The 105,120-nt window shown below is 40.9% G+C and overlaps 2 protein-coding genes across 2 annotated transcripts; one reads left to right on the forward strand and one right to left on the reverse strand.

Annotated features, from left to right (window-relative positions):
• Positions 1–40,302: 40,302 nt before the first annotated feature.
• LOC131246458 (protein PHR1-LIKE 3-like) lies at positions 40,303–80,375 on the forward strand. Its single transcript, XM_058246616.1, has 7 exons — positions 40,303–40,469; positions 40,895–41,094; positions 65,048–65,124; positions 65,363–65,417; positions 66,286–66,361; positions 67,050–67,119; positions 79,434–80,375. Exons 2-7 carry the CDS (start codon positions 40,899–40,901, stop codon positions 79,857–79,859), a joined length of 900 nt encoding a protein of 299 aa, XP_058102599.1. The 5' UTR covers positions 40,303–40,469; positions 40,895–40,898; the 3' UTR covers positions 79,860–80,375.
• A 2,624-nt stretch (positions 80,376–82,999) lies between these two features.
• LOC131246459 (uncharacterized) lies at positions 83,000–103,399 on the reverse strand. The gene is made up of 5 exons (XM_058246617.1): positions 103,244–103,399; positions 91,264–91,375; positions 84,185–84,256; positions 83,548–83,765; positions 83,000–83,438 (listed from the first exon to the last, which is right to left on the reverse strand). Exons 1-5 carry the CDS (start codon positions 103,351–103,353, stop codon positions 83,351–83,353), a joined length of 600 nt encoding a protein of 199 aa, XP_058102600.1. The 5' UTR covers positions 103,354–103,399; the 3' UTR covers positions 83,000–83,350.
• Between the last annotated feature and the right edge of the window lie 1,721 nt (positions 103,400–105,120).

The raw sequence follows: 105,120 nt of genomic DNA on the forward strand, positions 1-105,120 counted from the left end.
CAAAATTAAAGTGATAAAAATCGATCTTCCTGAATCATTCCAAGTCGGGGCTATAATCGCCAAATTGCCACCGATGTGGAAAGACTATAGAAAGAAGTTGCTGCATAAAATCGAGAACTACACACTGGAATAAATCCAAAAACACCTCAGGATTGAGGAAGAATCTCGTAACCGCGATAGAAAGAATGATAACGGGAATACCTCGTCCAAGGTACATGCTGTAGAAAATACTAATAATAAACATCCCGAGAAGGACGATTCCCTGAAACCTAATAAAGGAAAATTCAAGAAGAACACCTAAAAGAAGAACAGAAAGTTCAAGTGTCCATGTCATGTCTGTGGAAAAACTGGGCACTATGCTCGAGTATGCCGCTATCACAAATCTAAAAAGGAAGTAAGTGCAGTAGAAGAAGGCGATATCGTGGCTATGATCATTGAGGTGAATACCATCCAAGGCAAAGTTCGAAGTTGGTGGTATGATACTACCGATATAGTACATGTGTGCTACGACAAATCAGCCTTCAAAACCTATGAGGAATTGACCGATGGTCAAGAAGTCCAAATGGGTAATGAAGTCCGATCGATGGTCGTCGGTAAAGGAACTGTCGAACTAATATTCACCTCTGGAAAGAAATTAATTCTAACTAATGTACTACACATCCCAGACATGAGGTGAAACTTAGTTTCTGGGGATCTTTTGGGAAAATCAGGCATACGAGTGGTGTATGAGTCAGGTAAACTGATTCTGTCCAAAAATGAGAATTTTGTCGGAAAGAGATATGCTTGTAACAGAATGGTTAAGTTTTCTCTAAATAAAAGTAGCACTTCTGCGTATATGGTTGAATCCGCTGGACTGTGGCATGATAGACTAGCCCATATAAGGTATAGTACCTTGAAGTTCATGGCTAAGAATGGTTTAATCTCATACACAGATAATGAAACGGAAAAATGTGAAGTGTGCATAAGATCCAAAATGACAAAGAAACATTTTCCAAGTGTTGAAAGATCGTCTCAAGTATTGGATCTTATGCACAGTGATATCTGTGAGTTAAACGACATTCTTACTCGTGGAGGTAAACGGTACTTCATAACCTTTATAGATGATTGCTCTAAATATGTGTATATATACCTATTAAAGAGCAAAGATGAAGCATTAAACATGTTTAAAATGTATAAAGCAGAAGTAGAGAATCAACCGAATACGAAGATAAAAATTCTTCGTAGCGATAGAGGAGGAGAATACTTCTCCAATGAATTCGATAACTTCTGTGAAGAAAATGAACTGATACATCAATGTACAACGCCATACACACCTCAACAAAACAGAATAGCTGAAAGAAAGAATAGAACTTTAGTAGAGATGGTCAACTCAATGCTGATAAGAGCAAAGTTGTCACTTAGTCTATGGGGTGAGACATTGCTTGCAGCGTACCATATAATAAACAGAGTTCCGTCTAAAAAATATAAAATATTTCCATATGAAACATGGAGAGGTAAAAAACCTAACCTAGGATATCTAAAAGTATGGGTGTCTTGCATATTGCAGAACCCCTGATCCAAAAAGAACTAAGTTAGGACCAAGAGCTATTAAGTACACCTTCGTAGGGTATGCACAAAATAGTAAAGCTTATAGACTTCTAGACATAAAGTCTGATACAATAATAGAATCAAGAGATGTTAAGTTCTTTGAAAACTCACTATCCTTAGAGTCAAAAGATAATGAAATCTAAACTCCTAATAGAGAACCAGATTGCACAGTTCCACAGATAGTGGAAGCTCCTATTGAACCTTGTAGGAGTCAAATGACAAGAATAGAGAAGAGTCTAGGAGATAACTATATAGACTCACAACGTGTCATTTTTCATCTTGCAAAAGGAGATAGAGAAAATGTTATAAGGAAAATACTTATAGTAATGACTATAGAAGATGATCCTAAAACATATAAAGAGGTCGTATCCTCTAGAGGCTCAGCTTTCTGGAAAGAAGCTATAAACGATAAAATAGAATCTATACTATCAAATCAAACATGGGAACTAGTTAACTTACCTTCAGGTTCTAGACCCATAGGTTGTAAGTGAGTATTTAGGAAGAAATATTACACTGATGGGACTATCCAAACCTTTAAAGCTCGACTAGTAGCTAAGGATTTTAGACAAAAAGAATGGATAGATTACTTTGACACATACTCTCCTATAGCTAGGATAACATCCATTAGGATATTATTTGCGTTAGCTTTCATACATCATCTTCACATCCACCAAATGGATGTAAAGACCGCATTCTTGAATGGTGACCTCAACGAGGAGGTATACATGGAACAACCTGAATGATTCGTTCTACTAGGAAATGAAAATAAAATTATAAATTAGTCAAATATTTGCATAGATTAAAACAAGCACCAAAACAGTGGTATGAGAAGTTTGATTTCAAAATACTATCTCATAGTTTCATGCATATTGTAGCTGACAAATGCATATATTCTAAAGTAGATGGTAATTACATCGTTCTTATTTGTTTGTATGTTGATGACATGTTAATAATAAGTAATAAAATGGAAGGTGTGACTGAAACAAAGAGGTTTCTATCTTTCGTATTTAAAATGAGGGATCTTGGACAAGTTAATACAATTCTTGGTATCAAAGTTAAAAAAAATTGTGGGGGTTATGCTTTGTGTCAATTTCATTATATTGAGAAGATACTAAATAAGTTTAACCATCTAAATATAAAGGAAGCAAAAACCCCATTTGATCCAAGTATTAAGCTAAAAGAAAATACTGGAAGAATAGTTGCACAATTAGAATATGTGAGTGCTATAGGGAGTCTTATGTATGCTATGCAATGCACTAGACTTGATATCGCATATGCTATGAGTAAACTTAGTAGGTTTACTAGTAACCCTAGTACTGAACACTGGAATGCAATAAGTAGAGTCCTTAGTTACTTAAAAGCAACCAAAGACTTATGACTATTTTATTCAGAGTTTCCTGCCGTATTGGAAGGATATACCGATGCGAGCTGGATATCGAGTGTAGGGGACAACAAGTCTACTACAGGGTGGGTATTCACCCTAGGAGGTGCAGCTGTAGCTTGGGGATCCAAGAAACAGACTTGCATAAAGCATTCGACTATGGAGTTTGAATTTATAGGCTGCAACAAGCAAAGAGGCTGAGTGGCTAAGGGATCTTTTATTAGAAATTCATTTCTGTGTAAAGCCTATATCGGTTGTGTCACTACATTGTGATAGTGAAGCCACATTAGCTAGAGCCTATAACGGCACTTATAATAGTAAGTCTAGACATATTAGTCTTCGACATGATTATGTTAAACAATTAATTCGAGATGGAATCATTGCTATTTCTTATGTGAAATCAAGCAATAACCTGACAATCCTTTCACTAAACCTCTACCTAGTAAGGTAGTAAAGGCTACATCTAGAGGGATAAGGTTGAAACTCTTTAACCAAAGTTCTACCAGTGATGGTAACCCAACCTAAAGTCAGAAAATCTCTAATTTTGGATTTAATGGGTAAGAACAAGTCACTGATATGTGGAAAGTTTTCAGCACTAAATTATAAAACTTCATCAATAATAGATAAGTGCTGAGCGTTACGATAGAGGATTGAGTCTTAGAACTCTTAATGAAATCCAGTCTATAAGGACAAGTATCTTATAGTAACGAAGACACTGGAAGGATTTCACTTATATGAACGTAGAGATGGTGCCGTCTCTCATGAGAGTTAGGAGTTTTCTGTCGGGATCGTTCACGAATTAGGATAAGCACATGGCCATTAATTATGCTGAGCAAGATTGTAGGAACTCTAACAAACATATAACGAATATGTGTGTGGTATTTCCAATTCTGTTATCTAGGAATAATTGGTTCAAAGCTGTGGCTACCAGTCATTTCGACAGAGTTTTGAAATACTTACACTAAGGAAAGATTAAAATCGAAAAATATTTTTCTTTATGCATATAAGCTGATTATTCTGGTAGTATCGTTTAACCGAGAAATTTTTTTTATAAAATCAAGTGGGAGATTGTTGCAAAAAAATATTGATTTTAATAAAATGTATTTTAATAATAAAATAATATATAATATATAAAAAAGTTGTTTTAAAAAACACTTTTCTGTGGGTTTTTTGGGAATAGTCCCACATGGAAAAGAGAATAGAAAAATATGTGGTTTATATGAAGGATGTGGAGTATTATAATATTTACCTACCTAGTCCGTGGACTATGGACCTTGCGTGTTCCAGTGCGTACGCGTGCTCTCGCGCTCGGGCCCCGGCACGGGCACGGGCTCGGCCTCAGCCTCGGTCTCAGACTCGTTCACGGGCTCGGTGCGAGGGCGTGGGCATGTGAGGCAGTGTGGCTATAGAGGCGCTAGTGGCGCACTTTGCGCTTCGCACGTCCACATCGCGTCACAGAGGGTCACTCCTTCGCGACCATAAACCTAATCTTTTCATTTTCTTCAAAGATGTTATATTCACATGACCTAATCTACTATGCCATAGATAACAAGGTTCAACGGTATAAACAGAACTGAATGTCTTCTTATTATTATCATTGGATACATTTATAATGAATAAACCATCGCTACAATACCTCTTACTAACAAAGGTTCCATTCTTAGTCATTACAATATCCGAATCAAATACTAACTTAACACCAGCCTTATTGAGGAGTGAACCAGAGACCAAGTTTCTTCTAATGTCGGGCACATGTAGGACATCATTCAACATCGGAGTCTTTCCAGAAGTGAGTTTCAGAAGTACTTTTCCTTTCCCTATAACTGGAGACATTCTAGCATTACCCATGAACACCTGTTCATCATCTCCTGATACTTGATAGGAGGTAAACATGCTACGATCCTTGCACACGTGCCTAGTTGCACCAGTGTCTAGTACCCACTCCAAGTTGTTTACAAGGAAGACTTCGACACCACAGCTACTATCATGTCAGACTCATTGCCTGTTTCTGTAAGATTAGCTTGCGGCTTATCTTTGTTTTTCTTAAGCCTGCAGGTTTTGACATGATGCCTAGGCTTTCCAGTTATAGCAATTTTCCTTTTCTTGAATTGATTGTTTGCATTCTTCTTTTGAGCCGCATTCATTTGCATAATGTCCAGGTTTGCCACAGGTTATGACAATTGCCCTTTTTCTTATTATTTGCTCGACTTGATTCCATAAGATTCGCCTGAATCTATCTCATTTTTATTTTCTTTTGGTCCCCGATTCTATTGGCCTCCTCTATTCGTATGTGTACGATAGTGGTTTCAAAAGAAACACCTTTCTTTTTATGTTTCATTCTATTCTTATATTCTTTCCAGGGAGGCGGTAACTTTTCTATTAGTGCTCCTGATAGGAAATACTTCATCCAACTTAATTCCTTCCGGATAGTTCGTGAACTAGACTTTGAAAATCGTGAATCTGATTTGTGACAGGTATATCGTCTGTCATTTCATAATGAAGGAAATTATCAATTGCATGTTTCTTAGCGCCTGCATCTTCTAATATATATTTCTTTTTCAAAGTAGTCCATATGTCTTTAGCAGACACGTAAGAAGCATACACGTCATATAGTTCGTTGGATAAAGAGTTTAGAATATAATTTTTACAATTATTTTCATTTGTTACTTCAGTTTGATTTGCTGGATCTATAGTAAATGATTCAGATAAAATGTATGAAACTTTCAGGGTGGTCAGAGCAAACATCAGTTTCTATTTCTACCGTTTAAATGATTGTCCAGCGAACGGTTCGATTTTGGTTAACTCAGCAGAAGCATTTACTATTACTGTAGCCATAGTCTATGTAATTCAACAATTCGATTTCAAGATTGTTGGAATATTTAGTTGAATTAAATAGATTATTAAAAATCGAGAACCAAAAAAGGAAAATAAATTTTGAGAAAGAAGAACTTATTGAATTGAGTCGAGGCATGATTGAGTCACTCGGCTTGAAATCGAATTTGCTCCCCTTGGACAGCGTCCCAAGTGCAACAGGTTTCCAGAGCAATCGACCTCTAAGATACAACGACTATGACCCGGTCCCGGTGCACTCACTGTACACAGGCTCAAACCACTTGCAGTTTAATCCGAAAGTGCTGAGTTAACTCAACGATGAACTCAGTAGAAAATGCTTAAATCTGAATATAAGAGAGCGTTTTATAAGAGAAGAATTTTCGTATATTTGAAACTGGAATCGGTAGTCTTTATATAGACTCCGAAGTGGTGCATAAGCACCCTTTACAAAAGGTTAGGTCCGTTGGGTTTTAACCCAACAGAGGCGACTAACCGGAAGGGATGCATCTCTCTGGTTTAAAACGAAAAAGCGCAAGTGCGAGTACACTCTCGCACATATAGTCCTGTGAGTACCCATACAAACACCCACGCAAGTACACTCACATCGCACCCGCACCCGCGCCCACGCCCAGCCCGTCCCGTCCCGTCGCACACGCGCACACGGACACGGACTCGGCTTGGCGCGCACGCGCATGTGGTCAATGGCATATATTAGAGCTATTGGCATAGCCCCCCCCCCCCCCCCCCACAGGACCAAATTCACATGCCCCCTTAAAGGGGCTCAAGCCCTAGGCAAAAAGACTATCTTATATACAAGATAGTTTACCTTTTCAAATCCGATGTGACAAAACCCACAACACAAAAATACTACAACTTTTCAAAATTAGAGGGAAATTACCTAAAATTTGAAAATTCAAATTTTAATGCTATTTTAAAACAAAATACAACATTTGAAGCCCGTGTGAGGTGAGTGACTTGTATGAAATAGTACCAATATGCTGTGGGGCCCACGAAGAGGGTTCAGCCGAGAGCCTAATTCATGCAATATAAAACTTCGGTTACGAGATAAAATGATTAATTCGCCATGATTTATCAATTTAGACTTAGTAAATGATTACTTACCTCATTTCAAAGAAGTTTTTGGATCAAGTTGATATTTAGTTTTTGGATCAAGTTGATATTTATATTTTCATTTCATCTCCATCGTGTAACTTTATGACTACATATATAATTACTACAGTGGGTCTAAAGAAGGTTTTAAGTATAGGTGTCATTAGCCCCACTCCTTCTCGTGGTGGGGTTTACATGAGCTTTGATTCTACTTTTTTTTCAACCTCATACTCGAAAATGAGCTGAGAGAATGGATGGACGGCACCGATGCATATAAAAAAATACCTAGAAGTGCCCCACCGCACCGGCCAGTAGGATATCCTGTCGCTAGGGAATCCGCTTCCCAATTACGTGGCGTCAATTTAGCCACGTCATCACCAAAGTATTCACTGGGTGCGCTTGAGCCAATGACATGCTTAGTATACACGCGTCTCCAGATTGCAAAAATGGGACCCATGTTCTATCATCCAGATCATTGATTTGATGTGACCCAAATTAGATGGACGATGCCACGAAATTTTCCTGATTGAAAGATCCTAGCCACCCATCTCAGGCCTTTGTTCAATTGAATGTCTGACTGCTGTTGTATTTCTTTTATTAATCGTTTATTTTCAGGCCAAAATTCAATAAGGATAAGATTGTACTAACAAGGATATTTTCAGTGAGGCTCCATCCACCATGAGGTCCAACGGATGGATGGTCTAGATCACTTAATCATGGGCCCTAACTTGTACGGACATGCTCTGTCCCACCATCATATAATTCCTCAATGGTGATAAATCAGTCATGCATTGGATGGTGCGGTATGGTGGATTGTTATATGATTGGAGCGGATTAGGTGCAGCCCAAGCTGGACCCAACAAGGTGCGGCCCTGACCGTGGGGCCCACTTTGATGGATGTATTGTATATCCACTCCATTCATCCATTTTTCCAACTTATTGGGACATAATCCCAAAAAGTAAGTAGATCAAAATCTCATGTGGACCATGCCATAAGAAACAGTGGTGTATGAAAGCCCACCATTAAAAACTTCCTATGGCCCGCTGTAATGCCCACCTTAATATTTATTTTCCATCCAACCTGTTGATAAGGTAACAAAAACCTGTATGAAGAAGAAAAAAAAACAAATATCAGTTTGATTCAGCACTTGTGTGGATGACAAGAATTTTTTAATGGTTAATCGCTACTCTTTCTTTTTGTGTGGTCCACCTGAGAATTTTATATGCTTCAATTTTTGTCCCATTCCCTAAAATGAGATGAAAAAACGTATGGACGGCCTCGATATACAATACATACATCAAGGTGGGCCCCACGTTCAGGGCCGAACCATGTTGGGTGAGGCCGAGGGCGCACCTAATCCGCTGGGAATAGTCGGTTCAACTAAATTTTGACACGTGGACGCCTCCATAGTAACCTGCAGCTGCCGAAAGACGACGTGATGGCTAGATTAGTCAAGGCCCACCTCTCAATTCATGATCAGGACCACACATGAAAAGGACTCCCACTATAATTCTAGCCTACCTTACTTTTCTGTGGTGGATTTGGGGTCATTTATCACGCTACATGGTTACATCAATGACAGAAGTTTTGTAAGCGAAGCAATAGGGTACGTGGCCGGACATGCTTCGTACAAATGTGCGAGATCCAGGCCGTTCATTATGCCTACATACCGTGGACAAGAACTGACGCAAAGATCAGGCTCTGATCAGTGGTCAAATGTTCATGTGAAAAATGAACGGTTGACAGAAAAGAACAACGTGGCTTTGTAGGAACATCCCTCACTGAAAATTTTATATTTAATTCAGCTTTGGATCATCTAAAAAAATGGTGAAAATTCAGTTAAAGAAATGAAAATGAAAGAAAATCAGAGAATGAAAAGTTTGGGTTTCTTACAATCTAAACTAAAAAACGGTGTAAGAATGATTATATGTGTATACTATAATGTACTTTTTAGGTATTTTTACAGTTGAATTTAATTTTGTGAAAAATCATCTTAAATAAAGCTATGGATATTTTACAGTTAAAATATGTAGTTATAATTATAGGGTGTTAAGTCTTCCAATAGCTCAAGCTTTTAGATAAGTGGTGATTTCGCATGGAATCAAAGCGTGAAGTCTTTTATTTAAAATTCTTAAGTAGCAAATATACCATCGAAACATATCTTCTCATGTGAGTTGCTTATGATGTGAGCTGTGTATCCCTTCACCTTTGTCGAATATGTTATCATGCAGATTTTCATCTCAACTTGTAAGAAATATAGCCTTTTCAAACTCCTAGTAGCTCGCGAGAAGACCTTGCAACAAAGGTTTTGTAGAAACCATTATAATACTTGTGTGAAATCGATGCTATGTTCGTTGTTGTGTCGATTCATTTTAAAATATAGACTCGGAAATTAGAAAGATCCAAAGCTTATATGTACTATGACATAATAAAAGGTGAAGATGGGTTACACACCATTAAAACCATTAGTATCTTTTTGCTTTCTCTTTATATTCACACATCTGTATGAAAATTTTTTCTATTATTTTACTCCCTTTTCTCATTCTCCTTGTTCCAATTCTCTTTATGTGTATATTTCACATACCATTTCTCCTAATACATATATAAAAAGAAAATGTATACAAGCAATAATTGAGAGTGGATAAACACTCATTGAAAACTTCATGATCGTATATAGGAGCCATTAATTGAGATGTAATTCACACATCTAGCCCATTCATTATCTGTGTACCACTTAGATGAGGGGTCATGCAAAGTTCCAATCATATTCTAAACTCAAATAGGCCCACCAAGTGCTTTTAATATTTTAGTTACGATTTAACACAATTTCAGATAGTATAGCCCACTTGATTTCCAAATACAGATTATACTTATTTTTAAGATATCCTAAGAACTTAAACTTTAAGGACTCACAAATAAGATTGTTTACTGAGTGTATACTCTGTATGGCCCACCGTGTGTCTTAGTCTGTCCTTTTTATTAGCTTATTTTAGCAAAGTAGATCAAAATTGAAGCATATCCAAAGCTCAAGTAGACTAGACCACATGATCTAATGCAAATTGAACGCCTACGGTTGAAATCTTAACAGGGTGACAGAGGTTTTCTATCAAGTTGATATTTGTTTTTTTGCATCCATTCATTTTTGTGTGATCTTATAAATAAGTTGGATGACAAATAAATATCATTATGGACTCTAGGAAGGTTTCAATGATAGATATCATTATCCCGCCGTTTCCTGTGAGCTTTAGATATGTTTCAATGCATAGATAAGCCACGTGCATTCCATTCCCGGTGTACCTAATAGAGTTTTTTTTTTTTTTTTCTAATACACACCCCACACACGCACGCCGTGGGATTTCACCACTGGTGGGTACTCGAATACTTGAACCCTTGACCCGGTGTTGAAACTTGTGGAGTCTACCACCTGGGTAAGAGTAAGGTCCCAACCTAATAGAGTTTACTCGGTAGGATAAAGCGTAATAAGTTACTCAGTAGGAAATCCACTTCCCTAATGCATGGCCTCATCTACAATGACCCCATCATATCAACGGTTTGGATCATCATGATACCGTGCGCTCATGAGTCAAATCCAACCCTTGAGAAAACTATAAACTATCAAGATGACTCTAGTGTTTTCTTAGTGTAATCCCAGCCATTCAATTTGCAGCCTAGAACTTTCGAGAGAGAAAAATATTGTTGACACGTGTAAGTGTGTACGTGTGCATGTAGTGTGCTACATGGCCTTATTTTTTCTCCACTTTAACAACGCTCTTCTCATAGCAACTGAAAAAGACCCTGTCGTGATGGAGAACCGTTGAATTGATGGCCCACTTGAACGGCTTAGAATCCTAAGTGGATATGAATATATGCATATAGCTAGTGCGAAGATTTTCAATAGGGTGATACAAACTATTGAATGTTTGAACCATTTTCCACCGTTGATCCAGCATACAACAGCAGTAAAGCGTCTTTCAACCGTAGATCTTCAATCAAGCTTCCTTTGTCAATGATCCAACGTACAATGGCAATCAAGACTCTTTCAACTGTAGATCTTCAATCAAGCATCCTTCCATTGATGATATGAAAGAGAGAGGTTTGAGTTGGACATTAATGGGGAAAGTGATAGGCAGGATTGTCTGATCATTAGGTTTTCTGAGTAGGTGGATGGTTCCCATCCACATAACCTCCTTTCACGTTGCCCTATATGTCATAAAAGACATATCTCTATCATGCATTTCCCTGTAGAGATGGCCCACCGAACAAAAAGAAGGAAAGTACTAGACATAATGATATCCCCACAGAGAATCTTTGATACTCTCGCAGATCCAGATGCTTCATGCACGGCCCTGCACTGTATGCTTGGGGTGTACATACCTCATTGTCACCACTGCTCCCTGTGGTGTGATCCACTAGACCTTTCGATCTATCTCGTTCTTGGGCTCATGCTCTAAAATGGTCTTTCAAATTGGATGGATGGTTTGGATAAAACACATATATTACGGTCTTTCAAAATCATTAAGTACATTTTAATGGGCTCCACTCTAATAAAGAGGAAATAAAGAAAATGGATTTTGATCTTTTATTGTATATATGAGGGGACATGCATTTATAATCACAGCAACGTGCATGTCCCATCCTGCTACACCAGCTTACGACAACTTAACATCTGTATGTTGTGATGCCTAATAAAGATCTAAAGGAAATCTGCACCGTAGATCATAGGGACCACTTGACTGGGTTAGTACAATTTACCCACCTTTGACTGGGTGAGTAAAAATTACTCACATGAGTTAGATGACCCTACAACACTCCTTGTTGAATTTCGTTCCTTGATTGAGAGAAAATTCCTCCTCATTTAGGCATGAATTTCCGTGATCTTAATGTCTATCGTGTAGCATTTGTAGAGATCTAAGTTCTCATCAAACAAAGGCATTAATTTGGAATGGTGGGCCTCACAAAGGGACGGTGTTGTGTTGATCAGATTTTGAACCATTAGTAGGATGTTCGGCCCAGATTTATATGATGACTGAGAATCTTTGGATTGATATTCTTTGAGATGATCGTGTAGAGCACCAATAGAGCTTTCCAACTGCACCAAGATCTTATGAATCAGATCAATTTAGGTGTATTGATGAAAGGTCTGGCATGAGGTAGCTGTTGTCAGAAAGTCTTCACCGCCTACGACCGGTCGTAGGGATTGCTCGACCGGCCATAGGGGTCGTCTCGACTAGTCGTAGCCCGCTCGACTTGAAGTCCAGAGAGCTCTTTTCTTTGATGTCCGAGATTCACGACCAGTCGTAGGGATCGCTCGACCGGTCGTAGGGGTCCTACGACCAATCGTAGCCTCGGCTCGACTAGTCGTAGTTACACAGATTCGTTTCCGAATCTGATGCGGATTGCAGAAATTTGAGTCGATCTTTCGCAAGGTGCGAAAGGAAGTTGCTTAAACTATAAATAGGGGTCCCTAGGGTTTTTTCTTGAGGGGATGAGAAATTATTCTAAAGCTTTCTAAATGGGTTCTAGGATCATCAAAGGGTGTAGCAAGGGTAAGATTCAAGGTTGTTTGAATCGGGTAAGTCCTCTCTCTTGTAACTTTCTTTTCATAGCGGATTTCTGTCGCTTTGTGCCGTGATTTTTTCCTGCAAAGGTTTTCCATGTTAAAACTTTGTGTTCTTCTGTGATTGCTTGTTACTATTGAATTGCTATCCTAGATCTAGATCCGTGTGATTCCGCAGAGTAAATCCCCAACAAATAGTATCAGAGCAATCGTTGGGACATAGATCTGAATCTGCAGGATTAGTAATAATAGGAAACGGCAAGTTTGATATTGAGAAGTACTCGGGCAAAAATAATTTTGAGTTATGGAAGGTTAAGATGATTAGCATGTTAACCAAGCAAGGTGAGATTAAGGCCCTTGAGGAGCAGAAATCTACCATGAAAGATGATGAATGGGAAAACCTTGATAATAATGCTTTAGCCTCTATCCGTTTATGTCTCACGGATGAGGTTCTCTATAATGTTTTGAGGGAGAAAATTGCGGCTGGTTTGTGGGCGAAGTTAGAGAACATCTATGTAAAGAAGTCCTCTGAAAATCGCCTACACTTGAAGCTACAGTGTTATTCCTTCAAGATGACAGAATGTGGAGATCTAGAAGCCCATATCAGCAACTTTAATAATTTGATGTGCAAATTGCTGGATATAGAGAAAGTGGTCAAAGACGAGGAACGGGCATATATATTGTTGAATTCTCTTCCTGCATCATATGAGTCTTTCAAGGACACGATGTGCACAACAAATAAAACCCTAAGTGTTGACATCGTTATCTCAGCCCTTCAAGAGAAGGTTATGAGAAAGTTAAACGGTGACATGATGGCATCTTCTGATGCACTGATTACGAGGGGCATGGATTCAAAGCGAGGTACAGGGTCCTCAAGACTTAAATCTAAATCCAAGGGCAAGGGCAAAGGAAAATTAAAGTGTTGGAATTGTGGGTTGTCTGGACACATGAAGAAGGATTGTAGAAATCCTAAAACGAAGAAAGAAAATTCAGCGGCTTCTTCCAAGGAGGCTAATGTGGTCACATCTGATGAAGAATCAAGTGGTGGTGATGTTCTGTCTGTTTCCATGATTGGTCACTTACACAACAATCATAAAGACAAGTGGATACTTGACACATGAGCATTTTATCAATTGACTCATCATCGAAGTTGGTTCGCCAGTTACAAGGAATGCGATGGTGGGAAGGTTTTTATGGGCAATGACAATGCCTGTAATGTTGTGGCTATTGACACAGTGAGTATCAAGATGTTTGATGGGATAGAGCTTACATTAACTAACGTCGGGCACGTTCCTGATATGAAGAAAAGTCTGATTTCTCTCGGTGCAATTGAGGCTATAGGGTGCAAGTTCACTGGTATTGATGGTGTCCTTAAAGTTTTAAAAGGGGCACTCGTTGTTATGAGAGCGCAGAGGCATGGAAACCTTTACAGGTTGATTGGGAGCACTTCGGTAGGTGGAGCGGCAACAGCTATTGCAGACTCCACGTCTCTACGTACGTGGCATGCTTGTCTAAGCCACATGAGCGAGCGAGGCATGAAGGTACTTTCTAATTGATGTTTGATTCTAGCTTTTAAAAATTCTGATTTAGATATATGCGATCATTGTATATATGGTAAACAATCTAGATTATCTTTTAAATCTGGAAAACATGTTTGTAAGGGAGTGCTTGATTATGTGCACTCTGACGTACGGGGGCCATCGCCAGAAGTTTCCATTAGGGGGTCGTCATAGTTTGTTTCATTCATTGACGACTACTCCATGAAAGTTTGGGTTTACTTCATGAAACGTAAATTCGAAGTTTTCACTATATTCAAGCAATAGAAGGCAATGGTGAAAAAACAGTCAGGGTAAAAAATAAAGGTTTTAAGGACTGACAATGGTGGAGAATTTACTTCCACTGAGTTTAATGATTATTGCAAGGATGAAGGGATCATCAGGCACAACATAGTGCGCCACACGCCCGAGCAAAACGGTGTGGCTGAGCGAATGAATCGAACTCTCCTGGAGAGGGCTAGATGCATGTTAAGTAAGGCTGCGTTGGGCAAGGACCTATGGACTGAGGCTGTTAACACCGCTTGCTATTTGGTGAACCGGTTTCCTTTAACGACAATTGAATGTAAAATCCCAGAGGAAGTATGGAGTGGTCAGAAAATCGACTACTCAGGTCTACACATATTTGGTTGTGAGGCTTACTCTCATGTACCGTCAGTTGAGAGAGATAAGCTAAACCATAGAGCCAAAAAGTATATCTTTGTTAGCTATGACATTGGTGTGAAAGGTTATAGGTTATTCGACAAGGTTACACGCAAGGTCATCACTAGCCGTGACGTCAGATTCGATGAAAGCTCCCTATTTCGCAAGAATGATCAAAAGGAGCAAGAGGAACCGGAAAAGGGTGATCGTAGACATCTAGATTGATACAGATGATACACAGGCAGAGATAGATGCGAAGACATAGGTACATGGGTACATGGAGTAGTCACTTGTGAAAAGGAACCCATCGCGTGATCACAAGTTACCGGCAAGATACATGGACGACTCTAATATTGCATATGCCCTCATTATAGATGAGGGGGACCCGTCTACTATTCAGGAGGCTCTTGATGAGCCTGATGCAGAAAAGTGGAAGGCGGCGATGGATGATGAGATGGACTCGTTGCACAAAAATCACACATGGGAGCTGGTGGAGCTTCCTGTGGGCCAAAAAGCGATCGGATGCAAGTGGTTATTCAAAAGAAAACAAGATAAATACAAAAGCAAGGTTGGTAGCGAAGGGTTATGCTCAGAGAGAAGGAATCGACTTCACAGAGATATTCGCGCTGGTAGTTAAGAATGTGTCTATCAGATTCGTGTTGGCATTGGTTGTCCAATACGATCTCGAGCTAGAACAGATGGATGTGAAGACTGCATTCCTGCATGGAGAATTAGAAGAGCAAATCTACATGAAGCAACCAGAGGGCTATGAAGTTAAAGGGGCAGAGAAAAAGGTTTGCAGGTTAATGAGATCATTGTACTGCCTGAAACAGTCGCCTAGGCAGTGGTATAAAAAATTTGATTCTTTCATAGTGAGTCAGAAATTTACTCGGAGTGAATACGATCACTGTGTCTATTACAAGACACTGAGCGATGAAAAATTTATCATCTTAGTACTGTATATTAATGATATGTTGATCGCCTGTCATGATATGTCTGAAATCAACGTACTGAAGACTCAGTTATCAGGGACATTCGAGATGAAAGATATGGAGGCTGCAAAGAGGGTTCTCGGCATAGATATTCATAGAGACAGGAAGAGGAGTAGGCTTTGGTTATCACAGACAATACCTTGAAAATGTGTTGATCAAGTATGGGATGGACCAAGCAAAGCCAGTGAGCGTTCCCCATGTGACTCACTTCAAGCTTTCCTCAGAATAATGTCTTAAACCAAATGAGGAAAAATAGGTTATGTCTCATGTGCCTTATTCGAATGCAGTTAGTAGTTTAATGTATGCCATGGTCTGTATGAGACCAGATATTTCTCATGCAGTCGGTGTTGTGAGCAGATACATATCAAACTCCGGCAAACAACATTGGAAAACAGTGAAATGGATACTTCGATACATTCGAGGTATGAAAGACTACGTCTTAACTTTTGAGAATACAGAGAAAAAGTTGGTAGAGTATGTGGATTCAGACTACGCAGGCAGTGTGGATTCCAAAAAATCAACTGCAGGATACTTGTTTATATTAGCAGGTAGAACAATTAGTTGGATGTCGAAACTTCAATCAGTGGTGACTCTTTCCACAACAGAAGCAGAATATATGGTAGTGACGGAAGCGTTTAAGGAAGGCATTTGGTTAAGAGACATGATAAATCAGTTGGGGCTTCAACAGGAGGCCATGCCGGTTAATTATGATAGCAAGAGCGCTATCATTTTGGCTAAAAACTCAGTCTATTACTCACGTACTAAATACATTGATGTTCGTCACCATTTTATCTTACAGGTGCTTGAGGAAGGAGGCGTCACATTGAAAAATATACACACCAGCGTGAATCCAGCAGGCATGCTCACCAAGGTCGTTCCTACAAAGAAGTTCAAGTTCTGTGCAACTTCTCTGAGCTTAGCGATGGCGAAAAAGAAGGACGGAGTGTGCACGAGAAGCGTTGATTGAAGCTATGATGCGATGAAGAGATAAGAGGAGAGGTCAAGATGCTACACAGTTGAAGGTTGAAGACTTGGTGGAGATTGTTGTCAGAAAGTCTTCACCGCCTACGACCGGTCATAGGGATTGCTCGACCGGTCGTAGGGGTCGTCTCGACCGGTCGTAGCCCGCTCGACTCAAAGTCCAGGGAGCTCTCTTCTTTGGTGTCCGAGATTCATGACCGGTCGTAGGGATTGCTCGACCGGTCGTAGGGGTCCTACGACCAATCGTAGCCTCGACTCGACTAGTCATAGTTACGCAGATTTGTTTCCGAATCTGATGCGGACTGCGAAAATTTGAGTCGGTCTTTCGCAAGGTGCGAAAGGAAGTTGCCTAAACTATAAATAGGGTCCCTAGGGTTTTTTCTAGAGGGGATGGGAAATATTCTAAAGCTTTCTAAAGGGGTTCTAAGGTTATCAAAGGGTGTAGCAAGGGTAACATTTAAGGTTGTTTGAATCGGGTAAGTCCTCTCTCTTGTAACTTTCTTTTCATAGTGGATTTCTGTCGCTTTGTGCCATGGTTTTTTCCTGCAAGGGTTTTCCATGTTAAAACTTTGTGTTCTTCTGTGATTGCTTGTTACTATTGAATTGCTATCCTAGATCTAGATCTGTGTGATTCCGCAGAGCAAATTCCCAACAATAGCAATCCTTATTTTTACAATTTTACAATTTTCAAAAAAATAATCTTTTAAATAGATTTCCCTCCAAACCGTAAAACACATTGCATTATCTAAACATGACTCATGCCCCTTAAATGAGATTTTAAAATGAAAATTTGCATAAGTGCTTTGAGAAAGATTAAATCTCAAAACTACTGTGAATTTGAAAATTGCTAAGAAGCTTCATGAGATTCCTATATGGAAAACCTTATCATTAATTTTAGGTAATTACATTCTTGTCTTTATATTTTATGCTTTTGTAATATTTTTAATAGCTGCTCATTTATTCCTAATTTGTGTGGGAATTTTGTTGGGGGATTGTGCGGAAGTAAACTCGAAGTCAATAAAATAAAGTGAAATTAAATGCAAACAAAAGCATACAAATGACACAAGAATTTTATGTGAAAAAATCCCAGGGAAAAAAAAATCAAAGCACCAAGCGACAAGCAATCCCCTATAAAATGATATTACGAGAGATGGATGGACTCACTTATCTGAACAACCCTAAAATTCCTTCTCAAAATCTTATCTTTGCTCTGGAACACCTTAGGAATGCCTTAACATTCACTTAGAATACCCATAATCCCGATCACACGCAATATATATACTATCACAATCAAAATTAGAAACAAATTGTGCACTTACGTAGTTCCACACGTACCGTCAATGAGACCTTCAATGGCATCGACAACCATCGAAGACCAGTCAATGACATCGAAGCCACCTTTGATGGCATCAAGTAGCAACTTCAAAAATGTCCAGCGAGCAATTGATATTTTTCTTAATTTTCTTGATGGCATCGAGAGGTCTGTCGACAGACCCTTGATCTCAGTCAGATTGAAAACATCCGACAACAATCTCCGCCATAGATTCAATCATCATGCTCCATTATTCCACCATATCATCACCGTCTCCAATCACCTTCCATCTTAACTTCATTGTCGCTTCTTGTACATACTTCATCTTCATTAAGCCTTCACCAAGTCCATAGAAGTGGAAAGGAACTTGAACTTCTCTGTAGGAACCACATTTGTAAGTATATCGTCCGAGTTCACGCTTGTATGGATCTTCTCTAGAATCACAGTCTTCTTCAATCACATGTCAGATGACATGATGACGAACATCAATATGTTTAGTACGTGAGTAATAAATAGAGTTTTTTTGCTAAATTAATCGTGCTTTCACTGCCACAATTAATTGGCACGGCCTCCTACTAAAGCCCAAGCTAATTTATCATTCCTCTCAACCAAACGCATTCTTTGAACGCCTCATTAACCGTTATATACTCAACTTCAGTTGTGGAAAAGAGCAAGGCTAGAGATTTGACATCCGACTTATCGTCATACCTTACCTGCTAACATAAACTAATTGTTGGAAGTCGAGCTTTTATTGACCGTATTTCCTACATGATCGGTATCCACATAGCCAATCAATTTGTCCTCTAACTTTTTCAACATCAAGATGTAGTCCATTGTACCTCATATACACTGAAGTGAGCATTTCATTACTCATAGTGTTGCTTCACAACACCCACTACATGTGAAATATCTAGTCTCATATAAAAATGGCATACATCAAACTACTAAAAACGCTCAAATAAGGCACGCAGGAATCACCTGCTTTTTTTCATCTGTAGTAGGACATTGTTCAGAAGAAAGCCCAAAGCAAGCAGCATGGGATATGCTAACCGGTTTTGCCTTATTCATACTGAACTTAACCAATACCTTCTTAAGGTATTATACATGTGATAACTATAGCCTGCTCCTTTGTTTGTCTATGTGAATATCTATGTCGAGAATCTTCTTTGTAGTCTCCAGATCTTTCATTTCGAATGTCCTTATTAACTAAGTCTTTAACATATCGATCTCAAACATGCTATGGCTAGCAATAAGAATGTTATTTACGTACGATACCAATACGATGAACTGTACATCATTTAGTGTCTTATAATAAATATAATGATCGTATTCACTTCTGGTAAATCGCTAACCTAATATGAAAGTATTAAACCTTTTGCAACATGCCTAAGCGATTGTTACAAGCCGTAAAAACAATCTCATCAACCTACAAACCTTATTCTCAGCTTCTTGTACTTCGAACCATTATTATTGCTTCATGTAAATCTACTCCAACTCTCCATGAAGGAAAGTTATCTTCACATACATCTGTTCTAATTTTAGGTTGTATTGAGCAACCAACACCAACACAAATCTGATAGACATCTGCTTGACCGCAACACGTAAAAATCTCGTTGAAGTCGACACCCTCCTATGCATACCCCTTCGCGATCAATCCCGCCTTGTATATATCATGTTTCTTCTTGTAAATCCACTTACAAGTGATCGTTTTATTTCCGAGTTTGGGGCGTGACAGTTCCCATGTCTCATTCTTATAGAGAGAGTCCATCTCGCCATGCATGACCGCCATCCACTTCTCAACATCTTACTCACCCTGGTGCTTCGCAGAAGGTAGATGGATCCCCTCATCCATAATGAGGGTGAATGCAACATTCGAATCATTTTTACATCTGGCCAGTAATCTACGATCTCTTGGCGGATTTCTTCTGAGAGATAGCTACTCCACCTGCTCTTATACTTCTGTCTGCGGCTTAGGCTCTGCATATGTATCATTTTTTTTCTATATTGACATCAATGGCCATTGATTTCTTCGGTTCCTTGTGTTCATCCTTATGAAACAAGGAATCTTCATCAAATTTGACATCTCAGCTAATTATGATTTTCTGAATGATCTGATTACACAACCTGTATCCCTTTACTCCATCATCATAATCTACAAATGCACACTTCTTCGCTCTTTGGTCTAGCTTATATCTCTCAATTGACGGTACATTAGAGTAAGCATTACCATAAAAAACCCCACAATTATGAGTAGTCGACGTCATAACTATTCCACACTTCTTTTGAAATCTTACAGTTTATAGGTGTAGATGGGGATCGATTCACCAGGTAACCAGTTCTATTCACGGCCTCAGTCCATAGCTCCTCGCCCAATTTAGCATTACTCAACATGCTTTAGCTCTCTTTAAGAGAGTTCGATTCATTCATTCTGCTACACCATTTTGGTCAGTGTGTCTCACTGTATTGTGCCTTATAATCCCCTTGTCTTTACAAAAATGGTTGAATTACTTTGAAGTGAATTCACCTCCATTGTTTGTCCTTAGAACATTTAGTTTCTGCCATCTCTACCTTTCAACTATTACCTTCCACACTTTAAATGTGGCGAATACATCTGATTTATTTTTTAGGAAATAAACCCACACTTTTCTAGAGCAGTCATCTATAAAAAATGATAACCCCCCATCAAAAACAACGGGTAACGGACCCCATACATCTGAATGCACATATTCTAGTATACCCTCATAAACATGTTTTCCAGTCTTAAAAGTTAGTCGCGATTATTTACCATATATACAATTCTTACATATATGAAAATAAACACTTTTAAATACATGAATCAAATAACGACGAAAAAGTACCTTCATACCGCGCTCGCTCATATGACCTAGACATGTATGCCACAAATGTGCTGATGTAGACTACACTACAGACATTACAACTCTACCTGATACGATATTTTAGATCATCTTGTAGAGGTTACAGCTTTGCTGTGCTTTCATTACTATGAGTCTCCCTTTATAAACTTTAAGGACTTGATCAAAACTTGTGAATTTGCACCCAAGTGCCTCTAATGTCCCAAGAGAGTTCGGGTTCTTCTTAAGTTTTAAAACATGTCTCACCTTTGTCAGGATATGCTCCACCTTATCGAACATCCTAATGTGTATCGAACCAACACCAACAACCTTACAAGCAATGTCATTGATCATAAAAACATGTCCATCATCACACTAAGTGTAACTCATGAACCAATCTCACTGAAAAGCCATGTGGTATGAGGCCCTCATATCCAAAACTCACTCGTTGTTGAGATACCCATATTTAGATGCAGTGATCAAATATTACATCCATCAACTTCCTTGTTGGATTTTATTGTGTTGGCTTTCTTCGACGTATTATCAAACTTCTCTTCCTTTCGTGCCTTAAGATTTCAACAATCCTTTTTCATGTGCCTGTTATTCTACAATTCCAACACTTCATTTTGCCATTCCCTTTCTATTTGGATTTAGACCGAGAATTTTTCTTCTCCCATTTAGAATTCCTTCCCTTGGCAACCAATGCATCTATAGAGTTACCCTCACTATTGTCTTTCTTTCTCAATCGCTTCTCATGAAGGGCTTAGATGACAATCTTAAGATTGATGGTATCCCTACCGTGGATCAGAGTGTCTACGAGATTCTCTTAAAATGATGGAATTAAATTCAACTGAATTAAGGCTTGATCTTTTTCTCTGATTTTAACCTCCAAGCAATTTGATGAATGTGCTTACGCGTTCATTGATATCAGACCCCTCTATCATCTTAAGATTATAGAACTTTTTGTTAGGGTATAGACGATTGTTTATGAATTTCTTCATGTACAAACTATCAAGTTTTGTCCATACCCCAGTGGTGGTCTTTTGATCTAGGACGTTGTAGAGAACATTATCCGTTACACGCAATTGAATCGAGGTTATAGCCCTATCATCAAGTTCATCCCACTCTTCATTACTCATAGATGCAAGATGCTTTGCCTTGCCAAAGAGAGCACGTTGCAATCCTTGTTGAACTATAAGGCCTCTCATCTTCATCTTCCATAGTCAAAAATTATTTTTACCCCTGAATTTCTCCGTTTTGTACTTCACGTTAGACGCTTTCATCGACATGTTTAATATTAGAACTAAAAACCCCAACATTTGCTTTAAAACCACTTGATGGGGGATCGCACGAAAACAAACCTGAATTCAATCAAACAAGGAGAAATTAAACGCAAACAAAAGCACAAGAAGAACACACGAATTTTACGTGGAAAAACCTTCACATGAAAAAAAAACACGACACAATGCAATAAGCAATCCACTATGAAACAATATTACAAGAGATGGATGGACTTACCGATCCGAACAACTCCAAAATTCATTCTCAAAACCCTAGCTTTGCTCTGGAACACCTTAGAAACATTATAACATTTACTTAGAATACTTTAATCCCCATTACACCCACTAAATACTATCACAACTGGAATTAGAAACAAATCGCGCCCTTACACAGTTCTGCGTGCGTCGTCGATGGGGCCTTCAATGGCATCGATAGCCATAAAAGACCAGTCGATGATATCGAAGGTACCATTGATGGCATCAAGTAGCAACTCCAAAAGTATCTAACTAGCAACTGAGATTTTTTTAGGTTTTCTCTATGGCATTAAGTGGTTTGTCGATGCATCAACTGTAACACCCTGGAAATCGGGGGTCGTGCATACACTCGACTCCCGAGTTCCCGAGTATCACTTATAACCGATTTTTCTTATTAAAATATGATTAATCAGGTTTAAATATGTAGTATGGAATTTCCTGGAACATGAAGCACAACCACACGTCTACTGAAATGAAAGAGATCAAGTATATATATATATAGGTCCAAAAATATACATAGGTCGCACCAGGCGTGCTCAAAAAAATCACAAAAGAATAGTATGTCCAAAAGAATAAAGCTGAGTCTACTATTCAGCGATCCAACATCCCATCTACTAAGCCGATGAAGACTGCTCATCAACTGGAAGTAGGAGAACTCGTCCTCCTTCTCGAGGCTTGTGTCGTCGGGCTCCTCATACTCTGCATCACCTGCATCTACGAGCGAGTCTGGTTGGTGTTTTAAAGCACCATCCCAGAGTGGGAGTGAGTGATCAACTCAGTGGGTGCTATTAATCTTAAGTTGTAACATGCATCAATTACATTATAAACTTAATGAAAAATAATCATTCATAAATACCTAACTAATCTTATTAATGCATATGCATGATAGATGATATGATGCATGCCCTCGCCACAACACTCCCTCGAGCGACTCTATCTAACGATCGCGTATGACCAACACTCCCTCAAAGCGACCTCGACTGCTGAGTCGCCAACCTAGCTAGTGCGATGCAATGATAATGTTAGCCAATTTCTTAGTTAATTCTATTCATCCAACAAGTTGGAGAAACTGATACACCCGACGTATCAATGCCCTCAATAGTTGCGATGTCAAGGCCCCTCAACGCGTGAGGCCAGGGCATCGCGATCCTTGATCCTGTCAGGTTCCCCATCCCTGACTTCAAGCACATGGGGAGTGCTGAGAACTGGGATTGCTCGCGGTCACTACGGGGAGGCTCATCAGCCCAGCGTAGGCCGACAGCTCAGACACAGTGTCCTATTCCACCATGGTGTCCTATTCCACCATGCCTGACTCACGAGTCAATGGATTGGCTTCAATTTGGTTATCGATGGGCTATAACGGTTGTAGGATGTTCCAGGTTCCATACATAAGTGAGCAGACAGGGTTAACAAACAAGGTGGGTCAGTAAGTGGGCTAGATTGCACGGGTTCAGGCACGCACGTGAAGAACGACATCGGGTATGAGTGACCTATGTAGTCTAACTACTGTCGCCCACACGCACCCGCCCAAATCTATAGGTTTAGCCTCAGATAGCCCTACTAATGGGGCCACCTTCACTCTTCTCATTTTCCTGACCAACCCAAGGGTTGAGGGTAATTTCATAACATGCCACAATTGGGATTATCATCCGATACAAGTAGAAGCATACGCTCATATCCTCCAACATAGAATCTCGAATTTCTCTACCAAATAAAGCTAATCATGATGTGAATTAAGGGTGCAAGTGTGTGGTGTGGGTTAGTGAGGAAGCTAAGCACTTCTCACACTTCATGGAATCAATTAGCACAAGAATTAAGGAATTATACATGTTATAAAGCAATACCTTATGAGAAAAATAACAAGACATGAACATGTAATTAACTATTGTAGCAATTCATGTGAGAGGTAAGAACAACATCATGTGAATACTAAAGAAAACATATCATTTCATGCAATTCTAAGCAAAACATACAACTCCTAGGTTTTCTCTAGAATTTCCAAATACATCATTCAAGCAATCAAAATCATTAGGCTTATGGTATAGTTGGTGATAGGTCACTTAAGGATAATAGTCTGCACCTATGGATCGTCGGAGACTTAGAAAACGACCTAGAAGCGCCGAACTCGGAGTTGATCGGCTGGAATCCTAAGACAATGTACTTGCATGTTAGAATCTCATGCAATTTCACCCTTAACATGAAGGATTACAAAAAGATGGGCGCTTACCTTCCCAATTGGTTGAGAATTGAGCTTGAAGTGTGGATGTGGGAGAAAGGAAAGAAATTGTCAAAGTTCCAAGTTTCCTTGGGCTCCTCCACCAATAACACCCTCCTTCACTCTCTTCTTTCTCACTTCTTTCTCCTCTTTCTCTTCTCCCTTTTCCTCCTAGGGTAAATTCGTATAGGGAGATGGGTGCCCAAAAGAAGCCCATTTTTCAATGCCAGATTTGGTGCAAATGGCCCCAAGTATTGGCTTTTTACTATACTAGTCCTATGGGAGAGTTTTTCTAGCCTCTAGGGCCCATTATGGGGTATACATATCGATATACACCGTAAGATAGTTAGCCCTAATGATGATCTACGTATGGACATGATCGGCCCGCCATTTCGATGCGCCCATCGACAGATATGATTAAAAGTCTGTTCAACGGTTAGCGATGGTCAATCGGGGCCGCGGCTATACGGATATGAGCAGAGAAATATCCTTACTCTATGTGTGAAGTTTGGCCGTAAACCGACGGTCCGAAACTCTCAACTTCGCATAAGAGTGGATGACCCAATTCACTTAAGTTTCAGATTCTTCCTTTAGGGTATTTGCACTTCTCATGCACTCGTCTTTTAACTTAAGTTGAGCGGTTCTGGACAACATCCAGGTCCGACTCCCACGATGGATGTTAAGCCCAGTAAGACGGACATTATTCTATAGTTTTCGGACTAGTGGCCCACCAATGAGCAGTATAGAGCTTGTTCGAAAAATCGGGGCATTTCTTGAATGAATTAGGTATTGAAATTTCTCGTGGGCGATGATTAGAGTTTGGATTAACTATGTTCATAGTGAGACCTATTTATAGCTAGTGAAAGTGAAGATTTGGTCATGTTTACTCTAAATCGTCTGTTTTAGGCTAAAAGGGTAACGAGGTTGATTTGGTCTATTAGTTAAGATCCGGGGTTTATCTTACTCGGATTTGGTTAGATCTTTAATTTAATTATGCTTGTCTTGATTAATTAGCGATGGATCGGTTAGATTTGTGTCCTATGTGAGTAAATCATGGGGCTATACCTGATGTTCAAGTGATCGGACGGATTCGTTGGCTTCCTACGACTGATTAATCGGACTTATGCGGTTCTTTACTGGTACCACCCCTTCCTACGACTGATTAATCGGACTTATGCGGTTCTTTACTGGTACCACCCCAGTATAAACTAAGATTGAGTGCTAATGGTCATTAAGTGATATTATAAGTTAATTACATTTAAAAAAAAAAAAAAACTCAAGGACTTTTGGAAATCCAAAACAGTGAAAATCCAGGATGTTACATCAACAGACCCTTAATCTTAATCAGATTGAAAACATATGGCAACAAATTTTACTAATTTAGAGCTCTATAAATAGTTGAGAATTTTACAACAGAAAGGCCTTTTGATCTCATTTTCTCATATGGTGAGACTACCTAAGGAAAGAAAGAAGATAGATAAAGAGAGAATTTTTAAGAAAAAAATAAGAGATGGAGAAGAAGATAGGAATACAAGAGTAAGAAAAATGAGTAAGGCTTTATCGAAGCAGTTCGGGCAAAGATTTTGCTTTGATTAGGAGTTAAAGATGTTAAGCATCAAGATAAGGCCAAGCTATAAGCATTCTGGGAGAGTTTTTATATTGATTTACTTTCAATCTTTATAATCATTGATCTAACTACTAACATTGTGTAGGAATTCTCTTTTTGATACTTATGCTGACGGGTTACTTAGTTCGGAGACTCGGACTCTATGCCTCGGGTCGCCAAAGGATGTGTCAGATCCGAGGCATGGTTTACTGAGCCGAGACAGAAGTTGAGTCGGCTCGGACTACACATCAGCAATCCGGGCATGCATCGGGCCGATCTTCTTATCGGATCGGCCAGCGCAAGATAAAGCCTCATCCCGAATATCTTGGGACAAGATCCCCGACCCCGAAGCTCACGGGATCGGACGAAGACTGGAGATGGGCACGATCCTGTCTCCGTGATACCCGGAGAGGATCCCGCACACGATATCAGGAGAAGAATCCTCGTACAAATAAATGCTCCAGCAACTATAAAAGGGGCACCGCCCTCGTCTGATAAAAAAAGGTAAAAATTTCTATCTCAAAACCCCTCAATACGCTTAGACCCAGAATCCAGGCCTGACTTTGGCATCGGAGGGTCCCCTGCTTAAGCCAGGGTCTCCTTTGTCCTCTTTTTGTGCAGGTACACGAAGGTCTAAGAGGGCGAACCAGATATTCGCATCAACAGTTTGGCGCCGTCTGTGGGAACCGTACAAAAAAGCCATCTCATATTTCTATATTGAATTTCATGGTGATGACGAGAAGGACGGTCCCAGAAGAAGATTTGAACGAGATTGCGATTACAGGGCCAGCGGGTCCAGTCGCGGTCCCCGCAGCCCAGAACCCGCCTAACAACCGCCAACGAGGGGCGACCAGGACAAGCAACAATCAGCGGGGTCGCAACGACGGGCGGCTGGACCAGGAGGTTCAAGAAATCCGGTCCGATATGAACATGATGAAGCAGATGCTGGAACGAATGTATCAGCAGCAAATGCAGCCACTCCCGCATCCTCAAGGGGAGACAACGCACATACCGACTGCGGCGGTTGATCCTCAACCTTCCGCGCCGCGGTTTGCGGCCGAGCCAACCCCACGGCGAGTCAGAACCATCTCCAGCGGGCCAACGCTTCCCTGCCCCGACCGATCTTCGACACGAGATAGAACGAAGAAGGCGCAATTGCCCTTCCATGGAAGGCACGACAGCAGTGAACCTTGGAAAGCCGATATTCAAAATTTTAAAAGAGAAGTGCGGGAAGAAATGGCGAAAGAGATGGCAGACATAAAGCATGGCCGGAATATGTACTCGGCCAGATCCGAAGCAAAGGCGTCCCCCTTTGTGGACTCGGTAATGAAGGCTCGGTTGCCCGAGAGGTTTCGCTTACCTCAAATCACTCCTTTCACCGGCAAGACCGACCCGACGGAGCACATCGAATGCTTCAGAACCTATATGGAGCTCCACGATGCCTCGGATGCAGTGATGTGTCGGGCCTTTTCTCTTACATTGACCGATGTAGCTCGACTGTGGTTCAAACAGTTGAAACCAAAGTCCATCAGCTCATTCGTTGAGCTGAGCGACGCCTTCCTCACAAACTTCATCGGCGGAAAAAAGAAATTGAAGCCCCCTGCACATTTGAACAACATAGTTCAAAAGCAGGGAGAGCTATTGAAAGATTATATCAAGCGTTTCAATTTCGAATCCCTTCAGGTTCGAAAACATTCAGAAGAAACGGCTCTCAATGCGCTCATGCAAGGAGTTAGAGATAAGCCATTCCTGGCATCTCTAGACAAAACTCCGCCTGATACTTTGAGAATTTATGACACGGTCGGATAAGTATGCAAACGCCGAAGAAACGCGAACTGCGTGAAACCAAAACTTTGGTCAAAGAGTCGGCCAAAAGGAAGCCGACTACGGAGGAAGGAAACGCAAGGATGATCAAGCGCATGATGAGCGAAGGTCGTAAACGGCCGGATCGAAGATTTTCAACATATACCCCCCAAGACTCAGGAACAGGTATTGATGGAAATCAAAAGCGAAGGCTTTGTCAACTGGCCCAGTAAGCTCAGGAGTAATCCTAATCGGCGGGACAAGGATAAATACTGCCATTATCACCGTGATCACGGGCATAACACAAGTGATTGCCGACACCTAAAGGAAGAGATCGAACGACTCATAAGGGACGGCCGACTCAAAGAGCAAGTGGTTAAACCTGGGGTAGCTGAGGGACGTCCGTCCGAGAGTCAGCCTATGGAAGAAATACGGACAATTGTTGGCGGCCCGCGAGGTGGAGGCGACTCAAACAATGCTCGAAGGAATCACGCGAGGAAGCTCAGTCAGCCTAAATCTGAGCTTATGATTATAGATCGGCCACCAAAGGAGAAGAAAAGGGAAAGATATTGCATCTCGTTTACAGAGGAAGATGCCCGAGGTATCTATCACCCCCACGATGACGCATTGATTGTCACCCTGACTATCGCTAACCGAAAAGTGTTCCGGATACTCGTCGATACGGGGTCATCTGCAGACGTGTTATTTACACAGGCGTTCGACAAAATGGGGATCGAACGATCCATGCTACGCCCAGTTCGGACCCCGTTGATCGGTTTTTCCGGAGGACAGGTACTGCCCGAAGGGATTGTCTCGTTACCACTCACTGCTGGTAGTGCCCCACATCAGACGACGATGATGGTTGAATTCTTGGTCGTCGATCAACCCTCAGTATACAACGCAATACTCGGCCGACCTTCATTGAGTCTCCTCCAGGCCGTGGTATCCACATACCATCTTTCACTGAAATTCCCGACTGAGTCGGGAGTAGGAATTGTCAAAGGAGACCAGCAAGATGCGAGGCGTTGTTACATGATAGCTGTAAAGGGAACCGCCGACAAAAGTCCGATCAACATATCAACGATCGAATCATTGGACCCCCGGGGCGAGAATCATGAACGAGGGCAACCGGCCGAAGATCTTATCTCGGTCCCATTGGTCGAAACAAATGGATCCAAGACGGTACGAATTGGCTCGTCCTTACAGTCCCCTTTGAAAGAAAAACTGATAGCCCTGCTCCGTAGGTACGCCGACGTATTTGCCTGGTGTCATGAAGATATGCCCGGGATCGACCCCTCTGTGATGACTCAGCGACTCAACATCGATCCCACCTACTGGCCGATTCGACAGAAGCGACGTCCGCTCGAACGATACGCTATCATTGAAGAAGAAGTCAATAAACTCCTCCAGGCTAATTTCATAGAAGAAATACACTATCCAGAATGGGTCGCGAATGTCGTGCTTGTAAAGAAATCCAACGGGAAGTGGCGAGTCTGTATTGACTATACTGACTTAAATAAAGCCTGCCCGAAGGATAGCTTTCCGCTTCCAAGGATAGACCAGCTGGTAGATAGTACCGCCGGACATGAGCTCCTTAGCTTCATGGATGCTTATTCAGGGTATAATCAAATTGCAATGCATAAAACAGATAAATCAAAAACTACCTTTGTCACCGACAAAGGCCTTTATTGTTACCGAGTGATGCCATTTGGTCTGAAGAATGCCGGCGCAACTTATCAAAGATTAGTTAACAAAATCTTCGCTCGGCTTATCGGCCGAACCATGGAAGTATACATTGACGACATGCTCGTCAAAAGTATACACGCGCCAGATCATGTGAATGATTTGGAAGAAATGTTTCTCATCCTACGGAAGTTTCGGATGAAGCTGAATCCGAGTAAATGTGCTTTTGGGGTGGGCTCTGGAAAGTTCCTCGGTTTCTTGGTCAGTCAGCGAGGAATAGAGGCAAACCCTGAGAAGATAAAGGCTTTGATTGATATGGAATCCCCTAAGACCATTAAGGACATCCAAAGGTTGACTGGACGAGTCGCAGCACTTAATCGGTTCCTGTCCAGAGCCACGGATAAATGTCTCCCTTTCTTCAAACAGTTGAAAGGGAGACAAACAATGAGTTGGACGGAAGAATGTGAAGCGGCATTCCAACAATTAAAATCATATCTCGGTTCTCCACCTCTCTTATCAAAACCCGAATCAGGGGAGTCCCTGCTCCTTTACCTAGCAGTATCCGAGGCAGCGGTTAGCTCGGCTTTGATACGAGAATCCGAAGGAAAGCAACTGCCGGTTTATTACGTCAGCAAAGCGTTATTGCCAGCAGAAACGAGATACCCAAGCTTAAAAAAAGTGGCCTTGGCTTTAATAACTTCCTCTCGCCGACTCAGGCCGTATTTCCATGCCCATACCATCATCGTGATGACCGATCTTTCGCTTCACCAGGTATTGCAGAAACCAGAAGCTTCCGGCCGACTCACGAAGTGGGCTATCGAACTAAGTGAGTTTGACATTTAATACAGACCGAAGGTAGTAATCAAAGGGCAAGCGGTAGCTGATTTTATTGCCGAGGGAACACCACCAACCGAACTCCCGGTCAACGATATGCCAAAGGATGTTGCAGTTCCAACAACAACCGCTCCCCCGACCCTACCCTGCCCTATTCCCTGGAAACTGTTTGTCGACGGTTCTTCCAACTCGAAGGCCAGTGGGGCTGGGGTTGTGCTGGAAACCCCCAATCATACCTATATACAGTATGCCTTACGACTTGGATTCCAAGCGTCGAACAATACAGCAGAATATGAAACATTGTTACTCGGCCTCCGACTCGTCGCTAGCATGGTAGTCACGCACATTATTGTTTTGAGCGTTTCTCAGTTGGTTGTTAATAATGTTACCGGTGTATACCAGACACGGAAAGACCAATTAAAAGCATACATGAAGAAAGCGAAAGAACTTATCAATAGATTTCAACTCTGTCGTGTCACTCGGATCCCTCGAACAGAAAACGGCAAAGCCGATTTATTAGCAAAACTCGCCTCCGCCGATGTAGATGATATACCCAGGTCCGTCCCTGTCGAATACGTCGATAAGCCGAGTATAAATGAACCAATTAGCGAGGCCATCAATACAATCGACTCGGAACCATCCTGGACCGATCCAATCCGCCAATACCTTGACGAGGAAAAGTCCGAAGATCGTGCCGAGGCTCGACGAGTTAAGATCCGGAGCCTCCCATTATACCATACTCAACGGAACCCTTTATAAGAAAGGGTACTACGCCCTGTTGCGGTGCCTCAAACCCGGTGAGGCGAACTATGTATTACGTGAAATCCATGAAGGAATCTCGGAAACCACTCGGAGGGCGATCTCTCGCCCACAAGGTCCTACGACAAGGATATTCTGGCCCACTATCCAATACGACGCTCGCAAGCTCGTCCAAAATGCGACAAATGTCAACGGTTCGCGTCAATTCCAAGGCAAGCACCCGAGGCACTGACACCGATGACTGGTCCCTGGCCTTTCGCATAATGGGGCGTCGACATTATAGGACCGCTCCCTATGGGAAAAGGTCAGACCAAGTTTGCTGTTGGTAGCAGTGGATTATTTCACGAAGTGGGCCGAGGCAGAGCCATTAGCTAAAATAACCGAGGAGAAGATCACCAAGTTTGTATGGAAAAACATTATCTGCCGATTCGGAGTATCCCGTACCATTATTACAAACAATGGAAGGCAATTTGATAATAGAAGCTTTCGCGAGATGTGCGACAACCTCGGAATCAGTAAAAACGTCTATTCTTCGCCTCATCATCCTCAAACTAACGGACAAGTAGAAGCGGTTAACAAGATTATCAAGCAACATTTACGGACCAAGCTTGGCCGGGCCAAAGGAGCATGGGCCGAAGAGCTCCCGAAAATTCTTTGGGCTTACCGAACTACAGCGCGAACCGCCACAGGAGAAACCCCCTTTTCGCTCGCGTACGGCTCGGAAGCCGTCACTCCCGTTGAAATCGAATTACCTTCGACTCGAATCACTTCGTTCAATGCGGAAGAAAATGAAGAACTCCTTGCACTCGGGCTCGACCTTCTGGACGAACAAAGGGAAGTGGCGCGGCTGCGCACGGAGGCACGACAACGACAAGTGGCTCGGTTCTACAATACCCGAGTTAAGATCAGGAGGTTTCGAATGGGAGATATGGTTCTCCGAAAAGTATTTTCTAATACCAAGGAATTTGGATCGGGTACGTTGGGACCCAATTGGGAAGGACCCTATATCGTCTCGGGCACCATCCGACCAGGAACGTATCGGCTAGAAGATCTAAACGGACAATCATTGCCTCATCCGTGGAACGCTGAGCACCTCAAGATTTACTATCCGTAGATCGGTACTCAATGTTTAAAAACTCTGAACTAAGAAAGATTGAAGCCAAGTCAAATGAATAAAACTAAGTGTTTTCTTTCATTCATCAACCACATGCAAGTACAACATGTGAATACATCGATTTAAAAAAAAAAAACAACACAAGGGGCCCTGGTTACTGTCCTCCGGAAGGAACGGTACCCGAAGCATTCTCGCATGTACCGGCCTCATCCCCAGCAGTGACTTCAGCGGCGGCGTCCGGATTCTCGGATTCTGAGGCTCCTCCTCCCTCGATTTCTGAGAGATCAAGGTCAGGAAAAGATTTCTTTATGTCTTTGACATATTCGAGATATCCGCTTTGAAACAAGCGATCCCTCTCATCCTCGAACTCCGCTGACTCAAGGAAAGCTTGGACGGCTTGGTCCCTAGCCTTCTCAGCCTCCCGAGTCTTCTCGTTGGCCTGCTGAATATGTTCCGCCGCCTCAAGCTTGACTCGAGCCAAGTCATCTGCACAAGAAGCATAGACTGCAAGAACTCGTCGGTTCTCCTCTTCAACTCTGGATAGGAGAGCCAATCCCGAGTAACCTCGGCTTGCGCTTCATCGAGTGCTCTCCTGGAGGAAGCCGCCTCTGCCTTGGCGTCTTCGGCAGCTTTCCGGGCAAGGGCCGCCTCGCTTGTCAGAATGCCGACCCGAGTTTCGGCCTCCTCGCGTCGCCCTTCGGCTTCCGACAGAAGAGTCTGCAGCCGATGAGTCGAAGATAACTCTTTGCTTGCCTTAATCAAGCAGGGAGCGAGTTCAAAAAGCACCATTGCTGCATGGCCGACGGTTTGCGACGAAGGAGCGTTGTAGAGGCTAATGAACTCTTTTTCGCCCCCATGGGCTAAGGCCCAGGGAACCATCCCCGACACCACTTTCTGCAGGACGGACGGCCCTTCTTGGTTCGTTTCCTCCCCTCTGGAGGATGCAGTCCTCGTCTCTTCTTCCCCTCTGGAAGACGCAGCCCTAGCCTCTTCCTCCTGTCTCGGAACATCCGTCGCAACGTATCCCGAGTCGGGTACCGCCTGAGGTTCCGAGGCTGCGGCCACCGTCGCTTCCACCCTTTCTTCCGGGTCAGAAATTACGACGACAGAAGGGGCGGAAGAACTCGCAGGCTCCTTCTCCTTCCGCACCACTCTTTGCCTCTTCGGCGGCCGAGGCTCCGACAGAAGAACTGATCGCGGAGGAGCCTTTAACTTCGTAACCGCCCTAAGAGGAGGACGAGCTCCAGTCATTTCCGAGGGAGCTGGTTCGGGAGCAATCCTAAGATTGGGTCGAGCTTCAGGCAAATCTAAAAATAAAAAAAAATAAAATAAAAAAACGAAGTAAGTCAGGGAAAATTCAGAAGATGCATGAAGATACATTTTCAATTACCTGTGACGGCCGAGTCTAGACCTGCGAGATGAAGACGCTCCGGCTGTAAAAGCACCTTCCAGGACCTATCTGCTGGATCCAACGCCCTCAACTCTTTGATCCGAGCTGAAGCACTGGAGCCGAGCTTTGGCCGCTTCTTCGGAATATCTGCCAGACACAAGCCCGTCAGACTCAGAGTATTACAAAAATAAAGAAGGGCGAGGGAGAAGACCCAAGTCACCTGCTCTCTGAAACGCCCGAGGAACACGAGCCTCGCAGGACCCGGACTCAGCCGTCTCCCAGCGACCACAGGCCCAAAACCAACGTTCTCTCCAATGTTTGTTGGAAGTGGGAGGGTCAGTTATTAGGGAGCCGCCTCCGCCCCGCCAAGCAGCAAAGACATAAAAGCCAGGGTAGTTCGGGTTCACGCGAACTTGGTACAAGTAAAGAAACTCGTCGACTGTTAGCAGTGGCTGTTCCATCTCAGCCCACAACACCGCACATCCGAATAAGTTCCTCCACCCATTCGGAACTATTTGCCCCGGGGCAATCTGAATACGAGATAAAACTCCCCGGACAATGGCCTGAAGGGGCAGACGCAAGCCGCATTGCATTGAGACTTGGTAGATCGCGACCGCCCCAGAAGGAAGATGATCCGGCAAGTCATTCGGACAGGGGAGATAAGTGATAACCGATTCGGGGATGTGATACCCGATTCGGATTCTGTCTAAATCCGCCTCAGTCAAAACTGAAGGAACCGGGCCGCTTAGATCATCCCCCGATCCTTCTCCTTCGGACTCGGCGTGTGCCGACTCATCAACAGGAACCGCCCAGAGGTTCCCTCGGCAATCAACACTTCCTCTTCTTCCTCCTCTTCTTCCTCCATGCCCCTTGGAAAATTAGGCCTTCCCGGCGGGTTAATAAAGACGACCCACCACGAGAAGGATCAACGGAGCGGGCGCTCCGCCGAGCTTCGAACCCTCTCGAAAGAAAAGCGCGTCGCATCAACGCTATCTCTGTGCAAGAAGGAGGCGATTCCGCAACATTCCAAAAATGTTGCGCTTCGCCCTCATCTCCGGAAACTCCCTCCTGGGGACTTCGAGGACCTCTAGCCGCCATTATCACTAAATAAAGAAGGAAAGACTCACCGGAGAAAGAAAGAAAACGGGAATGGCGAAAGAAGGCGCTGGCAGTTAAGAGAGAGGAAAGGAAGAAGACGCAAGACCGAAAAGGCTCCAAAGGAAACGTGAAGCGGGAATGGCAATAGAAGTTCGAAATGCGGGACCCCCACCATTTTATAGAATTGCCATATGGCGGAAGCAATTAATGGGGAAATGATTCGACGCCTGCATCGACTCCCCCACTCGACACGTGGCGCATGTCGACTGACGACAATAATGCCCTTGCTACGTGTCCAACCCTCGTTGGCGGGGTGAGCGATTTGACGGCTGTCGGCGCATGCGATGTCAGAAACTGAACCGTCTCCCGTTAAAGGTGGCTGTATGAATACAGCCGTTCTTTTTCTGCCGAAGTCTGTATAATATTAGTGGGACACAATATAGGGCTGATTTTAATATTAGTCATGCTTGTTGGGGACAAAAGATACGGAGTTCGGAGACTCGGACTCTATGCCTCGGGTCGCCAAAGGGTGTGTCAGATCCGAGGCATGGTTTACTGAACCGAGACAGAAGTTGAGCCGGCTCGGACTACACATCAGCAATCCGGGCATGAGAGAATTTTTAAGAAAAAAAATAAGAGACGGAGAAGAAGATAGGAATACAAGAGTAAGAAAAATGAGTAAGGCTTTATCGAAGCAGTTCGGGCAAAGATTTTGCTTTGATTAGGAGTTAAAGATGTTAAGCATCAAGATTAGGCCAAGCTATAAGCATTTTGGGAGAGTTTTTATATTGATTTACTTTCAATCTTTATAATCATTGATCTAACTACTAACATTGTGTAGGAATTCTCTTTTTGATACTTATGCTGACGGGTTACTTTTTGAACACTAAAATCAAGGAATGTGTGAATTTTGTGTGGAGCCCACTATGATGTATGTGGCTTATCCATGCCGTCCGTTCATTTTGTGGGCTGATTTTATGGCATGAGCCCAAAATTGAGGCATATCGAAAGGTCAAGTGGACTGCTCCACACGAAATAGTTGGCTAAACAGCTACCATTAAAAATCTTTTACGACCACAATTTCCTAAGGTGTGGGCCACTCGACCTTTGTATCTGCCTCAGTTTTAGGCCTGTGTCCTAAAATGTTATGGTAAAATAGATGCACAAAGTCGATATGTTACAGACATCATAGTGGGACACATGAATGGACGTCGATCCTTTTCAAATGGTTTCTATAAGGAGGAAAGTAACATGTATTTACAACCTCCATCAAACAACTAAAATTTGCAATAATTATTCATTTATGTCCTTTTACATGTATTCACGGACATTTACATTAAAACAAACACCCCTTTAATCTTTACATTCTAGTATGGAGATTGAGTAATTAGGTAAGGGAAGGTGGGTAACCCTTCTTCCCTTGTAATTGAATACCTTACCAAAGGCAATTTTTACTATACTCGTGAATTCGGTGTCTTTTTTAATCATTTTGTGTAGTTCCAGCTCTCTATGCACTTTGCATGAGTTTCCACATCAACAAGATGAAAAGATCCATTTGTGTGAGAGAGGCTGAATTGAGGTCGGCTTATCTAGATGGCAACATGCACTAACCTCAACGGATACATGCTTTAAAATAACAAGTGTTTGAGTGGCATTAAAATACCAGCCTAATGTGAAAAACCGTAATACCCAGGCGATCCAATGCCCAACGGAAAACAAGTCTCTTTCAACTCACTGATCTTCACCTACTCCTCCATCTGGATTATCTTCTACTTTCGGTGACCCTTGGAAGATGCTTCAAGAGCCTCTTTCACCTTTATTTTGGATTGGGATCACCATGGAAAGTAGAAATATTAATTATTATGAATGCATCTATTATATTACTATTCTCCAAGTTTGATATATATATATATATATATATATATATATCTTGCCTAGTTGGTCCGTTGGATTAAATGGTGCTGAATTGTATTAGATGGGATTGACACCATTGTTACACACCGATGGCATGTTTGGAAATAACATGATATTTTTTGGCCATCCCGTATCTATGTTTGGGATAAAAGTTTTGCCATAAGAAAAACATTGAATTAAGCAACACCATGTTTGGTAGACCATGGAATTGTAATCAATGAACTAAATTCACAACAGAAGCCAATCACTTGTACATATAAATAACTAGAATGTCATATGTAAAGGGCGTATGTGATGGACGGCATAGATAATAGCACATGCATCAATGTGAGGCCATATGTAGTGGATTTACTTATGGAATGAAATGCAATTCCATCCTTCCCAATCCCAACATCTCCAAATGACTGGGTGGAATTTGCTCGGGATCAAATGCAATTCCATCCCACCTAATCCCATTTATTGCTGGTGAATGTATGTTATCCTATATAATCACAATAGATGTAGAAAGCCTAGCTTATGAGTAGAGTTGTACACGAGTTGAATCGAGTCAAGCTTGGCACAACTTGACTCGGCTCGGCTCGGCTCGGTTCGGTCAATAGCTCGGCCCACTTCAAGCTGAGTTCAAGCCCATGCGACATTTTCTCAAACGCATGAAGTGCACCTTCAATTTCTCACGGTATGCAAAACGGCAATAATAGATTACAGGTATTCCATCAAACACTCAATAAGCAACATTAAAATCAAGATACAATGATAGTTTTATTATGTAATATATATTTTTTAGTGATTTGTTTCATATCCATACCTTCCTCGCCACCCGGCACTAGCTGATCCTGCAGAGAGTGTACGCACCCAAAACAACACTTCGTTTAATCATTGCATAAAGCACTTGGTGAGGAACATCAATATCAAAATAATTGAGTCAGCGAAATGGTTCAATTTGAGTTCGATTCAAGTTGAGGTTTCATCCGTGTTGATTCAAGCTCGGACAAGCTCAAACTCAATTTAAAATTTTTTTGAGCTCCAAAAATCAGCTCAACTCGGCTCGAACTTAGGTTCGAACCGAGTGGAATTGAGCTTTTTTGAGTTGGGCCGAATGAGTTAATCCGGCTAGCACGATTAGTGTAGAACTCTACCTATGTGACAAGATCATCGTTACTGACCAAACCGCAAATGTCTGTTTTACATCCACTTGGTCCATGAATCCAACGCGATCAAAGTCATAGATAAATATCAACGGTTGGGATTTAAAGCTAAACTTCATCCCAAGAATGCTTCAAAAGTAATTGTCCCATCGTATAGTTTTTCCAGATTTGTGGCCCACAGACATTTTTTATTTTCCTAATAATTCTGCTTGTTACCTAACACTAGCTGGCTCTAGGGATGGGCGGAGCAGATCTTTCCAAGACAAGATGGTGGGACCCACTTCTCTGGTTATGTTTCCCACATAACCCCTATAAAATGATTAACCTTTCAATTTCTTGGATTCGTGCAATCCAAACGTGCGCTTTTGATATCGAGTGGACAAATTCAGTTTTCTTTTTTTTTTTATATGTATACTTGCACACGTGTGACATGTTAGCATGCTTTCTCAGGCTGATGTTGTACAATTGTCACATATATCCCTACTCGAACAGATGGATCACAAAAGACCAGGGGATGGGAACATCTTAGCCGTCCAATACTTGGCCCTTTTCCCAGGACGGCTGCTGGATTTTTCCTCATGGAGAATCTGCTCATAAAAAGGTTAGAAAATCCCATGGGGACCACTGATCAACGGCAACGCCCCCGTCAATGACGCCGGACCGGATTTGGTGTTACCCGGTAACACCTTAGCGGGCATTACCCTTGCAGTGGGCCCCACCTTGATGATGTGTTGTATATCCACGCTGTCCATCTTTTTTCCAGATCATTTTGGGACATGGTCTTAAATATTAACCAGATTCAAATCCAAGTGGACCACACCACATGAAACAGTTGTGATTGAACACTCACCGTTAAAAACTTCTCAGGGCCCATTGTAAGAAGATAGATAATTATTATTTTCCATCCAACCCGTTGATAAGGTCAAACAGACCTGGATGAAGGGACATTACAAAGATCAGCTTGATCCAAAGCTTCTTTGGCCTACAAGAAGTTTTTAAATGGTTATTCACTACTTTTTTCAGTGGTGGGATCCACCAGAGATTTGGATCTTCTTAAGTTTTAGGATAACGTATTAAAATTAGCTGTAAAAACAGATTGGCGGTATAGATATACAACACATTCATCAAGATGGGCCCCCACACGGTAAGGGTAACACTAACGTGTTATTACCCGGGCTACACCTAATCCGCTCCCAAAAATAGCTTCCCGCTGCATTAGTTGGTAAGGGGGTGGGGCCCACTACAGAACCGTTAATAGGCAAGCAGCGACCGACCGATTGGGATTATATGTCACGTACGGAAATGGATTGGCTACTCGCCGTGGTTGGTGTTACGTGGGCCCACCATGATGTATGCGTTTCATCCATGCCGTCTATCTATTTTTATAGATTATTTTATGTCATGAGACCAAAAATGAGGTACATCCCAATCCCAAATAGACCACATTACAGAAATCAGTGTTCAATGAATGTAGACCATTAAAAATTTTTTGGGTTATAAAAGTTTTGGATCAAGCTGATCTTTGTTTTTTTCCTTCATCTGGGTCTGTATGACCTAATAAACAGATTGGATGTCAAATAAACAGTACAGTGGGCCTTAGGAGGATTTCAATGGTGGATATCCAATCACTATTGTTTTCCTGTGATGTGGTCCACCTGAGATATATATTCCTCTATGTTTTGGGCTCAAGCCCTAAAATTATCTTTAAAAATGGATGAACGGAATGGATGAAACACATACATCATGGTGGGGCCCACATAGCACTGACCACTAGACACCGGGTTGGTGGTAGGGGTGGTAGCCAATCCAATGCATCCATGCCGTCCATCTATTTTTATACATCATTTTATAATATGAGACCAAAAATGAGACATAAAAATTTCAATTGAACCACATTACATGAAACATTGAATGACCAAAAATGAGACATAAAAATTTCAATTGGACCACATTACATGAAACATTGAATGAACGTTGATCATTAGAAACTTTTTGGGGCCATAAAAGTTTTGGATCAAGCTGATATTTGTTTTTTCCTTCTCTATGACCTAATAAAAATATTGTATGTCAAAAAAACAGTACAGTGGGCCGGAATATTTCAATGGTGGATATCCAATCACTATTGTTTTCCTGTGGTGTGGTCCACCTGAGGCTTATATCCATCACATTTTTGGTATAAAGCCCTAAAATGATATTTAGAAATGGATGAACGGAAGGGATGAAACACATACATCATGATTAGGCCCACATAGCGCCGACCAGCAGCCACCGGGCTGGTGGGAGGGGGAGTAGCCAATCCGTTCTCGTTTCCGTCGGGTACACCCAAGGTGGGCCCCACAGTCCCTGTCTCTCTGTCTCAATCTGGGAAGAGGAGGGTCCCATCACATCTCTCATGGACTGGCACTGTCTCCTTTCCTTATCCAACCAAAACCAAACGCCAGCCTGATTCTCTCCCTCTCTCTCTATTTATATATACAGACACAAATATATGAAAATGCCAGAGCATTGGCTGATGATTTCTTCTGTGTTTTGAAATCAGAAGGGAAGTAGGGCTTTTCTCAGCTCTACTTGCTGTAAGCTCTCTCTCTCTCTCTCTCTCTCTCTGTGTCCGTACAAGTGGGCCCACGGAGTGCAGATACAGGCCATTGATCTGATTGGCAACGCTGGAGATGGGTCATGCCCCGTAAATGGCCCAGATTGGGTCATCTTAGCCATCCGATCTTTCGCAGCATTTTCCGTTTACGGTGGATGGTACCTGTGTTTCTTTGTTCACCGTGTACTCACAGGCCTCTGATCCAAGGGCTAGGATATTTCAATTCGGGAGAATTTCTGGGTGTATTCTATCCATGGTCGTCTCCATCGGATCAATGGTCTCGATTGCTTAATCATGGACCCCACTTGTGCCGGCTTTGCATGTCTCAGGATGGTCTTGAGGTTCAGGGGCAGATTCTCTCTCTCTCTCTCTCTCTCTCTCTGAAATGAGAATTTGGGGTTTCAGGAAAATGTACTCGGCAATTCATCATTCGCTGGAGAGCAGTGTCATGGGCCATGAAGATTTACAGGGATCTCTTGAAGGGAACAATCTCTCGGCTGACTCTTGCTTGGTCCTCTCGACGGATCCCAAGCCCCGCCTCCGATGGACGGCTGAGCTCCATGAGCGGTTCGTCGACGCGGTCACTCAGCTCGGTGGCCCCGACAGTGAGCTTACTGTCCTTCATTATCATTATTATTTTTTATGTTATCGCGATACTTTTTTTTTTTTTTTTTTTTTATTTCTCCTGAAAATTGCACAAAACCCATTTTCTCTCATTTAAGTTTAGGCTTTTTTGTATATGAAGATTTGCTACTGTTCATGCACAATGTGGCTTGCTTGGTTATTTTTATTTTAGTTTCAAGATGATGTATTTTCTCTCTTTCTTCCAAGTGGGCCATGATGATGGATGACCTCTTTGAGTTTGGAAGCTTGTTCACTTATGGTAGACTCTGAGAGTTTCAACACTGAAATCATGGGTTTGAGTGCCCATTGTGGTGTGTGGGTGTGTGTTTAAAAAAAGAAAAGAAAAGAAGAAGGATAGGGCCCCGATTGATTGGTGAAAAAGGATTCGTAATGCCAATTCCCAATAGTCGGGACAAGGCTATGACGATTATGGTTTCTGCTTAGTAGTTTTTAGTGGGGCTTCATTTGGTCAAGGATCATTTTATGTAAGGAAAGGAGATGTGTTGAATGTCATCTCTTGAGGCATGGATGCATATTGGGAATCTTGGCAACTAGCCAACGTATTCAATGAACCTAGATACTTGTTGGGGGATGCACATATTCTCATTTACACTCCTAGGTAAGTCAATCATATGGCTTATTATCTAGCCAAGAATGGAGCTAATTGAGAGGATTTGTATGTGGGAAAATCTCTGAGGCAATCTTTGCCCTCTTTGTATTTTTTTTCTTCCCACCCCCTTTTTATTATATTGTAGATAACCCTTTGACGTTTATGGATTTTTTAATGTCCCCATGCATTTTACCTTATATGTGCATATTAACTGCAAGCTTACTTCTTCTTCTTCTTCCTCTTTTTTTTTTTTTTTTGAAATGGAAAAAGTGATGCAGTTAACTATATTTTAGAAAAAAATTGATTTTATCCTCTCTTGAGAAATGTGCTGCCGAAGAGAAGTTATTAGAGTTGGCAAGTGTTACACACGCAGTCAGAAGCTATGCATGAGGTGACAAGGCCATTGCTCAATAGTGCATTTGCATGAATGCATTTTTGCTACTCACTAGTCACACATGGTGATGTAGCATCCATGTGAGTGATCCAATCTGCTAATCAACAAGGACTACCACAAATGACTTCACCCAAAAGGAGGTTGGCGTAATCTTTAGGTGGGCCAAAATGTACAAAAGAGATGAACAATTAAAATAAATTGACCATCAGTCCAGGTTCAGAGACACATGAGTCCCTCTAGAATCATGAGTAGTTAATTTTTGCCCATTTCATGGCGAGGCTAGGCTGATGAGCAGCTTGGATCTCATGCAAGTGTCCAAGTTGATCTTTCTGATCGAAGAATGGTGAAAAGGGTCACCCAACAAGGACACCTCACATCTCCCTTCCACTGCTGATATTAATGATGGGCTCACCGATTCCGGCAAAAGGGATGCGGTTTGTAGCCTGGCCGACCTACTGCGCCTTTGTTGATGATCTATACCAATCATCCATAGGGGCCTAGATGCTAAAGTGCACCTATTTAGGATACAATGGGGACGAGTGGTTGTAACTACACTTGGTCCCATTGATTTGTGAATGAGTGTTCCTCGTGCACTATGGCCAAGTGGCAATGGGGTACACAGCGAATGCTTGGATCTCCTACATGATTTATAGATTCTCATGTTATTAGTGGTAGGGAGGGGAAATGTTGCATCATGTAATGCAAATTAGACCATCCAAAATTGTTTTCTTTTTAACCATTTAGTTGATGGCCACCAATTGGATGGTTATACTCTTCAATCAGTATGATTTTAGGGACATGCTCCATCCATGAGAAGCCCAAAATCGATGATCTAGATTGAGGCACATTTGTGTTATGCGCATGTGGATGAATCAAAGGCATCAAAGAAAGAGAGCCACTATCTACCAAGGTATGCAAAATTGGTTACATAACAGCTGTTACATAACAGTAACAGTGGCCACAGTTACGTGTTACAGGGTTGTAACGGCTATAATGGCCGTTATGGAAAAAATAACCCATACAGGGTTGTAACGGCCATGACGGCTATTACGGGGCTTATACAAGTTTTTATTTATTTATTTATTTTGTAATTGGGTGTAATAGCCGTTACGGCTGGTATTGCAATGGTAATGGTGGTGGCCATTATGGCCACCTTTACCGTTACGGAATACCTTGCTATCTACACTTGCCCTTTAACTAATAGAAGTGCCCTTTGTTTCTACTCTAGGCAATGCAACAATACTGATTTACACTATTGTGTAATCAAACCAATGAAATTGGCATTTCTACCAACAAGAAGAGTGTGGATGTCATTCTCTTTAAGAAGTAATGCAATACTTTCAGAACAATTTGTCTAATGCGTGCCATATGTTGTTTGTGGTCTCTGATGGGACTCTTGTGACAACTGGCACTTATCTAGGAATTCTCTACAACACTTGTTTTACATGTACAACAATAAAGCCCCATTGGCACGTCATGTTGTCCATGGGACATCCACTCCGTCCATCAGGTATGAACCGAATGGTAGGCCGTAGGGCCAAAAATCATATGGATCCACAACTCAAGTAGGGCCACGCCTTAGGAGACGATGGGTATGAGATCCAACTAGAGGTTTTTATGTGGGGCCACTATGGTGTGTATCTTTCATCAATGCCATTTTAGATGTGACTTACTAAGATGTAGGGAAAACACAAAAAACATATTGATCCATAACTCAGGCGGGCCTCACTACATAAACTTAAATGTTTTGGGCACAATATTGGTGTGGCTTATATGAGTTTGTATCAAGCTGATCTTTTACATGCATGGCGAACATAAGGGTTATCACTTGAGTGGATGCCACATATACAATAGTGGTTCCCACAAAGCTTGGTTGTTGCATGTGCTGCATAAAACAAGTGCCAGTAGATTGGCACGACAAACGAGCATCTGACATTTGGTTCAGCTGGGTGGATGCAAACCACAAGACTACGAAATGTCGTGAGCCGGACAATATTCATGGCTTTAGTTGTTGGAGGGCAGGGAGTCTGATGCCAACCAACTCCAATAACTTCTCTCTGAAGTTGCACTTTTCTTAAATAGGGGCATAATTGTCTTCTTTTTTTAAAAAGGACAATGGCATTGCTTTTTTATCATTCGTAAAAGTAACCTAAGGGCCTGTTTGTTTTGCACATTTCCTTGGTAATGTAAAGTAATTTGTCATCATTACTGTCTTACCACTACCAAACCAAACACAAGAATTGTTGTTGATGACTTGATGTCTTAAATCTATCGGCAACAAGGTTTGTTGATGCCATCGACAGACCACTCGATGCCATCGACAGACCACTCGATGCCATCGACAGATGCTCGATCCCATTGAGAAAATCTAGAATTTTTCATGTTGGTTGCTAGAATGTTTTAGGTATTGCTACTTGATGGCATCAAAAGAGTTCGATTCCATCGACAGATCCTCAATGGGTTGTCAATGCCATCGAAGGTCCCATCGAAGATGCGCACATAATTGCGCAAGTGCGTAATTTGTTTCCTATTCCAGTTATGATACTTTATATATCGGGTATAATCAGGATTTGAGAGGAGAAAGTGTTTTAGGGCTTTCTCATTCTTTTCTGAGGGTTCAAGGGCATGGCCAGGGCTTGTGAAGTAGATTCGATGCTTGTTTGAATCGGTAAGACTCCATCTCTTGTAAGTTCTACTTTCATAGTGCATTACTTGTCGCTTTGTGCCGTGGTTTTTTCCCGGAAGGGTTTTTCCACGTAAAATTCGGATTGTTCTTGTTTGGACTTGGTTGTGCGATTGTGAGTACTTTGCTTGTCTTTAGGTGTTTCTGCGGTTCCCCAACAAGTGGTATCAGAGCTAACGTTGGGAAGCAAATTGAATTTGAAAGCAAGGTATCAATGACATCTAACCCAAAGTTCAATGTAGAAAAATACTCCGGTAAAAACAATTTTGAACTATGGAAAGTTAAGATGAACGATATCCTTGTTCAACAAGGATTAGACAGAGCTCTCCTTAAAAAGTGACTGGAACCTATGACAGAAGAAGTATGGAACAAGATGGATAAGAAAGCTAGAACCTCTATCCAATTGTGCTTAACGGATGATGTCCTCTATAATGTCATGAGAGAGAAAACCGCAACAAGTACATGTGCGAAATTAGAGAATATTTATGTGATTAAATCTCTTGAGAAACGTTTGTACTTGAAGCTACAGTTGTTCAATCTGAAGATGGCAGAGGGGGTTGACATTGAGGCCCATATTAGTAACTTTAATTGGTTGATTTGCAAATTGTTGGATGTGAAAGAGATGATGAAAGATGATGATTAGGCATGTATACTGCTAATTCTCTCTCCAGCTTTGTATGAATCATTCAAGGACTCTTTGTGCACTGGTAGAACAACCATTAGCGTCGAGATTGTTATCTTAGCCATTCAGTTGAAGGCGATGAGAAAGAAAAACGGTGACGTGGGTGCTTCTACAGATGCATTGGTTACTGGGGGGTTATGAGTAGGACAGTGGATCTTCGTGATCGACCAGTTGTTGAAAATGAAAAGTTGATGTTTGTGTTTCCAAGGTTGCTGTGAGTGGTGCCTACAAGGTGTTTGTTAGTTAATGAATGTTATGAGTTTCTAGGGTTAGATTAGCATGGAACACGATTTTCCCTTGAAACCTAAGGTTTAAGAGTCTGAAGTGAGCTCCATTTCTCTAGACTATTATGTGGGTGAAGCAGGCTAATTGGCAATGATGCCAAAATATTGTGGAAAATCTCAATAGGGGTTCGTTTGGCATCCTAAAAAAGTGCACATTTGGATATGGAATCCTTAGGTATGGTAAATTCCTACTTAGAGCCCTGGAATAGCTTGTAAACGATTTCTAGTTGGAATCAATTCCAAAGGAAGATCAATTTGAATTCCTAACTGGAGGTTGGCTTGTGAATTCTAGGAGAATTTATTCCCTCCTAATTGTCACATTTGTATTTGTGGCTAGGCAAAGCCAAAGTTTCTTATAACAACATTTGTTGTTTAGTTGTTTGGCTTGTATTTTTCTTATGGAATACTGATGAGAATGCTCTTGTATATTGGGGTGTATCCCTTGATTTGTATGTATTAAGACTAGTGTTTTCATATGCGATCGCATAAGTGATTATGCCATCCAATCCCCTTCATTCTCAATCCTGGAAAATTTTGGACTATATGCTTTAGAGGCTTGGTTGTGGCCCAAGATGGAGCGGTTGGATCAAGGCCTATATCCAATATCCTTCGTTCTCAATCCTTATCAATGAATTGTCGTTTGGTTACTTAAAGGTCTCCCACAGTATTAGGCAAAGTGGTCCCTTATCCTCATATCTCGTTATGGTTATTGGGGAAACTTTCAGCGTGATGCTTCATAAAGCTGAAGATGATGATCTAATTCGCGGATTTAAAGTGGCGGAGGCAGGGGCTCAAGTTACTCATCTCCAATATGCGGATGATACGATCCTTTTTTGTGATGCGGATGCAATGTCTGTTGCCAATCTTTAAAAAAATGTTTTTTTGTTTCGAAGCGGTTTTAGGTCTAAATGTGACTGCTTCTAAAAGCGAAATTCTAGTTATACATATATTGCAAGAGGTCCTCTCACAACTAGCAAACAACTTTGGCTATAAACAAGGTTTCTTTCCCTCTTATCTCAAGTTACCTCTTTGTATACTGGCAAAGTACTTGTGGAACAATGTCAACTTGGAAACGGCAATACCTCTCTATTGGAGCTAGGTTGATCTTTCTCAAACATGCCTATTTATTTTATGTCTCTATTTAGATGCTCGAAATCTATATTGGATCTTCTAGATAAAATGAGAGAAGAATTTTTTATTTTTATTTTTTGGTGGAAAGGGGTAGAAGAGAAGAAAAAAAATTCAACTTGCTTAAGTGGAGGATGTGTGTAAGCCTCTCAAAGGAGGAGTTGGTTCAAAAGACTTGGGCCTCATGAATGTCACTTTTCTTGGGAAATGGCATTAGAGATTTGGTTCTAAAGCCGGAAAATTGTGGAGAGATCTCCTTGCTGCTAAATATGACACTCAACTAGGAGATTTGAGCACAAAACCTTCCTCTCTTTATCATGCTTCAAACGTTTGGAAAGCAATGGTGGGAACATAGTCTTTTTTTCACGAAGGAACTTCTTTCTCTATTGGTAGGGGGAACCGAGTTCGCTTCTGGATCGACACTTGGTGTGGTGACAAGCCGTTGTAGGAGATTTTCTCGAGATTGGCTAATTTGGCTCCAGATAGGCTTATTATGGTGGACGGGTGCTACTCCATCTCTAGTGGCTCTTTAGTTTGGTCTCTTCCATGCAGGTGGAACCTTTTGGATGAGGAGCTTGATGAATTTATTAGCTTGCTTGATTATGTCAAGCTTTCCATGCCTTCCCCTCTTTAGGAAGATTTGATAATCTGGAAAATTCATAGTTCCAGTATCTTTTTAGTGAGATCATTTTATAGCCTCATTTTCAAGCCACAGTCGCCCTCCTCATTTCCTTTTCATCATTGGTCGTATGGAAACCCCCCAAAATAAATAAATAAAAAAAAAAAAAAAAATCATTGCTTTTGTGTGGCTTGTGGGCAGGAAGAGAGTTCTAACAATCAAATCGATAACCTCCAAAGAAGATCCTTGGTTTTGCCCAATATTTGCTTGATGTGCATGAGGGATGCGGAATCGATCGATCATCTGTTTATCCATTACCCCTTTGCTCGCTCGATTTGGGACCACTTCCTCAAATTATTCACTATGTCTTGGGTGATGCTGAAGTCGATTGATCAGTTTCTTTGGGCTTGTCACGAAAGTGCAACGGGTAAATTCCGAAAGCCAATCTAGAGACTTGCTGCGATGGGAATCCTTTGGTTTATTGGAAGATTCAGAATGGTCGATGCTTTCGTAACATGAAAACTTCAGTCAGGGAGGCCATTTGTCTTCTCAAAATAACCATCTATGAATGGGCTCCTTTTGTAAAATCAGCGTTTGATGCTGATTTATCCTCTTGGTTTTTATTTTAGCTTCGTTGTATTCTTTCTGCCTTGTGCGGCTTTTTTCAATAAACTTTAGTTATCTCTCTCTCTTAAAAAAAGTGATTATGCCATCACATATGCTATTTTGGACCAATGGACCACATGTCATGGCGGCATATGTAGTTATGGCGACATATGTCATGGCGGCATATGTAGTTATTGTGTCGTTCGGACTTATGCGATCGCACAGAGAGAGATGCTATCGCATAAGCCATCGTTATGCGGTCATGCCATCATGTACACAATATGCAATGGTATAACCTCCCAAGGTTAGACTTTTGACCATTGGGGCTTGTATTCCTTTTTTGGTTTCATTTTCTCCCACTTTTTACCTATAAATAAGCACTCCCACCCCCCTTATTTTCACAAGTCTCTCTCTCTAACACTCTTGCTTGTCAGTCTCTTAACTCGCACTCTTTTACTCTCTCCCACACTCTATTACTCTCATTCTAAGTAAATTTTCAAATGAAAAAACATTTTGATGACGAGACAGATTGAATGATGGCATTAGTGGAGTTCTTGGATCATCTTAAAAATAGCAAAAAGGCTCGAAAGAGTCTGATCTGAGATTGGACGACTAGATTGGATGATCTAAGTGGGGGACCCACAAACATACCCATGATTGGATCATTATTCAAAAAAGATATTTTAGTATAAAGTTTCTAGATTCGTTGTATCTAGATTGTGTCTAGATTCGTTGTCTCTAGATTGTGTTTAGTTTCATTGTGTTTAGATTGTGTCTAAATTTGTTGTATTTATAATCAAGTTTCTAGATTCATTGTATCTATATTGTGTCTAGGTTCGTTGTATCTAGAATAAAGTGTCTAGATTCATACTTTTTTATTTATAAGTATGTAACTCTTGCAAATGAGGAAAGGGATCAGGGGTAATTCTTGCATATTAGTAAAAAAAAGTTCTCAGCTTGGTTTTCTTGGTGTAAACCTTGTTGGTAGAGCCTGTTGGGACATGAAATCAATATTGGCAAGGTGGTATTTTACGTATCTTGCTTGTGTTAACTTTTCTTTGTTGTTATATTTTGCATTTGGGAGTACTGACTGTGTTAGTTTGGTATCAAAGCTTCCCGATCTTGATCCAACAAGGTTTAGATTGATTCTTTCATCACTATGCCTCCTCGCAAAGCAAGAGGTAGGGGTAGATGTGATGAAGCAGAAGCCAAGTTTGGGCGAATGGTCTTCACCGTAGGTTTGCTCCCTACAGGTGAGGGTTTGATTCCCCTCCTTGGCTTTACCCAATACACGTGGTTGTGGGTGATTGCGTGTATCCGCATGGATTAGTCTCACTTCAAAAAGAGGTGGGGACACCCTGTGTCTTCAAAAAAAAAAAAAAAAAAAGCAGAAGCCAATCCCAATCTGCCCAACCCCTGTGATGTGGAAATACAAGAGTTAAGGAGAGGTGAAGATCTTGACCCAACGCCTTGAATGCATGGAATCGTTAGTTCATCATGATGATTTTAATGATGAATTGGGGGAGAAGACTTTTATAATGAGTTTTATGATAGTCGGCTAGTTAGAAGACCTCAAATCGTAGAGAGGAGGTACATCTGAGAGGAGCGAGGAAGAGAATTAGATGTTAAATCAGACATCTCGAAGTACATCTGAGAGGAGCGAGGAAGAGAATTAGATGTTAAATCAGACATCTCGAAGTACAACGGTAGGGGGGGGGGGGGGGAGGGTTTTTGGATTGGTTGAATGTAGTGGGGAAGATTTTTTAATACAAAGAGTTGGCCGACCATAAACGTGTGAAGTTGGTCACCATTAAGCTGAAAGGCTGTGCATCCTCATGGTAGGAACGACTTCAAAAATCAAGACTCCGGATGGACAAAGATTCGATCACTTCATGGGACAAGATGGAGAGTCATATGAAGGGGTATTTTTTTCTGCCAAATTATGTGCAAGCCTTATATCATTGATTTCAATCTCTATGTCAAGGAGATCGGAGTGTTGATGATTACACGGAAAAATTTCACTACTTAGTTGCAAGGAATGATGTGAGAGAAGATGAGGAGCAACTGGTTGCTTGTTTTCTTCATGGGTTAAAGCCGACGATTTAGGAGGCTTTGGCTTTCCATCCATTGCGAACCGTTACAGAGGCTTACCAACGCACATTGGCCATGGAAAAGTTCCAAAAGGGCTTTTGGAACAGCTGGGTCGTCGAATTACCGGATGGATAATGGGTTAGCTGGCAAGGGCAATGGTACCAGAAGTGTGGAGCAACGCACTAAGGTCGAACGAGCTCAACATGAGATCAATCGCACAACTCCAGGAGGATGACGTGGCACCGAGATCGACGATAAAGGGAAACGCAAGGTTGTTATCCATTGCTTTAAATGCGAAGGCGTGGGACATTTCATCCGAATGTAGAAAAAGGGGGCTGCATATTGTAAGAACTTCCCACTTGGACGACGCTAGTGACATGGTGGCTGATGGTGATGCCTTGTATGATCCTCTTTAGGATGAGGAAGTGGGAGCGGAAGATGCAAACGACATTATTTATGTCGATTCAGGCCAGTCATTTGTAGTCCGGAAGAGTCTGTTCGCACTTAAGGCTCCAAAGGATGAGGATTGGCTACGCACAAGTATCTTTTATACTTGGTGCATAGTTAATGGACATTGTCGCTGGATGATCATTGATGGAGGAAGTCGTGAGAATGTTGTGGCCGAAGAGGTGATCGAAAAGTTTAAAATTCCTACAAAGAAGCTTAAAATTACCTTGGTTTAAGAAAGGTAATGAGGTAACAGTTTTAGCCCGTGTACGTATTTCATTTTCTATTGGAGGAAAGTACCGTGACAACGTGTGGTGCGACGTCGTCCTGATTGACGCATGCCACATTTTGTTGGGTAGACCATGGCAATTTGATCAGAGTGCTGTACACCATGGCTGGAGTTTCACTTTTTGGAAGGATAAGCTAAAAGTTGTACTGGGTCCCACTAGAGAGGAGGAATCTGCAAAACCCAACTTTTTGGGGGATGTGAATTTCCTCTCCATGACACAGTTTATAGTAGAGAGCCAGAGACAGAAGAGAGTGGGATAGTTTTTGCCGTGGTTGGGAAAGATACTATGAGTGGTATAGAAGTGCCAGATATAATGAAGGAATTTGCATATGTTTTTACTGATGACTTGCCAATTAGATTGCCATCTATGCGGTACATACAACACCATATTGATCTTGTCCCAGGGGCTAGTTTGCCAAATAGACCAGCCTACCGAATGTGCCCAAAAGAGCATGAGGAGCTCAATCAACAAGTTAGGGAGTAATTAGATCACGTTTATATAAGGGAGAGCATGAGCCCCTATGCCGTTCCGACCCTCTTAACACCTAAGAAGGACGGATCATGGAGAATGTGCATGGATAGTAGGGCCGTCAAGAAGATCACAATAGAATACAGATTCCCGATTCCACGGTTAGATGACATGCTTGATATTATGATTGGCGCAAAGGTGTTCTCTAAGATAGATATGAAAAGTGGTTACCACCAAATTAGAATCCGCTCGGGTGATGAATGAAAAACAACGTTTAAGACGTGCAAAGGGCTTTATGAATGGCTTCTCATGCCATTTGGTTTGTCAAACGTACCAAGCACTTTCATGTGGGTGATGAAACATATGCGTGGACCATACATTGGCAAGTTTGTTGTGGTTTATTTTGATGATATATTAGTGTACAACCCAGAGGGGTGAGCAAATGTACGCCAATACCAAGAAGTGTAGTTTTGTGAGCGATAGGGTGATATTCTTGGGTTATGTGGTGTCAGCAGTTGGAATTACAGTTACTAATGAGAAGCTGATGGCTGTCCAAGAATGGCCTACCCCTTTTAACATGCAGGAAGTGTGGAGTTTCCATGGGTTGGCATCTTTCTATTGTTCATTCATAAGAAATTTCAGCACCATCATGGCACCAATAACGAGTTGTATTAAGTAGAGTCTGTTCGTTTGGACAAAGGAAGCGACTCATAGCTTCGATGTAAATGGTTGGAAGCTCCAGTTTTGGCACTATCGGATTTCGAAAAATTATTTCAAGTACATGCAAATGTATCACATGTTGGCACAGGTGCGGTGTTAAGCCAAGATGGAAGGTGATGAGGATATCACGCGCACACGCACGACCCCCCCCCCCCGCATGTATGCAAGGAGGGCCCCACCATCGATTTGGATCAATGACGACGTCCAGGGAGGGCCTCCTAGTTAGAGAGTTGTGTTTTGGTTCATTGGAGTGGACTCGATAGTCATGTGAATCCCACTATGGGTTCTCATGATTGTGGCCCACTATTCTAATTAATCTAGTACTTTAGTTTTGCTTATTATTGTTATTAGGAGTATCATGGACGGTTTAGATTGCTTTGTTAGTTGTTATTTTTGATTACTTCGTAGCCAAGTAATAGGTTGCACACATGGCGCGAGTTTTGGGGTATAGGGTTTGATTATAAATAGGCACCTCTTGTAGTCTTTTGAATTCAATAAAGATTAATAAAATTGCTGTGTTTTTCTGCTTCTTTAAATTTCTGAGTTGTGGAGATTCAATTCGGTACGAAACCCTCCATTCCTCGAAGGGCTGACTACCGTGGTGCGAAGCCACTCTTATCCTGATTCGTCCCCACCTTCTTTCCATATTTCTCCTCCTACAATCATCTACATTTCAAATATATCCTCTATTGCAGCCGTTTTTCTCTTTACGACAGATTTCCAGAATCTGGCCCTGCATGAGGGCTGAAATTTCGGCGGAGCACCACGCACAAACCGTGTATCGGATCGAGCTAGGATTTGGGGGTTTTGGAGTCCATCCCTCGCCGACCAGGGCCAAGGTGGCCTTTTTCTGAATAGTGGGCCCCACATATGTGGCCGGGATCACACGCACGTGCGTCTGGGCCATTACTGCTGTCCACACGTGTAGTACTTCTCTGGTTCGTCTCTTTCCTCTTTTTCACCCAAAATCCCTAAACTTAACTCTAAATTACTCAAATCCCCAATTTTATGCCCTTTCTTCAACCTTAGGGTTCCCCGAATTGAAATTTCTGAATCCCTTGGATTGGGGGAATTATTTCTGTGCATGTGTGGATGAATTTACCCTCATTTGATACTTGTTTGGTCTATAATTTTGATTGATCCAACCCTAGCATGTGTAGGCCTGGACCCGCATATGATTCTCCTTAATTGAGTATTTGAATTTTTGTGTGGGATGCGGAATTTTGTGTAATTGTTTCTGAACTAGTGTGATCTAAAGCCTGAAATCTTGCACATCATACTTGATTTTCAAGCCCTGCTTCAAATTTGGTATCAAAGCTTAGGGTTCTTGTAGGGGAATGCATTGCATGTTTAGGGTTTAATTTATTTGTGTCCATTATGCATTAAGTAACATCATATAGAGTTGTTTATAGGTTCATAATTTATGATATAGGCTGCTGAATTTTCTTCTATAAGAAAATCTGCATATCTCTTTGTCGGATTTTCTGTTGACAGACTTTTTGGATAGATAGGTTGCTGGAAATTGAGTAGTATTGTGTTGTTTTCTCCATATAGAGTCCTATAGGAGCATTTAGTCCTATCTAGGCACATATAGTCGTAGTAAAAGGTCCTTAGATTGAGTTAGTAGTTGTATGCCCACACGTACGGGTCGTGGTTTTGGCTTGCACCCTACACTAAACATGGAGCAATTGCAAGAGTCAATGAACAAGCTGACTCAACAGTTTGAGTCTTTGGGTAAGTGCTTGGAACAACGTATGGACCAACTCTTTGAGCAGTTTAATGTGCGCATTACCCAACTAGAGATCTCCGTTGGGGCAAACCCCACCATTGGGGAAGATGCCCAATCTCAGGCAGGTGGTCAAGAGATTAGACCAAGGAATGAAGGTGGCCAAGGAATTGGTCATGGACACGAACCCATGCACCCATCCCACGAGGGACATCATGATCAATACGACTCAGATGCGCAACTCCTCAAGGGAGTTAGAGTAGAAGCCCTTACGTTTGATGGCCACTTGGACCCTAAAGTCTTTTTAGATTGGCTGGCGGATATGGACCACTATTTTGAGTGGTATGATATGTCGGATGCTCGTCGAGTCCGAATCGCCAAGATGAAGCTTGTGGGCCAAGCAAAGAGGTTTTGGGCTACTGTAGAGCGAAAGAAAGAAAGAGCGAGAGAGCTCCCAATAGTCCATTTGGGAGAAATGAAGTAAACACTTAAGGAGAAGTACCTCCCTTTCTCTTATCACTTAAGTCTCTTCGACAAGGTTCCATGAGTGTGGCTGAATACATTGAGAAGTTCGAAGAGTACTTGACCAGGTGTGAAGTTGATGAGGATCCCGTACTCACTATTGCTCGATTTAAAACGGGCCTCTATACTGACATTAGGAGAGAATTGCTTGCCAAAGATATAGACACTATTGAACAATTGTATCAAGTAGTGTTAGAGGTCGAGCAATACCTCAAAACACCTGTGGAAAGGTGGTTTGATTTTCACGATTCTAGTACGAAGGTCAACCCTTCTGGGGTAAGCCTAGCACTAGATACCAAGACAAACCTCCTAATAGTTTTCAGTCTAGGCCCAAGGATGATAAGGGTAAAGAGGTTTTCGGGTCTAGCTCGCGCAAGAGTGGAGCAACTAAGTGTTTTAGGTGTCAAGGGTTTGGTCACTTTGCCCACCAGTGTGGCACAAGAGAGGGTACCAAGGTGTTCCTTATTGATGGGCAAGTAGTAGTGCACCCAGAAAGTGACGGTGAGGAGGAAGAATATGAATCAGTAGAAGCACCTAGTGATGAGGAAGTGGGAGCGCAAGAGTCTGCGACCCTTGCAGTTGTGCGTCACGCCTTTACACAAGCAAATAATAATGATAATTGGCGCCGTTGTTTTGTTCCTATTCAGTTTGGGTCAAATAAAGCCACATTTTGGTGTAATGTTGTTCCTAGGAAGTCTATCGATCTTGTCCCCATGTCACTACCCCAGAGGCCATCAGAGTCCGCAGAGTCCCTTTTGCATCACATTCATTCATGGCATCAAGAAATCAGGCAGAAGATCATGATTAGTAATGAACATTACACACTTTCTGCAGATCAATATAAATGTTTCAAGGAATTCTATGTAAGGGACTCTGTGATGGTCCGCATCAGGCCAGAGCGGTTCCCTCGGGAAGCCATTTGTAAATTACATGCGCGTAGTGCTGGACCATTTAATATTATAAAACGAAACGGTCTCAATGCGCATGTGGTAGATATTCCACACTCCATGGGAATTTGTTCCACATTCAATTTGGAGGATCTAATTGCATTTCAGGGGGCCACTAATGCATTGTCCAGCCTTTCGCCTAACCATCCTAATTCCCCAGACTATTTCCTTTAATCCACGGCCCTTTCCCGACCCATCTTCCCAGCCTTTACCTCCCATACATACCCTTTCCGACCCATCGTCTCAGCCTCTACCTCTCATACTTACCTTTCCCGACCCATTTTCTCAGTCTCTACTTCCCATACCTACCCCTTCCACACCCAGAGAGGAGATAGATGATATTTTGGACCATCAGATAGTATCAACGCCAGACGGCGGGTTTCAGAAATACCTGGTTAAGTGGAAGTCACGCCTAGCTTCAGACAGTACGTGGCTCACTGAGGAGGAGCTTCGGAGACTTGATCCTGACATCTTGGAGCGGTTCATGAGTTTTATTTCGCCAGTGATGAAATCTTCGCAGCCGAGGAGAGTTGATGGGGACATCACGCCCACATGCACGCCCCCCTACGCACGTACTCAAGGAGGAGGGCCCCACCATTGATCTGGATCGATGACAACGTCTGGGGAGGGCCTCCTAGTTAGAGGGCTGCGTTTTAGTTCGTTGGAGTGGACCCGATAGTCATGTGAATCCCACCATGGGTTCTCATGATCGTGACCTACTATTCCAATTAATCTAGTACTTTGGATTTTACTTATTGTTATTAGGAGTATCATGGACGGTTTAGATTGCTTTGATTAGTTGTTATTTTTTCTTACTTTGTCGCTAAGTAATAAGTTGCGCGCATGGCGTGAGTTTTGGGGTTTAGGGTTTTATTATAAATAGGCACGCCTTGTAGTCTTTTGAATTCAATGAAGATTAATAAAATTACTGCGTTTTTCTGCTCCTTTAAAATTTTGAGTTATGGAGATTCAATTGGGTGCGAAACCCTCCATTCCTCGAAGGGCTGACTACCGTGGTGTGAAGCCACACCTATCCCGATTTGCCCTCTCCTTCTTCCATCTATATTTCTCCTCCTACAATCATTTGCGCTTCAAATTCATCCTCTATTGTAGCCGTTTTTCTCTTTACTACACATTTTCAGAATCTAGCCCTGCATGAGGGCTGAAACTTCGGCGGAGCACCACGCACAAATCCTGCATCGGATTGAGCTGAGATTTGGGGGTTTTGGAGTCCATCCCTGGCCGACCAGGGCCAAGGTGACTTTTTTCAGAATAGTAGGCCCCACACAGGTGCGGTCGAGATCACATGCACGGGCATCTGGGCCATTGCTGCTGTCCACATGTGCGGTACTTCTCTGGTTAGTCTCTTTCCTCTCTTTCACTCATCTTTCACCTAAAATCCCTAAACCTAACCCTAAATTACTCAAATCCCCAATTTTATGCCATTTCTTCAACCTTAGGGTTCCCCGAATTGAAATTTCTAAATCCCTTGGGATTGGGGGAATTATTTTTGTGCATGTATGGATGAATTTACCCTCCTTTGATTCTTGTTTGGTCTATAATTTTGATTGATCCGGCCCTAGCATGTGCAGGCTTGGACTCGCATAAGATTCCCCTTGATTGAGTGTTTGAACTTTTGTGTGGGATGTGAAATTTTGTATAATTGTTTCTGAACTAGTGTGATCTAAAGCCTGAAATCTTGCACATCATACTTGAATTTCATGTCCTGCATCAAAAGGCCTATTGCATATTTCAGTGAGAAGCTCAATGGAACTAGGACTCGGTATTCCACCTATGGTATCGAGTTTTATGCCATCGTCCAGGCCCTACGGCATTGGTGACATTATTTTATTCAACAGGAGCTCGTCTTGTACTCCTATCATGAAGCATTGAAATATATCTTGTATCCCACCTGTGTGATACGAAACACACAGGTAGTGCCAATATATCCCACCAATTTGATTCGGTGAGTATTTTCGATTTTTGATCCATTGTTTTGTTGTAAATCACGTTAAATCAGTGTCAAATGATTACAAATCTATGATTCTTCATGTTTTCCATGAAAAAAATCGTGGATTTGGAGCTTCAATTTTGAGATTTAGGAGAGATGAGACAAGTTGTGGAAAATCAAAATTTCTCAATTTCTCACAAATTAGTTGTAATCTTTGTATCCCAACATAGAATCAAACATGTATGTAACCTGATATAGTGATTCTTCTTTTGTTGTTGAATGTATTGCTTGGGTTTCCATACATGTCTTCTTACGTTTATAAATTATATGAATAGACTTTGAATATACTTGCATCAGTTCAGTTAGACAACACATATATTAGGACCCTATACAATGGAAACCCTTATTCTGTACACTTTTCTTTTGTAATGTTTTGATGTCTAAGTGTGTATTGATATCTTTTTCAACAATCTTTGAAGTTTCATTGAAAAATTCGACCTATTTCCCAATATTCTCATATTTACCAACTGACGCAGGACAATTAACCACTTGCTCTAAAAGCTCGAACTGTTAGAGTATGGCGAATTAATCCCTTTATCTCATAGCCCACGTCCCACATCTCATGGGTTAGGACCTCAGCCGAACCCCCTTCGTGGGCCTTAAACCACATGGGCCGCCCACCCCGAGTGTGTTCCCGTATCCCGCGGGCTACCCTACTTGAGCCTGGTGTGAAATGAGCATTAATCACCCTTGGTAAGGAGTCTCGAACACGAGACCTCCCCCGTGGGCCCCAACTCGCATGGTCACCCACCCCGAGTGGGCCCCTGCATCCCACAGGTGACCCCACTCGAGCCCAGTGTGAAAATGCCTTTGTATTAATCACCCCCGGTGAGGAGTCTCGAACACGAGACCTCCCCCTCTGATACCAATTTGATGCAGGACAACTAATCACTTGCTCTAAAAGCTCGAATTGTTAGAGTATGGCGAATTAATCCCTTTATCTCATAGGCCAGGCCCCACATCTCATGGGTTAGGACCTCAGCCGAACCTCCTTTGTGGGCCCCAAATCACATGGGCCGCCTACCCGGAGTGTGTCCCCACATCCCACGAGCTACCTTACTCGAGCCTGGTGTGAAATGCACATTAATCACCCCTGGTAAGGAGTCTTGAACACAAGACCTCCCTCGTGGGCCCCAAATCGCACCTGCATCCCACAGGCGATCCCACTCGAGCCCAGTGTGAAAATGCCCCTGCATTACCAACAGTCTCGATGCATTACATGATACAACCGATATATCCCATGCAATAACCGATATGTATCCGTATCCCAAGGTTGCGATATATACGTGATAACGATATTTAAAGCATTCTGCCCACGGACCTTTCAAGCCTTAATTTCTTCCCCAAATGACAAATTTGATTCACAATGCTTGAAGAGGAATGGTCAAAATACCCCCACCCCAGAAGATCAAAAAAAAAAAAAAAAAACAAAACAAAACAAAAAAAACTAAAAAAACAAACAAACAAAAAAAAAATGTCAGCAATCCTTTTTTCTTTTTTTTTTTTTTTTGCTTTTCTCTTTTCCTGTATTGAGTGGTATTGCAATTATATTGTTAATAATAATTTATAAAGGGGATGGTTTATAAAGAGATTGGAGCGACACTGTAGCGATACGATATGTTATTTGTTATGTTGGTGATATATAACTGATACCCAGAAAAGATGCAATTTACAGTTGGTTTTGGTATCATCTGGCTGACGTACCGATAATATTGGTGACAATATTGATATTATACTGATATCTGGAACACTGATTGGAAATGCTGCTGGATCGTCATCCAGTCATTGGAACTGCTGCCAAAACATTCTACAGCTACTAGAAGTGTTGTCAAAACATTCTACAACCATCAGAAGTGTTGTCAAAACATTCTACAACCATCAGAAGTGTTGTTAGAATGTCCTCTAGCCATGGTAGTGTTACTGCATGATAGAGCAGCCATTAGTAGAGTAGTAAGTCCTTTGGTAGCCACCAAAAATGTTCATGACTCACATCCCGGCCATCGGAAGTGCCTATGATTCAAATCCCAGCCACCACAGTCATTGGAAGTATTGTTAGCTTCTCCCATGGTCGCTGGTATCATCAGAAAGCTTGGCATGTATTATGTATAATATATGTGCTTGAGGGAGGGTGTTAGAGTACACAGTCTCCAGTGGATGTGCATTGTAGTGTATATGAGTGTTAGAGTAGAATACACATGTATTCAGTTGTCCTTTGGTGCACCATATTTTTTTAGAGATAATGATGTATCTTTTGGATTTGATTTGCATTAAGGATAAGGGCCAAAAATCCCCTCCCTCGTGCTTCTTGGATTAACCCACCTTCTTGTGTTTTTGTTCCAACTTAGTCCCCACTTTAAAAGTAACTCATTAAATGCTCCCTGGATTGTTGCAAATGGTGGAGGGACATTAGAATTGTACAATGTTTCCAATTATACCCCTATTCAATGTTCGAAATATCGGTATCACGTTACGTATCACATCCTTGGGATACAGATATGTATCGGTTATCGCATAGGATATATCGTTTGTATCGGGTAATTTATTGCACTTTTTGGGAAACATGGGGAAACATTAGGAAAATAGTTGATTTTTTCAATGAAACTTCAGGGATTGTTAAAAAAGACCTTAATACACACTTTTAAATCATAAAATCTCAAAAAATAAGTGCACATAATAGGTTTCCTTTGTGTAGGGTCCTAAGCTATGTGTTGTCTAACTAAACTAATGCAACTATATTCAAATTGAATGCATAACATTTGGAGTGTATGTGATGATTATTACATCAAACACTCCTGAATACTTCAAAATTAGTCTCAATTGACAGATGGTTGAAGGGAAATTTAAAAAATAAATAAATTATATTTAATATTTTTATTAATTTTTAATTAAAAATGATTTTTATTTTCTGAAAATTGACAAGGACTTAACAAATAAGTATATCAGCCCTCATACGTGCTTGATTTCATGTTTGCAAGCAATTTAGGAGAAATTGAGGAAATTTCCAAAATTTCCCAAATCAGACTACTTGTATTTCGAAATCAGTGTGTATGTGATGATCATTTCATCAAATACTCCAAAATACTTCGAAATTAGTCTCAATTGACAGCTAGTAGAAGTAAAATTTTGAAAAAAAATAAAATGGAGAACATGAAGAACCAATGGATATCGATATCAAAGCACCAACTCCATGATTTTTTATACAAAACATGAAGAACCAATGGATTCATAACCATTTGACACTAATTTAAAATAATTTCAACAAAAAAAGGAATCAAAATTTGAAACTTCTCACTGGATCTAACATGTGGGATATATCGGCACTACCCGTGCATTTCATATCGCATAAGTGGGTTACAAGATATATCATGGGATATATCCAGCCGATATCGTCAATATTTGAAACATTGCCCCTATTCATGGTTTGGACTTTTATGATAGTTCACCACAAATTTTAAATTGGAGCGAGTCTTTGACCATGCATAAGGCATACTCTTACCACATTTCAGACAGGTCCGAATCACTGACCAAAATTTGGATGGAGCATGACCCAAAATTACACTAAGAATATGATGATAACTATATGATTCTGCCCTTGTAGTATGGACCGGGCACCATTTTACTTTAACCATCCATCGGTAGCCATGTGGTTAAGGTTTGTTGATTAGTGTGATTTTAGAGATATGCTTCATTCATAGTATGCCCCACGATTTGGATGCTTTTCAATAGCCATACAAGACTGATACATGCAAGTAAGATGACTCAAGGCCATTCTTAAAATAGTGGTAAACTATAATAGAAATCTTCCTAGGCAACTGACTCTACAGGATCATTGTGATAGATGATAGATCCTCACGCATTATGATTTTTTGCATGTAGCCATAGGATCAGGGATCATATGTTAATGATCCAAACTGTTTATACATGGCTTGATCATTGATATGGAATACCCATAAGGAAAAATCAAACCTTGTCCTGTAAACTGAATGTGGTCTGTTAGCCAATTTCTTGTAACTGTTCGTTTCTTTTTTACACGTCTTAGCCACTAGATTAGAAGATCAGCCGACCTTGGGCCCATCCAATCGATGTGGCATGGTCCACCTGATGATTGGCTTGGATCTTGCATGTTGGTACATGCAATTATGACTGTGCTAGCAAGTGCACTCACGCCAGTGGAGTGGTTAGAATTTCTCCTGTGCACTTGCCTGCAAACCCAACTAATGAGTGGATGGACCCAATAGGTAATTTCGTGATGGATACCAATTGAGGGATGATTGCACATGTGCATGCCATGTGTAGAGTTTGTGTGAGACATATGTTGGGAATGAAGACAAGATAGAAAGAAGGAAGGTACATTGGGAAAAAAATAACAAAATTAATGCATGTAATGTTTGCTTGTTAATGGTAGGGGATGCTAAGTACTAGTTTCCTGCACAAAGGAGGTTTGCGGGAATCAAAATATTAGCAAGGAGTGGTTGGACCTTGAAGCATGAGGGAGGGGGCTCTTGGTCCTTTGTGGTCTATAAATTAGAGCTAGTAGAGGGAGAGAGAAAAGAAGAAAATATTCTCCACTTTCTCTGTTTTTCTTCCCCTCCATTATCTTCCAAGATGTAGTCTCTTGAGTTTAACAGCCACCAACAGTTGGGATGGATAAAATTTAAAATCTAAGCACTACTAATCTGGATTTCCTTTAGTTTCCAGAGAAAACCAACAATTTTCATTTACTGAAGAAAGTTACTCCTTGAAAATTCGAACAGCATCCATCACATTGATGGATAAAAATGACCATTGGTCAAATATGAAAACATTAAAGTTTGTTAAACGAATTGATAGCGTTAAATTATTTGTCGTAGTATGGTGTTGATGTGGGAACCCAATTTTATTTCCAATGAAGTCTTTTAAGCACGCACCTTGTTAGGGAGTGAAAAGAGTCCAATTTCTAAGGTTTGGGTACTCCGGCCCTCATATAACTTTGCCATTTTGTTGGTTGGTGGGGGCAGATAAAATCCTTATGTGACCACCTAAAGAACCAAAACCATCATTTAGCTAGCTTTTGCTATATTTGCTGCAATCATGAAGAAACAGTTGACCACTTCTTCATCCATAGCAAATTCGTGTCTAGTGTTTGGAGTTCTTCAACCTTTCTGGCGTTTGGTGGTTGCTTCCACTGAGCTGGTGGAAATTTTTAATGCTTAGTCAATAGGCCATTTTGGTTTTAGTGCCAATGACATCATTCCATACACGATTCTTTGGAGTTTGGTTGAATGGAAATTCGAGGATCTTCAAAGGCAAAGAGGTTTCTCTTCTTTAGCTCATTGGGAAAATTAAGGTAACATCAATCCATTGGGCACGAGATTTTTGGGGCTTTTTAATGACTTTACTCATGATTGGAAGACAAATGGAAGGGAGAGAGAAGAAGTGGCGGAATGGCGGCCTCTGCTGGGGTGCTCAAGTTAAAATTTGATGCGAGCCTCTGGTAATGTGGGATCGGCATTTAGTGGTGACTCCACAGCAATAAACATGTCATTTTCGAGCCATCGGTATGAAAGATTGAAATGAGGTGAAAGCTATAATTCTCCTCGAGGGGCTTCAATTGCTTAAGGGTTTGTATAGTGGGAGAAAGTGGTTAAACTTAAAATGTGACTTAGCTTTGTCATTCCTAGGGCCAACAGTTCCAATAGTGTTTAGTCTTTATAATTGACAAAGTCTGCAACCTTTTAGCTATCTAGGCACCATCTTCAGCCTCATTCCAAGGGAGGCTAGCTATGTATCTGATAACATAGCTAAATCAGGAGCTGTTAGAAGCTAGCTTATTTTGTTTTGTTTTGTTTTCTCGTTCTTAATAATCTCTTTCCTCTCTGTAACCCTTTTTTTCTCAATAACAAAATTGTCATTTATTAAAATTATTTGTAATAGTTACTATAATGTCACTAATAACTATTAGAAGGTGATTGCGTAAAAGTTTAAAATCATTGTCACCATTGCCATTGTTTTCATCATCCTCACCATAGCCTTATCCCTGCTATTTAGGGCTGGCTAACATTGCCAAGGGTTCAATGATTACTTGACATCAAGCCTCCTATCTTCCAGGGCCAGGGACTGGTCAACACATCACACCAGCCGAAGCTAAAGTGTTAAGATAAATATTTTGAATAATAAACAGAATAATCCAGAGATGTGGAACGCATGGTTGAATCTTGGAAGAGCCAAAGTTTGTGAGACATCATTGTCATGAAATATTCTTTGACATTTCAATTGTTAACTTCATGCTTAGTGTGCATGCTCTGACTTTAATTCGTAGGCACACCAATTAAGCATACATCGAATGTGAACCCCCTTTGCTTGCATTGTGCCTTTGGCGACACCAAGTTAATGCCATTGATAGGATTAGAAATGAATGCAGTTGAGGGAAATTAGGAGTAGCACCAATAGGCAATAAGATGAGGGAAATAGCCTTAGACGGTTTAGTCATGTGCAAAGGAGATCAAGAACTGTGTAAATTAGGAGTTAGTTGGTGCAAGTTGAAGGCTCTAAAAGGGCAAGGGGGAGGACCAAATGGACATGAGTGGAGGTAGTAAGAAAAGACGTGATGACCTATGGTCCAACTGAAGTTATGGCCCTTGATAGAGTGGAATGGTGGAACGGGATTCATGTAGCTGACCCCAATTAGTTGGAAAAAGGCTTACAAGCTGATGATGACATTAATGCCAATGATGTCATCAAGCGTTCTACTGCTGCAGAAGATTTTCCTACCATAATCGTCAATATTGAAATTAAGATCTGAAGTTCTTTATATGTGAATTAACAAGGGTCGCAAATCATTCTCCCCCCCCCCCCCCCCTCAAAAGGCAAGGGTTACAAATCTATTATACCCACACCCTTCAAAAATTGGAGTGCTCAAGTTATGCAAGTATACTCGGATGAGAGTAAGGATGATGGGTCCCCTTCCCTGTGATTTGAACTCCAGTCTATTAGGATTTTGAACACCAGCCCATAACCTGTGTAGAATCATACCAGTTGGTCTAGAAACCCAAATTGTGTTTAAATTAGGGAACATTTTTACACGATTATATCTTTTAAGTTGTGACCAATCCATGTATCCATACCCTGAGAATTTTGATTTGGAGGATTTGCTGATCCTTGCTGTCCTTGGGTAACAGTGTGTATCATTTCAAAAGTAAAAAAAAAATAAAAAATGATGGGGTTAACATTTGTTAGTTAAATCCTAGAATACTAGTTCATATACAAGCTGGTTCCTTGTGAGAGAACTATATGATTCTGATATATAAGCTGTCTTATACATGTACATGTGTTCATGTATTTCTTTGCCTGGTGGTATCATGTAATTGGTCAAAGGGACTGATCAAAACCAAACGCGGTTCTTTTAAGTATTGACAGCCAAACTAGCTGTCACATGATCATTGAAAGAGAACATCTGGATCCACATGCCTATGGTTCAAATGTTCTATAGGCATTACTATGATGCTCCAGTGCATTTGAGCTAATGCAATCTTCCAATCTATGGTTCAAATTTAGAATGTACTTTATCATTTTATGTTACGTTGGGGTCCACCTTTAGTACTGACTTCCTAATCCTATCAGAGATTTTGTTATGGTATACTTACTTTCTTTCTGTTTTATAGTTAAATCTTCTGGGTTCATTAGTGACTTTGTTCCTTCCGGGGCTTATTTTCTAGTATGAACTGCAGAAGCGACACCAAAGAGCATCATGAGGACCATGGGAGTTAAAGGCCTTACACTTTATCACTTGAAGAGTCATCTTCAGGTCTGTTTTCTCATCATTGTTCATATGCAACTTTATTGGAACATGATAATTCCATTATTGTAAGTTGATATTGGTTGCATCAGTTTTGATGCTGTTCTCTTCATGTATTTCTTTTCCTTTGTTATCCTTTTTTGGATCTACACATGCAAAATCTAACTCTAGGTAAAGTGCAGCATATCAATTGTCATATTTACGAACCAAACCATGTTTCATGACATCTTGATTCCTCCTTTTGCAGAAATACAGGTTGGGGAAGCAATCGTGCAAGGAGTTAACGGAGAATTCCAAAGATGGTAAGCTTGCAAAATATGCATAATACCTATCTTATGTATTACATGCCAAACTTTTTTTTTTTTTTTGGGCGTGTGTGCGCACGCACATGTTTTAACATGTATATTCACAAATATGTGCAGTTTCAATAAAACACCAGAATCTTGTCTTTTGTGTGTGGGTGTGTGCTTAACATCTATTCAATTCTTTGTCAGACTATTCTTTGATAAGAATCCTGTCTGTCGTCTTGGCCCGTTGAAAGAACCAAATAGGCCCTAATTGAAGACATATCAAGCATGATTTTGTAGATTAGGCCCATTCCATAAAAATACAATAAAAAGACGGAAAAACGAAGAAAAAGTGATGGTTTACTCCTGATATTTCCCAAAATTCTCCATTCTGCTTCAATTCATTAAATCCTTTCAAATTTTGTATTTTAATCCTTGAAATAGGCCCCGATCTAGTCCAAAATTAGTTTCTATGCTTTTTCCTTGGTTGAAATGAAGAATGTAGAGGTAAAACGAGAGAAAAGTTAAAAATAAAAATTACAAAATAGACCTTTATGGTTGTGTATACTAGTTGCATTGAGGTTGTATTTGGTAATACAGCAATCCCCCCCCCCCCAAACTGCAACCAATTCACCCCCATATCGTGTAACAAGGGTGGCTGATATGGCTCTATTGTAACCAATATTTGCAACCGTGGTCATGAGACTAGGTAATGACTAATGAATTTTAATTTCTATTGGCTAAATCAGGGCTTCTTAGAGATGCTTTGTTTGCTTGCCATTCTTTGCCCATTTTGCAAATTTTATTTATTTCTTTAATAAACTCATTACTAATGAAAAGGTAGAAGAATATCATAATGCATATTTGCATTGTGGGATTGCAGCTTCTGTTGCTGAAAATCAGGCAATTGGTTCGTCATTGTCACCATCATCGCAAATTATGTCTCAGGACATGAACGAGTAAGTTATTAACTCTCTCTCTCTCTCTCTCTCTCTCTCTCTCTCTCTCTCTGCATCTAATTGGTCGAGCTCTCTAAATGGAACTCCCGTAAGTGAAACTAGTAAGGGGCCTCTCCCTGCACATGAAGGCATGCACTTGCAAGATCTAGACCCTTCATCAGGTGGGAATTGGGACTGACTGTGAGCGTGCCCTGCATGAAAAGTAAGCCATCTAGACTCAAAAAGTGGGATGTACTTGTATGCCAACAAAATGACCAACAATCATTATTGAAAGCACACGTGTGACCAAGATGACAAATGGACCAGCCTATTTTTTGGGTCAGGCCTGATTCACTGTGGACCCACCTGGTGAACCTTAGTTGCACAAACATTCTAACTAGGTGCTGCTCCTGATTTGAATTGCGTTTTGGGCTCGTGCTACTGCTTCCACTTCCACTTCCTATCTATTTATACTTAAAACATTTTGAAACAAATGCTAGTGTGCTCCCACTGTCAAAACTGCTGCCACTCTCCTTCAAGGTTCATGCAACTATATGATAAACAGCTTCGATCTCGCATGTGCCATGTTATCACATGTGGCAGGGGAACCCTTCCTAATCTCACTAGATTGAGTCTGATTTATTTTCTTCATTCCTTACATCCCTGGCTTTCCTATCTCACTTATCATGGAGTTTTGTTAATTGTGCAGTAATCACCGGGTTACCGAGGCATTGCGGGTTCAAATGGAAGTTCAGAGAAAGCTGCATGAACAACTGGAGGTACAGTTTTGTGACTTTTGTCACCCGCAGCTCATAGATGGTTCTCTAATTATTGGCTTACCCTTAAAGGAAATTACTAATGTTCAAAAACTTGCTCAAGAGTTTGGGTATTTACCAAACCCTAATCGACTTGACAAATATCTATCGGAACCTAATTTTTGTCAATAAGGTTTCTTCATGGGATTTTTTACCCTTTAGCCATCACTTCGGTCATGTTTACTCATTGTGGCATTTAAATTTTTACCTGCAACAACTTATTTCAACTGCATCGGCTAAAATTAGTGGAGGAGATTTTTTCAGGAATATTTATAACCAGAAATGTTACTTGTGATCAAAGGATAAAATGGTAAAAAGAAAATCTTAAATAACAAAAAGTAGGTTTTGTTAAAGAGATAGTAATTAGTATACAATATTCTGGTTGAAAGTTTGTACAATGGTTTGGGCTTTCAATTTTACAAGTAGGGCCCATGATGCTTCTAGTTTGAGAATTTGTTCCTTTGTTAGTATGTACCCCTGCTAGATGAAAACCTGGGATCAAGTCTTGGTGATGCGACAATGAAACATAATGACGTAAAAAAGTAGTGCTAATTATTTGGTGATCCAAACTGTTGAAATTATTGGCCCACTGTAAATGGCTGATGCACCAAAAATCCCCTAGATGGAGAAGTTGTAGTATGAGTGAGAAAGAAAATGAGAAGAGGAAAATAACAAATTTTTGCACAAACCACATAATTCAAATATGTTGATTTTTTAAGGTGTTCTCCCTTTGTAAGCGATTGTTTTTTTCCATAACCCACCTTTCTTTTTTGTTCCAATCTCATTTTTTCAGCCCTTCCATAGATATGACATTTTTTTTTTTTTTGGAAGGTAATGAAAATTTATTAAGAATAAGAAACCCAAAAAGCAACAATACAAAGCAGCCCAAACCTGAACAAGTGTCCACCTACAAGAAGAGCCTAGCTAGCCTCGGAAACTCGTCATGAAGCAGACTCTTGTCCAGACACACGGTATCCCAAAAAGCACCCTCTTCCCATCCCCAACGGAGAAACTAGTCCCCTCGAACTTACTCATCATGCTAACAATCACCTTCCAAAGACCGAACACCTTGTACAGAGATGATTCCCTAACTCGCCACCCCCTTTTTTCAATGCCATACTTGCTAGCAATCACCACTCTCCATAAGTACCATTTTTTTTTAAATTTCAAATCTCCACAGTCATTTGTAGAGCTGTACCCAAAAGGGGAATTCAGGACAGGCTGAGGACTGTTTGACTTAGCTCGTTAAAAAACAAGTCTAGGTTGAGCAATAGGTAGCTCAACTCGGCTTGAAGCTCGACTTAGATTCGACTCGACTCGATCTCAACTTGGCTCATTCTATATTTTGTTGATATTGGTAGTGTTGAATGGATTACACTTTTAAATTATTGGTTTAATATTTTGTTAAACATATGTTTCTAAAATATCGATGGTGTTGAATGAATAACACTTTTGGATTTACTGTTCTTTAAATTACATATATCGTTCATATCTTGTTTTTAGGCTTTTAGTTACTAAAGATAGCTTGGCTTGACTCTCGTCTCAACTCGACTAGCTCGCTTGCCTTGAACCATTGGGCCGAGGCGAGCTAGTGTGTTGAGCTCGAAGGTCGAGCCGAGCTCGAGCTGGGGTTAGAGTGGGGCCGAGTTGAGCTGAGCTTGGCTCGATGTGCAACTCTAGTGGGATGGTTTGTGGGATGCAAGGGCAGCTCGTGTGAAGCGGGCCCCACCAATGTGAGCCGGGCGGCTCATGTGAGGTGGAACCCATGTGTTGTGGGGCCCACGAGGGGGTTTCAACCGAGGTCCAAACCCATGGGATGTGGGGCCTGGGCTATGAGATAAAGGGATTGATTCACCATGCTCTATTAGTTCGAGCTTTTAGAGCAAATGGTTAGTCGTCCCACATAAAATTTGGTATTAGGGCCCAGTGTTCGACTTATCGGTATCGTTGGCCAGAGATAAAGATATAATATCGTTATTGTCGATAACCGGAAATGCTAGTAAACATGAGGAAAATTGTCGAATTTTTTAATGAGACTTCAGAATATGCCTAAATATTCATATTTGCATATTTATGAATTAAAAAAATTGTAAAAAGAATGCATATATAATAAAATTTCTTTTAATTAGGGCCTAACAACATGTGCTATCGTAAGAAATTAGTCCAATAGTAATACAACAATCCCTAAAATCTCATCAAACCAATTAACATGCAAATAAACAAGCATAGTACATTCATACAATTTTACATCCATGCATAATTAAGCATATAATTTATAAACACAATACATACGTATGTTGGTCTAACCAATGTTTTAAATATCGTTATTGCGTAATGTTTCGCACCCCTGGGATACAGATACATATCAATTATCGCATGGGATATATCGATTGTATCGCGTAATGTATTGCTATTGTTGGGAAACATGGGAACAATGCGAAATTGGTCGATTTTTTCAATGAAACTTCATGGATTGTTGAAAAAGACATCAAGACACACTTAGAAATCAAAACATTACAAAAAAGTGCACATAGTAGGGGTTTCCTTTGCATGGGGTCCTAATATATGCACTTTTCAATTGAACTGATGCAAGTATATTCAAAGTCTATTCATATAATTTATAAACGTAAGAAGACATATATGGAAACACAAGCAATACATTTAAAAGCAAAAGAAAAATCACTAGATCAGGCTACATGTTTAATTTTGTGTTTGGATACAAAGATTGCTACTGAATTGCGAGAAACTGAGAAATTTTGATTTTTCTTAATTTCCTGCAACTTGACCCATCTCCTCCAAATCTCAAAATCAAAGTTCCAAATTCATGATTTTTCATGGAAAATATAAAGAATCATATATTTGTAATCATTTGACACTAGTTTAACGTGATTTACAACAAAAACACGGATCGAAAATTGAAAATGCTCACTGGATTGAATAAGTGGGATATATTGGCACTACCCGTGCGTTTCGTATTGCACAAGTGGGATACAAGATATATCGTGGGATATATCGACTGATTTCGTTGATATTTAAAACACTGGGTCTAACCATCCAATCATCCATCCATCACATCCATCGATCCATCTAACCATCCAACCACCCTTCCATCTATTCATCCCATTCAACCTACCAACCAGTGTTTAAATAGCGTGTAGTGTATAGCGTGGCGTTTGACCCTCTATAGCGTGTAGTGTAAGCTACACAATCCTTAATATTTTTAATTAAAATAATAGAACATATGATAAAATTTACAAAATGCATAATTTCTACGAGTTCTTGACTACGAATCTAGATCATCAACCACTTATTTCCATGCAAAATCCCTCTCTCTTTGCCTTTAGACATCTCTAAGTATAACTTCTTTTTTATTTATTGAAACATCACAAATTCATGATATAGACCACAATCTGGATGGCCCAGATTGATCTAAGTGCTCTATCTACAATATGGACCACAATTTGGATGGTCCATATTAGTTTAATGTAGTGCCATGTGTCATAGGTATAAGTCATCACCATTTTAAAACAGGTGTTTAACTAACATAGAAAAACACTTGAAAAGATGAGATTTCAGGTAGCTTATGCTATCCACGCTACACACTACGCTACGCTACATGTAGCGCACGCTACTTGCAGCGTAGCTTACGCTACATACCCTATAGCTTATGCTACCAGGGAATTACGTTACATGCATACACTACGTAGCATTTTTGCTACGCTACGCTACGTAGCGTACGCTACAAAACTACTGAAAACACTGCTAGTGTAGCGAAAACGCTACTGAAAACACTGCTACCAACCAACCATCCATTCAACCACCCATCCATCCATCCATCCAACCATCCCATCCAATCTTCCATCTATCGATCCATCCATCCAACCATCCCATCTATCCATCCAACCATCCAACCATCACATCTATCTAACTATCCAAACATCCATCCATCCATCCAACCATCCCATCCCTTTGACTATCCAAACATTCATCCATCAATCCATCCCATCCAACCATCCATCCATCAATCCATCCCATCCAACCATCCATCACATCAAATCATCTAAACATCCGTCTCATCCAATCATCCAAACATTCATCCATCCAACCCATTTTTCCATCTAACCATCAATCCATCCCATCAAATCATCCAAACATCCATCCATCCATCCCATCTATCCATCAAATCATTCAAACATCCATCAATCCCATCTATCCATTCGACCATCAAACCATCACATCCAATCATCCATCTATCCATCAAACCATCCCATCCATCCATCCATCCCATCAAATCACCCCCACCCAAATATCCATTCATCACATCTATCCATCCAACCAACCATTTAATCATCCCATCCAACCATCCATCCAACCATCCCATTCAACCAACCATCCCATACATCCGTCCTATCCAATCATCCAAACATCCATCCAACCGTTCAATCATCCAACCATCCCATCCCATCCCATCCATCCATCCATCCAATCCAATCATCCAAACATCCATCTCATCTATCCACCCAAGACGGCGTGGCCCTTACTGTGGTGCCGACCTTGATGTATGTATTCTATATATCCAATTTGCAAGATCCTTTTACCGCGTGAGCTTAAAAATGAAGCAGATCCAATTCTCGAGTGGACCTATGAAACAATGGTGATTGACCATTAACGGGCCACACGTTTTGGATCAAGCTGATATTTGTTTTTTTCCCTTCATCCATGTTTACGTGACTAAACATTATGGAATCATTAAGGTGGGCCCTAGGAAGTTTCTAATGGTATGGCATTTGATCTACATTGTTGTATGGTCCACCTGAGATTTGGATATTCTGCATTTTTGGGCTCATGCCCTAAAATGTTCTAGAAAAACGGATGGACGACGTGGATATAGAATACATACATCAAGGTGGGCCCATAGCAAGGGCCGCACCATCTTGGTCAGCCAAGTACTTTTTTAAAAGTTTTCTTTCAACAGTAATTTGTATCTGTAAAATGGTGGTGAATCAGTTTAATTAAGTGGTGTAAAACTCACATTATAAAATTAACTTAAAAGTTATATACACTGTTGTTTTGTTTCAATATAAAATAGTGGTGACCTATGTTTTTTAACAGTGTAAAATATGCATTTTAGAAAAAGAAAAAAAATAAAGTAAAAAGATACAGTTTTCGATGGAGGGGTCCCTCTTTTTAAGCCTTAACTCAACACAAGCTTTCATCCGTAGCCGGAAAAATCTCTCTATTCGATTCTTCCTCTGTAAGTATTTGAATCACCTCGTTCGATTCTCCCTTTGCAGTACATCTCTATACGGTTCTCTCTTTCTTTCTTTTTTTTTTTAAAAATTAAAATTAAAACTATCTACATAGATCCACAGCTCGGATATTATGGTCGGCTTGTCGATATTTTCGTTCTCACCGACATTATCGACGACATATTAACGATATTTGGAAGACAAATGAAATTATGGGTTTTTGGTATCGCAAGTTCAGCGATATCGAAATTATCGACGACAATATCGATTTTCCATCACCAACACGAACACTATCAGAGCCTAGGTCTAGCATAGGGTAGGTGTTCGATAAAATTCTTATACCCATAGTAGAGCATATAGGTTGCATATAGCTTGGTGATTTTTTTGCTTGGGTATTTTCAAAGTCCTATATTGCTGAAAATTTCAAATTTAGTGACTTTAAAACACTTAGTTGCTGAATTTTCAATTTTAACCTTATTAGAATCATTTTAGGGTTGCACATAGGGTTTAAGGTACTAAGGGTCATCATACATAAGATACATGCATGGTGTGCCATAAAGGCCGTTACGTAAAGGTAATGGTAGCAACCGTTACACGTTACGGGGTTGTAACGGCCGTAACAACCGTTATGGAAAAAAAAATCCCTAATTGTCGTTAATTGCACATTACATCCCATATAAAGGCCATAATAGCCCAATAATGGTCTATTATGGGACATGTAGGTTTTTCATACTTTTTAATCAACATTACGGGGCATATACAGGTTTTTCAAGGGCTTTTTTAATAAATAAAAAAATAAAAAAGAGAGACGGTAACGGCCATTACAAGGCTATAAGAGCCGTTATGCCCCGTATCGTAAAGGTAACGTAGGTAGCTGTTATAGCCACCATTACCGTTACGGAATACCTTGGATACATGTGCATCATATTGAGCATCATCAAATCTGAATTTTGCACCGCATTCATCATATAGTACACATACAACAAGTTGTTTCTCATTAGGGTCGTTTAGTGTATGCAAACGCAAACAGGTCGTGGTTTTGGTCTATTCCCCACCGTGAACTCGGATCAGATTGTTAATGCTCTCAAAAAGATTAAGCGCCGTTTGACGACCATTGAGACACGATAATACCACTGCCGCGCATTGACTGCGAGCAACCGGCGTATCACGTAGTTAGAGGATACCTCTCACGGTACCCCCGCCACCAGGGAAGACCACTAGTCTCAGGCAAGAGAGCCAACAGATGAGGACCCAATGGAGTAGGGTCCAGTCCCAGTAGAATCCATTAGGGGTCGTAATAGGAAATTTGGTAAGGGAGTAGGTCATGTAAGACCGCACGACCACACACCCCTTAGAAAGTCATGGGATCGTTACTACCTTGAAGAAATGGTTATAAATAGTGTCAAAGTCGAAGCTCCCAGTTTTGATGGTCGCTTGAACCCGAAGCACTTCCTTTACTGGCTAGCTGACATGGACTACTTCGAGTGGCATGATATGTCAGATCACTATCGAACGAGGTTCACTATGATAAAGTTGATGGGTCAAGCCAAGTTATTATGGACCAATACAGAATAGAAGGCAGAGCAACGTGGAGATGAACCCATTACATCATGGGTTGAGATGAAAGAATTTCTTAAAGAAAAATACATCCCGCTCTCCTATCGTGATTACCTTTTGGACCAGTGGCAATCCTTAAGGCAATGGTCAATTTTTGTATCAGATTACATCGAGAGATTCGAGGAGTATATGATGCGATTTGATGTCGATGAGTCCCCTATTGTGATCCTGTCTCGTTTTAAGACAGGCCGGCGCCCTGAGATTAGGCGTGAGCTCATCCCTCATGATGTTGGTACGTTAAAGGAGGTATACCTTAGGGTAGAGGAGCTTAAACAATACCTAATGCAACCGACCACAAAGCGGTTTGGGTCTCATGATTCCAGTGGCAGGGTTGCTCCTCAGGGAGCCAAACCTAATCTTGGGAGCCAAACCAAAGCCCCAACTGGTGCTCCTACCTATAATAGAGATGCTAAAGGTGGGGGGTCTAGTCAGCACTAGTTCGAAGGGAAGTGAGCACATGTAGTGTTTAAGTTGCAATGGTTATGGTCACCTCGCAAAGGAATGCCCAAACAAAGAAAGAGGTAAAGCTCTTATGATAGATGAGGATGACGAGGACAATTGCGACGTAGGGGAACATGAGTCTAATATTGGTGCTAGTGATGAGGGGTTCGATGATCAGGAGACCACGCTCTCGCAGTAGTCAGATGCACATTTGCCCAAGCTAAAGAAAATGATGATTGGCGCAGGAACACAATCTTTTACACTTATGCCGAGTGTGGATAAAAGAATTGTAAAGTGACTATGGACAGTGGCAATTGTGCCAACATGGTCTCTACCAGCATCGTGAGTCGACTGGGCTTGAAAGTCGAGTCTCACCCTCAACCCTACAAAGTGTTGTGGGTTGATGAGTCCTCCATTCCGGTCTCACAGCGATGTTGTATCCCCATCTAGTTTGGGTCGTACAAGAATTCACTGTGGTATGATGTGATTCTTATGGATGTCGGTCACATCATCTTGGGTAGGCCCTAGTTATTTGACTTGGATGTTACGATATTCAGTTGCTCGAATATTTGTACATTCATATTTGATGGCAACAAAATTAAATTGAGTCCTCTTCCACCCAAGAGCATATCGGGAAGAAGGAGACCACCAAAAAGGGTGATCTTGGAACTTCGAGGAAGTCCTAACCTAAGTTTCTTTATATCCTTAATGCAAAAGAATTTAAAAGAGATTAGGGAGGATTCAAATGTGTATGCCCTCGTAACTAAAGAGGTTACCCCCAGGTTAGTGTAGAGTTACATGGTGAGGTGATTTCGGTGATAGGTGAGTTAAATGATGTTTTTCCTAACGATCTCCCAGATGATCCTCTACCTATGAGGGACATCCAGCATGCCATTGATCTTGTCCCCGGGTCGACTCTCCAAACCTTCCTCATTATAGAATAAACCCCACGGAGCATGCAGAACTCAAGAAGTAAGTAGACGAGCTTCTTAGGTAAGGGTTCATTCAGGAGAGCATGAGTCCATGTGTCGTGCTTGCCCTTCTAACGCCCAATAAGGATGGCACGTGACGTATGTGTGTGAATAGGAGGGCCATTAATAAGATTACTGTTAACTACTGGTTTCCTATACCTCGTCTTGACGATATGTTGGACATGATGGCTAATGTCACAATTTTTCCTAAAATAGACCTCAAAAGTGGGTATCACCAAATCCATATTCACCCAGTTAATGAGTGAAAAAGGGCATTCGAGACGAAGGATGGGTTGTACAAGTGGCTATTCATGCCTTTTGGGCTGACTAATGCCCCAAGTACATTTATGCGGGTGATAACCCAGGTGTTGAGACCCTTCATGGGGAAGTTCCTAGTAATGTACTTTGACGACACCCTTATTTATAACATGACTAAGGAACAACATCATCTGAGGCAAGTGTGTAGGATCCTTAGGGCAGAGAAGTTATATGCCAACCTCAAGAAGTGTTCGTTTTTGTCTAGTAGTGTCATTTTCTTAGGTTTTATCGTGTCATCTAAGTGCATGTCTGCAGATCCCGAGAAAGTCAAGGTCATAATCAGTTGGCCTGAACCACGTAATATTCATGAGGTGCGTAGCTTCCACGCTTAGCCACCTTTTATAGATGGTTTGTTAGAGGGTTTTGCTCCATCATGGCTCCCATTACCGATTGCATAAAAAAAGGGTAGTTCCCATGGACTAAAGCAGCCTCTTGGGCATTCAAGGAGATTAAGGTCGAGATAACTAAAGCTCATATCACACGACTTGTAGATTTTTCCAAGGCTTTTGAAGTCGTTTGTGATGACGCGTCTGGTATTGGTATAGGTGGAGTACTTAGTCAGGAAGGGCATCTTGTCGCTTTCTTTAGCGAAAAACTGAATGAAGTGATACAAAAGTATTCTACATATGACAAGAAATTGTATGCGGTAGTGCAGTCCTTGCGCCATTGGTGACATTATCTATTATCTTAGGAGTTCGTCTTATTCTCTGACCATAAGGCTTTGTGCTATATCAACTCGCAAAAGAAGTTGAACCCAGGGCATGCCAAGTGGGTCCAATTTCTCCGAGAGTACACTTTTGTGTTGAAGTACAAGGTCAGGGTTGAGAATAAACCTGCCAATGTGTTGAGTCATAGGGTTGCGTTACTCCACTCCATGAGCGTCGAATTCAATGAGTTTGAGCGTTTGAAGGAAGATTATCTTAGTTACCCAGATTTTGGAGAGGTGTACGTATCGTTGTTAGATGATCAGTCTAAGGGTAGTAGTAAGTTCGTCTAGTCAGTGAGTTTTTGTTTAAATGTGATAAATTATGTATACCTTATACATCCCTCCATAACTTTCTTCTCTGGGAGCTTCATGCTGGAGGGATAGCTGGTCATTTTAGGCGTGACAAGACTATTGCCCTTGTAGAGGAGCGATTTAATTGGCCAAGTCTGAAGCGAGATGTGGCTAACATTATATGGTAATGTAGGACTTGTCAGCTGACAAAGCAAAGGAAGTAGAACACCGGTTTATATACACCTTTGCCAGTCCCTCACGCCCCATGGGTTGATATTAACATGGATTTCGTGCTTGGGCTCCTAAGATGATTAAAAAGCACGATTCCATTTTTGTAGTTCTGGATCATTTTTCAAAAATGACTCACTTTCCCCTATATTCTAAAACATCTGATGCCACTAACATGGCTAAGATATTCTTTGGGGAGGTAGTTCGTCTACATGGTTTGCCAAAGACCATTGTGTTAGATCGAAATGTGCGGTTTATGAGTTATTTTTGAAGATCCCTATGGCACATGATGGCTTGGGCATACTATCCTCAGATTGATGATCAAAACGAGGTTGTCAATCGAAGCTTAGGGAATCTGCTACGATGTCTGGTGAGAGACCATATTAGGACCTGGGATGCGGTTTTGCCCATAGCTGAGTTTGCATATGATAATTCCATCGATAGGTCCACAAGAATGAGTCCACTTGAGATAGTATTTGGGTACAATCCTAAAACGCCCATAGATCTTATACCCGTGTCCATTTCACTTAGACTATCTGAGTCCATAAAAGCATTTGCACGGCATATTCATGACTTGCATAGTGAGATCAAGAAGCGCATTAATGCTAGTAATCAATATTATAAAATCTTTGCAGATTCACATTGTAGGTTTAAGGAGTTTCAGGTGGGTGACTACGTCATGGTCCACATTAGGCCCGAACGATTCCCACATGGAACCATGAGGAAATTGCATGCTCATAGTGCAAGTCCATATAAAATTTTGAAAAGAATGGGCCCTAATGCGTATGTGGTGGATCTTCCATTTGACATGGGCATTAATGTAACATTCAACGTGGAGGACCTTGTACCTTGTGACGGATCCACACATCCATCTTCTAGCCCTCCTGCAAACCTTTCTCCTATTTCAGATTATGGTGTTCCTGACCCCATCCCCAGCTCATGGCCTTTATCTAATTTTACTTCCCACCCACTGCATTCTCTTCCATCACTACCTAGTCGGAAAGAAGAGATTAAGGATGTTCTGAACCACCAAGCGATCTCTGCCTGCCATGGAGGATATCAGAAATACCTTGTGAAGTGGGAGAATAGACCGAAGTTAGACAACACCTGGATTATAGAGGTAGAGTTCCAACGCATTGATCTTGACCTCCTCGAGTGTTATCACAACTTTATTTGACCAGTGACGAATTTTTCTCAGCCGGGGAGAATTGATGAGGACATTAGAGGACCTATTTAGGTATACCAAAAATGGAGGCGACCATCCACATCAGCGCAACTTTCTTTGTGGATGGGAGACGAGTTCCAGGTGGGGCCCGTCGGGCCATCTTGAAGACCCCACATACATTGGACGTGCATTAAAAAGACCCGACTTTGGGATGATGCATGTGGGCTATTTAAGAGATCATTTTAGTCATAGGATTTTTATTTCGTGTTGATCCAACCGTTGGATCTTGTCAATTAAGTCATCGGGCCACCAGATCTGGGCCTCTTGGACTCAAATCTTGCTCCATTTATGTTTTTTGCTATTTTTAGGATTTATTTGATGGATGAGATTGATATAAGTGTTTTAGTTTTCTTATTTTGGATGATGGGACATTTCACTTAAGTGAGTGACATAGTTGTAATTATTCCGAATTTTTAATTATAAAAGCACATGTGGTTGGACGTCTAACCCTAGTGGAGTCATTGAGAAGAAAAAGAGAAGCTCGTGTGAAGGAATTTTTCTCCTTGCATTTTAGGGTTTGAGAAACCTTTCATTCCAATTGAATTGTGGAAGGGTAGAGGCTTGTTTGATGTTGGATTCTTAAGGTGCATCACTCCTCTTTCTCTTTTTCAAAAGGTTTTTTTGTTTTTTTTATTCTTCTTCTTGTGTCTTTCCTTCTTCACCTTCCATTATAACTTTCTAAACCCATCAAAACCCCACTCAATCCTCCCTCTCTTTCTTCCCCTTTACCTAGCCACATGTGGACTCACACGTACACACGCACGCACGTGAGTCCGTACGGGCAACCACGTGTGGGCCCCCTTCTGGGGGTTTTTCCTCCAAAACTCCCTAAACCCTAGATCATTTGAATCCCTAAAAACTCCATTCCTAAATCCCCATCCATGAATAGAAAACCCTAATGAAAATCTTTTTTTTTTTTTTTTTTGAAACTTTTCCCAAACCAGAATTTTTGCACTATCCACACTAGATTGGAAGTCCCTACTTCCAAGTGGGGCCACTCTTGAATTGTCTTATATTCTCATGCATCGCATATGTAATAATGCATGACCTTCGTGTTATAAATATGAATTTCTGAATCTATTGTGTGGATATGCTTGATTTTACATGTTGATTATTGAAATTAATGTGTAATTGATCTCTCATCTTGCATCCTAGGATAGTTTCCATCATACTACATCATAGGTTCTGGTTAGTTATTATTGATTTTAGGTGCCTTTTGGTTTCCCAATCAGGTTCAGCGGCATCTCCATCTTCGGATAGAGGCCCAGGGCAAGTACCTCCAATCAATACTTGAGAAAGCCTGCAAAGCTCTCACCGACCAGACCGTGGTCACAGCTGGGCTGGAGGCTGCTAGGCATGAACTCTCCGAGCTGGCAATCAAGGTCTCAAACGACTGTTTGGGCATCCCATACAACTCCCTCAAACTCCCATATCTGTCGGAGATTGTTGCAGCTTGCATGGATGAAAAACCCATGAACAGACTACCATCACAGATTGCTGACTGCTCTGTTGATAGCTGCCTGACATCAACTGAAAGCCCAGGAAGGGCATCAATGGTTGCGGGGTCGCAGGTTGCACTGAAGAAAAGATCGAGGCCCATGTTTGGCGATGGTGGATCCATGGGGCAAGGCATACAGTGGATGACTAGTAGCATTTGATAGAAATGTAATTCCACAATGCTTGGTCGGAGAGTTTCCACAGTATGCTCAGGTTCTCAGTTTGCACAAGCGGGTCTCATGGTCCAGTGATCCAAACCATTGATATGATGTGGGCTACTATGTTTGGCCAGGACCAAACCCCCCCACCCCACAGGTTGGAAGATCCTGACCTTGTCTATGCAGCAACAGTCAACATTCAACCAGGAAAGGCCAAAGCTTCGATGACTAGAAACCTCCGACCTTGGAAGTTCTTGGTGCACCGAGGCTCGTCATATCAACAGTTTGGATCACTGAACCATGTGCCCCCACCTGAGCATTCTGTAGAAACTCTCCAGCTGAGCACTGTATGATACAGCTTTGATGAAACGGCTCAGGTCAATGTCAATTATACCTAATAGATTCGGCCGAGGAGTTCCATCTTGTGGGGTTCGCTTGTACATTGTTTTAAAGCAGGTAGATGTTTGTATTCTGGACATCAGTAGCAATTGAAGTCGGGCCCCAGCTCGAATTTAAGCAGTTTTCTGTCTCAGTGATTGGAGCATCAGTGCAGGTCATGCCCACTTTCATCCGTTGATTTCTGATTTTCTAAGAGCTCACCAAAGCTAATGGACACGGTTCGCCTTGTAGCTCTGGTCCATAAATCAGGTGGATCTGCTCACCAGGTGGGCCACATCTAACAAAATGGACTTTTAGAAGGGAGAAACACACACACACACACACACACACACACACACACCAGCTGTCCATATCTAACTTAGACATGAGATGACCAACTTGATAATTTTGGCCAGAGCATCTTCAAAGTGGAGCCTGCCATCTGGTACATTCTGGGCCATGTAGGCACATGTGGTCATGTGTGCACTTGGGTGGAGCTCCGATAGCGTTCGTGGCCACCTGCAGCCTTTACATTTGAGTCAAGAAGCTTGAACGTTTTCCTTGAATCAATACATACAACTGATGTTCTGCGTTTTGGATGTTGCATATCCGACGAATCACTGATGTAGATTGGTCAAACCCTTGGTTGAAAAATGTAGGATGTATACTTGCTTATATGAATGCAATGGATTTGGGCTATGAGTCTGCTATGAGTTCAATCCTATCAACAAAAATCATGACCTTGGAGGGTGAGCAAGGGATTAAAGATGTGAAATTCAAATAAGTGGGAAACCAGCAGAGGAGATGCATTTGATGATGGACCTTCTCCAGTCTCTCCTTGCCCTTGAGGAGATGCATTTGAAGATGTGAAATTCAAATAAGTGGGAAACCAGCAGAGTTGGTATTGGAGATTAATTAACTGCTAGTAGTATATTCAGGATTGTCTTTAGGCCAAGATGGTCCATTAGGCTCTCAAACCCAACCCTGGCCTTGGTTTGTTTTTTATTTTCCATTAGGCCAAGATCGAGCTCGATTTTTGGGTTTGAAAAATAAATGGACCTGGCATAATCTTTTAGTTACCAAAACTTCTATTTGAGGCTGTTTATGATGGTCAATGTGTACGCCTGAATTTCAGACCTAGAAATTAAATGGGCTGTGCTCAAGCTTAGAGCGACATTGAACTTGAAAAGTTGCCTTCTGGCTCTGCAAATCTGATTGATTGCTAGAACTGTTTGCCTATTAAATATCAAAATATACAAGAGAGAGAGAGAGAGAGAGAGAGAGAGAGAGAAAAGAAGAAGAAGAAGAAGAAGAAGAAAGGTAAACCAATTGAGAGGAAATATTGAAAAAGGAAAAAACAAATGCACATTAGGAATTGATAAATTAAAAATATTTCTATTTTAGAAGTTGGAAACAGGTAAATTGCAAACAATCATTTGTTGCTCAGCTATGTAGTTTTAGAAAAACTGGCTGAACCGTGGTTGGATCAGTTTTGACCATAGTTCAAAAACTAGAAAACTCAAATGTCTAGTTGGGTCGAATCAAGGGAGCATTGGGTCTTTACTTCCAATTAAAATACCTATATTAATAAGTGTTAAAATTAGTTATTTGAAGTTAAACACATGTAAATGGCCTAGATAAACAAAAGTGTGCTCATGGTTTGCTCATTAGAAGCTTTTCAAATTCTGTGGTGGACTGAGACCCAAATCAAAGTTCAGGTTGGGTTGGGTCAGGTTGTCAAGGTCCTTGGGTTGGGTTAGGATTCAAAAACTTCAACCTGATTTGAAATCAGGTTGGGTTCGGGTTGAGCAAATTCAGCACGATTTGAGTAGGTTCAGCTCGTTTAGGGTTGAGCATAGAGGAATTGGGGCTGGGTTCAGTTGGAATTCAGGTCAGGTCAGGTTGCCAGCTGGGTGCTCTTGAAATTGGTTTGAATCAGGTTGACCCTCAACCCAACCTGCCCAAATTGCACACCTACTGTTTTGACCCTTTACTATCCCCAGCATGAGTGGCCCAACTCAAATTATTGTGACCCACATCAAATTTATCAACTGACACTCAACTGCAAGTTTCCTACAGAGGTTGGAGGATCTTGAAATGTTCAAGAGGTTTTTTTTTTTTTTTTTTGGAAGGTGAGAATTTTATTAATCAAAATGTTTTAGTTAACCAAGCTGAGTTTTGAGTCTATTCACCAGAACTATGGTATTGACTCATTTTGATCGCTTCAATGGTTTTGAAGCCATCATGAAATGGTATTGCTTAGGGGTCAAGTTCAGCTCAAACCTGGTTGAACCTTTTCATTCTGTTCTTACAAGATTGGTCTGGAGAATGTAGAAAAATGAAATGCAACTTTAGTAAGAAATGGTTATAGAGACGGCGAGGATGAGGTGTTTCATTACATGGGCTTTACAATTCAAAATTATGGGAAGCTCATGAGGGATGTTTCTAATAGAATTAGAGATAGGAAGAGAGGAGATGCGATTTTAGAGTGATGTGTGATAACCACAATGGCAATGAAACTCAAGGAAACATTTTATAACCGTTATTCACGATGGGCTATGACAGGCAAGTAGAGCATCGATCCATTAAGAAGCAATATGGGTAGATGGTTTGATTGTAAAGCATTAGACATTGAGATGGTTTGTATGAAAAGGCTATGAAGGATAGAATTAAATGAGCCATTCGAATGCTAGTTCCTAGGACCCATTCACATGGTTGCGTACCAGATCTCTCCATATGCAGTTCACATTTGCCTCGTGGCGACCCACCCATTTCATATGAAGCATTTGCATTCCTCTTTGAACTATATGACCATAAACAGAAGCAGTGGCTAAATCCATCAATAATTCTTGGTGTTGAAGCAAAAAGCCAAAATGAATGCGTAACTCCAGATGGAGATCATGGGAAGCTGGCCAAGATAGAGATTGAAAGAAGAAGAAGAAGAAGAAGAAGAAGAGGAGTAAGGCTTGGATTACTAGTTAAAAAGGTGTAGACGAAGGCTTATCATCAGTTGTTTATAGAAGACAAATAAATTTACTCTTTTTTATGTCCAAAAATAACAGAGAACATGTATTTACAGAAGACAGATGCCTGATCCCAACAAGTACTAGAAGAGACTAGGAATCGTAAGCATGCCGCTTCATTTGAGATTCTGGCTTGGGCTGCTGCAAGAAAATTTGTGTTGGATCACTTGGGTCCACATACCTGCAGACAAGGAATCATTTTATAGAAATAAATTATCAATGATGCAATTGATATCACACACCAAAAAGGATACATAAAGGACAGCCATGAACATCAATGCTATACTTACGCATGCTTCATCATTTCTTCAACTGGGATTTGAGCCGCTTGTAAAGGGTCCACATGTGTAGTGTTGGCAGTGGAGTGAGCAGGGTGTTGGTTGAACTGCTTCACAGAAGCAATCAAATTCAGAAAGAGTGGAACAAAGGTTCCACAGCCACCATCCTTAAACAATATCTTGAACGAGTGACTGGAGTCGATGGCCCTGGGCTGGTGTTCTTGTATTACCTGGAAATGGCGCATTAGATATCAATACTATCAAGATCGGAAAAAAAGGAGGTATTACACAATGATCTGCCCAAGAATATCTACAAGTTTACTCAGATTCCAGTTTGTACAAGGCCCGTGGTTCAGTGATCCAACTCATTAATATGATGGGCAGCACTATCATCCAAAGCATCAAACCTTTCTTAACTGTCTATTTTCTTGTCCCCAATTGAAGGGTTAGAAATTTTCTCATCTGGGAGTTTTTTGGTGCATGGGGGCATCCATGGTGGGGCCTGTGATAAACAGTTTGGATCACTGAACCATGACCCCACTTGTAGAAACTGAAAAACTTTAGATATTCCCAAGCCAAGTATTGTATGGTAAACCTTACGAAAAAAGCTGAACAGCTGAACTCAAAAAGCTTGTCTATATATACTCACAGGCTCCACAAGGCCTGATATGTTGTTGCATGAGAATATTGGCTGGTTGAATTTTTCACCATGAATATAAAGCTGCAAAACAAAGAAAATCTACATGAGATGAGGTATGTGCTAGAACATGAAAATCAATGAACTTTCACAAATTGTAAAGAAACACCATGTTATATCTTCACTTCCATCTTCAGAAAGCATTAACACTACTATCATGACAGTGACGTTTCATGCAGTGTGCAATAAGGAAAGTTGTGAGCAGTAAAAGTGAAAACTGCAATGAACTTAATAAGCATGAACTATAGGTGAAGCTGAACTTTTTGAGGATTGAATTCATCATGACATGACATCAATTACAAATAATAATAATAATAATAAACGTATAAATCTCAAAATATTGTTAGAGGAATATTCAAAATGAGCAAGAGTAATACATGATTTTAATATGTAAACCGACAATATTAGAAGTCTTCAAATGGCTTTTTGATCTAATAACTCTTTCCAGTAATTGAGTTTCCCTTTAAAAGAACTCCCAAAGGGGGTTACCAACTATTTTTAATGGTACAGTGAACAAGAGTGGGGGTGGGGGGGTACAGGAAGGCCACACAATGGGCACGGATGATGAGAGATTATCCTACAATATCATACCTAATGCCACTTTCCTTCCAAACATCAAGAAAATCTTATCACACCCCTGAAATGCATGCAGCCCCAAAGCCCTATCAGCAACCCAATTTCTAGCCCATACTAAAACCACCTCCAACGAATTCACTCTATCATAGGAAATCCTATTGTTGCGTTCCTTCCGGTGTTTTAAATATCGAGGATATCAGCTGATATATCCCACGATATATCTTGTATACCACTTGTGCGATACGAAACACATAGGTAGTGCCAATATATCCCACCTACTCGATCCAGTGAGCATTTTCGATTTTTGGTCCATGTTTTTGTTATAAATTGCATTAAACTAATGTCAAATGGTTACAAATCCATGATTCTTCATGTTTTCCATGAAAAATCATGGATTTGGAACTTCGATTTTGAGATTTGGGGGAGATGGGTCAAGTTGCAGAAAATTAAGAAAAATCAAAATTTCTCAATTTCTTGCAAATCACTAGCAATCTTTGTATCAAAACACAAAATTAAACAAGTAACCTTATCTAGTGATTCTTCTTTTGCTTTTGAATGTATTGCTAGTGTTTTCATACATGTCTTCTTGCGTTTATTAATTATATGGATAGAGTTTGAATATACTTGCATCAGTTCAATTGGAAATCGCATATATTAGGACGTCATACAAAGGAACCCCTATTATGTGTACTTTTTTGTAATGTTTTGATTTCTAAGTGTGTATTGATGTCTTTTCAACAATCCTTGAAGTTTCATTGAAAAATTTGACTAATTTCTCAATGTTCCCATGTTTCCCAACAACATCAATACATTACACGATACAACCGATATATCCCATGCGATAACCGATATGTATCCATATCCCATGGGTGTGATACATTATGCGATAACAATATTTAAAACATTGGTTCCTTCTATATTGACCACAAACTCGAAAGCAACCAAAGAAACCACAGGATTATTCTCCTCTTATCAGACTGAACCTCCTTCCAAGATAGATAATAGTCTTGGATACCTCATGGCATTACCCAATCTGTCCCAAAAATGTTAAAGAACCTTCACCACACCTCACTTCTGAACTTAAAATGCATGAACAGGTGATCCGCCTGTCTCATTGGCCCAAAGAAAAATGATATAATCATTGGGAAGGATCATATTTCTGCTCCTCAGATGATTAAAGGTTAGGAACTTTTTCTCTTCCCACTGAATGCCCAAAAGTAGCCACTCGTGGCAGGTCCAGATACCTCCAAATAAACATTGGGTGGAGCTGTAATCTGTCTGTTTGTTTCTCCCCTGGACTTTTCACATAAAGACTTCACTTAGAAGACTACTGCATCCCACAAATGTATAGGAGGCTTCCTCATGCAAAGAGGAAGACTGAGAAAGACAACGGAAGCTTGGCATCCCTACACACAAAAGCTCCTAGCCAGTCCAGCAGTCTCTTCACCACAGTCTAAGTCCCATCTTTCACTTTTTGAATATTTATGTTGAGGCCAAAGCTGCTTCAAAACATTTAACCACTGTAAAAAAAATTGTCCACCATGTTACTTTTCATGTCACAAATCAGAAGCATACCATTAGAAAACCACGGGTGTGAAACTTAAATATTATCATTTTCAACCAAGAAAACATAACCTCATCTGCTTTTTCTAACACCCAACTCAAAGGTTCATAAATACCACAAATACGAATGGGGATAATGGGTCCCCTGATGAAGGGCCCTCAAACTTTTGAAGAAGCTGTACAGGGATCCAATAATGATAATAAAGAAAACATCAGAACCCACACAAGCCTTCATCCAATGACTCCATCTCATTCAAAAGCCAAGTCTCTCAACATAGTTCAAAAGGACCTAATCATCATGGTCTTATGCCTTCTCCAAATCAAGCTTATGAATAATTCCCTTCTTTCCTTACCTATGTCTAGTGTCGGTGCACTTGTGTGCAATAAGAGCCATGCCAAGAATTATGCCTGCCGTGAACAAAGGCTCCCTATGACCAAGAAATTACACTACCTAGAACCTCTCTCCCCATCCACCCCTCCTCCAAGCTGAGTATCATGTTGCTTCTTGCATTGGAAATGCCGCGGAAATTTTCATATTTTTATAAAATTCTTTAAACCAGACCGCTCCAAATGTTTGTGCCCGTTTTATCTCCTCCCCAACTTTCTTTTTGAACTCCAATTTCAAGTCAAGCCCAGACCCTCTCCTCTGCCAATGGGTCCCCTCCTTCCTGTCAATTCTGTATCTTTCCTAATATCACTTGTTATCTTCCTCTACTTTCCCAAACTATTCCTTGCTCCACTAGTTTAATTTTGATTTTGACATTTTAAGTTTGACTGAAAGGCAAAATCCTGCCCAACCCTCCACCCTAAAAGACCACCATTCTTTCACAGTCGGAACCAAAACACTTGGAGTTTGATTCCAAAAGAATTGGGTAGTGTCTTGACAACGGACAAGCAAGGCTTCTTTAAACTACACTTGGGAACCAATCCTCCCAATCAGGCATAATAATAAGTCCATCAAATCTGGTGAACACTAGATCCAACTATTGTTGGTCCAAGTGTATTCCGCCCCTCATTAAAGGAGATCAATAAGATCATTACTGTTCATCAAATCATTAAAACCTTGCATGCTTCTGTCGATGATTCCTCCATTCTGCTCTGATGGAAACCCGATGACATTGAAATCAACTCCCATGAACCACAGAACATTCAACCTATGGTGCACCGGTCACTTTGGTCATTCGGCCAATTCATTCATGAGAAAATCCAGCTTCCTCCATTGCTCACTTCTCTAAATAAAACCGACACAAAGGATCCAATAACACAGTCTGCTTTAGACCACGCATCTGGATTCCAAATCACTACACTACCTCCTGAAGCCCCAATAGAATCTACAGCCACCCATTCACTGCTCCAATTTCCCTATAGTGAATAGATTGATCATATGTCCATGTTCTGAATTTCTCTTGTACGTTACAACATGAGCATATTAAGTCATGCAAGATTGCTTCACTTCGGCTCTCTTGAGGAGGCAACCTAATCCCCCCTAATGTTCTAAGACAAGATTTTCATTGGGTCTCCCCTATCCACCTCCCTTTCAACAAGCTATGAGTCTTCCCATCTTCCCATAGAACCGATCCAGTGCTCAACCCCGATTTTGTTATAATTCACTGATGAATTAAGGTTATGGGGTTCCTCTTACCCTTTTTTGTTTCTTTTCTGCATGTCGTCGGTGATCTTTCCTTGCTTGAATTTACCACACTCCTCTAAGAAGTTGTATAAGACTACCTCCCTCTCTCTTAAAGTTCAGGACTCTCTCTCTCTCTCTCTCTCTCTCTCTCTCTCTCTCTCTCTCTCTCTCTCTCTCTCTCTCTCTCTCTCTCTCTCCCCTATTTCCTTTGCCAGCTCCTCCTGCTGGATCGACGCTTTTGCTAGCTTGTTGTCCATCCAACCCATGCTCTCCCCTCCCACCCTTTGACTCTCCAATGTCATACTAGGCAAGTCGGATCTTGGTGGACAGATTCTTCATCCAAATAGATCCCTTAGCATCATCAACAACATAGCTGGGCCCTGGACAAGCCATTGACTCCCATGCTCCACCCTTACCAGCTGATTCTTTTGCATATCACAATCAGTTCTCCTGGCTGTTTTTCTAACTATAACCCAAACACCACCTAAGCCACATGAGACCATGTTGTTCATTGGGATCTTCTCAGCCCTCTCTACAAACAAAAAGATGATGTCTGACCTGGCATTCACTGACTCTGCATAGGTGCCAAAATGCTGTTTACTTACTGATTTCCTTGTGTGTGTAATCCTCCCGTCTAAATAGAACTACCCCCAAATATCTATGAAGTTACGTAAATCCCCCTCCCCTCACCCCACCCCACCCCACCCCAATGCAATGACTTCATTGCCCCTTACCCAAACATTATTTTCCTAGATACCCTCCTTTTATGTTGTCAGGTAGTGTCACCTACTCTTTGACCCCCAAGGCCCCAACACCTATTTTTTGCAGTAGTTGTACATACGACCATCACTTGCCATCAATTACAATTTGAAATTCTAACCTCTATCCCCTACAGGAGAATCTAATCCACTCACCCCTTGCCACATTGGTTTTGCCACATTTTCCCATGTTTCACAGTGCAACAAAACATGGAACCTTCTTCTTCCCACTATTTGTCAATTTCCTTCGCAAACGCCATCTGAAAAGCAGCTATTATCACCTTCCCTTGTCTCTCTCCCATTCCACTCCAACATCAATGCATGATCTTTCAACCCTCAGTTTGATATACTTGTCCCTCTTATCCATATCCTTTCTCTGAATTCATTCTCACAAACAAAACTTCCTTGATTGAGGGTCTTCGTGTTGATTTTCTCCACAAATCCTAAGCAAGATCTCAACACCCCGAAATCCTCTTCCATCCAAGCATCTAACAGGAACCCAAATAATGTCATCCATCTTCCTTCCACATACGGAACTATCTAATCTGCCCATCTGTGAATCTGCTTTATCACCCAGCCAATCAAAATATTCCCCTTGGCATCTTCTCAGCTTCTTCCTCCAGTTAAACTTCTACCCAGAATTCTAATTCTGAGATCCTACAAACCTGCATGTGTATGCGAAATGGCCCCATCTTGCATTCAGCCATGCCCTTCCTCGGTGTATCTCGGAACCCCATCCACTGTTACGCTAAGCCCTTGCAAAGATGTCAATGCTCCTTCACTGCCCGATCTTCTACCATTACGTGTTTAATACCGCCTGTGACCTCCACTCTCACGTGCTCTTTGAGCTCTAAATCATCACCCCTCAAGTGTCCCCACTAAGCAAGTTGTTCCCTTCTTTTTGCCCCTGACCTTCTATGCTGCCACCTTCCTATTCATTTCCAACATGGCCATCAACAATGCAGAGGTGACCTCTTTATTGAACTGCTTCGTCCCTGTAACATTGTTGGGTGTACATGCACCACCAAAACACAGGCCAACATTGCCAACAACTAGCTTTTGATGAAATAGACTAGGCTTCTCCCTTCTTCCAAAGATCCATACCTCACAAATGCAGAAACAAGGGAAGCCCCATCAGCTCTATCTCCCGCTATGTGCCAATCCCTCATAAACCTTGCTGCTTAGGAACTTCTATGAAGTTCCAGCACCAAGATACCAATTGGCAAGTTGGAAACATGCAACATGATCCAGTTCTGCAAGGAACCAAAAGGGCCACTCAATCACTTCGAATTGCTCATCGCCCATATGGCCATACCAACCTATTAATTATTAACTAAAAGAACTGACATTGTCAAAAGGCCAACAAGAGATTTTCATGGGCTAAACAAAAGGACTACAAACTCCTTCATGTGGTACCAAGTGTGGGAAATGCAAGCCATGTGGAAGGTGCATCCCTCTAGGAGGAGGCAGAGGCTACCTTTTTTAATGTAGGGGCATTTTCACATCGGGCTCAAGTGGGGTGGCCTGTGTGAAGCGGGGGCGCACTCGGGTGGGCGGCCCGTGTGAGGCAAGTTGCTTGTGTGAGGCAAGACCCATGCGAAGTGGGGTTGACGAGGGAGGTTTGACCGAGGGCCTGACCCGGGCTATGAGATAAAGGGATTGATTCACCACGTTCTATCAGTTCGAGCTGTTTGAGCAAGTGGTTAGTTGTCTTGTGTCAAAAGTGGTATTAAAGCGGGAGGTCTCATGTTCGAGACTCTTCACCGGGGGTGATTAATACAAGGGCATTTTCACATTGGGATCGAGTGGGGTGGCCTGAGTGAAGCGGGGGCACACTTGGAGTGGACGGCCTATGTGAGGGGGGTGGCTTGTGTGAGGCGAGACACGTGTGAATTGGGCCCATATGAAGTGGACCCCACGAGGGGGGTCTAACCTGTGCTATAAGATAAAGGGATTGATTCGCCACACTCTATTAGTTCAAGCTTTTAGAGCAAGTGGTTAGTTGTCCTGCGGCATTTTTAAACACTATGATGTCCTATATACATGACCTAACAAGTGAGAGAGGTTGCATCTTAAGCTAACCTAAAACAACAACAAAAAAAAAAAAGAAAAGAAAAAAGAAAAAAGAAGCTAACCTAAAACAACCTGTAGATGATCATTAATATTTAATTGGAAGGTTGAATCTTAAGCTAACCTAAAACCACTTGTAGATGATCACTAATATTAAATTGGATAGGAGCTACTAGATGTTGCACACGATAAAGCATCCACCACTACAAACATCTACGGAAAAGGAGAAATTCGTGAAAGAATGACATCACAAAATCAAGTCAGCATAAAATCCATTTCAAACCATCCATCTTACACACATATAGTGAAGCAACAAAACTTGTATAAACAACTTTTCAAGAACTAGGTAACGTAATATGTTTACTGTGTTATGAAAAGGCAATCATTCGAGAACTGACACATGATTAGAGCAGGCAAGCATCAAAAGTTCATACCAGGGGCATATCAAAAGCCACAAAGTTCCCGACCAGTTTCTTTGCAACGAACACTATACGTATATTTGACAAGTAGATCATCCCCTTTGCCTTGACTTTTCCCCCACTATCTCTGATAAAAATACACGTGTAAGGCAAAGAATATCTCTATATGGTAATTAAGAGCAATACTGAAATGCATAGAATATTGTTGGGGTGGCCTTAAAGAAGAAGCCTTCAGGAAACAACAAGTATATATAGACACACACACACACACACACACACACATCAAATTTATTTGCTTCCAAACCCCCTCTTTGTCCTGTGTTCAGCCCTGTGCCATGGAGAATTTCTGGAGGGGTCCCCTCTAATTCAAGTTAAGGCCCTTAAAAAAAACTACCTGGGCTGTTTCAATTTCTCATGCTCTTAATTAACCAAACACAATTATTATCCTCTTAAGTAGATATAATTTCTATGTGGATGATTTATGAATATGAAAAATAATAATCAGACTGTACCAAGCATGTATCATTTTACAAATTACACTGATAATTAGTATCAACAATAAGATTATGGGAGCAATATTTAGAGATTGGAGTCTATCAGCTACACTGAGTGTAAAGGACAACAATATCAAAGCAAACAAGATACTTATGAAAGTGTTGAGAATTGTTCTACACATTCCAAAGGGTACCATAGGCTTCCCGGTGTGGTTTTCTACATCTCATGTGAATGCTTCAAAGAGTAATGCATATAATGCACACAGTGCAGCACTGTAGACTGGTTGCTTTGACAATGCATTGTGAGTTGCCAATCCAAGGGATCACTGTCGCATTATCTTTGAAAAACTATCACAATATGATAAAAAGCTAGACATAGAATGGAAAAAAATACCATTTATTCAATAAATATCACTGAGAAGGATGTCGTGGTTGTATGGAAAAGTTTACACTCATCTACCCTATTTTGCTACAGTTTTTTTCTTCTTTTGAAGATGGGATCAATAAAATTATTGCCTTATGACTTGGATGAGACAATATTCTCTAAACTTGAGAGGCAGATTCACCACCACCATCAACCCAAAGAGTTTTGATGCAAGTATTATAATGCTTTCCAAGAAGGTTTGAAAATGATGAAAACATTGAACACTTTGATTTAGCTTCTAAATAGAGCCATGCAAAGTGAGAAAAACATTCACAAAAACTACATAGAAACATGAACCAAAGGGGGAACAAGTTTCTTTGCTGAAATAAGCATGAATCAAAGATAGAACGGGCATTGGCCACCAAAATATTAGAATGTACCAATTCTAGAAAAGACTGTTTCATTACTAATCATAAAAGTCGGGTCGTCCATACCTCCAAGCTAGAAACTTGGGCACACTTCACTAGTGGGAACCTTAGTGCAAGATGATTGACTCAGAAATATTGGAAAAGAATCTGATCTTTTTAGGAATGAACACGTGCCGATTTTGAAGCTCAAAGACTTCATCAATGTGTCACAAGTGATATCTAATCGCTCCATGAATCACCAATACAAATAAAACAACAATCAATGGATAAACATAGGAAGTCGATCCACACAACCCTAAGGCATTGCTCCAAGTGAACTCTAAAGGCATCGCGCCATTTAAGTACTGAATCACATTGCAAAAAAACAACAAAGACAGAGACCCAAGGGAAGAATCAAGGAAAAAAAAATCTTTTATTCAAAATAGTCATTAATTATACATAAAGGGGTATTTACATGTCTATATACTTCTCTTGAAAGCAAAACAAAGAATCCCTAATATAAATAATCCTAGCCATTCATTGCTTCTATTCATAACCATCTATTCCAATAAACATTGAAAATGACTAAAATATCCCTAAATCTCATTACAACCATACGTGCTTTCCATAAATTTGCCATAACTCATTCAAACAGCGGTTGATACCTGAAAAGTTGTTGACGTCGTCATCATCATCTATGCCTTATCCCAACTAATTGGTGTCGGCTACACAAATCCTATTCGACCATTCCACCCTATGAAGGACCACATCCTCAATTAAACCATGGATCATCAAGTCTTTTCTTACAAACTCCACCTACGTCCTTTGGGTCTTCCCCTGTCCCTGTTAAAGCCTTCAACTTGAACCAACTCACTCCTAACCGGTGTAGTTCTTGGTCTCCGTCACACATATATCCTTAGTTAAACCATGGATCATCAAGTCTTTTCTTACAACCTCCACATGCATCCTTTGGGTCTTCCCTCGTCCCTTTCAAAGCCTTCAACTTGAACCAACTCACTACTAACTGGTGCAGTTCTTGGTCTCCGTCACACATGGCCAAACTATCTAAGTTGCCCACAAATAAGTGTCGAAAATAAAGAGTCATAACTATCTCTAACTCTAACAACTAGTAATGTAATAAATCCTAGGGACCCCTGGATCCCATAGTTTAATTGGACCACTGATTTGGGTCCAAGTTTGTCATTAGACCCTTGATCTAATGAGGGCCAATCTAGACCAAAAGTGGTCCATTCTCAAGTCTAGACAGTTGTATTTGTCAGGCCTTTGATTGAGGTCCTCAGATGGGCATAATCTTTGATCAACCACGAGGGTACCATTTTGTAGTCCCTCACTGAATGATTGGATAGTGTTGCATCAATAGGAAGAGGGAGCATCATTTTGTAAATGATACACTTAGCCAACATGAGGGCACATACTGTCAACTGCCACCAAAGCAATAAAGCCTTACCATGCTTGCACGTCAAATCCAAAGCCTGAGGCTCGTTTCCAGCTTGATAACGAGCTTTGTAAGCTAATGGGAATTGATGCAACACAGTTAAATCATTTACTGAGACTTTGAGAGACAACAAAGTGGTCTCCTTGTAAGAGCCCTAATAAAGATATGATAAATATAACAGTCCATCTTTAAGATGTGGACCATGTAAATTGTCAAAATTGGCCCAAGTCAGTTGGAGTACCCAAATAAATGATATCAAGGGTTTAATGATAGATTTGGACCTAAATAAACGATCTAGTTCAACTATGGGTCCACATGTCCCTTGGATTTTATTATTTAGTTAGTTGTCAGAGTTAGAGATAGTTATGACTTGTTGAACAAGTTTCTCTTTAGTATTTCATCACTTAATTCTAGGCCATTTCAAGTATAAAAAAATGTCCAAATGATAGGAAATTGGTCATGGTTGAAAGTCGATTGAGTAAGCATTTCAACGAGCCCATTATTATGCAGTTCTAATATCATTTAAGTCGGTTATGGCCAATTTGAGGAAAGCATGTGTGGTTGTGATGGGGTTCATGGATGTTTTGACATTTTCATGTTTTATGGGAACAAGTGGTTAAGGGTAGATGAGGAAAATCATCAAAAGCTTTGATGCAGTGTCAGGCATAAAGGTAAACATTCACAAAAGTGAAATATTAGGAATCAGGATGACTACATAGGAAGTTGAGTATCTAACAAAAGTCTTTGGTTGCAAAGCCGGTAGTTTTCCTTTGACATATACGGGATTCTCATTGTGCATTGGTAAGCCTACAAAAAATATGTGGGACAAGGTAGTTGGAAGGATTGAGCATAAGCTCTCTTGCTAGAAGAGGAGGCACCTTTCTTTGGGGGTTTGGATTATGATAAATAAGGCTGCCTTGTCTAACGTGCCACTATATGTGATGTCTCTATTCCATCATCATGCTACCGTTCTTAATGGAATTGAAAATTTCGTCAAACTTTCTTTTGGCAAGGAGCAAAAGAACAACGTAAATTTCATCCCATGTGGTGGTGTGAGGTTTGTAAACCAATGTGAGAGGTGCTTGTATTAGGGACTCCAAAAGTTATAAATATGGCTCTCTTAAATAAATGGTTATGGAGATTTAGGATGGAGGATGGGGACCTCCGGAAAAGGTTAATAGGTTGCAAATATGGGGAAGCTAAAGGATGGTGGTTTACAAATGAATCATCTTTGTACAAAGCTTCAACAACCTCGAAAATGATCATTAAAACGGTCGATAATTTCAAGAAAATTGTCTCCTTTTTCGGTGACGGCTTCCACATTAGACTTTGGTTGGACACTCGGTGCATAAATAGCGCCTTGATGATTTATCTCCTAGGTTGGTGAAAATTGTAGTGGATGGGTCTCGTGTGTCCAACTACTTTAAGATTGTGGGCAATCAAGTGGTATGGCTCCCTCATAAAGTAGAAATCTGGCAAACTTATAATCAATGAAATGTTAAGGTTATTGGAGCTGCTTCGGAATCATTTGTCAACCTAATCCAAGCAAGATGCTAGGTTGTGGAAATGGGAGAAAAGTGGAAGATTCTTGGTTTGTTCATTTTATGAGGCAACCCCGGTCTCCAGTTAGGAGAGAGGTGAGGGATCGAACAGAGGCAGTTTGCAACTACAAAGTCCCTCCTGGGGTTAAAGGCTTTCATTTGGTTGGTGAGGAAAGAATAGAGTGCTCATAATGGACAACATCCAAAAGTGGCATATGATCATTATGAATGCTTACATATTGTGCCTTCAAGATGCAAAGACAATGGATCATTTGTTTCATCCATTGAATCTTCTCAAGTGAAGTATGGAGTTGTTTCCTCAATCTCTCCCAATGCAATTGGGTGATGTCAAGATCTACATGGGTAGTGCGTAATGAAAGATGCTTTTAAAATTGCCAGTGTTGTCTTCAATAGGTGTTTAGGAGGGCTAAGTTGGATGTCATCTCCTGAGCTATGATCCGATGACTCTTAAACCCTTCGGTTCTTACTCCGTTGCCTTTTTTATTCTTGCTAATCTTGTTTATAATTCTTTGTGAGCAAATCTCTAATAAAAATCACGTGATTGCTCAAAAGAAAAGGGTTACGAGTAGAAGCAATAAATGGTTAGGATTGTACTAGGTTTCTTTTGCTTTGAGAAAAAGTATATCATGATGTGATGACTCTTTTATGTAGTTTGAGATCTAAGGTTTCTTTTGCTTTGAGAAAAAGTATATAACAATGTAATGACTCTTTTATTTAGTTAGAGATCAAAGGTTTCTTTTGCTTTGAGAAAAAAGTATATAACGATGTAACGACTCTTTTATGTAAGTAGAGATCAAACTGTGGCACATTGGAATGTAGCTAAAACAGCCCTATAACAGTTTTTTATTGCTTCTACAATGGGTTTCTAGTTTTTTTATGGAGTAGTTTTTTCTTGACTCCTAAGAAGGGCTTCCAGTTTTTTTATTACTTCTTGTGATAGGATTCAATCTCTAATGGTGCAATGCCTTCAAGACCCCTTTGGTGAAGATGCTTAAGGGCCTATTTGGTTCCTTGAAATACCACAATAATGTGGTGTAAAACTCACATCATTACTCCTTGCTGCTGATTGGATAAACCAAGCTGTCAAATCATAGTAATATGTTGGAATTACCACCGACTTAGATGAGTGGAGGTGCATTGATGTGGCATAATTTCACGGGCCCCACTATGATGTATGCGTTATATCCACGCCGTTAATCCATCTTGCGAGATCATTGCATGGAAAGAGACAAAAAATGAGCCACATCCAAAGCAGATATTGACCACACCACATAAAGCAATCAGGATTGAACACCTGCCATTGAAAACTTCTTGCGGCCCACAAAAGTGTTAGTGAAGCCGATATTTGGGGTCATGCCCTAAAATGATATTGCAAAATGGATGGACGGTGTGGATATAACACATATTAGGCATGTTATATCCACATGTATCTAATCACGAGTAGTACTTTACATGCATATCCAAAAATTAAAGTTGTGAGAGTGGTATTGGTATTACATACTGCTTTACTTCAAACTATTGTGGTCGTGATAATCATTACCCATTTACATAACACTACAACACATTACTGCAGTAATCGTTAAAACAAACAGACACAAAGGGTTGTGGGCAATTCCACTTTTTTTTTTTTTTTCCTTTATGGTGAGAGAGAACTCTAGTCCAAAGCTTTTCCCCAATTTCTTCCACCATCCACTCCATACACGCCCCCAAATTTCAGCATTAACTCCCAAACTCCAGCCCTTTATACATGCGATTCCCCTTTACTAACCCTAAATTCAAGCCCAAATCCTCTCTTCTTCTAACTAAACCCTAGCCCTAATTCCTTTTCGGCCAAAACCCAAACCCAATACCCTAATAACAACCGTGATTCAATCCTAATTCATAATTGGATCCCTATTTATCCTTTACAACCCAAACATAAATATTAAACAGACCCCAAAACCCCAGCACCCAAACAGTTTGAATATGAACCCTAAACCAAATCCTTACAAAAATCTTGACCATTATTTATTTTGCTTATTTAAAACTTGTAATTGCATGAATTTATACATCTAAAACCTGTAAACAACTCCCCACTCCCACGCCACCCTGTTTGATGAATTGGATTTTAAAAAATGTTGAACAACGGCAAGAAAAATGGAACTAGCACCCGTCTTCCATCGGGATTTTGGAAATGATAGTGTCTCTCATAGGAAGAAACCGCTCCCCATTAGCTTCTTTGGGACCTGAGACAAGGAAATTTCATGATTATCACAGATATAACTGAATTCATCTATGTAATCCACAACCTCCATGGACACACCTTGGACTTGGCCCATGTAATGGCATTCTGGGAGTCCCCTTAAACTATCTCCAGGAACAATTGATGATCCACCGCCATCTTGACTGCATGAAGAAGAATGACTATCTCGGCTACATTGGAGTCTCTAATACCAATTGGGTCATGGAATGCAGCTAAAATAGTCTCGTATGGTGCAATGCCTTAGGTATCAACAGAAACTAATGACATTGTCTGGAAGAAGGGACTCCTATGCATTTTCCATCAACAAGTTTGATCACAACAAAAGATCCATCACAATACTAGGTTAGATAGAAAATAACAATGGAATTGGTCTGTTAGTTCTTTGATTAAAATGAGTTTCCTTGAATGCTGGATACTAAGGAGGCACCAAGAAGAGACATGACCAAACTGAGATGAATACTAGAAGTGCCTATGAGGAAAATCAAAATAACACCATTACCAGAAGAATACTAGAAGAACCTTTGCAATTAAAAAAAAAAAAAAAGATTAGAAAGAGTACCTACAACATTCATAATGTGATTGGTCACTCCCATGTCAATCACCCAAGAAGCTTCAAATGGAGCAAAAAGAAAATCAAATGTGGGATGAGAAAGGATGAGAAAGGGCCACCTAGCTGAAGTTGATATTACTTGATTCAATGGAATGGTTGAGTGGATGAATGTTTCAAGGAGTGGTTTTCTAGAATTTACATGAAGATTTCTTGATTAATCAGGATTTATGAATGGAGACAACTTTAAAAATAGTGATATTTCCTTGTGTTAAAATTATCTCTAGAGCTAAAACTACTAGAAAATCAACATGCATCTAAATGTTTTTTTTTTTGTTTTTTTTTTTTTGTGAGTAACAATTTTATTATAAAGAACGGAAAATGCCAAAGAACAACCAAAGGCAAATTACAAGGAAGACCAAGATGAAACAAAGAGAAGACACTCGGCAAGAGCCTTTATATTTGAGGCCCAATACATTATATCCATTTCAGCCATTCTAAAGACCTTTGAAGCTAACCGACTATGAGTATGGAAGCATTGAATATTCCTCTCTCCCCACAAGGCACAAATGCCTACCAATAACTCCAGAGCATTCACCCTTTCTTCCCGATCCCAACCCCATGCCAAGATAGAAAGAGACACTTAATGGTTCCCGGCATCACCCACGACACTTCGAAAGTAGCCAAGGACCTCTCCCACATCTCGCTAGCAAAGCATAAATGAATAAAGAGATGATCAACCAATTTCTCATTTTTGCATGGTGATTTTTTTTTTATTTTTTTGGGGGTTTAGGTGGGGTCATTCTGTAAAAGTAAAGCAACATGCCCATTGTGCTCTTCGGAAGGTAACTTGAGAATCAAACTATAGAATGGGAAAAAAAAAAAAAAAACTATAGAATGGGCCTAATTGAAAATCGACCGGACTTTCCTTTGTTCCACATCAACGAATCCCTGACTCCCAACATGACAAATGCTATGCAGCCGCTCTAGCATACAAATGAGCTCTTCCCACTCCAACAAATTCCTCCTATAAAGGGGGAACCACACCACACCATTACCTGAAACTGAGTAGCATCAAGCAATGGAGATATTCACTTTTGGGGATAGCCTAGCTAGCCTTGGAAAATCATCTCAAAGCACCCTCTCACCTACCAAACATCCTCCCAAAACTAAATCCTAGAACCATCCCTTAAGGAGAAACTGATCCCTGCCTTGAACCTAATCCCTAGCCTAATAACCGTCTTCCACAGCATCGAAGCTCTATAACAAGAAGAATCTTTTGTCCACCACCCTCATTCCTTGACACCATATTTTCTTGTTATCACCTCCCTCCATAAACTACTATCTTCCTAGCCAAACTTCCATAACCATTCACCTAGCAGGGCTAAATTATTCACCTCCAACTTCCTTATACCTACTCCCCCTTCTCCATAAGGCTTCCACATCTTGCCTTACTTCAAGAGTTGAAACTTTTGCTTCTCTTCTACATGTAAATGTTTCATGGATAATAACAAAATACATTAAAAAATTGGTGTCTCCAACCATGTGCCTAGGCGTCACCTAGCACCTTGGTCATTCCAAGGGCCCTGGTGCCTTAAGAGTGCCTCACACCTTTAACTATACTGATCACACGTGAGAATCTTAATAATAAAAACTATCCAATAAAAAGCCTCCACTCATAAAGGAATAAGGGCTTCCAATGTCTTAATGCAAAGGTGGGTTACCTCTCACCAACATCAAAGCACAACAAAGGACAATGAGAACAGCCCTTGCTAATCCCAACCCCAATTAATTTGTGAAACCTATAAACATAGAGCTCTCTAGAAATGCACAATACATTTCCATTTAAAATTCTCCCAATCTTTTATTGTTTCCACAAGCCATGTTATAAAAGATCTCGCCCTATCCTTGAAAAGCAATTGTCTACTGCAAACCCCTTACTATCAACCTCATAAAGTCTAGCATGAGCTTTGTCAAGAAGTAGTGATGCATGAGCTGTGCAGCTTGTTCATTGAACTTCTATAAGAAATTGTGAGAAAGGACAACCCAAATAGCTCAGATACAAGGCCATGATGGTGGTGGTGGTGGAGATAAAGACCACCAAGAACCCATGACAAAACCCCTCTTGCCTAACATTCCCACCTTTATACAACTTCTACTGCTCTTGGCATGCAATTGTTCTATATCGGTGCTGAGTCCATACTTGAGGGCCTAAGGCTTGTTGCATGAAAAAAGTTCTTTTATGCCTTTGGATGATAGCCTATTCTCTTCATAGCCATTTTAACTTCCATCTTCAAATATTGTAATTTTTCTTTTGCAATGGAGTCATTTGTTGTGATTTTATTTCAACTGTCTTGCTTGAACTTGAATGCACAATTCATCATCAAACCTTTAATTGAAGCATAGTTCTTCAATGCCCCAAAAGTTCCAAGCAAGAAATCCTACCCATCCAATGATCTAACCTTTAGCCTTTTTCAAAATAAATGTAGACTATTATTATCATTTTTTGGTCTACACATAGGCCCACCAAGTGAAGGGTTAGGATTGTCATCAAGAAGATGTTGGGACGTGGTCGATTCACCGCTAGCCCCTTCATATCACACTAGTACAACATTTGCATGTTGTGCCTGAAGGATGTGGAATCCATCAATCATCTTTTTGTCCATTGTTCCTTTGAGCATGAAGTGTGGCCTTCCATCTTTGATCGCTTCCACACCTCTTGGATCATGCCCCTCGCTGCTCGTGATCTGGTGTTCGCTTGCCATGCTAGAGGTGTGGGCAAAGACTTAAAGCTATTTGGCATCTATCTATCATGGGGGTTTCTTGGGCAATATGGAGAGAGAGGACTAGCCGGTGTTTCCAAAATTCCTTCTCTTCTTCTTCTCGGGTGCTGGCCTTGATTTCTAGAGATGTTGCCAATTGGTCGTCTTCCCTCCCAATCTTGGATCGTAGTGTTCTTTCCCTTTTTCTAGGCTTATAGTTTTCTGGGCCCCTGTTTCCTAGTTTCGAGTTATATAGTTGTTTAGGCCTCTCTCTCTCTCTCTCTCTCTCTCTCTCTCTCTCTCTCTCTCTCTCTCTCTCTCTCTCTCTCTCTCTCTCTCTGTTGTTTTTCTGTTTTTCTTTTCCTTTGGTTTTGTTTCCTCTTCTTTTTTTTTTTTTTTTCTGTTCTTATCTCTGTTTTGTTTTCTTTGCCTGTCAGCGTTCTCTAATAATATTTCTTAAATCTTCAAAAAAAAAAGAAGAATAAGAATCATATCCTGGGGATTGAGAATCATAAGATTCCTTTTTGGAGCGTTTGGGTATGATAGTTGTCTGTTAGAAGGGGATGGTTAACATCTAGTAATAACAGGAAGTGGTCTTCTATGAATTGTTGGATACTTTGCTTTTGGATCATAGATACAGGGAAACACGTTTCCCCTTACAAATGCCAATGTTTCTAGCTTCCCCTTTCCTGCATATGTTTCAAACTTCTAGCTAAATACTTTTAGCAAATGTTGTACACCAAGATGTTTTGTGGGTGAATAGAAGTTTGTAAATTTGTATACCGAAGTATACACAGGCATGTGCAGAGTCCACATTACAAATATGGTAAATATACATGCATACAATTAATTATATAAATACATGTGCATAATTGTCTCGGCTCCAAAATACCCAAGCGAGGAATTAAAGAATCTAAGCATCATGCTTTTGATCTAGAAGAACAGGGCCAGAGGCACAAAAACAACTGTCATTTTCACAAACTTACAAAGTGAAAGGTATTATTCAAAGTTGGAGTAAAATATGCACTGTACACATGGGTTTCAGTTTGTTAAAGAGAGGTCCATGATTCTCTGAGCCAAACTGCTGCTATGATGGGCCCTACTGTCAATGCCCCAGGCACAAAAAATTTACAAGATTGGAAGACCCTAACCATCCAGTCCTTGGCCTTTTGTTGTTCAATATGGGCTGCTGCTGTAATTTCTTTCTTAACCATCTACTTGCTGGACACCAATTGAAGGGTTAGAATTTTCCAATTATCATCATAGCCTTGCCCCAGCCGTTTGGGGTCGGCTTTATGAATCCCATTATCCTTGAAAAGTGAACAAATTCTACATACCCCTTCTAACCATCTAGTAGACATTTGGCAGATGGGTCATCTGCTGTTCAGCCCGTCATATCAATAGTTCAGATCACTGAAAAATGGCCCCACTTGCACAAACTGAAAGCCTAACCATCTAGAATGAAGAATTATATGAATATGATTGGCATCCTTGCACAGTTTTCTAATTCTGGCAAGTGGGGCCTGTGGTTTGGCAATTCAGGCCATTTGTCTACTCAGTCCCATCCTGGATTGACTCTGCCCTCAAAATTTCCTCAATAATCCTAACCTTTCAATTCATAGCCTATCGATAGACAGACGGTTAACAAGAGAAATACAAGAACTGTCTTCATTAAACAGAAAAAGGTCCCAAGATAGGTCTCAGGGATTTTTATTTTTATTTTTTCTTATATAGGAGCATTCCCCATTCGCAGTAGAAGCAACAGATCAAGAGAAATGATCACATACAACGGTTGGATGTGAACTTTCACATACAACCCCTTCTTTCCCGCCAATCTTTGGCATGTGTAGAATATCCAATCCGTGCAACAAGGTCAGCCACATCAAGATGATCACCAGGTAGGAAAATCAGGCCAGTCCACACCAATACACCAAGTTGTTCAACGCATACCTGATAGTCATCATGGTGTGGTCCACCTTCTGTATGATTCCTCACGCGAAAGGTTGAAGTGGTTGTATGTGATCATTTCTCAAGGACCAATGGTCTAGATTGCCGAACCATGGGCCCCATTTGTCAGTAAAGAAGAACGTATTCACATAATCACTCCTATGCAAAAGCTTCTGAATTGAGACATGAGAAAGAGAGAGAGAGGGAGACTGACAGATAGATGCGGTTGATTTGGAACTCAACGCCATCGCGAGCCATGACGAACATCTCGTTGAAGAAGGGAACTGGCATTCCGTTCGCAAACAGCTGTGGATTCAGAGCCATCTCTCTCTCTCTCTCTCTCTCTCTCTCTCTCTCTCCCCCAAACGACGAGAGGAGTTTGTATTTTGTAAACGAAACTGACGTCTGTTAGTGTTTATAGATTCCCAACTGCTTTCTGTTTTGGAAAATGCTGGCTTCTGTTGGGCAACGATTTCATGTGCATGAGATCCACACCGTCCAATGTCTGGCCTTGACCCCAGCCATCACGGGAGCGGGATCCACATAGATGTCTTTGACAAATCCACTCCGTCCATCTGTTTTGAAAAACAACAATAGGAAATGGTTCTAAAAATCAGGCAGATCCAAAACTCAGGTGGGCCAGACCACGTGAATCAGTGGGGATTGAACGCGTATCGGTGAAAGATTTTTTTTTTAAAATTTTTTATTTATTTTAATGATATTTGCTAATGCAGTTTATCTGAGTGGTAATAATTCTATTAACGGTTTGGATGGCATACAAACATCATGGTCAGCTCCTGGACGGTTTCGGCGACGGATATAGCTGTTCCCACTGTTTTATTGGTGTGGTCCACCTGAGTTTTGGATCTGCCTGATTTTTAGAATCCCATTCTAATTTTGTCTTTTAAAACAGATGCACGGAGTGGATTTGTCACAAAAATCTCTATGGCCCCACACAGCTATCTTTGTGCCCAGAGTCATGTGCAATCCACTCCCAACCATCACACGTATCCAAAACTCAGGTGTGCGTCACCAAATGAAACAGTATTAAATGATGCCTAAAATAAAAACAATGGGTCTCATGGTGGATTATTTTTTTGGGAAGTCTCTTCGTCCCGGTGATTCCCGTTAGATGAACGGATTGGATTATGGGATCCACCGAGGTGGGTAAATCCCTGACTGTGTGGCCACCTTTATGTATTTTCCCTACATCCACGCCGTTCATCCGTTTTTAAATCTCATTTTAGCGCAAGAAGCCAAAAAGGGAAGAAGAACTAAATCTTAGGTGGACCACACCACAGGAAACAATGGTGATTAACCATTAGAAACTCTTTGTGGGTCACAGAAGTTTAGGAGCAAGCTGATAATTGTGTGGTCCCTTCATTCAGGGCCTATTTGGCCGGGCAGATTAGATGGTCTTAGAGTAGATTGCATGGATTTCAAGATAATGATAGCTGTATCAGTGGATTGGTGTAAGATATATGGGATTGCAATATCTGGGATTGCCATATCCAATCTGTTTGGCACGCCCAGCCAATCCCAAGATTAAACCATCCAATCCCTTTCAATCCCTTGAACCAAACATGTCCAAGGCAATTTTGAAGGGATTAGGGTGGATTTAATGAGATTTAAAGGTAATGATAGTGATGTCAATGGATTGTCTTGAGATCCATGGGATAGATATATCACCTGGCCATTCCTGGGATCTATCTTTCAATCCCTTCTAATCCCTTCCAATCCCATCTATTCTGCCCGGCCAAACAAGCCTCAGTTTTGTGACCTTATCTACAGGTTGGATGGAAAATAAACGTTCCAGTGGCCCATGAGAAGTTTTAATGGTGAATATTCAATCAACACTGTTTCCTGTGGTGTGGACCACCTGAGATATTGATCCGACTCAGATCATGCCATAAAATGAGCTGTCAAAATGAATGTACAGCATGGATGAAAGCCACTGTACATTACCATAGATTAGATGTCGTATACAAACCACGGAGGCCTTAAAATTTTCCCTGGCACTAAGCTAATCCGCGCTCCACTTTTCTCGGGAGCGGAAGCGGAAGCGGATTGGCTGGTGTACTACACGACACC

This window comes from Magnolia sinica, chromosome 5 (assembly GCF_029962835.1).
Source record: "Magnolia sinica isolate HGM2019 chromosome 5, MsV1, whole genome shotgun sequence".
Taxonomy (NCBI): Eukaryota; Viridiplantae; Streptophyta; class Magnoliopsida; order Magnoliales; family Magnoliaceae; genus Magnolia; species Magnolia sinica.

What these genes read in the sequence shown, in the direction of transcription:
- LOC131246458 (XM_058246616.1), top strand. Translation starts at nt 40,899, where the DNA reads ATGTACTCGGCAATTCATCATTCGCTGGAGAGCAGTGTCATGGGCCAT. An exon ending in AACGGAGAATTCCAAAGATG is followed by an intron (nt 65,418 to 66,285) that starts GTAAGCTTGCAA and finishes GTGGGATTGCAG; the next exon opens with CTTCTGTTGCTGAAAATCAG. An exon ending in ATGTCTCAGGACATGAACGA is followed by an intron (nt 66,362 to 67,049) that starts GTAAGTTATTAA and finishes TTAATTGTGCAG; the next exon opens with TAATCACCGGGTTACCGAGG.
- LOC131246459 (XM_058246617.1), bottom strand. Translation starts at nt 103,353, where the DNA reads ATGGCTCTGAATCCACAGCTGTTTGCGAACGGAATGCCAGTTCCCTTC. An exon ending in TGGCTTTTGATATGCCCCTG is followed by an intron (nt 84,257 to 91,263) that starts GTATGAACTTTT and finishes TTTGTTTTGCAG; the next exon opens with CTTTATATTCATGGTGAAAA. An exon ending in TATCAGGCCTTGTGGAGCCT is followed by an intron (nt 83,766 to 84,184) that starts GTGAGTATATAT and finishes CGCCATTTCCAG; the next exon opens with GTAATACAAGAACACCAGCC.